This window comes from Rhipicephalus sanguineus, chromosome 6 (genome assembly GCF_013339695.2).
Source record: "Rhipicephalus sanguineus isolate Rsan-2018 chromosome 6, BIME_Rsan_1.4, whole genome shotgun sequence".
Classification (NCBI taxonomy): Eukaryota; Metazoa; Arthropoda; class Arachnida; order Ixodida; family Ixodidae; genus Rhipicephalus; species Rhipicephalus sanguineus.
In genome coordinates, this window is record NC_051181.1 from 175,741,244 (window position 1) to 175,885,422 (window position 144,179).

Sequence of the window (144,179 nt, forward strand, 5' to 3'; positions counted from 1 at the left end):
ATGTAAAAAGATAACAGAATAAACTATTTGTTTTCCATATGGCATATTGTTCTTCGGCATTTGTCAAACATTTTTGATGTGCCATAAAATTACCTGCTGGTTGCACGACGTCACAAACCAGTGAAATCTCATGGCGTTGAAATGACGCATGCGAAGTAAACAGCGCAATTATATGCTGAACAGTAACTAAACATTTTATGGAATAGCCGGACAGTGTCTCCTTCTGAACGCAATTCAAGAAGCGTATACCCGCCGATCGTATTGGCAGCGGGCACTTGTAGCAGCTGGCGAGATAGATTCAGATGTGTATGATGAATGTTTGCAGTTGTAGTAAAAAGATGTTGAGCTGTTCGTGCGCGTACAGAACTCTTTGAACTTATCCTTGTAGAAAAACAGGGAGAGAGAAATAAGCGGCTCTTAGCGTGCTTATCTGTCGTCCGTGTTTTATTTTGCGCTGTTGTTACAAGCTGCCACCAGCATCGCCAGCGCGAAATCGGCGGCGGGAATGACAGCAGGTTAGTTCGTTCCGTACGTAAGCAGAGACAGTGAAGAGATCAGAGACGTGTGAAAACAAAACAAACAGCTTTACTCTAGGGATATTGCAGCACAAGAAATCTAGTACAACACTTAATACAAACTAACAAACTACGTACAAACTCAATAAATCAGCTTACAAGAGAGAAGGATTACAAACTACACAAAACTAACAAACACTAGAACTACTGATGAGAAAGTCCGAAGATATAAACAGGTGAAGGCATACGTGTGATGACCGGCAGCGTTGAGTCCACGACGATCGGATGCGAGAAGTCACAGAGAGTTCTGGCACGACTGCGATGTCGGCGGTGTTGCAACGCTGGTGTTTCCGGGAGGCTAGTGCTTGAAGGCGATCTCGGGCAGATTGAGCTAACCCGAGAGGAAGTCCCGATGTCTACGATGCAGACGTTAATTTCTCGTCACAACTAGACGAACGGCTAAGTTTAGGTGGCCAGCCGATACAGAGCCAAACTAAAAACTTCTAGAAGGGATACTTGTTGATCTGCTTCTACACCATGTTGGTCAGCAACTAGACTTCTTAGCAGGGCAAAATCCTGCGCTTAAATCATCCTCCGTGTCCCCTCATTCTCTTCCTGGGGGAAAAAGGGTCCTCTACATGGGTCCAATTAAAGTCCCTAGATTTTTCCTTTTTTACTTAAGTAGCGACAACTGCCTCCTTTCCCGGCCCTCTCTCACGCGCAGCTGGCGTCCGACGCCATTTTCTTCCTAACTTGGAAGATTTAGAAAGCCATGCGCGTCTAAGTACATTAGCCACGCATCTTTCAGCGGACAATAGGCTAACGCGACGTGCCTTTCTCCTCCCGTCAAACCCCTGTCATTAGTGAATGGGGGATCGCGTTTCACCGGGTGCTGGAAAAGCGTTAGGAAGAACATGGCTGGCGAAAACGAGCGTTAGCCAATGAGATTCATCGACGGCGCTTCAATGGTTGTCGGTAAACAGGGAAAAATCTAGGGACTTTAGGTCCAATATCATGCGCGTTTCATTGTTAGAAACTCCGCCCTAAAAATATATTGACCACACCCCTTTCTGAGAGGGTCCTCAACTGAGCGAGAGTGACAACCTGTTGGGGTGCTGTCATACGGCTTGTCCACCAGAAGTGACACAATGACATCCTACACACCACTACCTAAAGTCCCTCTCCACTACCCTCTTTCATTTCCCTTCCCCCCCCCCCCTCGGGACGCTGCGACGAACACCTGCAGCGGCGTCATCTATAACGTCGACCCCGCGCTAGACGAGGATTCCATCCGCGCCAACATCGCGTCACGGTTGCCTGTCCTTCAGTGCTCCCGCTCTGGTCGCCACGTTATTGTGCGCTTCGCCGGCAACAAGGCTCCCCCTGATGTGGAACTTTTCAAACAGCGCCGGCCCGTGCGTGCTCGCCGTCCACGACCAACCCAGTGTGAGCTCTGCGGACGCTATGGGCACACGGACGTAACGTGCACGTCTGAGCGGCGATGTGTGCGTTGTGGCGGACCGCACTCCCTCGGTGAGTGCACCGCGAAGAAGGCGAGGTGCTTCTATTGTGGCGCAGCTCACCCTGCTACCGAGCCCCGCTGCCCTCGTTGGCAGGAAGAGCGGCGCTTGTTGGAAGTGCGCGCCGAATCGTCGCTCCCAATCTCGCGCCGTGAGGCGCTCGCTATCGCGCGTGGACAGAATACAGGAGACCCAGCAAAACGCGGCTCTACCACCATGTCCCGTGCCCACCCCCTGGTTTGCGAGAACTTTTCGTACGCGGCGGCCGCTGGTCTTCCGTCTGCAAAGAACTCACAAACCGCCTCAGACAAGAGAAACTCTGTGATCGCTGTGCTCTCGGCAGCGCTGACAACCGCTATGGATTTTCTCCCTCTCGGCTGCCCCGTTCGCCCGCTCTGTGCTGCAGCGCTGGCCACCCACCTTGCGTTAACAAATGATGGCGAGTGATCGACACGAGTCTAGGCCACGCATACTGCAGTGGAACTGCCGTTCACTGCGTCGCCGACAAGCAGAGCTCGCAGCGATCCTTCCCCTGCGCGACTACGACGTCCTTGCTTTGCAGGAGACGTATGTTCGCGTGGAGGATGTCTCGCTGCCCGGCTACATCGGCTACAGCAGTTCCACGCAGTGTGAGCTGGCTGAGTGCAATAATGCGCCGTGCTGTGACACCGCCCACCCGTCCGGGAAGCCGCGCGCCGGTTTGTACATTCGTGACACACTCGCTCATGCGCTTGTCCCCACAGAACATTTATGCTGTGCGACGAGTGAGTGCGTTGCTGCCACAGTCCGTGTGGACGGCGTGGACACTTCTGTCGCGAGTGTTTATGTGCGCCCAGTCGTCGCGGCCAGCTGCGCGTTTGTGCCGCGCCTTGTCGCCGTGCTCGCGCGTGACCACGTACTGTGTGGAGACTTCAACGCGCACCACGTCAGCTGGGGTTGCCGTACCACGGATGCGCGCGGTAGGGACCTATGCGACGCGATCAGTTCGGTGGGACTCCTCGTACTAAACTCCGGGGAACCCACCTTCATCCGTCGCAGTGCGGCCTCGACAGTGATTGACCTGGCGCTGGTGTCAGAACGCTGCTCCTACGAATGGAAACGCCACGCTGACACTGCTGGTTCTGATCACTATCACTCTAAGCCGCAAAGGACGAAAAAGGGTCTGTGGTTCGTCCTTTTGGGGGGTAACTGCACTGCCACAACCATTACTCCCTAAAGGATGAACGATTCGTCCTTTAGGGAGTAACTGCCAGGGGACGAACTGTTAGTCCTCAGTTGTTTTGAGGGACGAAATGTGGGGGTGTAAAAGTTACCCCTTTAGGGAGTAACTGATTTATTGCATGGTAGCTGCGTAGGGACGAACTGTTACCCCTGATGGGACTAACAGTTGCTCCTTCTGGATAAAAAAAAATCAATGTATTACAGTTTGTGGTTGAATTACCGAGAATTTGGAGGTTGATACACGCATTTGACGACATACACAAGTAATATACATAAATAAATTCAGAAGTAAACTACAGAAAATTCACAACAAACACACAGGATTCGAACTCGTGACCATTGAATCAGCGGTCGCGTACGCTAACCACTATACCACATGCCAGTACGCAGCAGAGTGAATATTACCGGGGCTATATATGTACAGGCACCGTCTGGAAGCTGCACGTTCTGCCATATTAGTCAAAGTAGCAAGATTCCTTATATTAGACTTCAGCCTTCAGTGTTTCGCAAGCAACCATTCGGTGATAACGTTCATGAAATTGTAAAATGCGTTGGATTGGTTTTTCTGCGCGCGTGTTTCGAGCGAATTTGGGCGCTTGATAAATGTATGTATATATAAACAGTCTCATGTATGCTCCCGTCGACGTGCCAAGTTTTGCTCGCTTCTCACTGTACAGAACACGGTTGGTTATATCGTTCACTGAAAATGTCTGTTTAATGACAAAAAAACGAAAACGTCTAAAGAAACAACCAAGTTTATTCAACGACTCGTGTCAATTCTGCAGCATCGTGTGTACACATAAATTGAGCAACTTTGTTGAATACAGAAGATAGGATGGCTTCTCTGCATTATAGAAGAGACAATGAAAAGTGCAATGTTTTATCCGAATGGATGCAGTCCAGCCGACGTCAGAAAGTGCAACAGCACCATCGACAGCTGCTGAGAGCGTGTTCATAGCAGCAAGATGTTGAAGACGTTTCTCAGGAGCAACGCTCTCATTCATCGATTTCCTGAAAAAGTAATTGCAGAAGCATTAATATTTCCGGCAGAACTGTTCGTGCACTTGCAGTTACGTCACAAGGCGTCTGTTAGAAATGCTGCATGCGTAAAAATTAGACGAAAACTGCTCTTTCACAAAACCTGCCATATAGTGCAATGGAACAGTTCAGAATGTGTTATGAAGTTCGAAAAACCCGTCCTCGGGGGGGGGGGGGGGGGGATTTTAACGTTTCACGCTTTCACAGCGACACGCTAGTGGGCCCACTTTATCAATGAAGCTTGCTCTTCATTTGAGAGATATAAAAATAAATGATTCCTAGCATCGCTACAAACGAGCGAAATCGCCGATGCCGTCGCCGACTGCCCGTGTTAGCGGTGATAAACCTTTAGCTAGACATACTATTTTAACAGCCAATCTTCCCAAATGACTTGTTTACATTGCTATAGAAGATATTGTGCGGAGTTTACGTGAATGTTCTTTTAAAAAGTCGCGAATATTTCTGATAAACAACGCTTATTTGGGCAGCACTAAAAACAAAGCTATTTTTTAACAGCTGTACTTGCTACAGCAAATATTGAGCCTTCACCGAGGTTACCATGTTTCGATGGCCCAACCATCATGCTTGTAATTTTATAGCAGGCGGGGCGCACTCGCGACGCTGTATCGCGCGAGCTCATCAATCATGCGTGTTTTGTTCGCGCAGAACGTGAATGTTAAACAAGCGGTGATCGTTACATATCAACTGCACACAGGCAAAATCACGCGGAGTGATGGCAGCCTTGTTTACACTCACCTCTCAGGCGACGTCCCAGTCGGCGCGTAGCATTTCGATAGGGTAGCACTTCATTCCAGTAGCAGATCACGTTTACCACAACGCGAAGATGATTCAGTGCACCACAAGTGACAGCAATCGCAACCACGAAACGAGAACACATCCACAACACACCGCAAAACCGCCGAGTCCTAGCTTGCCGTGCATACGACGAGAACACCACGCAGCGCATTGATACAGCTTGGGCGCGAGCACATTTTTGTGTGTGTGTGTGAAAGCTTTTTCACATTTGTTTATTATTATGCCATATGAACGATATTACTTTACTTCTGCCGCAGTTGCCGCAGTTGACAAGACCGTTTACATTTAAATAAACTGTTAACAGTTCATTTCTTTAGCGGACTCTTTGAATACGCGCATGCTGACCATTCGTTCGAGGTGGCCACTGCGCCGGAAAGTTCCATGGGAGTAAACATTGCTCCCCGTGGTCTAACAGTTCCTCCCTCACTTTGCACACGGCACCCTCGTCTTGCAGTTAATCCCTGCGGGGACGAACTACAGGTTACGGGGACGAAATGCAGCACTTACTCCCATTTCGCACCTTTGCGGCTTAGAGTGTACCCGATCACACTCCTTCCGTGCCACCCCAGCCGTGGTGCCGTTCGTGAATACAGTGTTGTACGGTGGCCACTTTTCCGTGACCTGTGCGCGAGCGTGCAGAGCAGTGATGATTTCTTTTCGCGCATCGCGGACTGTGCTGAGCGTGCGACAACGCGCTGTGTTGTTCCCGCCGGCACGCCCTGCCCTGACATCAAGCTGCTCAACCTCCGCGCAGTGCGCCAACGAGCACAGCGGCGGGCGCTGCGCTCCTCGGTCCCCGGCGCATGGACAGAGTACAACCGACTCGACGCTGTGTGCCGGCGGCACGCGCAGCGTCTACGCGACCGCAGCTGGACGGGCGTCTGTTCCTCTCTGAGTGACCCACGCCGACGTCGCCGCGGCTGGCACATCATGCGCGTCCTGATAAACCCGAAAGTGTCGCGCTACCCAGTGCTCGCCATAGCCGTTGCGCAGGGCATCACTGAAAGGGAGCTAGCTGAACTGCTTGCCGCCTCTTTCGCGCCTCCTTCCCCCTCTAGAGCGGGGAGCGCTGGCGGTGTCACGACAAACGCCGCACCCCCGCTCCCTCCCCTGCCTCCCGTGGATCCCATCACCTCAGCTGACATTCGCTCTCTCTGCAAGGAAGACTTCTCCCTCTACGAGCTGGAACGGGTTCTCCTCAGAAAGCGCAAGCGCAGCGCCCCTGGAACGGACAAAATCACACATCAGCTGTTGAGAAACCTGGATGCCTCCCAGCGCCCACTCATGTTGGATGCATTCAACAGAGTTTTCTCCAGTGCTGTCCTCCCGGAAGAATGGCGTTCCGCGACTGTGATCCCTGTCCTCAAACAAGGCAAACCGCCGCGTTCGGTGACGTCATACAGGCCCATTTCCCTCACTTCTGTGGCGGGCAAAACTATGGAGGAGATGGCCCTTTGCCGGCTACAGTGGATCGCGGAGGTGCGCAACGCTTTCCCACCAGAGCAGTGTGGATTCCGGCCACATCGCGCGACCATCGACTGCATTGCTGCAGTCGTGAGCACCCTCGAGCAAGCCCTTCACGATGGAGAAATGGCCATCCTACTCCTCCTTGACATAAAGTCGGCGTTCGACTCGCTCCCCCACTCGTCTATCCTCAGTGCCGTGCGCGCGCTAGGTGTTGAGGGCAAACTCTTGAACTACGTTCAGGCCTTCCTCACTGACCGAACGTTTACTGTGCGCGTGGGCGGGGCGACAAGTGCGCCGCGATCTGTCAGCTGTGGCGTCCCACAGGGCAGCGTCCTCAGCCCGTTTTTGCTTAATCTGGTACTCGCGCCGCTCGTCAAGTGCCTACCAGAAACGGCTGTGTTCCCTGTTCGCGCAGTGGTGTACGCTGATGACGTCGCATTGTATGTGCGTGGACCGACCCGAAAGTGCTCGGTGGTGCGCGCTTGCATGCAGGAGGCCCTCCAATGTGTGGCCGCCTTCGTGAGAAACATCGGCCTCACGATCTCGGCGCCGAAAACCGAGGCCCTAGTCGTCCACCCCCGTGCTGAAGCCCGACGACGTCTTCCGTGCCTTCAGCTGGATGGTGCACCAATGGTTTGGAGTAGCAACGTCCGCTACCTCGGCCTGACGATAGACAATCGCCTCCGATGGTTCCCGGCGGTGCGACGTGTACGCCAGACGACGCGTCGCGTGGAATCGGCCGTGCGCCAGCTACTCGCAGGCGGCAACGGCTGCCCCGCTGCCTTCGCCTGCACCATCTACGAGGCGATGGCTCTGTCTGCCATCCACTACGCACTGCCGATCTGCAAACTCCAGGCGCCACAGTGGCGACTGATCGACCAGGACCACCGCCGAGTCATCCGCATGTGTCACGGAATGCCTCGTGGCTCTCGTGTGGCCGAGACCCTCGCGGAGGCTCGTGCGTGGCCTGCGTCGCTCACGGCGGACCTGCGCGCATTGTGCCACTTGCAGCGTCTCCACCGAGCGCCTGATGCAGGTCCCCTCCTCTCGCGGTTACGTGCTGTGCCAAACTCACGTGTCGGTCAACTTATCGACGTGTACGACGGTGTTGTGGCTGACGATCCCGCACGCCTTTCGCGCTGGCCACCCCCTCACCGTCGAGTGCCCTTCGAGTGAACTTGCACCTGCCGGGCATTCGATCCAAACGCCACACCCCCTCAGTGCCATTGCTCAGGAGGCCGCGGCGCGGATGTATGAGGACCTGGCCGGGAGGACGCAAGTGTTCACCGATGGGTCCGTCCTACAGGATCGCTCAGCCGCGGCCGCCTGCATAGCCCCTCAGCTCAGCTCGGAACGACAGTGCCGCTTGCGATACTGTGCATCCTCAACAACAGCTGAGCTAGTCGGGCTCCAGCTGGCTGCAGACCTCCTGCGCAATTCGCCGGCCGTCTCTAGCGCAGCAATCTTCTGCGACTCGAAACCTGCCCTGCGCCAGCTCGCGAGGGAGGAACGGGGCCCCCTTCTTGCTCAGCGCGCCGCTCTCAGCCTGCTGGCCCTCCAGGAACGAGGCTGTGACGTGGTCCTTCAGTGGCTCCCTTCACACGTCGGCATCGCGGGTAACGAGGCTGCAGACGAGCTCGCAAAACGAGCACACTCCGCCGAGACTTCGCTGACAGATTACGCCAGCTCGTTCGACTCGGCACGCAACAACCTTCGCCGGGAGCTGGTGCGCGAGCATCCGGACGCACGGGTCGCCGCCGGACACCCCCCTCCTCCCATCCCAGCCACTGGTTTCACTCGCCGCGAGCGCGCGCTTCTTCTTGCCCTGAGGACCGGGTCAGTGTGGCCCGCGGAACGCAGGCATCGTCTTCGCGGCGCCTCTGCACCGAACTGCACCGATTGCGGCGCGATCGAAACCCTGTGCCACCTATTGTTTGACTGCCCTTCTCTCAACACCGCGCGGAAGCAGCTCGTCATGAAGTACCGCCTCGTCGGACTGCCGTGTGCGACCCTACAGGACTTGCTCCATCCCACCGGCCACGTACACCGTCACCGATCAGCCCTTGCGGCCCTACTCGCTTTTCTCGAGGATGCCGGCCTAGTCGAACGAATTTTCTAGCCGCTCACCACGGTGACTCTGACGCCCGTTCTCCTGCCCCCCCCCCTCACCTTTTTTTTCCACTCATACCTTTCTTTTTTTTCTTTTTTTTTTCTTCTTTTACCATCTCTTTTCACTCTCACTGTCCCTTCAATCCCCAGTCCCCCGTGAGTGTATCGGTTGAGGTGTCCTCACTTGAGAGACAGTTATCGTGCACTCTACACCCAATTTTCATTTTCATTTCCTTCTTCCTTTTAAGAATCACCCCCCCCCCTCGACTGGGCTGCAGAAATAAGCGTCTCTTCCTCTACATAACCACAAACAACAACAAGTTTTTTCCGTGGGAACGGTCAGTTTGCTTGGCTCTCAGCCGGTGCATCTTGTAGTCAAAAGCTTGTTGGGAGTATACCTCGCGGCCTTCCAAGATCTTCGGCGGTGACGTTCGACGAAGAACACCCCATTCAGCACTTCCCGGCTCTTTTCATGAGTACGCAGCTCCCGCCAGTCAGCCGGGGAATGCGGCGCCCGTTAACTAGCCGTGACGCCGGGTCGCAAAAATGGCAGTCCGTGACAGCTGTATAAGTCAATTCAAGATGAATCAAGACCAACTAGCGCGGCTGTTAATTCAGTTGCCTTAGTCCAGAAAACCGTGGACCTTGACCATCTCCCTGGTCCGGTAGATGAAGAATTGCGGGGCAAGCTTGAAAGCTGGAATTCCCAATGTGCTCGAGTGCACTGCCATATTCGTCACCTCGTTTCAAGCCGCCGCGATCGCTGCAAGCTACCATCGCGTATGACAAGGGAGGCTAAGCAGGTTGATCGGAGACTAAAGCTGAAGCCTTTTTTATCGCTTCCAGTTCAGCCAGACTAAAACACTGAGCACTTCTGCACACTCATCGACTCACAGCAGCTTGGACATAGAGCAGCGGTGATGCTATTCCTTTTCGCTGAAAGAAACTAAATTTCCTGACACAGGAAAAGGTCTCATCGCTCCATGAAACGTTTACTGGCTTCAGCCCGTATTTGCGTCGCCGATGATTTAAATTCAGGTCAGACAGAGCAGAATAAAAGCATGACAAACTGATCTAACATTACAGATCCCCTGTTCAGCGGTAGCGTGCTCTGCAATGCTGGAGGGCGAGGCGCGAAAGTGTCGCATAAGCGGCCTGAACCGCAGAGAGCCTACAGTTCGTGGTCGTGAGACGCGGATGACAATCTTCACAGCAGAAGCGTAGGAAAAATTTCATTATAAAGTCACGTGATTGCTGTGTTGAAGGAAAACGTCGCCTCAATTGTTGCTTTGCCAGCGTGCAGCCGACAGTGACCACTATCGTAACTGGGGGGGGGGGGGGGGGCTCCGCTCCCCTGTCTTTTCGCAGTGGGGGGGTGGTAGTCCCCTCTTGCTTCCACTCCTCCCCCCCCCCCCCCCCCCCCGGTAGATACGCCTATGGTTATATGCACTCCGCCAGCGACTTATATTGCTAGTTCAGGCAGTGCAGCCCTTCATCGTTCTTTTCGGCTTGTAACAGCGCAGCTAGCCAAACTGGTGGACAGACAAATCAAACAGAGCGAATGAGAGAGGGCACAAAGCTTACATGGCTCCCTTGGGGATGGTCATGTTGGCCCCGTCGATGACAGGTGGCGAGTTGCGGCTGTAGCAGAGCCTCAGGTCGCGCACCACGACGGCCGCCAGGTTGCTGCCAGAGGGACTGTGCGACGGTAACTAAATTACTTTTATTGCGATAGCAATTATATATATATATTATATATATATATATATATATATATATATATATATATATATATATATATATATATAAACTACAAAGAAAAATAATTCAGAAAAATTTTCCCGGAGCGCGGAATCGAACGGGCGATCTCTCGCTCCGCAGCGCGCGATGTTACACGGCTAGGCCACGAGGCGTTCGTCACGTCTTTCGGCATGCTAACGGCGATCTATTTATATACGCCATTGACTGCAGCGTGTTTTCTTGGTCAACAGTGAGATGGCGCGAAAGGCGCGAGGGGCGTTTTAAAGGTCGTCGCCCCCGGTCGTTGCGATGCGCGCACGCCTCCTGCCTCGCCAGGTGCACTTTGCCCTGCAGGGCGTGGTCGCCTGCGCGCGCGCTTATCTCGTGACGAGGCAGGCCCACAGAAAAGCCGCGTGGCATCCGCACTCGAAGCCTTGAATAACGTTGCTGGAAGGCCCCTCGAAAATCCAGTGTTAAGTGAAATGCAGTATATGAGTTAGTGCATGAGTGATTAACTTTTGTTAAAGATCTTTAAATTAATTGAATTACATTTAAAAAGTAATTGTAATGTAATGGCATTACTTTCGGTCAGCTGTAACTTGTAAATATTTACATTGTTAAAAAGTATCGGAAAATTATTAGGAATGTAATTTAATTACTGTTTGTGGTAATATAGCCATCTCTGGTTCAGTTACCTTATCGATCATTACCCTGCACCGGATTTGATTTTACCGCTTGCGAGCATAGATGTTGAAAACATTTTAGTTCGGGAGTCGTATATTTTTCTGCAGCGCAATTGTAAATATGTCTAGAGAGAGAGAGAGAAATAACTTTATTTATAAAGTCCAGCGAACTTGACTTGGGGTAGGCCTCAACCCCGGCCTAGGCATCGGCCACGAGCCCTTGGGCTCGGGCGGCTTCCTCGGCTCGCTGGACGGCCCAAAGTTGTTCTTTGATTGCGGAGCTGAGCAGAGCCTCCTCCCAGCGCACCCTGCGGTTCGATACTGCCTCCTCATGGTTTCCGTGTGCTTCGTCGTCTAAGCTCGAGCACTCCCATAGTATGTGGCCCAGTGTTGCCCTTCCATCGCACATCTTACATTTGTCTGTCAAATAGAGATCAGGGTAACAGAGACGAAAGATAACTGGGTTTGGGTAAGTGTGTGTTTGCAGCTGCCGCCATGCAACTGCCTGCTCTTATTTAATCTGTTGTGTGGCGGTGGGTATTTGCGTCTTCCTAGCTTGTAGTGCTGCGTTATTTCATTGTAGCTAGTCATACGTTCCTCCCACTCCCACTCTTCCCCGCGTGGGACCTCGGTCGAAGCGGCGTCGGCGTTCGCAACGGCTCGGTTCGTGAGCTCTCGAGCCGCCGCGTGTGCCGCCTCGTTGCCGGCCAGCGGGGTTTCTGTGTGTGCGGGGGTCCATATAACGAAAGTGTCATTTTTGTTACGGTTCTTTTGCTCGTTATTAGTTAGGATTCGCAGTGCCTCTCGGGAGACCCGGCCGTTAGCATAGTTACGTATCGCCGCTTGCGAGTCACTAATTACTACTTCGGCCTCGGTGGTGGCCACTGCGAGGGCGATGGCCACCTCCTCGGCCGTCTCGGTGAGTGTGGTTTGCACCGTAACACTCGTCTTGCATATTCCTTCGCAGTTAACCACCGTGGCCACATAGCCACACCTGCGCGCGTATCTGGCCGCGTCCACGAATACCGCTTCCTTGCTATTCCCGAATTTCCTGTGCAAGTCCTGCGCCCTCTTATTTCTTCTACCGGCGTGATGATCCGGGTGCATGTTTTTGGGCAGCGGCGGAACTACTATTCTTTCTCTCACCGTCGCGGGTACGTCTGCTTTTTCACCTTGCTGCGTGTGATAGCCTATGCCTAAATATGTCTAATACTTTTTTTTTAATTTGGGGAGCTTGCCCAACGGCATACATAGTTAAATATACAAATAGAGGCCGGTTTCCGCTATATACATCAACAGTGCTCTATGGTGGGGCCCATAGACCCACACATCATAATCAGGTGGTCTCGTCGGATGAAGGCCCACTGATCTCAGGTAGCGCCGCCGTATACTTAAAATATCAAAATTTAAATTTCATCTTAAAAAAAATTAGCGCAGCATGGACAAGGTCGCGCAAGGCTGTGCCACAGCAGAGCTGGTGGACTAGAAGCAGAAGAGGAAGAAGAGAGTGCGTGCCGGTTCATGAAGATCGTAGTTTTTCTAGGCCACACGGCAAACTACTTGCTATACTGTTACTACACATGGCTATGCTTTCTCTCTCTCTCTTTTTCTATCTCCTTTTTGTGTACCCTGCTTTATATCTCCTTCTCTCTCTGACTATTTCTTTCTCTGTCTTTTTCTCCCTTTCTTCTCTTTCTTTTGTTGACCCGAAGGTCGCGGGATCGAATCCCAGCTGCGGCGAAACGGCCGCCAGCGTGCCATGAGCGTGGCACGTAAGTCATGCTGTGCATGACATGCGTGTCATGATTTTCATGTTACCACCTGTTATTTGTGTTCGCCACACAGTCACTTCGCGCGATACCAATTTTGGTGTATACCCTAGCAAAAAATTCCCAATAAAAAACCAATAGCCTATTGGGTTATTGACACCTATTGGTCTATTGGTTCTATAGGTCTATTGGAACTGTATTTGGCTATTGGTCTATTGGTTCTATATCAGCCTACTGGACCTATATTGGTGTATTGGTTCTCTATTAGCCAATTGGAATTATATTGGCCTATTGGTTCTGTATTTGCCTGCTGGCATTGTATTAGCTTTGTATTTGCCCACTTCTCAGCCCCATTAGAATTAGTCTTGCGCAAGTGTTTTATGGGTGTCTTGTCGTCATGCAGAAGGCCCACACTGTGGCAGCGCCCCTGCAATGATAATCACAGTGGATGAATGAGACATATGTTCAAATATATTCTCATAATCAAAACTACAAGTGCTTCTTCTGGCCCTTGATGATGTTGGCGATCTTGCGGGCCTCATCCGCACTCGAGGAAGTGCCTGAAAGATTCTGTAAATAAACAGAGCCATGAAATCAGAAAACAGTAACACATGTTTATTAAAGTTTACCTTCAAAGCAATGTATAGAAAGTAGACGGCACAGTGAGAAATTATCTAGACCTTAATTCACTGCACATGTTCACAATGTTGGGAGCTGAACTATAGCAAAAACTGAGTGAAATATACACACCCAACTGTGGCTTATTGCGTGGAAGAAAACAGTATATCGGCAAAATTTTGCGGCAAAAAAGGAAGGAAAAGAAAGGGGCAAAATTTTTTTTAAAATTAAGCAGCACCTTATCCCGTTACACGCTTGCGTCCTGTGTTTTTTTGAGCTGTACCCAAGAATGAACTGCAAACTCGTCCTTAAATTACAGCAAACTCAATAATCACTTACTATCTGTGACGTGCTCTTTTTCACGATGGTGGTGCGACTATCATACTAGAGCATGCCACTAAATCTCAACTTAAAGATGGCATGAAATAAATTAAGCTAGGGTAGATTCACGATGAGGCAACGGTAATATGTAAGACAGTAGTAAAGGCAGCCTAGATTCCATATCGTTGCAAGCCCAACACAGCAGTCAGGCTGCAATGAGCTGGATATAACACACGTGCTGCATGTGACGTGCTTATGCAATTAAGCCAACAACATTAATAAACCCACTCCTGCGATAGCCTTAATTGGGCTGCAGTATGTAAAAATAAAAAAATATGAAATAAAAAATCGCACCAGTGCAAGTACATATGCTATGCACATTTTGTATAATGAATTATCATGTGGCCTTCTGTGGTTCTTGTGACATTATGTCGAACAAGTATGATAAGCCGATTGGCGCGCACTACAACAGACAAACAGCATCGACTAGAGCGTTTTACTATGAGGCGATAAACGCGTTTTCGGCTTAACACGCACGTTGTAAATACTTACAAAGGGCTTGCGAGACTCCAACTACACTCACGAGCAGGGCGCCTGTCCTTTACCTCTAATCTATGCTACGTTTTTTTGTGCATACTGACAAACACAAAAACAAACTGCAATAATATATGCGCTCAATCATTCAACTTCTGAGAGCGTGTGGACTTGCAATCGAGGCGATGCTGGTCTCGCTGTCATCAAATACCGGAGACAAAGGACGAGGGACTTCTTTCCCCGACCTTTCAGCTTCGTCCCAAGTTTGAATACAAAAAAAGGTGATATCAAATAAATACTAAATAGGAGTAACTACCATGCCCACTCAACTCACCAAACAATCGGAGCACATGGGCCTTGTTGCTCGTCTTGCCATTATTCTTGGTGCCACTTTGTAGAGTCGAAATCGGTCGAAATCGGTCGAAATCCAAGACATTTATGGCTCAGAACGTCTCCATCTGGTGCACGCTGAACACAGCCTTCACGTTATCGTCGCGGAAGCACACTAAAGCAAACATCGTGTAAGCAGGCTTACGTGAAGCATCGAGATCACACAAAGCGCGCGCTATGGCGACAGACACAACGTTTTGGCTTAGCTTGGCCGCAGGCTGGGCTTGTCTTCGTATCGGCCGAGCGCGGATGGCGCGCCAAACGCACGGTCGGTCGCGTTTGCAGATCCACAATTCTTTCTCCTGTATCTTTACAGCACTACTTATATTGCTTAGCATAAATCCAAAGCTTATCTTAAAGCTTAGCACATTGCTTAGCCTGCTTAACCAAGGAACGTGTAAAAAAAATGTTCACACATGCAGCGTCGCCACGCCGCGCACCGTCTCACTTTTTTTTTTTTTGTTCGTCAACTGGCTGGTTCTATGCGAGACCAGCGCTGGATAGGTGGCGCGCCGAAAAAGGGCGCCTGGCGGGGAGTCGCGACATAACTCAGCCGCTCACATGGCCTCCGCGCCGACGGCTAATCTCGGAGGCCATGTCGCTCGCGCTCAGACGAGCGGCCGCGCTGTACCGCGGTGAGCGCACGCGCGTGCGCTGTTCCCGTGCTTCATTTTGGCGCGAACAGCTCGAGCAGCCATTGCGCCAGTAATACTGCTCTATGGTTTAGAAAAAACTAACTTTGTCTGAAGGCTACTTTCTCATGAAAGCACTGGAAAACGGAGAGAAGCTCTGCAAAGCAGACTACGTCTGTGCATACGTCGTCGAAGAGAGATTGCTGTGCCGTGGTGGCGACTCTGTCGTCACCATTTTCTGTTTGCGTCCTGTGATTTGTGTCAAGCTAGTGCAGGCCCACAAGCCTCGATTGATAAGTACGTGCTGCGTTGATACCAGCAGCACACTACTGCAGTAAAAAGAAAGTAAGTGGCAAGGGGCAGCTGCGTCAACGTTTTTCTGCCATGGTATTTATGCCCAGCCCTGGGACGTTGATCAAACAAACCACCGTGCATGTATGGTGTCGCGCTGTTATGCTCGAGGGCGCGGGATAGATTATCGGCCACGGTGGCCGCATTTCGATGGGGTTGAAATACAAAGAACACCCGCGTACTGAGTATTATATGTGAACAGTAAAGAACCCCAAGTGGTCAAAATTAATCCGGATTCCCACACTACGGCGTGCCTCATAATCATACCTTGTTTGGCACGTAAAACGCCAGCAATTGTCGATGTCGATCAAACACGTTTATTCTAAGTAGACACAGGCAAGCGAAAAAACTAATACAGTACGTTAGGCGAATTAAACGGCGAGTAAAAGTCCAAGACATTTGACCCTTTTCTGCGAGGCATAAATTGCGATGTCTCTTCGCCGCGGCAGCCAATGCACAAGGAAGGTTTACCGCATCGGCTGACTCCAGAAAGCTAAGCTTCGAGTAGTCCGCTGCTTTGTTCGTGACAAGAACTCTGTCTGTAGCACAAGTGAAGTTCAACGAAAAGCATCCATCGCGTACGAATTTCTCATAACAGTCCAGCGGCTTCGGCGAACCTGCCCCCGTAAGCATCTCGTAGACAGACAGGTTTCCTTCTGCGTAACTGTTTGCAAATAATGTAGACTACTTCCCTATCGTATTATATTCACTGCACGTGGTGGCATCAGAAGGAGCTTGGTGGTGGTCAGATGAAAAGATTGTTACATATGCCGCATGCTCCATAATATGTATGTTTTATTTACGACAAAATACCGATTAAATTCTGCTCGTTTGCCCTGGTTTCCACTGGTGGCCCTCACTATCGAATAAATCTAGCAGACACGCGCAATTCAGTTTAGAAACCAGCCCGACGCCACAAGACAGGAGAGCAAGAGTTGCGGGATGCCGCTACTCTTGCTCCGGGATGCAACGCTGCATCCGTTCCCATTCATGTTTTAGAAGGAAAAACATAAAAGGATACGTCCTCCCTCATTTCTACGTATTGTGGCACTTGAACGCGCAACAGTGCCGCCAGCAGTTTTGTTTTGTTTCGGCGATACGCGCCCGCATCGCCTCAACCAGTCGCCACTTTCGTCGGCGGGAGCGGCTGGAGTATGCGCGCTTTGACCACCAGGGCGGCACTGCCCACACCGCGGAAACTCCAGCGCTGGTTCCCTATGCCGGCTGTGATCTCATGGCGGTTTCTTTATTATTATTCTGTGGTGTCTCTGTTGTCGATTCCTTCGCAAGTTCTTCTTTAGCGTGTTTTACTATAGTGCCCGTTTACCGCACGGCATGTACGGAGACACCGTACCGCCGTGGTCGACACGCAGCCTTTTTATATAACTCTTTTAGTCGCGTGAGTTGCTAACTGCACACGGTGTCTCACGGTGTACGATTAAGCTCAATCGGGATCAGACTTATCAAAAGTGAATTGATCCCGTCTGCAGCTTGCGTATAGCCAATCATGATCAAGAAATTTGATCGGGATCGGGTCCGACGCGCTCAATCAGTCATAAGATGTTATAAACAGCTACCAATAGGCGGTAGCTGTTTGAACAATAAAACTCCTGTTGGCCTTATACATCTTCTGTTAGTACATTAAGAAACCAATAGGAGTACTTATTTGACCAATACAACTCCTATTGGCCCAATAAGTCACCGATAGGCAGCACCGATTTGACCAATACAACTCCTATTGGTCCAATAACACACCAAAAGGCAGCCCCTATTTGACCAATACAACTTCTATTGGTCTAATAAGACACCAATAGGTGGTGGCTGTTGGTGTCTATTGGTACCCATAGAAGTCTTATACAACCAATACAGCTCCAATAGATGTCCTATAGAACCAATAGTGATTTCCTATTGGACCAATAGGAAATCCTATTGGCATTTTTGCTAGGGAATCAAGCTAACGAAACGGCCGCCAGCGCGCCATGAGCGTGGCACGTAAGTCATACTGTGCATGACATGTGTGTCATGATTTTCATGTTACCACCTGTTATTTGTGTTCGTCACACAGTCACGTCGCGCGATACCAATTTTGGTGTAAATGAAGCGAGCGAAACGGCCGCGAGCGCACCATGAGCGTGGAATGTAAATCATGCTGTACATGATATGCGTGTCATGATTTGCAAGTTAGGACCTGTTATTTGTGTTCGTCACACAGTCACGTCGCGCGATACCAATTTTGGTGTAAATGAAGCGAGCGAAACGGCCGCGAGCGCACTATGAGCGTGGAATGTAAATCATGCGCTGTACATGATATGCGTGTCATGATTTGCACGTTAGGACCTGTCACTTGTGTTAGTAATACACTATTGTCACGCCATACCAATTTTGGTATATATCAAACTAACGAAACGGCCGCAAGAGCACCAAAACAGTGGCATGTAAATCATGTCGTTCATGACATGGATATCACGATTTTCATGTTAAGTCCTGTCATTTATGTCCGTCATAAAGTCACGTTACGCCATACCAGTTTTGGTGTATATCCTATTAACGAAACGGCCAGGAGAGCCCAAAGTCGTAGGCGGAGAGATAGATAGATAGATAGATAGATAGATAGATAGATAGATAGATAGATAGATAGATAGATAGATAGATAGATAGATAGATAGATAGATAGATAGATAGATAGATAGATAGATACGCTCAAACTCGCAGAAGTTCACTAAGAAATGCGGCGCATTTAAAAGTGATCACGTTAGCGAGTTGACAGCCCCCCCCCCCCCCCCCCCCCCCCCCCCAATGCGACCGCGATCAAAAACATAAAAATGTTTTAGTCAAATTTGCACTCACGGTCCCATTTCAGTGGCGGATGTCTTGCGGCACCTGGTTCACGAGAAGAAGGCTCCCTTTCACGAAGTGAAAATGTTGTACGCTCAGATTAACGCTCCCGTCGTGTGTTGAGCGAAAGCTGAAGTCCAGAGACTCACGGGAGCGTCACAGATAGGAATGCGAGCTCGCGCTTGGGGGCCGCCACGCGCTGGGCCGTTTTCCCATACTGCTTCTTTAATTCACATTTTATCGGTCGTGAAGACAGGCTACTGCGGGTGGTAGAGCCCAATATGCGATGACGAAATAAAACTGCATCGCAGCTGGTTGCGGTCATAGATATCTCGAGAGAAAAGAACACGACGGTGGCATGTTGTACACGGAACAGAAACTGAAATCTCGAAACCGAAACTGCCTTGGCTTCGTTCCCGGCCGTCCTTACGAAGCCGGCCGAGCGATGAGACTGTCGTGTTTCCGGGGAGCACGCATCCAGCAGCCGGAGGACTCGCTCAAGTGTTTTGGCGCCGAAGTGAAGCGGCCTGGATGGAGAAGACGGGCGACTGACGCCGTCGCGTAACTCTTTCCAGGCAGGCTACATGTGATCCCGCGCAGACATGAAGCTCGTAGAACAAACTGTCAAGAGCTTCCGCGTTGCCAAAGTGTTCAGAGAAAACTCAGACCGCATTAACAGCATTGACTTTGCACCCACTGGAGAGACGCTGATCTCCAGTTCGGATGATGACTCCATCGTGATATACGATTGTGAGAAAGGAACGTAAGTTAACGGACTCGCTGCATAAAGCTCGTCCAGCTTCTTTAATGCTCGTGCCGCGGCAAGCTCCGCGAACTGTGCATCGCGGAGTCGTGTAAACAATACCGCTAGTAGGCCTAAGTCGCGTAGGCCTAGCTCGAGTACGGCTTAAAAAGTCCGACAGCCGTGCAGTCAGTGTAGCTCGGAGAAGCTTCACGACGTCCCCGTTGGTTCCACCGCCCGCAGCTCCGTCGTGCTGCCGTGTGGAAGCAGTGCTACGTTTATAGATTACGCGTTCTAATCCCGAACATGGCACACCGACATTAGGAATGGGCGGCTCATCCGCCTTTCGTGCAGTTTTTCGGACCCATTCCCTCAAACGCGTGAGCAGGGAGGTTCTGTCGGCTGTCGCGGCACGTGCAACGTTTTTGAGTGCACCAGTGGCGTAAAGCGTGTGCGTCGCGTCCGCTTGGATTACGTAACGGGTGGGTGTTGCTTCCACTTGTTCCTCGAAGTTGTGTTTGTTCGACTTGGCGGTGCGGGCGCGCTTCCCGATACCGTCGTTTGCATAGTCTCGTTTGGCACGGGTGTTTCCGGCGGCGACATGTCTTGTAGTGCGCGCGACCCGAGATGTCCGTACCGGCCGGTCTAATCAGAGCCCAAAAGGGAATATTCGGCTCTGGGTCTAATGAACGCGGCTAATGCATATTGCCATTTATATGTTTTCATTTAGCCGTCCGTTGCTGCCGGTGTCGTTGCAAATCTAGCCTTTAATTTCGAGCTTGAGTTCATTTTTTATTTCTCTCCCTTTTCGATTCGTTGAAAGGTTAAAGCCCATCTAGCCCTTGTGGTGTGGTCGTCTGTGGTCATTAGTGGCTTTGATGAAAAGACAGTGTCGGATATTGCTTTTGGCGAGTTCCAGTAGGAAGGGCTTTGATGAACACTTTTAATATGTGTGTTTGATTTCAGCTGTGACAGCTGCTCTGCATTGTTTTTTACAGTTATCGCATGTTTCATGCTTCTGTACACAACCTCTGATGGGTTACACTCGGAGATGATGTGGTATCTAGGTATCTTCGTATGTCTCGTCAAATATTCAGAATAGTAGCAGGCATGTATGACAATGTTGGTGGATCTGCGGTCATTGGAAAACTTTAGCCCTACATAGTTAGAATGTTAGCTGCCAGCACTGCACTGCATTTGGGGTGCTTGCCAGAAACTGCTGGTTTCCATAAACTGCTTGCACTGCTGTCACTGAAGCCATCATGTTGCACCAGTAAAGCGGGAAGCTAGCCTAGCCTAACCTCACCTTGATGATGTCGCGCAAGTGTCATCAGTACATTGCACGCTGGTTCTGTCATTATTCAGGCACAGAGGCCACTGACGTTCCAGCTACACCTTTTATCACATTGAAGCAGGTTAACTGCAAGAGGGAGTATGCTGCATTGATGTCATTGTAGCCGCCATATTGTGGTACTGTGTGCGTGACGTGATGTGCAGGCTGTTCATATGTACTGAAGCAAGGTGTGTGACCGGGCTAGTTAGTATTCCATCGTGACGTGAACAGAGCGTGAAACACACAAGGACGAATAACCGACGAGCACTAGCGCTAGCACTCGTCGGTTATTTGTCCTTGCGTGTTTCATGCGCTGTTCACATCACCATGTTAATATGTGTTGGCCACGTGTGCCAAATGCACTCGTGTGGTCGCATGCACAGTGACCTTACTGAGGACGCAGGAGTACTGCTGCGTGGTAGTGCCTGTGCCGGTTGAGCTTTTCGTGGCATTGGTTCTGCTTTCTGCACATGGGTTGTGATAAGGCAGTACGATAACCTGTGAATCAGACAAGTGTTGCGAGTGACATGGGGATTGAATGTGTCACATGTGCATCACAAAGGAAACGTGTACATACTCGTGACTTATGCTTCCGAGGAGCATATGAGCATAGCTTGCACCGACGTTGCAGCTTGAATCAGTACAATGAACCACTGCTGCTGAAGGTGCCAGTTCATGTTGTATATACAAAAGCAGTTTCATACTGGCATAATTATGCCAATATGAAACAAATTGAAGGTGGTTGAAACAAAAGTGCTTGCATTAGGTAGCCATAAATTGTCGCATTTCGGTACTGTACTCAATAAATATAAATAAGAGGTGCATCTTCACTTGCACATATAAGCATGAAATGGGATTTCTGGGCTGATTGTATATGTAGTGAAGATGCCTACAAAACCCTTGTATGGTGAGAAGTTCTCCTCAACACTGACAATGGAGCATTGCAGAAGCTACACCCAGCGCACTGTCCTGTGGGGGAGTCATTTATAATTAGCTAGTTGCAAATGCAACATTTGATGTTGCAGCTGGGTGCAGTGCCGCATTTTATCACTGATAGTGCAAATTTTCTCGTAAAGAGTGAAATTTCGATGTTTTATTTAAGGGTCTGTTCACGGCAGAAGTGATGCTTCAGGCACCAATCTTAATATTTGTCTCTTATTGTTCCTTTAAAGGCAACTTGTGCTTGTTTTTAAGGGACACTAAAGGCAAATAAAAATTTGTCAGAGTGAAAGGTCAATGTTTGAGAATGTCTAAAATGTCAATATTATCAATAGCGATGCATTAGTAATCGAGAAATTAAGGTAAATGTAGAACACTATATGCGCCACCTGTGGGACGTTTTGGAACGAGCCCGATGACGTCAAGAGTGCCAAGTAGAAGTTACCACTAGTATTCGAGCTCCCTATGATAAAAAAGAACATTCTGAGCATTGCAAGACGTAATAAAATGCTGCTTGTGCTTTTTTGTTTGATTCATGAAAAAAGTACAACGTTACAGTGGAGAACGGCGCAGGTTGTGCAGAAGTTCTGTTTTCGCAGGGCTGTGCTCCGCTTGCGCGGTCGTGTCTCAGTGGTAGTTTCGTTATCGCGTACTGCTGCGTGTGCCTTGCAGGCTCATGAAAGTCGCTCTAACGGAAACTTCGACAAAATGGCGTGTCCATGTGATGTTGTGTAATGGGCCCTTCAGAGCAGAAACTAGTGTCAGCTGCCGGGCAGTAAATGTGGGCAAACGAGGGAAATGCTACATCAGGAGGCCTTTCCAGGTGCTCGATTTGAAGTGCACTGACGCTGTGGGGACCACTAAAACATGAGTGTTATTCAAAATAAACATTTCCTTGGCACGATCGAAACAAGCACTACGAGGTTTCTGGAACGCCATTTCAACAATCAACGTCGACTTAACATTTGCCTTTAGTGTCCCTTTAATAGGCAATTTTTATTTGACAGATTTCTTTTAATGAGGATTTGGCATAAAGTGTTCCTATCAACACAGCAATGCATGTGAAGGTGCAGAAGAAGTGAAATCACAATATTAGAAGAGGCCATACAAACTTCATGACAATATGGGACCAAAAAATCGGATTGGGAGCAGGAGAACTTATTGGAGGAGACGATGTCGTGACGTGCATGTGATCATTGTATAACAAAAGTAGCTGACACCTTTTTTTGTTTACTTGTGCTGCTGTCTAGTACTAATGTGGCACCATTAATTGGCCACCTTTTTTTTCCTACTGTGACGATGCAGGCATAAGCGGACACTGAACAGCAAGAAGTATGGTGTGGACCTCATTCACTACACCCATGCGACAAACACCGCCATCCACAGTTCCACAAAGGTGGACGGTGAGTACCGTTCTGCAGTTCCCTTGCGTTGATTTTCGGGATAAGGTCTAACAGTGAGGTAGCATGCACGGATACAAAACGGTCTCCGGACGACTTGGATTGGATTGAAACGTAAGAGCTGGGGTCGGAGAATCGAATTTTGATCCAATCTAAGTCGTCCGGAGACCGTTCTATGACCGTTCTTGCCTACTCTCACGCCTTGACCGTCAAACTAGCCTCCAACAATCGCGTGTGGCCCGATAAAACGGACCACATCCATTCTGTGACGGAACGCTTACAAAATAGCCCCCCTGTATGCTCCAAGCTATGCCGCCATGCAGTCTGCATCACCTTAGACTGGTGAACACACTCGGTGAATGAGTCATATCATTCGTGTCCATTGTAGGGAGTGCATTCTATAGTTCTCCAAGTAGACTGTCCCTTTCAGTTCGTGTTGTGATTGCATAGAGCTGGAAAGCCGGCGTATTACAACCGGTAGTTACTGCAGCTGGCCGTCGAGTTCTGCCAAGCCATCGTGGCATTGTGTGTTGAAATGCACAGCCCGTTTAAATAAATAATACCCCCTCTCCTGCAGTGTCGTGCTTGAACTATGTGTACGAGACAGACTTTTCAGTGACTTCTGCTTGCCCCTATGTGTTTGTGTTGTGTGTGTGTGTGTGTGCGTGTCTGTGTTTAAGACATCAGCTGTAATGTCTGAGGAATTTAGCTGTGTGTTTTATATGTAATTTGTTTGCCTGTGTCTGGAGCATTTGAGTAATGCAAATTCATGCTACTTCCAATGTTGCACTTTGTCGCAACCCATTATGGGATGCACTCGTCAGGCAGATTCCAAGAACTGACAAATCAGTTTCACGAAATGCATCACGAAAGCATGGACAATTTTAGAGTAGGTCCTTTTAGTGCGCCAGCAAACACCATTTGTGGTACAGAGACCGAGTCAGAGCTGTGAGTTGACAACAGAAGACACAATATATTCTCATTTAGGCAGTACAAGCATCTCACATACATGCACACTTGGCTTGTTAAATCAGAATACAACTCAGATGGGCTTAATAATGATGGGGAAACCAGTTAGTAATTGAATCATGCTCAAATTGAATATTCGAGAATATTCAAGAATAGTTAAAGTTCTTCAATATTCACCCATCAATCGATGGAGTCTTTTCCCAGTGCTTCTCGAAGATGCCTCTTCCAAAAACACGCGCACGTGGTGGTGGTGGTATCAACTTTTATTTGACTAAAAGTCACCTGTCTGAAGCCTCAGGGTGGCTCCATGCGGGAAGCGACTCTTTCGGCCCAAGAAACGATGGCCAACTGTTTCGGAGTTCTGATAAGTTCATCCCGTGTTAATTTTGAGGGAGCTGGTAGGAGCGATTTTGGAGGGAGAAAAACCCCGCATCCCCACAAGATGTGATCTTGGGTAGCTGGTGCATTTTGACTACAATTTTGACAGTTTGGTTCAAATTCTCCGTTCATGATAATTGCCAGTATGTGAGGACTGGTGAAAGAGGGTGTTTGTATGCGGCTTAGGATTGTGGCCTGCGCTCTCGTGAGGTCGTCATCTGGCGGAGGGTAAAGCCTCCGTTCGTTCTTGTAGTACTTTGTGACGTCATTATAAGAAATCGGTGCCTCACCCGGGAAAACAGGGTTCGAGGGGCGCACCTCCCGGTTTGTTAGACCTCGGGATACACGATGTGCCTCCTCATTCCCAGGGTTACCCGAGTGGGCAGGGACCCACACAAGCGCGACGGTTGCTTGACTCTGGTCATCTTCAAGGATCCTTGCCGCAGGGACGGCTACGCTGCCTTTAGCTAAATTTGTTATTGCTCGTTCAGAGTCGCTTATGACCGTCCGATCAGAAGCGCTCGTGATGGCCAGTGCGATGGCAGTTTCTTCTGCCTCCTCAGTGGATTGGACTTTAACAGGAGCAGTGTTGGGCTCACGTAGACTCTAGCACTGACCAGAAGTTCCCTTTCGGCCGTCGGTGATTCCGTGTCTCTCCTTGGCCCCACTTTTAGGCAGGCTTCTCTCACTTCTTCAGAACACTACTTCAGTGATCGCATGGCATCATCTCTCAACACTTCTTGTTAGATGGGCCGAATGGTGGCGCTACCTCATAACTAGAGGCCGGACTTTTAGGCATTAAAATGTGTGCTTTAGGCGCCAAAAATAGGCAGACAAAACAACGTTTTAGGCCTCCAACGTCGTAAATATAGGCCCAGTAAATTTTTGCATAAGTGCAAATAACTTCAAAACAAACGTGTGGGCGATCTGTGTCTACAACAGGAAAGCAAGAAATGTTATTCATTGTTTATGATGGCACAATGGCGTGCACAGTTGAAGATAGACATAGACAGCTTCTGGAGTTCCGCGAGACACGTAGCGCCCCCTGTCAGAACGAGAAGCAAGGAATTGAGTAGTGCAACGTCCGACTCCCTTGCAAGGTTTGCTGTGGAACCAGGTGCAACCAGCGAGCGCGAAACGACGATTTAGCTTAATATTGCGTGTGTTTGGTGCATTTAACGCTTGGAAAAAGAACTATGAATTTCTCTCGCCTAGTCGGACACGCCACCGAAACGCCATGAAGTGCTTGTTAGATCACTTGCGAGAGCGGTGGAGAAAGCAAAATTAAACACGACAGCGTCACGTGCTATAAAGAAACGGCGCAGTCGATGCTACTGTTGTGTTGTGAATTGCCACGTGCATAAAGGATCGAATAACAATGTTCAGTTTTGCCAATTTCCGTAGCTGTCGTATGAAGCAGAAAGGCGAAAGCACTGGATACAGGCCGTTGAACGTGTTGGTTAAACGAATTACTTGCATTCCCCACAGCCGGTCGTATGAGAAAGTGTGATAATGTGGCTCTGCTGTTATTGTTTTGCGTAGCCCTGATGGAGAACCGTGGCAACCTTGACTATGAAACTCTACAGAGTCCCTGACCGTGGTGTGCACCGTGTAACATGAGTGAGCGGCTGGAGGCAGACTCTAGACACGGGCGTTAAACGTGATGAGGTACACCGCGACCTCCCATAATCCGAATTGATCGTCACCATACAGCGTCGCGCACTTACATTTTGAAGGCTCAGTGTTGCGGTTTTAACTAGCAAGCCCTAACACATGCGTCATACAAGTAAATCGCAAAATGTTGGTTGTCAGCACCTTCAAGTTTGTTTTGCCTTTGGATGTACGCCGCGAAAGCAAGCTGATACTCGTGTATCCCCATTTGCAGTACTATATACAAATAGAAGACAACCATCAACAGAACATTCGAGGATGTGTAATAAATCAGTCCAACGCGCAGGAAGCAAGAGCTCAAGGAAGTATGCTACTGAAAAGGTGCAAATCGCCGTGGCCATTTGTCCCTGGTAAAGCGAGCTTTGCACCACTGATTGTAAGCCTCAGAGCTAACTAAATTGGTCATGTACGTCCTGTAACTAAATGCAGAGCTAACTAAATTGGTCACGTAGGTCTTTCATCGCGTTGACATTATAGTACATACACCCAAAATTAACGCATTTAGGCACTAGACAACGGACGTCGGAGGTCTTGGCTCGCAACTCGACATCGCCCGACGCTCGCTTGTATCTGCGAGTTGCAGTGCACCGAAATAAGTAAAGCTTCTTTTGCATGGTACCCACAGTTTGTTCTGATGAGCTTCCTACTTTTCTGAAGCGTGGATGGACAGAAGAAGCTTTCCAGGTCCTTGATTTTCAGGAAACCGTGCTTCGACGCAAACGAAACAGGGAGTTCTGTGGTGGCCTATGCGCACTCGCTTGCAGACGGCTCTCTTTGCACTACCCAGTTAGCGCCAGGGCTGCGACGAGGGCACTGGTGGCAGTCTTTTTCGCAGCGTCGCCTGTGCAGAGTCTGACGTCTATGGCTGTGTAGTTGTCCCTTTTCCCGCACGGTTCGCAGAACACGGTCTCTCCTTTTATTCTGTAGCATGGTGAGTCAAGTGTCGGACCAACACACTTCTGGCTCTCTTTCTTTTCAGCATGGCTAGGAGGAGCAGAGCAGAGCAGGTAGCCAGACCGCTAAAAGACAAGAATGGAGGGATGCCTCGTATTGGCTAGGTTGAATAGCATAGGGGCCCTGTCGGTGAACACTTTAAAAAGTAAATTAAAAAAAAAAGCCGCGTGCACACCACATTTTCTCTCTTCCTTTGCTCTGCAGTTTTGCATTCGCGAACTGGTTGCTCGCGCCATGTCAGCGCAGCGGCATATGCTGTGAGGCCCATCCCAATTCACTGGTGCTAGTGGCTGTTTTCCACAAGTTGGCTGAACTAGAGGGCTAGGTTGAGGCCCCTAAAGTTCCAAGCGATCAGTGTTGCCCAGTAACATGAATAAACGTCTCAAATTGCACTCGAAAGCGAAACTTCAGGCTTAGTAGTGTTCATATAGGCCCTGATGTTGAAAATAGGCATTTGTAGGCACTTATAGGCATTTAGGCACAAACGCCAAAAATTAGGCATTCATAGGCACTATAAAGACCCTATAATAGCTCTTCTTAACCTCTAATTCGTGCTCACATATCAAAGTGGGCTGATAGGAGTGCAAGGAACAAAATAGGCATTTGCCTAAAGTCCGGTCTCTAATCATAACACTTCACGGACCAACTGAACCATTGCTCTTCTCTGCATACTTATATGGGGCTGCACCAGGGTTTGAGATTTTTCTACATGACTCATTGGTTCATAGTGCAGCAAAGGCTTGGGAAGGTGCGAGATATATAGTTCCCAGATGGACGTCTGACGGCAGCGTGCGCATGGGCAGTAGCCGCCTCACTCGACATTGCATTGTGTCGTGATTTCTCAGTTATTCGAGGCTGTGCACAAGCACTTGGTTCAAAGCACGCTGGCTGTTTGGAGGGGCACCTTCTCCGGAGGAGGCGTGCCTTTGGCATCTTGTGATGTTTGGTTTTTCACTGCGCGCACCTGTTGGAGGCTGGTGTTGTGATTTGATGCGGCCCTTTGAATGCGGTGGCGCACATGTGGTGGGGCTGCTTGACTGTCGTATCAACAGATGTGGCCACAAACCCGAATTGGTTTTAATCTCTTTTCCTGCAGACACAATCAGGTACCTGTCCCTGCATGACAACAAGTACATTCGCTACTTCCCAGGCCACACCAAAAAGTGAGTTGCCTTCCTTACTTTTACAGGCCTGCCTGCTGCAAGTTTTTACTCTGCACTCATATGTGGAGTGCGCTAGACGCATTAACGAGCTACCTTACATAGCATTTCTGCAGCAAAGACTGGAATAAACTTTTGCTGAAGAAGACAGTGGAAAAACGGACCCTCATCTTATGTAGCCTGGTGCAATTATGATTGCTGTCTGTTCATCATTGCGCAAACTCTGAAAATATAGTGAACCTATTTTTTTCACAGATGCTGTTGCAAACGCACGAACTTGGAAAGAACTGGCCATCATGCATTAGTACTGTCTCTGGTTGCAAAATTGACAGGCCTGTGCTTGGCGTTACTGCTATGTTCTAAAACGATGCAAGAGAAATGTAGAACCATATGGGAACATGGGGGCCTTGCATCAAATGATTTTCGTGAATAGAAACAGACATTAGTGACTGGTAAAATGTATACTGGAAACTTTGTCCTCTGATTGCCACCACTGTTTGTACTGAAATTGAACATACCTTGGTGGCCTTTGTTTTCAAGCATTATGTGCAATTTTTTGATGATGTCATGTGCAAAATTGAATTTCATCATCAGTGCGTCACCACAGGAAGGGAATGTGCTTTTGCTTTCACCAAATTCTGTGTTGAAGATGTGGGATAGCTAAGAAGCACAAACTTTGCAAGCACAGTAAACGTGACTTAACGTCTGGACCATATTCTGACCAGTCTGGCTGATGCATTAATGGCTTGTGTTATCATGGGAACAGTGAATGCAATCACAATTGCATTTTTATCCTGCACTTATATTTGAGTTGGTGACATTAAAGGACGATTGAAATTCTCTCAGGCTTGAGCAGCCGTAACTCGGTAGCACTACTCTATACACTATAGATAAACCTTAAGGTAACAAACTTTAATTATATAATATGGTAATACCTCGTTAACTTGAAGTAGTAAAAACCAGAAAAAATTTCGAGATAGGCAAAGTTGTGCAAATTCCATTGAGAAGTCCAGTTCTATCTAAAAACGTTATCACTACAGACCATTCTCTTAGCAGGAGGGCCTAACTGGCTCTTTGTAAAGGTTTTAAAGAAAAATAATGACATGCCAGAGCTATCAACCAGCTGCGTTTTTTGGCACTGCCTTCTTATTTAGTGCAGAAAGACGAACTCAGGCCGATCTGCCTCTCAGTAACACTTGCACTTACCAGTTTCTCGAGTTGCTTAACACATCGCATGTGGCAATCGGCCATGCCTCTGCACTCAACTTTATTTCACATCAAACGAAGCATGTTTCTTGTTTCGGCTGATGTCGTCACCCCTTGAGTAGCTGCGTCGACACTGCCGCGATCATCGTGTGTGACGCCACATTGTTTCGCTTAATAAAATGGTCAACTCAGCCGATGTTGCAGGTGAGATCGGTGCAGCCCACCGCTAAGTCCAGAGAATCGGTCTTCTCTGTCAATGCTGTGACTGGAAGGGGCCCCTCTCGCACGATGCAACCACGCAATCGGCACCGTTTTGACGTACGGAAACTTTGAGCCTCGAATCCACTTCTTTGATTAGGGCTACCTTTCTTTGCAGCATCAGTGATTTGCTTTGCTTTGGCAGCGTTATCCTTACAACATTGCACGGCCGACAAAAAAAAAATCCATGCGACGTGCCTTGCACAAATAAAACAATACTGAAATCGCATCTCCGACAGTACACACAAAACGAAGTGTACAAACTGTGCTATTTTGCGGGGCCTGCCTCCGTGCATGTCTATAGCGTCACATGACGTGACACAGGGTTGCTTGGCAAAGTTGTTATGCCACTAGGTTCTGACTTCACATTAGGGAACAGTGTCTGCTTTGTCCTAAGCGGGGCAGTGGAGTTTTTGTTCCACTCTCAGTCAAGATTCGAGTTAACTGAAAGTGGGCATGGAAATACTTCAAGATAAGGGCAATAGAAACATTGCACCTATGAGAAAACGTTCGGTACCACGGAAAATTTTGACATAGCTGATTTTTGGCGATATGAGAGTTCGAGTTAACGAGGTATTACTGGATAACTAAGTATGGACCGTATATTGCCGATTATAAGTCGACTCTTCTAGTGAAAAGATATTGACTGCTAACACAGCCTGAAGCAATGGCCCTATCTCGACAGTTAGTTTTTTGGAAGAGTGAGTCATGCCTTTAGTATTTGTCCATGAGACATTGCTTACGACTCATCGTTGCTTGAGAGAAGGACACTGTTGTGGTCATTGCCATTGTGTGAGCCACTGCTGCAGCTTGCCCTTGGAAGCGGTGCTGGCAGTACCGAGATGCTGCATTTGGAAGAGACTACACGGACCAATGTTACTAGATTAGGTTCAGTTTTCAAACTCCTGTGACTGTGTGGACCGGCCACCGATTCTCGCATCTTGTTGTGCTGCTGTTCTTTCTTGCCCGGTAAGCAAGGCGCAGTCGGGGTGGCGCAGCACTCTGTCAGCAGCTGTGCACGTGGTTTGGCGTTCTGTTTACATGCGTGCTTAGCTGCATTCTCGGTTTTACGATCCTCGTAGTGTAGTCGCGTAGTGCTGACTGTGGTTAGCAAGTGACGGATGGCGACGTGTGTGTTCCTGGGTACGCACAAGCGGCTATGCGACAGATATCAACAAGTCAGCTTGGCACTTCTCCGCTCCCAGCGACAAGACGCTCTGCTCCGTATGGAACAGGTCCCTTCCACACACCAACTAAGAGCTCTGGATGAAATCTAAGGTTTGTGACATCAATTTTCATGATGACGGTGTCCTCATAAACTGCGTACATGTCATCAACGGAACGGTTGCTCTAACAGCGCATGGAAAATGAAGCCTTGTTGAAGGTGCGATCCCGAGCGTTTTTTTTCCTAACCTACCTACCTACCACTCGAAGCCCCCTCAGAAGCAGCGGAAAAAAAGAGAGAGCGTTCCGGAGACAGTTTGTCAAAACTGTTGTCCGCGGCCCAGAGAGAATAGTGGCTTGAACAAGCAAAACGTTGAACGAAGAAACAGCGCTAGAACAGGACGAAGACGTGAGGACACAGACATGGCGCTGACTAACTACCGTATCTTATTGCGTTTGCGCATGATCATATAAAGGGGAAACAATCATATACATCGGGCGATTTTGTTCCCCGATGTATACAATGATTGTGTTTCCCCTTTATATGATGACGTGCAAACACAATAAAATACGGTTGTTACTCAGTGCCGTGTTTGTGTCCTCACGTCTTCGTCCTGTTCTAGCACTGTGTCTTTGTTCAAAAGGCAGTATGTACCAACCAGCCCAATTCAAGTCGTTAACACAAAACATTGAGCTCGTTTCAGACATTCCTTCCGCCAGGATGGAAGAGCTCACATTGAGTGGCATAGAGCGTGTCGACCTGACAGTTTATTCGTAGTAACATCAAGCAAAATCCTAAAAAAAAACACTACTTTGATTTTTTATAAATAAAAATTATGCACTGCATTAAACATAGCTCACAGAAATCAAAAAATAATCGCACCTGAGTACTTTTCCGGTAAAAAATGTTCGTGCTCTCCAAAACAGGAAACGCAATCACGGCGGCGTCGTTTGTGTAATTTAGTGCCTCATGGAAACAAATGTAATCGTGCCCCGGGGAGCAATAAACGAGAGTCACAAGCAGTGGCCTTTTGAGAGATCATAAACCAGACAGCCATCAGCTTTGCGGGTGCGAGAAGCGATCACCACCCGAAGGACAAAACCGAAACCAGCCGCACTGCATACGCGTGTCCTGATGCACAAGTAAAAGCCGCTGCGCCGCTTCGAAAAGCAAAAAAACAAAAAACAACGGAAAGACATCAGCACATGAAAAAAATTTCACGTATTCCTGAAGCGTGGCAGCACATTCCAAGCAAGAGAAGTGATCGAAAAAAGGCGCGCGTTTTGAACCAGCCGCACCGCGGGCGCGCCACTTTGTGAAGCAAAAAAACAACGGAGAGACATCGGCGCATGAAAAAAATTCCATGTATTCCTGAAGCGTGGTAGCACATGCCAAGCAAGAGAAATGATTGAAAAAGGCGCGCGTTTGAAACCAGCCGCACCGCGAACGCGCTCGGACAGGCAAGCGATAGCCGCCGCACTGCTTTGGGAAGCAAAAAAAAAAAAAATAGAACAGAGAGACATTGGTGCATGTGTAGCGAAGCGATCGAACTTGGTAATGGGTCGTCCTCTCGAACACCTCCTAGTGGGTCGCCCTCTTCGGCTCTTTTAGAAGAAAACGCAACTCGCGCTGAGAGTCGGCCCCGCCTCGACTGTCGCTGTTGAGTATCAAAATCAAATCAAATCAAAAATCTTTATTTGTCGCAAAAAAATATACACGCATTGGGGTTAGTTTATACAGAAGGAGGTCCCATAGCACAAGGGGGACCTCCTGTCAGAAAATTACATGTTGATAAGTACAACAAAATGGCAACTAAAAAGCGTTAAGTAATTATTGATAGTAATAAAAACAACGCAAACATGCAATAAAAAATGCCAGTAAAAATGGTAACAAAACAACGTCTAGTAATTATACAAAGCTATGAAAAGAACGAAACATACAATAAACATGGCAGTAAATCGGGAACATAATGACGTTAATGAATGATATATAGCTGTTGAAACGACTTCAATGTGCATGAGTAATAAATGTGAAAAAAATAACGAACACAGTAATGGCTCTAAATGTAAGGGAACGCCGATATAGAAATACAGATGAGTTATGATTGCGCAAAAATATGTTTAAGTTCTTTTTTAAAAGCTGGTAATGACAATTGTTTAGTGCTTAGTGGTATTGAATTCCAAAACTGAATGGCTACAAATATGGTAGTATGTTTGCCGTAGTTAGTGCGTGCATGTGGGAGTAAAAAGTTGTTGTTTGAGGCAAACCTAGTAGGATCATCGCCGCTAATAAACCTCTTTATAATTTGGTGGAGAGTGCTGAGCCTTCACAACAACTTCGGCCCTCGTTCGATGCCCCTGGCTCTTCGATCCCGTACCTTGCCGCCTACCATGTCTCAAGACGCCTCCCAGCAAACGACCCCGCCCGCACCGACTTGTACCGGTGTCCCTCGTATTCGCGACCCTCCAGTCTTCACTGGCGCCGATGGTACCGACGTGGAGGACTGGCTCGCCATTTACGAGCGCGTGAGTGTCCCCAATAAATGGGACGAGGCCGGAAAATTGACTAACCTGGTCTTCTACGTCGCGGGTGTGGCGGGCCTGTGGTACAACAACCACGCATCCAATTTTACGACGTGGTCCGACTTCAAGACCGCCATTATCAACGTGTTCGGCCGACCTGCCGTTCGTAAGCTCCAGGCCGAACAACGCTTACGTGAACGCGCTCAGCAGACCGGTGAATCATTCACCAGTTACATTGAAGACGTCTTAGACTTCTGTAAGAAAGCCGACGCCACCATGTCCGATTCTGACAAGATCAGGCACATCATGAAAGGCATCGACGACGACGCCTTCACCATGCTCCTCGCCAAGAACCCCAGCACAGTGGCAGAGGTCATAACGCTCTGCCAAAGCTATGAGGAGCTGCGCCGGCAGCGATCGATGACCCGTCGCTCTCCATCACGCGACGCCGAGCTCGCTGGCTTGTCGACCGTACCCGACCACTCCGCGTTGCTCGCAGAGATGAAGACCTTCGTGCGCGAGGAAATCGCGCGCCAGTTCTCTCTGCTGGACTTTGCTCGCCCTCGGTACGCTCAACAGCAGTCGACCACCCTTCTGCCTCCCCTCCGTCGAGCAATTGAGCAGGAAATCGCGGAGGTCATGCCCGAGTACCACCAGCACCATCCGGCTCCTGCACCTTTGAGTTACGCCCAAGTTGTCGCAAGACCGCCCCCATCAATCGCTACGGCTGCCCCACACATTTACGCCGAAGCCTCCACTCGACCTCACTCGAAGCTGATGACCCGGTAGCCTACGCCGACGTCACGCACAGACCACGACTGCAGCCCACCATGCAGTCCTATCAGTTGCCGCCCCGTCAATCCCGTCCTGCACCATGGGCGGGCCCTGCCCCAGCGAACCGATGGCGCACACCTGACAACCGCCCCATATGCTTCGCATGCGGTTACGCCGGCCACGTGGCGCGCTATTGCAATCGCGTGCCGCCGCCTAGAGACGTGTCGCCTGCCACCATCCAGTCGAACCGGCCGTATTACGACCCACCTACGCCTCCGTCGCCGCCGTCTCGCCCAGCTGCATCTACCCGCCGTTCACCGTCACTACGACGCCGCTCGCTGTCACCGATGCGGCCACGTTCGGTCGCACGCGACCAGGAAAACTAGTCGTCGCAGTCCACGAGGCAAGGGCTGCGACGCTATCGAACTGCGAAAGCCCTCAACGAAGACCATCGAACGTGATAGACGTTTTTGTGGACGGTGTTCACGCATCTGCTCTTATCGATACTGGAGCCGCCGTATCTGTTATGGATGCTAAACTAAGCCGCCTGCTACGAAAAGTGACGATGCCGCTTTCCGGGCTCTCCCTCCGTACAGCCAGCACCCAAAGTATTCACCCGACGGCGGTATGCACAGCCCGTGTCATTATTCAGGACGCTCTGTACGCCGTCGAATTCATCATAATTTCTTCATGCTCTCACGACGTGATCCTGGGATGGGATTTTCTCGCCCGCCACGGCGCCGTCATTCATTGCGCACCAGCCGAATTAGAGCTCTCACCATTCTCACATTTGACGCTGGCAGACAGTTCATCGGCTGCGACCAAGGTATTCGTCAAAGACGACATCACAGTTCCTGCGAATTCGTCAACGGCTGTGTCAGTGTATTGCACCGGTCTCTGCGACGCCGTTGCACTTCTTTCTCCATGTGACTGCGTTTTCACTAGGAAAGGCTTGCTGGTGCCATTTGCGACCGTGGAAATCACTCAGGGCGACACGGATATTTTTGTGACCAACCCATCCCCGTTCATTGTTACGTTGGTGCGAGGGGAATGTCTCGGCAGAGCAGAACCCCTCGAAGACGCACAACTTATGGACGCACCGGGTGACACGCACTGCGCCAGCTCCCGCACGCTCAGTGCTGTTTCCACATCTGATTCGTCATCCGCTGATGTATTTCGTTCCTCGATTGCTGACAACCTTACGTCGGTCGAGCGTTCCCAGCTTCTATGCCTGTTGGAAGAATTTCGTTCTTCGTTCGATATCGCGCAAACTCCTCTCGGCCGCACGTCTGCTGTCACCCATTGCATCGACACTGGCGCTCAACCACCACTGCGGCAACGTCCATATCGTGTATCTCCAGCAGAGCGTCGTGTAATTAACGAGCAAGTCGACGACATGCTTCGCCGCGACGTTATTCGACCCTCAAACAGTCCGTGGGCGTCTCCTGTCGTTCTTGTTGCGAAGAAGGACGGCTCTGTGCGGTTCTGTGTGGACTACCGACGACTAAATAAGATCACCCGTAAGGACGTTTATCCCCTACCTCGAATAGATGACGCCATTGACAGCCTGCAAGGAGCAGAATTCTTTTCATCGCTTGATTTGCGCTCAGGGTACTGGCAAGTCCCCATGGCTGATGACGCTCGACCGAAGACGGCCTTTGTCACGCCGGATGGCCTGTACGAATTCAGCGTCATGCCGTTTGGGCTGTGTAATGCGCCCGCGACCTTTGAGCGCATGATGGATACCGTTCTGCGCAACTTGAAATGGCACACGTGCCTGTGTTACCTCGACGACGTGGTAGTTTTCGCCCCGGACTTCTCCACGCATCTTCAACGCCTACGGGATGTGTTGACGCGTTTGAGCGACGCCGGGCTACAACTGAATCTAAAGAAGTGCCGATTTGCCGCACGGCAGCTCACAATACTGGGCTACGTCGTGTCCAAGGACGGAATTCTCCCCGATCCAGCCAAGCTTCGGGCCATGTCAGAGTTCCCCAAACCTACGTCGGTCAAAGAACTGCGCAGTTTCGTAGGACTATGCTCCTACTTTCGGCGCTTCATCCGCAACTTCGCGACTATTATATCGCCGCTGACGAAGCTCCTTGGCAGCAACGGGCCCCTCAATTCGTGGTCGTCAGAGTGCGATGACGCTTTCGCAAAGCTCCGTAGTTTGTTGACGTCTCCTCCGATACTACGCCACTACGACCCTACGGCCCCTACAGAAGTACACACGGACGCCAGCGGTGTTGGCCTCGGCGCTGTCCTTGCGCAGCGCAAACCTGGGTTCCCGGAATACGTCGTGGCATATGCAAGTCGTACGCTCACTAAAGCTGAGACCAACTATACCGTTACAGAGAAAGAATGCCTGGCAATCATTTGGGCCCTTACGAAGTTCCGACCTTATTTGTATGGTCGCCCATTTGATGTCGTCACCGACCATCATGCACTATGCTGGTTGTCGTCCTTGAAGGATCCCTCAGGCCGTCTCGCCCGGTGGGCACTTCGCCTACAAGACTACGACATCCGTGTGCTGTACCGCAACGGACGCCAGCATGCCGACGCCGACGCCCTGTCCCGCTCTCCCTTGCCTGACGACAATGCCCACAGCTCAGTGTCTCACATAGCTGTAGCTTCAATCGACGTTCACACCATCGCTACCGAACAGCGCAAGGATCAATGGATTGCCTCACTGATAGACTTGCTGACCGATCCATCGGCCACACCATCCTCTCGCGTATTGCGTCGTCAAGCCCACCATTTCGCCGTTCGCGACGACCTCCTCCATTGACGCAATTACGACGGCGACGGTCGCCAGTGGCTACTAGTAATACCCCGCAGTCTGCGTTCTCACATATGCGAGTCGTTCCACTCTGATCCGCAGTGTGCACACTCTGGGGTATCGAAAACCTACCACCGCATTCGCCAACGGTACTTTTGGCGAGGAATGTACCGCTACGTACAGAAGTTTGTTCGCTCCTGCATCGATTGTCAGCGCCGCAAAACTTCAACGCACCTGTCGCCGGCAGGTCTGCAACCTCTACCTTGCCCTGACCGGCCGTTTGGGCGCGTTGGCATCGATTTGTACGGGCCACTTCCTCTGACGTCCGCTGGTAACCGCTGGGCCATCGTCGCTGTAGACTACCTCACGCGATACGCTGAAACTGCCGCCCTCCCTGCGGCTACAGCGCGCGATGTGGCCTCCTTCCTGCTCCACCGATTCATGCTGCGTCACGGTCCACCCCAGGAGCTGATCAGTGATCGAGGCCGTGTCTTCTTGTCGGAAGTCGTCGAAGCCATTCTCAAAGAGTGCAACGTTGTTCACCGCAAAACTACTTCTTACCATCCGCAGACGAATGGCCTCACCGAACGCTTTAACCGCACGCTCGGCGACATGCTCTCGATGTACGTCGCCGCCGACCACACAAATTGGGATGCCAATCTGCCCTTCGTTACGTACGCCTACAATACCGCCCCTCAGAGCACTACTGGTTTCTCACCCTTTTTCTTATTGTATGGCAGGCACCCGTCGCACACAATCGACACAATCCTTCCCTACAAGCCGGATCCATCTGATTGTGCGCCTATTTCTGACACAGGGAGGCTTGCTGAAGAGTGTCGCGAGCTTGCAAAGGCCTTTACAACGCACGAACAAGAGCGGCAGAAGAGCCTTCGCGGTGGCACCACCACTTCTGAGTCCACGTTCCTCCCCGGAGCGCTCGTATGGCTCTCGGTCCCTACCACTGCAACCGGCCTCTCTTCAAAACTACTGCCGAAATACGAAGGCCCCTACCGTATCGTCAAACGCACATCCCCGGTCAACTACCTGATCGAACCCATAGAGCCATCTTCGGACATGCGCCGTCGAGGGCGCGACATTGTCAACGTGGAGCGCCTGAAGCCCTACCACGACCCCCTCATAGTGACAAGTTGCTAGGTCGCCAGGCGGCTCCCTTTTCGTACCCGGGGTAATTGTAGCGAAGCGATCGAACTTGGTAATGGGTCGTCCTCTCGAACACCTCCTAGTGGGTCGCCCTCTTCGGCTCTTTTAGAAGAAAACGCAACTCGCGCTGAGAGTCGGCCCCGCCTCGACTGTCGCTGTTGAGTATCGTCGCCGCTAATAAACCTCTTTATACATGAAAAAAATTCCATGCATTCCGGAAGTGTGGCAGCACATGCCAAGCAAGAAAAATGATCGAAAAAGGCGAGCGTTTTAAACATACAGGCTATGCCGTACATGCACGACGAAAGCCCTCAGAGGGTTAACAGCATGATGATATGCGCAAAAAATTGTTTCATGCCTACTTCGACCATGCATGGTTCCTGCTGCGGCGTGTTTCATTTCGGATAATATGGACGCCTGATCACGCACTGTGTTCGCTGATTTGAATGTCGCTTTGGTTGTTTTGACAGCTCGCTTGGTCAGCATCATACATACTATGCAATACAGTAGAACCACGCTGATCCGTTTTTGAAGGGACCGTAGGAAATAAACTTAAGAGACGGGAAACGCAAGAGCCGAAAAATGGAAAACACGACAAAATATTTAGTGGTACAGAATTTTATTTCAATGCTTACGCGTGAAAAAACCGTGCAACGTTGCCTGGTGCTTTTACTCATGTCCGAGCAGCACGAAAAGTTTTTCGAGCACCTGCAGTCTCACATCCTTTTCATAAATCTAGTGCCACCACAGCTGACACCTGTCAAGTGATCACTTACGGTGATACCTTCGCGAAATTGTCGCCGGTTGTGTCGGCGTCTCCGAGCGATACTGTAGAACCATTGGCATAGTGTCGGACCACCGTGGCTAGTAATAAATGGTCGAACGCCTCGCGAAAGTAGAACTGCCCCCGAAAGCGGCTCCACCAACTCGTAATTTCGTCACTGGTACACACGTTGGCGCACTCAGCCACGGTCCAGTCGACGGATAGAAACGCGGAGCTGGGGACGGCGTCATACACAGAAATGTAATCAACGTATGTGATTTTTTTTTAGCACCAACAGCTGTAGGCGTGAAAGAACTAAGCACACACAAGCACGACCAGAGTGGCGAGTCCAACCGTGAACCGCGCGCATGACCACGTGAACTCCAACCAGGTCGAACTCCTCCGACAAATACGACACGATGGCAGAAGTCAATGCCAATCTCGAAGGCCTTGCTTTCGCAAGCAATTACGTCATAGACGCCATGTTTGCAATACGGATCTCGAAGGCTATGTTTTTGTTTGTGTCAACCGAAAGTATCTGTCGCTTGCACCTCTCGTGCGGCTAATGTTACGGTCAAACCAGGCCAAGCTGCGTGAAAAGTCACCATGGCCGCTCTCTTCGGTACTCACTCGGTCGGCTCGGAGTGCACTTCGTGACGTATCATACGGGAACGGTCCCACAATTACGACGTAACAATGGGGTTCCCAATACATTGTACCCTATGGGAGCTTTGCCGGGACCGGCGGAAAACGACGTAACCGCCGAGAAAACGCATCAGAAAGGAACATAACAGCGGCGTTTTACGGTACCCACTGGGATCGCACATGTTTATGATTATGCCGAGATTTGTTCCTGATGATAACCACATCTGATATCGCGAAACCATTGAAAATTTTATTGCCGCCTTGGTTCTTTTTTCAGCTCGTTTCCAAAGCGGCAGCTGTATATCGCCCGTGGCTCATGCGCATGCAAGGCTATAATATTTTACATGCTGAAATCACAATATCATTATGAGGCACACCATGGTGGGGAACTTCAGATTAATTTCGGCCACCTGGGGTTCTTTAATGTGCACCTAAATCTAAGTACGCCTCTGTCACTGCATTTCGCTCCCATCGAAATGCAGCTGCCGTATGCAGGAATCGAACCCACGACTCGATCTTAGCAGTGCAACACCTCAGCCTGCCAAGCAATCACGATTCATGTTGCATGTTGCATGCGAGGCCAATATAAATGCTCAGTGCAAACATCCAGCTTAATTCTGTCTACATTGAGTCGCGACGGGAAATGTACCACCATCTGCTGAATAAAATGCTTGTAGCACTAACGGTGTGGTATTTAAACTGTGGTGTATTAAGCTAACATGCTCTGCTGCTGTCACATTACAAATGGTTGACTCGGAAAATCCAGCGCACAATCTCGAAATGTACAGCAGCTGCCTATTTGTTGTAGCTTCAGTTCACAAACGCACTTCCCTTTCAAATGAGCACGGCCACCGCTTTTCTCCCCGTTAATAGTTGGTAATACTGTGTATAACAAAAATTACTTCAAGGTGACAAGACCGTGAAAGCATCGCTCAGTATGGTGAGCTGCCATAATCCATTCTTGATGCTTCTGCTCCTCGCACTGCTTGCATGGGAAACGGTTAAACTTGACAAGGAGTTTTTGGCTCTTTGTCATTTTTGAACTTTTCTGACAGTTCGCAGTACAGTAGGATTGCATGCCTGCTTCTCAGGACGATGGAGCGCCAGCCATAGTGAGAAAAATGCGAGATAAAATTCCCGAGCAGCACGTTTTCTGCGCGCAAGCGCGACCGCTCCGAGCAACCGGAGGTTTGGTCTCTCTTTGCTGGAACAGCGGACGGCACTGCGCAAACTTGGGCGTGGGAGGCCTATACAAGAGCTGCACTTGTGTAGAGCTGCTTGCAGCGCTCTTGCCATCTGGTGGCAAGCCAAGGCACGGGTGTGCCCGCAACGCAAAGAAGCACGCTTCAGCCACCCTTTCGGTATCTTCGGTTTTTAATGGCACGAGTACCAAGTGACACTTTTGTTTCTTTTCCTAGCAGATGCGGTCACTTCCGGTTTTTCGAATAATAAAAGGTCTTCTGAATCGATGGTTCTGGTTGAAGTGAAGAATTATATTGGATACATATGATATTGGAGCATAACCTTACTTCAGACAACATCCTGTCAGGATAATTAGCGAAGATTGCTTGAGTTCATTGAAAGAGCAGCTGGGATGATAGCGGCGGCCCTTGGCAGAGCAGATCTCGGCCACGCGCTTCTCTCTCCGTGGGGCCTCAGATCTGCCTCGGCAGTGAGCGAAACACAAGGTGGACCTACGGAATACACTGGGGCACACAAACGCCCAAGTGCAAGTGACACTGCCAGGCACCTCAGTTAAGGTTTTTCCTGTTGGAGCCATCCGTTGTAGAATGTGCTAGTGTGGTCTTTGCCATTTTGGCCCGGCAGAAACGAATGTTCTCCCTTCGGGTCACTCGCATAGCGTAGAAACGCAAACCGTTTTTCTTTGTACGCTTTGGATGTTTGGCATAATGTTGTGCATCTTCTTAGGCTTAGGTGTTCCGTTTGAACTTAATTCGCAGGATGCTCGTATAACCTGCGACAGTATGTGCTCTTGCTTCAACATCATCGTAGCAAACAGCCGACCAGCTGTTGCTTCATTCGTCAGACGACATAATATATGTGCAAAACAGAAAACGTGGCCACTGTAATTAGAGGTGCTTTCTTTTGTGGTGTTGTGCGTCCATTGGACCGAGTGGAGTGCAAGTGTTTTCGCTCACCACTCTGGGAAACTCCTGATCTTATAATGGCAGAATGGGTACGATATTTAGTTAATTTTATTTCACCCTCCTGGCTTTACAACATTGTAGAGGGGAGGGGCAGAAAAATACACACAATGAAAACCAACCCGAATGCTTACAGAAAACAGAAAATTCATACATGCATTTAGAAGTACAAGTCATTGCACTACATATGCACAGCTTTGCGAGAGCTTTTCTTAATTTGATTACCGTAGTGCACTGGACCTATGTTTCTTTTTGGTTTTGTGTGTGACGTACACCCACTGTGAAGGGGACGTCGTGGTCACCAGATCTCAGATTCATGCGAAGTTATTTCTTTAAAAAATGGTATTTAAGTTAGTTTTGAAACCTTTTTTTCCATGTTACCTCAATATTCAGACATTTTGGCCACACCTTGTTTGTGTGTGTAAGGGATCTGTGGGCAATTACTATATGTTTTTACATAAGCAGTCAAATCTCATTGTAACAAAGTTTCAATATAACGAATTACACTGTCAATTTTATGAACTTGGTTTTGTTTAAGGCTGAACTATGTAGCGCAAAGCGTATAAAACCGAGACGCTCGGGTTGTGCGTATGTGACTTGGTTGAAGAGGTTGGGTCCACACATGCTCTATGATGCCAGTTTTTCTTGGCGTTTATTGTTGTTGGTGCCCAGGGTGGTGACTCTGTGCACATCTCCCGTGGACGACCTGTTCCTGTCGGGTTCTCTGGACAAGTCACTACGGCTCTGGGACCTGCGCTCACCCAACTGCCAGGTGAGCTCCAGGAATGCTCAGTAATTACCCATAAGAACGAGGAGCATACTGGCATGAAACTTGCCTGCTGCACCTCACTGGGCAAACGATCTGTTGCCAGCCATTTTTTTCGGTGAAAAAAATAACCACCACATGTGTGTGGTGGTGTTTATGGAGAAGATTTTTGACAAGGGAGGTGTGCGAGCAGTGGCGTAAATCAAGAACAATCACCAGGGGGACACACATCTTGCCATGGTGGCCATTTTGTTGTCACAAATATGGTCTTTATGTTTAATTATGTAAAAATGAATATTGAATTCAGTAAAAAGAAACATGTTACAGTTTCAGTTTATGTGTTCAAAATACATAGGCTCATTGTTAGTAGTATGCAGATAAGACTCCCAAAGTCAAGCAACTGCAGTGGAACCCTCAGTAGAGTCTTTAACAGCTGAGTGTATTCAATTCAGGTAGACACTACAAAATAAACAGGTGCTCAAAAATGTTGAATAAGAAATATTCTGTACAGTATGAGTAATGGCCGCCCATGAGATCAAGGTGTGTAGTTGACTAGCATGGTTCTTGGGTTTCCTAGCTTTTGATGTTTTAAGAGGGTCCAAAAACGAGAGCGTGGTTCTTGCATGCGCTGGCAAGAGTTTTTCATCAGGTTAAACCATCAAATGAAAATGCTAGCAATTTTTCTTATAATGCATAAAGCTACATCTTTTTTCTTTTAACTTCAGCTCCGTTTCTCTATACAGTCACCGATGAATTTTTCAGACTTCAAAAATTCAGACTTGATGGATATTTCGCACTTCATAAGTGCACAGCTAAGCTTCTCATAGCACTAATACATGTGCGCGACCGATTTTTCAGACGAATTAAAGTTTTATTTTTCGGACTAAATCGCTCGTTTTGAGCCTCGCCGCTTGATTTTGAAAGCCACCATGTTGGATTTTCCGCTATACTCCGCGACAACTTTTCTTGGCACCACTATGGAAGCTACAGAGCCAAAGTGCCTGCATGCGCGCGCGCCAAGAAATAGTACCTATATTTATTTTCTAATTCGAAAAGTTACCTAGCTCGAATAAATAAAGATTTCTTCATTATAAAAAGAGTGCGAGTATGGGAAGCCATTCGTGAAAAAATGTTATTGTAAACTTCAAGTTTGTTTCTGTCTTCATTTTTTGGACAGCACCACATTTTCCTCACGCCTGCTCTCTCAGAGTCTCAGTAAACACGGCATCCGCGATGCCCTGTGAACCGTTGGCCTGAACTGTGTGCGGCCGCCAACTCGCCGTTTCGTTCTCCGAAGAAGCTGTACTCTAAATGTGACAGAAAGTGGCTATCAGACCAGACCACGCAAGTTATTTGCAATGCCATCGCTTGAGTGAGGCGCCGTCAGCGTGACTTGTCTGCAAATGCAGTGTGCTGGAATGTTGCCGAGCTCACCGGAGTGAGTGAGCGAACAGTTAAGCGTATCAAGGCTGAAGCTCTGCGGGCCCCGCTTGCCTCCCCGAAGCGCAAGAAATTGAATTTCTCGGGCCAAACTGAGAAGCGCATCACCGGCAAAACGCGGCTGCTGCACTATTACACGTTTGCTTTGGCAGCATTGCGGCGCAAAGTGCACAGCTACTTCATGCGCCATGAAATACCTACGGCCGAAAAACTACGCTCTGTGAAGGTGTGCGACCAGCGAAGCTTGATAAAATATTCTGCGTCAGTCTCTTTTTAATTTAGCGTGAGCTCTCCTTAAATCTAAACCCAATTCAGCGGCATCATGGTACTTGCATTCCGTATTTATTCGAATACAATGCGAGCTTTTTCTCAAAATTTTTGCTACTAAAGTCGACCCTCGCGTTACAATCGTGATCGCGTTACAATCTAGCAAACGCCGTATTCAGGTTGCGGTGTGCGCTTGGTGGCGTTCATCATATTCCCATGTGTCTTATTTTGTTGTCTTCGGGCTTCACCCGCAAAGACTGTTTGGAATGCTCCGCGCAGACCGCGATGCGATGTTCCAGAAGCGCCACGGTTGTTTTAGATCTTTCTGTTAAGATTGCGTGCGGTACGCGAATAGTCAGAGATTACGTGGCCACCAGCGATAACACTGAAACATTCGATAGAACATGTATAAAAGCTGACACGCTTTACGACTTGTCAGAATTATTGACGGACGACGCTCTGACTGACTCGTTTCCCGCCCTCAAATTTGGCCGAATAAAGAGTTTCATCTTCGACACACCCACTGCTGCCTTCGTCAACGTAACAACCCTGTGACAATATACAGTACAGTAGGTAGATGCATCTACGCACACTGATGTTCCCATTCTGCATGTAGACGTGGTGCTAAACGCTCTAGCGATGCGAGCAAGCGAAACCGAAACTGGAACTGAAATCGGCTGCAAGATGCCGAACTACTTGCGTAGTAACACAAATGTGCGGATGCCCCGCCTCCGTAGCCTTCGCTCCAATGCCAAGATAAGTTGTCGCCGAGTATAGCTTGGTCGTGTTTGACTTCCAGTGGCCTGTTGTGTTGCCTGCAAGATTGGGAGCGCGCACAATCTTCCAATTTCGGAGGCAATGACCGCTTTTCCTTGGCTGGCAAACTGCTCTAGGAGATGCAACTTTTCTTTTTCAGTCAGCCTTATCGTCATCATTAACCCTTTGAGGGTCGAATTTTTTTGCGAAATCCAGTTAAAAAATGTGTAGTTTTTTTATTGCTGAAATAAGTTGTTCAGACGATTCTATTTAGGAAAAAAAGTGTCTGAGTTTTTTTTTCGCGACCGTAAAGTGACAAAAAAATCATTTTTGTTGTTACATACACATGGTTTATTCGTAGTAAAATCAAGCAAAATCCTAAAAAAAAATGTCTTAACAGTTTTTTATAAATAAAAATTATGCATTGTATTAAACATAGCTCACAGACGTACAACAATAAGCGCACCAGAGTACTTTTCCGGTTAAAAACACTAAAATCTTTTGTGCGTGTGATAGTCTTTGAAGCATGGCTTGCCGCGCACGCTTTTCAGATGTCACTCCTTGATCGTCATCGGAGTCTGAACTCGTCAAAAATCCTCGTCTAACAAACTGAAATCCAATGAATCAGATTTTGATTCGGCACTTGGGGAATAGTCCGCATCGGAAGAATCGCTGCTCGACTCACCAGCAGCAGAGCAACTGGCGCACGCTTCCATAGCGTAAGCGAACTGCGTCAATGAGCGCATGGAAGAAAACTCTATGGTTGTGCGCCTGTTTGGAAAGCAAAACGTGCGAAAAAGCTACAGTAATCCTTTGTCTTATCGCCAACAAGACGTAGTTAGTTTTTCCGAGACCCCAAAACGGGAAACGCAATCACGGTGGCGTTGTTTGTGTAATTTAGCGCCGCACGGAAACAGATGTAATTGCGGCCCGGGGAGCAATAAACGAGAAAGTAACAAGCGGTCACCCTTTGATAGGTTAGAAGCCAAACAGCCATCAGCTTTGCGGGTGCAAGAAGCAAAAACCACCCGAAGGACGAAACGGAAACCAGCTGGACCGCGTGCGCGCGTTCTGATGCGCAACTGAAAGCTGCCGCGCCTCTTTGGAAAGCAAAAAAAAAAAGAGACGGAGAGGCATCAGCGCATTAAAAAAATTCCACGTATTCCCGAAGCGTCGCAACTCATTCCAAGCAAGAGAAATTATCAAAGAAGGCACACGTTTGAAACCAACTGCGCCGCGGGTGCGCTTGGTTGCGCAAGCGATAGCCGGTGTGCTGTTTTGCGAAGCATAAAAAAAGCAACAACAGAGAGACATCGGCGCATGAAAAAAATTCTATGTATTCCCGAAGTGTGGCAGCACAGGCCAAGCAAGAGAAATGATCGAAAAAGGCGCGTTTTAAAAATAAACGCTATGCCATACATGTACGACGAAAATCCTTTGGTACCAGGAAGCTTCTGCCGTACATGCACGGCGAAAACGCTCGAGGGGTAATACGCTGGCAAGTTTTTTTTTTGTGCGGTTGTTTTTCCGGTTGTCATTCCGCACGTGGTCGTGTTGGTGGTGTATCAAGTGTTTTTGAGCCGTTGTGTGCGTCACATGTTTTCTGCCGTTGCGGTTGCTCAGGGGTTACGGTGCTCGGCTGCTGACCTGAATCACGCGGATTTGATCGCGGCTGCAGTGGTCGCGTTTCGATGGAGGCGAAATGCTGGAGGCTTGAATACCGTGCGGTGTCAGTGCAGGTTAAAGAACCCCAGACCGCGTCGTAAAATCCCACCAACCAGACGAGACGTTGCGTGCATCTTTTTGTGACCGGCGCCAAATTTTGTTTGCTTGGTGCCACGGTGCCACCAACGGTGCCGCCAATGGCCAGCAGCAGTGATCACTAACGCACTGACTGTGTCAATATAGAAACGTGAGCGAGTTGGTACATCTTCACCAGGCGTAAAGTGCAGGGCGCATGGGAAACAACGGACGAAAGAGAAGAAGCAAATAGGACTAGCACTGACTCTCATCTGAAATTTCACTGGAAAGGAAACAATATAAATATCTAGAATTATCACAACCATCTCAGCAAAAAGACACTGGAAAGATAAAAATAAACATACAGAAATGAACTGGACAACTCGCACTTTCGATACAATCATTTTTTACAAGTGTTAGTGAGATAATCAAACTCAACGTCACTCTAGGTGATCGACGGCCTGCTGACACACGACCCTCCTTTCCTTCTGATTTCTCTGGCGACCTGCTGTCTGTGATCTGTTAGAATTAGGCTTGAATATTCGAGCACTTCAAATATCCAAACGAATATTACAGTATTTGAATTCGCTTCTATTCGAATTTAAATTATTCAAAGTATATTCAAAATGAACCAATAGGTGTATATTAGTCCACATGTAACCCCCCTGTAAAGGTGCTTCCACTGCAGTAGAGGGGTGCTATGCCATGAAGACACCTTTCCAGGGCCTCACTTCAAGGTTAAATGGCATATTATCCTCGCATCGATTCATCATTTTTTAAGTTTCAAAGCTTGTTATACCGGCTTATATGCTTTAAGTATAGTAAATTTTTAAACATAACATATTTTACAGGTTATCACTTGCATTCTACCGAAAGTCAAATCCTGCTACTATTCAAAGTTGTTCCACTTCCTTTGAACCAAGAAGAATGACATTTGCATATGCCTTGTTTCAATTAAAAAAAAAAAAAGTATTGTGTAGGTTAGTTCGATCATGACAAATATGCTCATTTTTCTTAATGATATGGGATATGTACTATTCGAATTCGGTTCGAAATTATTCGACTAAATCACTATTCGCTTCGAATTCACTTTGTGCCTAAAATTTCCTATTCGCACAAGCCTAGTTAGAATCATGTGTCGTCAAAATGGGGGGAACGGCTGCACTCATGACAATAGTCAGCGAGGGTGCATGTTTGGCGTTCAGCAAGTAAACGTTTGTGTTCTTTTAACTTGATGTTGACACACCATCTGCTCTGCCCAATGTAAGTTTTGCCACAAGACAGTGGTACTTGATACACAGTTCCCACATCACATTCAACACATTTAGACACATGCTTCACCTCGCAACGTTCACTCACTGAAGACCGACCATCTACCCTCGCTGACCATTGTCGTGAGTGCGGCTGCTTCCCCCATTTTGACGACAAAGTGATTCTAACAGATCACAGACAGCAGGTCGCCAGAGAAATCAGAAGGAAAGGAGAGTCGTGTGTCAGCAGGCGGTCTATCACCTTGAGTGACACTGAGTTTGATTATCTGACTAACACTTGTAAAAAAATGATTGTATCAAAAGTGCGAGTTGTCCAGTTCATTTCTGTATGTTTATTTTTATCTTTTCAGTGTCTTTTTGCCGACATAGTTGTGATAATTCTAGATATTTATATTGTTTCCTTTCAATGAAATTTCAGCTGAGAGTCAGTGCTAGTCCTGTTTGCTTCTTCTCTTTTGTCCGTTGTTTCCCGTGTGCAATGCACTTTATGCAGGATGACTATGTCACTCTAGCTCACATACAACCAAATCTGCTCGTCCCCAAGCGTAGCATGAAGCAGCGCATTATCGGAAATTTTTTTAGGCTACTCTAAACCAAATAAAATTTAATTTCATGTCTTAACAACTTTTTCGGACTACTTTGTGGTCTCCGCCAGGTCCGGAAAATCGGTCAGCCATTGTACGTTTTAGAAGCAGCCTTCTGCTCTTTGTTTCTGCTCTTTGTTTCTGCTCTTTGGAATGGCTGCTGAGAAGGGTTGCTGAGAAGTTTCACTTATGTCTAGGAGCTGCTCATGTGAGCTGCGTTAGGCACAGGCCTGCCTGTTGTTGAATTTGTACTTTCTCCAAAGCATGAAACCCTTTCTGTTTTGAAAGTTGCATCATCCTGTTTACAAGGCCCAGTCAATGTTTGGTTCCTTGCGACTGCTAAAGAGTGTGTACGCACTGTGCTCTGGAACGAGGTCTTGCTCTTTGCTGCACGCGTGCCTTAAAGTGCTTCCCTTTGTGGGTGGCAGGGGGTGATGCACCTGACTGGCCGTCCCGTTGGCAACTTTGACCCCGAGGGCCTCATCTTTGCGGTGGGGCTCAACTCTGAGCTGGTGAAGCTCTACGACCTGCGCACCTTCGACAAGGGCCCCTTCAACACGTTCAAGCTTCCGCAGGACCGGGACTGTGACTGGACGGGGCTCAAGTTCAGTCCCGACGGCAAGAGCATCCTCATCTCGACCAACGGGGCCCTCATCCACCTCATCGACGCCTTCCAGGGCACACCCCAGCAGACCTTCACGGTGGGTCCCAGCTTCACACAGTTGCCTGCTTGTCGGACAGCACGGGCTGCGTGGAAAGGTTAACGGCCGTCACCGTACCCCGACGCTATTTTAGAAAAGGTAGTTTGATCAGTGCACACAGACTAGAAAGAGTGCAGTGTAAAAGTGCAAAGCGCAGCATCTGCTTATATTGTGCTTGATCAAATGTAATGCGCATCCAATGTTGACGATCAGACAAAAAAAAAAAGAGGCAAGCACAAATCACCCTCACAGAAAGTGAAATTTATTCTGCTTCAGTGATCCAGTTTTGGTCACACCTCAGTTGCTCGCCTATTCGAGGGTCATTACCTCGACAAGCTCGGTCTACACGGAGCTTCTCGACAACGGCTGCAAAGTTGTCATTGAGCTCTGGATATTTTCCCATTTTTGGTGCGTAGAAACTTTTCCTGGTGGATGTACTGCCGAAGATCTCCTTCCTTTCTTCACACCGCTCGCAGACGCAGGTTTCGGGCACGGGAAGTAGACACCACGTAGCTGTCCTCAACAGGCGACATAACTTTCCCTTGGCATGAGCTTTCATAACAAAATGGATGCGCACCATTTCCACTTCACTGGGAACAAATTTGAGGCGGACAGACCATAGTTGATCACGAAATGTGCCTGTGTGGGCAAGCTGTAGAATGCGGCCACCATTTTGTGATGGCGATGTCACTACATCTGCCAGTGACGGTTGACTGTTGCTAATCCAATGAGCGTTCTTTTGGTTTTGTACTCGATCGACTTGTTTTGCGAAACATGCTTTCTGAATAATGTCTTGGCACTGCGAAATCAGCCTGCGATATAAAATTTGTTTGTGTCACCCTAAAAACGGCTCAATATCAAGTTTTCCAGGCTAATACTGCACGTTAAGTCACCCGCGTCACTGCACGACAGTTAGCAGCACAGTTTCGTTTTCACACAGCACACAGTGCACTGTCGCCAGGTCTAAGGGTTATGGGACAGAAGGAATTGTTTTCTGTTTGGCCCTCCATAACGCTGACCTAGCCAAAAAACAAAATAAAAAAAAAACGCTTTCACATTCCCATTTTATAAAAATCAGCTTGGGGACACTTTGCAACCTTTTTCCATAACGTCGCTTGCAAGTATTTGAAAAATATTCAAGGAATGTTCGAAAAACATTTGATTCGATTTGCACTTATACCTTAATATTTTAATTCGCTTCACACCCAAAATTTTGCTATTTGCACAGCTCTAGTAGTTTACCGCTGTGTCATTCCGTTGGCATCTCTTTGTTTGATATGTCTTCGGGACTTCTTATGTGAGTGATGCCACAAGGTGGCCCTCAGCAAGTAACATAACCTTTAGCTTGAATGATGTCTTCCAGTGGTGTCTCAGCATCACGTGCACGCCAAAATTTGCTTGCCAAATTTGTTGTGGATCGGGCTGTCTTCTTGGGATGTTTGGGGAGAATTAGTGTCGAAGGGGATAGTTTGGAAAAGTAACAGTAATTACAAACTGTGTAATAAAAACGAATTAACACAAATAAATAAAAATCGTTACCATGCTACCAAACCAACTAGCCCACCAACAAGCATTAAAAAATTCACTATGCTGAAGTTGCCTCACGACAGGACATTGACATCTGAGTCACTACCGCACGAGAGATTGCTTCTAGCAGCGTTAAAATCAAGCGAAAACAGGCTCTGAAGAACGTCACTGACCAGTGATCAGTTCCTAGTGGCGCGGGAAGGAAAGAGTTAAAAATGAAATGAAAAGTGTCCTCTTGAACTGAAGTTTTGCTGCATCTGCAAAACAAGAGCAAAATTGTGCACATCTCAAGGCTGTCTAGAATTGAAATGTAATAAAGTACTAGCCGGCAATTAGACCTGTTGTGGTCGCTTTGTGTTTAAGGCATTTCACAGCTAAGCTCAAGGTCGTGGGTTTGATTGTCGGCCACAGCAGCCACATTTCAGTGGAGGCGGAATGCAAAAAAACCCATGCACTTAGATTTACATACGTGCACGCTAAAGAACCGTGGATGGTCAACATGATCAGAAGTCGTCAACTCCTCCTAATCATATTCTGGTTGTGTGGCATGTAAAGCGTGTTCTAACTACTACGAGAATGTTCCAACTGTTCCACTGATGCAGGGCCACATGAACAACAAGGGCATTCCTCTGGAGGCATCCTTCAGTCCAGACTCGCAGTTTGTGTTCAGCGGTTCGACAGATGGACGGGTGCACGTGTGGAGCACGGCTGAAGGGGGCACGCGCACCGCAGTGCTCAGCTGCGACCACACGGGGCCCGTTCACTGCGTCCAGTTCAACCCCAAGTACATGATGCTGGTCTCTGCCTGCACAAACATGGTGAGTCCAACGACAGTGGGCTTGCTTTTCCCCTCAGAGGCTCACTGAAGGTGTTGCGAGGTAAAAGGAAAGGGGCCAGTACATATTCGGTGTGCTGTTCATTTCAGCTCGTGCTTTGTGTTAGTCAAGGCTTAGTCGATCAGGACAGGCTGAAATAGACGGTCCACTGAGTGATCTCTTTGGGACAGAGAAAAGTGCTGAACTAGTTGATCTGGTCATTGCTCTTCTTTAATTGATTGTTTGAGCACTGTACAGTAGAAACCCGCTGTTTGGTTCCCAGGTGCTACCCAGCTGCTTTATTGTTTTCTCGGCCAGTCCAAGCATAGCTCCCTTCGGATTCAATGCACTGAGAACCTGCTGTGACGTCACAACTGGTACCCGTATGATACGTCGTGAACATCAGAGCTGGTCCGAGTGGCCATCTTCATTTGACACATACATTGGCCCGACTTGGTGACGTGATTAGCAGCACAGTGTGTTGTAGATGTCATCCATGACGTGTTCCGATCCCACCAGCAAAAACATAGATCTGTACTTGCTGTTTGTGCATGGTGTCTATGAAATCACTGCGTTGCCTCGTCGCTTTGGCATGACTCGTTTAGGGACTTGGCATTGTCCATTCTGCCCACGGTCTCCCCGCACTTGTGAATGGTCGCGAGGGTCGTGCAAAGCATGCTGCGTGTGCCTAGTTCTTTCACGCTTCCTACTGTTGGTGCTAACAGAATGGCACACAATGATAACGTTTCTGTGAATGATGCCATTCTCACCCTTTCATTGTGATTGGGAATGAGTGTGCCAATGCGTGCAGTAACGAAGCTTAGGAGGAGGGGCCGTATTCTCAGACAATTGCTTTTGCAGATGCTTTTGCGAGGTGTTCAGCCGTCTAAGAGCCATGCCAACCTGGCACTTTGCCAACTGTGCTAAGACAGTGGACCAGGAACATTATTGCTCGCAGATGGCAGTGCATCTCGTAGCAGCAATCTCGCAAAAGTATTGCCACATGTGGTCGCCTAAAGGGACAATAAAAGCAAATATTAAGTTGATGTGGATTGCTGAAATAGCGATCCAGAAACCTCGTAGTGCTTCTTGCCACAAAAATGCTACTAATGCTAACAATCTAATGCTACTCCACTCCTTCAGGCTAACTTCATTGTTCCTGTGTCTGGCTTGTTTAATTTTCACTTAAGGGGGGACGCGGCTTTCGTATCGCGAAAAATGGCAAAAAAATCGATTTTTTGAAAATCACATTTTCAGTTTCTGTAGACCTTTTTCTATCAGATTCCAAAATATCTTCACCAAAAACCACGTAGAAGTGCTTTAAAAAATTTGTTACGTCCGCCAAGGTGGCGAAAATTATTGCGGAAATTGCAAAAAAACACCGATTTTCAAAAAATCATAGCGTCGCAACGGCACCACCGGGCGCCGATATTTTGGTCTCGTCGGAAAGCGCATTTCTCCATCGTCAAATTCCCCGCCTCAGCTGGCTCCTCCCTTTGAAAACAAGCGCACAAAAAGCAAATGTTCGAAGGTCGTTTCGAGGCCTCCGATTGGCTGCGTCCGCCATATTGCCCCAGCGCGCCTCGCCATTGGTCCGATGCTCGCTTCGGGAGATCGTCGGCTGCTGCTCGCGCGTCGCGACGTTACGGCCGTCGAAAGTCGCACTACTTCGTGACACGTTCGCACTCGTTCTGTTCATGGTGTAAGGAGTGGGGTTCGGCGGGTCTCGTTACGGTAGCTGGCTCCCAGGGAAGAGACGCGTTCTTTCAAGAAGGAACGTGTTTATTTACATGATGAAGTCAGGAGGTGAAAAGAAGAGAAATAACAGCAAAAGTCTTCGGCTTTTATAGCCCCGAGACTGTCACTGCATAAGCACTGGCAAACCGGTGTCAACGTCTCCCGCCAATCCGGTGACCTGTCATCCTGGCGTCCGGCCTCCCGAAAGGAGGCAAAGAGTCACACAATACACTCGCCACGCCCCGAAGACTCGTAGGTGAGAAGGTCGGCGAGGAGTTTCAGTCCAAAGGGGAAAGGGCCGATGACCTCCGTTTCCACTGCCAGTAATACTTGGAAGAAGTGTTGAATGATGGCTGCCTCGGGTGAAGGCCCCACCTGGGTTGATGGGAGCGTCTTCAACGGCGCAGTCCCACGCTGACCAAAACGCACGACAAAGCGGGTGTGTCGAATTCCGGAAAACACGCAGACCGCTCCCTCTGGCGCAGGTTAATTTTCCCTGCTGCGGTAGGGTAGAAGGCAGATGTGGCTGGGTGAGAAACTCTCCCGCGGTGCTTTCTCACGCAGAGAACAACAAGCCAAAAGGGGGTCTCCGAATTCCGACGTCCTTTTTCTGGGAAATCCGTCGACAGCGACATGTCCGCCCGCTCGGCAAAAGCTCCTACAGGAAGAATCGGCATTCCTGCCTCCGTCTAAGCGCCGATACGGGGGGAGAAGACAGCATTCCGGTAGACAGCTGTACGCTCAATGGCGTCGGCCTCGATGAATTTTTAGGCCAAACGTAACAGCTCCTCCGCCGCCCGGAAAATCTCGGCTGGCCAGCGCTCACAACCGCTGGGCACGAAGAGAATGGTTGGTGACGAGGCCGACGTCCTGTCTTGGAACCGCAACTGCGAACTCGCAACAAACTCCCAAACCACCTCACAATGATCGACAGCAGCAAAGTGAACTATACAACACAATGCCATGCCGTGATCAAGCGCCTTGGACTCGCTAAAAACTCTCCAGGCTTCTCAAGACATAAATAAATGAAAAACCCGCTACTCTAAAATATTGACGGAATTTCGTGCCGCCAAAGCTACAGCATTCATGGAAGAAGGCATGCCAAAGAGAAATAAAAAAAAAAGAAAGAACAGTTTTGGTCACATAAGATAACAACAAAAGATACAATATAATGTGGCCCTTGATTCATCAACAACACTTTTCAGATTAGGCTGCTCAGACCATCCGCATTGCCGTGCAATTTCCCTTTTTATAACGAACCTCGAAGTTGTACTGCTGGAGGGTGAGGCTCCATCGGAGTAAGCGACCATTTTTGTGTGACATTTGATTGAGCCATGTCAGAGGACAGTGATCTGTCTCAAAGATGAACCTCGCTCCGTACAAATAACATGACAACTTCTGGGCTGCCCAAACCAAACAGGCACATTCCTTTTCGGAAGCACTATAGGCTTCCTCCCGGACCGTTAGTTTGCGGCTGGCATAGAGAATGGGATGTTCCTCATGATCATCACCAACTTGGGTAAGCACAACGCCCATGCCTCTGTCGCTTGCGTCGCATTGAACTATAAACTCTTTACTATAGTCCGGTGCGCGTAGCACAGGTCGTGAAACTAACAATGCTTTTAAACCCTGAAAGGCGGCTTCTTTACCCCCATCCCAATGCAAGTTAGTGGGCTCCCCTTTTCTCAGTGCGTCTGTAAGCTGACTTGCCAGTTGCGAAAAATTGGGAATGTAACGCTGGTAGTAGCCGACAAGTCCCAAGAAGGACCGAATGTCGGTCTTTGTGCGTGGCTGTGAAAAACCGGTAATCGCAGCTGTTTTCAGTTCGGCCGGCTGTCTCGTTCCCTGCCCAACAACATGGCCTAGGTAGGTCACTTGAGAGCAGCCAAAACTACATTTTTCCGCTTTCATTGTCAAACCCGCCCCTCTCAACCTCGAAAATACTTCCCTCAGATGCTTTAGGTGATCTTCCCAGCTGTCTGAAAATATCGCGACATCGTCAAGGTACGGGAGTGCGAACTCCTGTAGGTCTTTCAGTACGATGTCCATCAACTTGGAGAAACTGAAAGGCGCATTCTTTAGCCCGAAGCTTAGAACCAAAGGTCTAAAAGTGCCTACAGGTGAAATGAATGCGGCATAGCGGCTGGCACTTTCTGAAAGAGGAACCTGCCAGTATCCTTTCACGAGATCTAGCGTTGAAATGTATTTAGCAGCGCTGACCCTTTCGATTCGCTCCTCAATATTTGGGATCGGGTACAACTGATCCCTAGTGATGGCATTCAACCTCCTGTAGTCTACACATGGACGAGGGTCCTTGTTTGGGGCCTCCACAAGTATTAGTGGTGATGTGTAGTCACTCTCAGCAGGCTCGATCACCCCCAGCTCCAGCATGCGCCGTATCTCGGCCTCCATAATCTCCTTCTGTCGTGGGGACACGCGGTAAGGTTTGGATCTTACCGGTTCGGCTGATGTGAGTTCTATTTCGTGGGTTATCAGTTCGGTTCTACCCGGCCGATGACTGAACCTATCGAGATACTGCCTCAGTAGCTCCTTTAGTTCCTGTACCTGTTCAGGCTTAAGCGCTTCCGCGCCTACCGAGAAAGCTACAACCTCTTCAAGGCTAATTTCTGAGTCGGAAGTTTTGGTGAATCCGTCGAACTCGGATTGAATTTCTTCGGGCTCCTTTAGGGCGAGATTCACAACCCCATGTCGTTCTACGTAAGGCTTCATCAGGTTACAGTGGTAGATTCTAACTTCCTTCCTTCGACCTGGCACTTTCAACGCGTAGTTAGTGTCAGAAAGCCTATGCAACACTTCGACTGGCCCGTCCCAATGTACTTCTAGTTTGTTCTTTCGCGATGGTCTGAGAATCATTACTTGATCCCCAATGCTAAATGTTCGAAGTCTGGCATTCCTGTCGTAATAAAGCTTGGCATTCCTTTGAGCCTTGTCCATGTTCTTTTCGACAAGCCCTTGTGTCGTACTTAGTCGTTCTAGCAGATTTAGCACGTATTCTACCACTGTTTGACTATCCCCTCTTTCTTCCCACATTTCTCTCAACATTCTAAGTGGGGAACGCAGCGTTCTGCCATACACTAACTCTGCCGGTGAGAACCCCGTGGCCTCATGTGGGACCGTACGCAAAGCGAACAAAGTAGCTGGAAGACAGCTTTCCCAGTCTTCCTTATGCTCATAACAAAGAGCGCGCAACACTCGCTTCAAGACTGAATGCCATCTCTCGACGCTGTTTGATTGAGGATGGTAGACAGAACTGTGTATCAACCTTATCCCAAACTTCTGTAAAAAAGTTGTAGTTAACGAGCTCGTGAAAACCGACCCTTGATCAGCCTGTATTTCTGCCGGAAAGCCGACGCGTGTGAAAACTGACAGAAGCGCGTCTACTATTTCTGTCGAAGTGGGCTCCTTCAGAGGGATTGCCTCTGGAAACTTCGTGGCTGGGCACAGCATGGTGAACAAATACCTAGAACCCGACTTAGTTGCTGGTAGGGGACCCACTATGTCTATCACCAGACGTCGAAATGGTTCTGATATTATAGGTACCAATTTTAGCGGAGCTTTCCACTTTTCCCCAGGCTTACCCGTGCGTTGGCACGTGTCACAGGATCTTACAAATTCCTCCACATCTTTGAAGCACCCAGGCCAATAGTATTCCATTAGCAATCTCTCTTTGGATTTCTTTATTCCTAGGTGGCCGGACCACCCGTTTCCATGGCAGAGGTTCAAAAGATCCTCCCGGTATTCTCTAGGAACGACCAATTGATCTAGAATCCGGCCTCTTTTATCCCTGTAGTGCCGATACAACAAACCTCCTTTCTTATGCAACGTCACGTTGCCCCTAGCGATCCCTTCTTTAGCGTTAAACTGTAATCTAGTTAAGCTAGGATCGTTCTCTTGCTGGGCTGCCAGCGACTCTCTGTTTACTCGTACAAGCCGATCAAAGTTTTTCGAGGCCGGCGACAGTACTGACCCCATTTTGCTTGTGCGAGTGTCAGCTAGTTCTCCCTGATCTAGTTCCGTTGATAAAGCCTCATTTTGCTGATCAGTTGACTCTCCCTCTAGGTCATGATCTAACTCCGTCAATAAAGCCTCATTTTGCTTATCAGCTGGCTCTATCTGCGCGCCTGTAGGGTTACCTAACTCCGTCTCTGTTGACGCTGCGATTGGTTCTTCTGGTGCCACAGAGGCGAGCTCTCGCGCCTTGGACCGAGTCAGCGCTTGAACAGTTCCTTCTCCAAGTTTCTGACCCCGCTTGCGCAGTATCCTGTCTGACCGATTTGAAAATATATACGGGTACTGCAACGACAGAGATGTCGAGACCGCTGCCTCAGTCACAATTTCTCCAAACGGCCCAGTGATCGTTACTTTAGCCATAGGAAGGCAGACGCTGTTTTCCTCTACAACCTGTTTGATCCACGCCACTTCTCCCGTAAAGTCATCTACAGTAATGTACGATGGGTGGACAATGTCCATGGTGGCGCCGCTGTCCCTGAGCACTTTGCAAGGTTTGCCGTTAACCTCCAGGTCATGGAGATACGGGCGTAACAGCTCTATGTTCTCGTCACTTTCGTCCGCGTAGGAAAAAACCACCTTAGGACTTCTGCAGTTTGCTGCGATATGTCCGGTCTTCTGACAGTTATAACAGCGAATGGGTCTGAAAGCCTCGAACTCTTTTCTTTGGGAATGTCCACCACTCGCGCTTTCACCCTTGTTCTCTGGCGTACTTGTTTCTCCCCTCGGATTGTCTAGCTTTTTCGCCTGTGAGCCCTTTCTGAACGAAAACTCTTTCCGCGATCCCTTTCGCCCGTCCGGTCCTCCACCCTCGATGCTCAGTTTTCTACGCATTGCGTAATCTTCGGCTAACTCGGCCGCCCTTTCCACAGTGTTTACGTTATCTCTGTCTTGCACCCATAGCCTCACGTTCTGTGGAATGCTCCTGTAAAATTGCTCTAGACAGATGGTCTCGATGACCCTGTCTCTACTCTCGTAGGATTCCGCACTTTTCAACCACTCTATTAGGTTTCTCTTCATGCCGTAGGCAAAGTCCGGATATCCCTCACTATCCTTCTTTTCTGTGTTTCGAAACCTTTGACGAAATGCCTCGGCTGAAAGGCGGTACTTCTTTAATAAGGCAGCCTTAACCTTCGCGTAATCATCTGCCTCTTGCGCGCTGAGTCTGGTAATTACTTCAGCCGCTTCATACGGTAACAGCGAAAGCAACCGCTGCGACCATGTACTTGGAGCAAAGTTCATCCTCTCGCAAGTCCGTTCAAAAATCCCGAGGAATATTCCTATATCTTTCCCGACTTGAAAAGGGTTTAGATATTTGTCCATGCGGTATGAATCTATCTCGCTCACTCTCTCAGGAGCCCCTCCACTCGTTTGAGCCAAACGTCTGCTTTCATTCTCAAGTTCGATTCTCCGCAACTCTCTTTCCTTCTCCCGTTCCTCTCTTTCCTTCTCCTGTTTCTCTCTTTCTCTTTCCTTCTCCCGTTCCTCTCTTTCCCTTTCCTCTCTTTTTCTTTCTTGCTCCTCAAACCTTTTGAAAGCGTTTAACGCGGTTTCAATCTCCCCCTTACTGGCTCTTTCCATAATCAGCTTCACAATTTGAGACCTGCCCATTCCTTCCTCAACCTCAATGCTTAGATCCTCACATACAAACAAAAGTTCGTCTTTAGCATTGTCTTTAACTCCATGACTGCTGTTTTGCTTTGGTCCTGCTCGCTAATAGTTAGGTGATCCCTATAACTCACTCAATACTCATAAAGAGGTGATCTACCTAACCCACACAAAAAACAATCTAGCTTCTGCACTACTTAAGTGTACACACAAAATGAAGCCTGGAAAGTCATAGCAAAGACCAAGCACTCACCACAACGCAGCACCATGTCGCAAGGTCCATCTCACCGCTGCCAACCAGTTGTAAGGAGTGGGGTTCGGCGGGTCTCGTTACGGTAGCTGGCTCTCAGGGAAGAGACGCGTTCTTTCAAGAAGGAACGTGTTTATTTACATGATGAAGTCAGGAGGTGAAAAGAAGAGAAATAACAGCAAAAGTCTTCGGCTTTTATAGCCCCGAGACTGTCACTGCATAAGCACTGGCAAACCGGTGTCAACGTCTCCCGCCAATCCGGTGACCTGTCGTCCTGGCGTCCGGCCTCCCGAAAGGAGGCAAAGAGTCACACAATACACTCGCCACGCCCCGAAGACTCGTAGGTGAGAAGGTCGGCGAGGAGTTTCAGTCCAAAGGGGAAAGGGCCGATGACCTCCGTTTCCACTGCCAGTAATACTTGGAAGAAGTGTTGAATGATGGCTGCCTCGGGTGAAGGCCCCACCTGGGTTGATGGGAGCGTCTTCAACGGCGCAGTCCCACGCTGACCAAAACGCACGACAAAGCGGGTGTGTCGAATTCCGGAAAACACGCAGACCGCTCCCTCTGGCGCAGGTTAATTTTCCCTGCTGCGGTAGGGTAGAAGGCAGATGTGGCTGGGTGAGAAACTCTCCCGCGGTGCTTTCTCACGCAGAGAACAACAAGCCAAAAGGGGGTCTCCGAATTCCGACGTCCTTTTTCTGGGAAATCCGTCGACAGCGACATGTCCGCCCGCTCGGCAAAAGCTCCTACAGGAAGAATCGGCATTCCTGCCTCCGTCTAAGCGCCGATACGGGGGGAGAAGACAGCATTCCGGTAGACAGCTGTACGCTCAATGGCGTCGGCCTCGATGAATTTTTAGGCCAAACGTAACAATGGCTCGACGTTCACGTCGAATATAACTACGTTTTAGTTTGGAGCTGCAAGCGGAAGCTCGATCAGATTACGATGGCGCGCTGCACTCGTAGCGAACATCGTCGCGCGTCTCGGGCTCGGACCGACCCTTTAGCGTTGACTCGTCGGATCAGCGGTCGGAGGTTCTGCTTGTCAACACTTCGGACGTTGTGACGAAGATAATCGCGGGACGACTCCTTGTACTCGCGACCACGCATTACGTACTTTGCAACAAACATCGGGCACCGCGGCCGGCGCGTCTACTGCTCGGAGTCGTCACTAGGCCTAACTCCGCTCACGGCGCCGGCGTGCGATACGAACTTCGAACTTTGCGGGCAAGAACAACGCGTTAGCGGACCCGCGGCAGTGTGCTTCTTCGCAAGCAACGAAGCACATCGCCTGCCAGCTCCTCGGAACCGCGGATGGTCATTTTTACGCATCGGCAGCGGACCCCACTTCCAAGCTCGTCGCGCAGCGGCCGCGCGTCGGCGTCCCGAAATGCGAGACCAAACACGTTGCGCGCCGATCTTTCGTCGCCGCACCTAGGGATATTGCGCATCGTCAACGAATGCCGCCACCCAGCACATCGCGTGCCAACTTTCCGGACTCAGCGGCCGAGCACTTCGAGGTGAAATAAAGCGCTGTTGATGCAATTTAGGCGCGCTTGGAGCCGTGCGTATTGCCGCAAGCTCATGAATCATCTGAAAAAATAAAAGCCTCGCAGGTAACCGTGTCCGCAACCGGGTGAATGATGAAACGCATCACAGTCGAGGTTTACAAATAAGCTTGAGTGAAGCAGGGAGATAAGTTTACATCTGCCCAATTCGCGTCTTGAATAAACTGCTAAGGAATTTCTATTCCACCAATGTCTTGGCCATAACTGCCTGTTATTTAGAAGGAAACGATAGACTGTCATGATGAGAGCCACTCTTAGTATTCTATAAAAATGTTTCAATGATCAATTGCAATCGAGACTTAATTATGTTAGTGATAGCATGAATACAAGAAAGCTGGCAAATCATCATAGTACATGGCCTACTTGCATTACAATATCTTGTTTTTTGTCATGTTTATTACACCACTTCATAACTTCGTTTAAAATCCATGCTACATGTTCTTTGTATATCAGAAAAGGATTTTAAGAAAAAAGAAAGAAAACAAAGGCACAACAGATGAAAGGCCACATGTGCAGGAGGTCCAACCTTATAAAACACATTAAAGATCACAATCTTCTTGTGTTTTAGAGAAGCAAGGCACCTCAAACTAAAGACAGGGCACTCAAGAAAGTGCACATTACGAAGGACTCAAAAGATTACGACCCCAGTGCCTTTTGATGAAGTAATATCGTTGGTACAACTTTAAAAGCCGTTTTCTCAAAACGGCTTTTCTTGCTTCCTGCTTCGCTTGTTCCGCTGATTTCTCACTGACCGCTGGGTCTATTTCAGTTCCGTTTTTCGTTCTATATTCCTTGAAGCACAGTTCAGGGCGTGACATTCTTGCTTTTTCAGCATGGCTTTTTGATAATTAGCTATTTGACGAGTTGCATAAAGCCTCGATGCCTGTTGCACAGTCACCTCATGAAAAATGAAAACTAAAAAAAATTTTGTTGCAAATAAAAAAATCTAAGAATGTCATGCCCGCAATCAGACATCTTAGAATGCATAGCACTTTGAACGAGTTTCCTATCACAATTTTTAAGCGAGTCAGACTCGGAACAAGAGCAGAAGGTGAAATATATTGTACATCAAAAAGTTGTAAAGATATATTCATGAAATTTCTACAGTAGCATTAAAAAAACATTTCAAATAAGTGTGCCAATTTTCATCAAAATCCATGAAGAAATAAGAAAGTTGGTACCGAAAGCCACGTCCCCCCTTAATCAATCATGTTATTTAAACAACTTAACAAACAGCTTGTGTGTGAATTAATCGATTCTAGATTGCTCACAAAGTCCAATAGCTCTAGGTTTGCCCATAATCACAACTTCCTTTTACCTAAATGTAATGCCAACTATGGCAAAATGGCATCCTCCTTCGCGGTGATTAAATTATGGAATAACTTACCCTGCACACTAATATCATCATCATCATTGCATGCATTCAAAGATCAATTTAAAAGTTTCATCTTGCACAATTAGTTTGTCAAGAATAATTATTTTTTATGTAAAAGTGTGTACATTGTAGCGAAGCGTTTGAACTCAGTAATGGGTCGTTTTCTTGAGCACCTTCTAGTGGGTCGCCCTTTTCGGCTCTTTTTGGAGAGAACGCAGCCCGTGCTGAGCGTCGGCCCCGCCGTGACTGCTCGTGTATCGGCGCCGAGTACCCGCTAATAAACGTCTTTGTAATTTGGTGGAGAGTGCTGGGCCTTCACAACAACTTCGGCCCTCATTCGATGCCCCTGGCTCTTTGATCTCGTACCCTGCCGCCTACCATGCCTCAAGAAGCCTCCCAGCAAATGCCTCCGCCTGCACCGGCCTCATGTCCCGGTGTCCCTCGTATTCGCGACCCTCCAGTCTTCACTGGCGCCGATGGCACTGACGTGGAGGACTGGCTCGCCATTTACGAGCGCATGAGTGTCCCCAATAAATGGGACGAGGCAGGAAAATTGACTACCCTGGTTTTCTACGTCGCGGGTCTGGTGGGCCTGTGGTACAACAACCACGCCTCCGATTTTATGACGGGGTCCGACTTCAAGACTGCCATTATCAACGTGTTTGGCCGCCCTGCCCCATTTGTAAGCTGCAGGCCAAACAGCTAGGGATGGGCGAATATTTGGGTGTTTCGAATATTCGAACGAATATTACAGTATTCAAATTCGCTTCGATACGAATTTAGATTATTAGAAATTTCGAAGTATTCGAAATGAACGAATATATGTATACATTTGACCGCACATAACCCTCTGTAAAGGTGGTTTCACTGCAGCGCCTGGTCACTGTGCCGTGAAACAACCAATCCAGGGGAAATCTGCACTGCCATGAAGCCACGCTTCGAGGTTAAATGTACATATTTTTCTAAGTTTAAAAACGTGTTATATGGGCTTATATGCGCTAATTATAGTAATTTTAAAATTTTAACGTATTGCACCACTTCTAACCCTACTGCTATTCAATTCTTGATACTATTCAAGGCTGCTTCATTTCAAACCAAAAAAGTGACATTCACTCATACCTACTTCCAATCCTTAAAAATATTGTGCAAGGGTCATGACAAAAATGATCATTTTTCCTAATACAGTGCAGACTACTTATAACGTAACCGCATATAGTGCAGGACCGGTTATAATGCGGTCTTTTTCGACTCCCGTTTACCCTCCCATAGAACCGCATGTATACGCATACCGCTTATTGTGCAGTCCCCCAAGGTGAAATACCGTTTATAATGCGGTTGCGGGAAAATATTTCTGACAAACGCGGTAGCGAGTGCGGTTCTCAAAGGAGGTACGCCGCTGGGGAGGGAGCGACGAGGTCGTTACGAAGGGCGAGGGCACGCACAGTGAACGAACGAGGGGCGGAGGGAGGAAAAAGACCGCGGCAGAGCTGTGCGGGCTCGCCGAGTGGGGAAGGATGGTGGTTGCCTAGGCGACGGAGTAGCCTTTGCACCGGCGGCGGCAAGGCTCCGCGGCCGCTTGCCGGCAGTGCGTTCCGCGTGGAACATAGGATCGCGTCCTCATCAAGTGCGCTTTAAAGTAAGTTTCCTGTCGGGAAAAGCGTCGTCGTTATCACACTTGCTACAGATATCGCGTCTGCTACCTCGTCCGCAAATTGAAAAGTTTTGCGGCTTCATGACGCAAGCTTTCGCCTTTTCTGCCAGTGCGTGCTTGGCACGCACTGAAGAGCTTGGCGGGCTTTTGTCGCCGTTGATCTCCCGGCCGCGAACACAAACTTCGTATCACGCGCGCTGTTCTTGGGTTAGTGCTTGAGTACGATCTTTTCGACGTCTGATCTTCATGTTGTCTTGGACAAACTTCCCGCGACAACATGCTGAACCGCAGGCTAGGCCTAATCAGCGTTGGTTGCTTTTCGGTAGTGGTCGCGGGTGATAAAAGTTGCGGTTTGGTGCGGAATCAACGAAACTTTTTGCGATGGCTGCACTTGAAGGGAAGGGAATCATATCGTTAATGAAAACGAGGGCACGAGGGCATGGTTGGCACATGCAACTCTCGAACGGTGGTTCCGGATTCGATTGCAATGTCTTGGACATCGCGCGCGCGCCCGTGAACTCGAACGATTGGTACCGCTCAGCACGTGAAATTTCGGTCGCGATTCGACATGGTTTCTGTGTAATGCGCATACCTCGAGGTGGCCTGAAACATAGTCGACGAATTTCCGCGATGGCACTTTGTTTTGTTTGCTTTTTTCCCCCGTGTTCATTTCGTTGGCAATGCGGGTCTGGTGGTTAATTTTTGAACATTCGGAGATTTAAGTGGTTGTAAGTGCCCCAAATCGCATGTGTCTATTATCGGACACGCGAGGCTACATGCTCAACACGTTTTGCGCAAGTGCAGCCTTTGAAGAAGGTTGTTTTGGTTATAGTGCGGTACCGCTTATAGTGCGGATATTCGCGACTCCGGCGACTTACGTTATAAGCGGTCTATACTGTAATATGTGGGAAATACTGTTCAAACTATTAGATCCGAAATTATTCGACCAAATCACTATTCGCTTCGGATTCGCTTCGAACCTCAAATTCACTATTCGCCCATCCCTACGAACAGCGCTTACGTGAACGCGCTCAGCAGGCCGGTGAATCATTCACTAGTTACATTGAAGACGTCCTCGATTTCTGTAAGAAAGCCGACGCCACCATGTCCGATTCTGACAAGATCCGGCACATCATGAAAGGCATCGATGACGACGCCTTCACCATGCTGCTCGCCAAGAACCCCAGCACAGTGGCAGAGGTCATAACGCTCTGCCAAAGCTATGAGGAGCTGCGCCGGCAGCGATCGATGACCCGTCGCTCTCCATCACGCTACGCCGAGCTCGCTGGCTTGTCGACCATATCCGACCACTCCGCATTGCTCGCAGAGATCAAGACCTTCGTGTGCGAGGAAACCGCGCGCCAGTTCTCTCTGCTGGACTTTTCTCGCCCTCGGTACGCTCAACAGCCGTCGACCACACTTCTGCCTCCCCTCCGTCGAGCAATTGAGCAGGAAATTGCGGAGGTCATACCCTAGCACCACCAGCATCATCCGGCTCCAGCACCCTTGAGTTACACCCAAGTTGTCGCAAGAACGCCCCCAGCAATCCCTACGGCTGCCCCACACATTTACGCCGAAGCCTCAGCTCGACCTCACTCTTTCGAAGCGGATGTACCGGTAACCTACGCCGATGTCACGCACAGGCCACGACTGCAGCCCACCATGCAGTCCCATCAGTTGCCGCCCCGTCAATCCCGTCCTGCACCATGGGCAGGCCCTGCCCCAGCGAACCGATGACGCACACCTGACAACCGCCCCATATGCTTCGCATGCGGTTACGCCGGCCACGTGGCGCGCTATTGCAATCGCGTGCAGCCGCCTAGAGTCATGTCGCTTGCCACCAGCCAGTCGAACCGCCCATATTACGACCCACTGACACTTCTGTCACCGACGTCTCGCCCAGCTCCATCTACCCGCCGTTCACCGTCACCACGACGCCGCTCGCTGTCACCGATGCGCCCGCGTCCGGTCCCACGCGACCAGGAAAACTAGTCGTCGCAGTCCACGAGGCAAGGGGTGCGACGCTATCAAACTGTGAAAGCCCTCAGCGAAGCCCATCGAACGTGATAGACGTTTTTGTGGACGGTGTTCGCGCATCTGCCCTTGTCGACACTGGAGCCGCCATATCCGTTATGGACGCTAAACTAAGCCGCCTGCTACGAAAAGTGACGACGCCACTTTCTGGGCTCTCCCTCCTTACAGCCAGTGCCCAAAGTATTCACCCGACGGTGGTATGCACAGCCCGTGTCATCATTCAGGACGCTCTGTACACCGTCAAATTCATCATAATTTCTTCATGCTCTCACGACGTCATCCTGGGTGGGATTTTCTCGCCCGCCACGACGCCGTCATTCATTGCGCACCAGCTGAAATCGAGCTCTCACCATTCTCAGATTTGACACCGGCAGACAGTTCATCGGCTGCGACCAAGGTACTCGTCAAAGACGACACCACAGTTCCTGCAAATTCGTGAACGGCTGTGTCAGTCTGTTGCACCGGTCTCTGCGACGCCGTTGCACTCCTTTCTCTATTTGACCACGTTTTCACTGGGAAAGGCTTGCTGGTGCCATTTGCGACCGTGAAAGTCACTCAGGGCGACAAAAATATTTTTGTGACCAACCCATCCCCGTTCATTGTTACGTTGGTGCGAGGGGAATGTCTCGGCAGGGCGGAACCCCTCGAAGACCCACAAGTTATGGACGGACCGGACGCACTGCGTCAGCTCCCCTACGCTCAGTGCTGTTTGCACATCTGATTCGTTATCCGCTGATGTATTTCGTTCCTCGATTGCTGACGACCTTGCGTCGGTCGAGCGTTCCCAGCTTCTATGCCTGTTGGAAGAATTTCGTTCTTCATTCGATGTCGCGCAAACTTCTTTCGGCCGCATGTCTGCTGTCACGCATCGCATCGACAGTGGCGCCCAACCACCACTGCGGCAACGTCCATATCGCGTATCTCCAGCAGAGCGTCGTGTAATTAACGAGCAAGTCGAAGACATGGTTTGCTGCGATGTTATTCGACCCTCAAACAGCCCGTGGGCGTCTCCTGTCGTTCTTGTTGTGAAGAAGGACGGCTCTGTGCAGTTCTGTGTGGACTTCCGACGACTCAATAAGATTACCCGTAAGGACGTTTATCCCCTACCACGAATAGATGACGCCATTGACAGCCTGCAAGGAGCAGAATTCTTTTCATCGCTTGATTTGCGCTCAGGGTACTGGCAAGTCCCCATGGCTGATGACGCTCGACCGAAGACAGCCTTTGTCACGCCGGATGGCTTGTACGAATTCAACATCATGCCGTTTGGGCTGTGTAATGCACCCGTGACCTTTGAGTGCATGATGGATACCGTTCTGCGCAACTTGAAATGGCACACGTGCCTGTGCTACCTCGATGACGTCGTTTTTCCCCGGACTTCTCCACGCATCTTCAATGCCTGCGGCATGTGTTGACGTGTTTGAGCGACGCTGGGCTACAACTGAATCTAAAGAAGTGCCGATTTGCAGCACGGCAGCTGACAATACTGGGCTACGTCGTGGGACGGAATTCTCCCCAATCCAGCAAAGCTTCGGGCCGTGACAGAGTTCCCCAAACCTACGTCTGTCAAAGAACTGCGCAGTTTCGTAGGACTATGCTCCTACTTTCGGCGCTTCATCCAAAACTTCGCGACTACCATATCGCCGCTGACGAAGCTCCTTGGCAGCAACGGGCCCCTCAATTCGTGGTCATCAGAGTGCGACAACGCTTTCACAAAGCTCCGTCGTTTGTTGACGTCTCCTCCTATACTACGCCACTACGACCTTACGGCGCCTACAAAGGTACACACGGACGCCAGCGGTGTTGGCCTCGGCGCTGTCCTTGCGCAGCGCAAACCTGGGTTCCCGGAATACGTCGTAGGATATGCAAGTGGTACGCTTACTAAAGCTGAGACCAACTATACTGTTACGGAGAAAGAATGCCTGGCAATCATCTGGGCCCTTACGAAGTTCCGATCTTATTTGTATGGTTGCCCATTTGATGTCGTCATCGACCATCATGCACTGTGCTGGTTGTCGTCATTGAAGGATCCCTCAGGCTGTCTCGCCCGGTGGGCCCTTCGCCTGCAAGACTACGACATCCGCCAAGACTACGACATTCCGGTTCCTGTATCCCCACGCTACGCTGCTATCGCCACCATTCTGTCGAATGCATCTGCGGTAAAGCGTTTTGCGTGTGTGTTTATTTTTATCTTGAGACTTGCTTTATTTTACGCTCTGCTGTCTCAAAAGATTTGAGTCAAATGGCGCCAACGGTGCCCTCACAGCCAGCGCCAAAGGCCGCGCTGACGACAAAGTAACGTGGCAGATACATTCAACTGCCGATTTTTCGGCCGCCCGATTTTCCGGACATGCTCGAAAATTCGGACGCTTTCGCGGCACCGTCACCAGCCCCATAGACGTCAATGGTCAAGAACGTCGGAAATTTGACGTTAAAACTCTTCAGCATCCGATTTTTCGGACTTTCTGCCCAAATTGCAGGTCTGAAAGGCAATAATTGAAGCCCCCACCTCTGCCGCGTCTGTCATCTCGTATGTTCGAACCAGCGCTTTCGCGAGTCGACCTGTTTGCGACAGTAGCAGAGTCCGAAAGTCAGCTTTGTCGCGATGCCGAAGTCTTATGGGGTGAAGCGGACCGGAAATTCAAAGGGGCCGCTATCACGGCGCGGTGCGGCGATGTCTTTACGGATAAGCAGTGGAAATGCACGGAGGCGTGATGGCGGCAGGTGGCAAACGCGCCAGTACGGTTCAATCGCTGACAAGCCTTACGATAAGCATCTTCAGTCAATTGCTCGATAGTGCATGTGGCCTGGTGCATTTGCATGCGTAGTGCACGCATTAATAGGTGAGAACCCAAACACGCCGCGCCGCACAGATGCGTTGCCTTCATGAACGAAACCAGCTCGTAATCGTACAGCGATCACATCACACTGGTGAAGATACAGGCGGACTTTGTCGCACATAAGCGGAAGTGCGGGCAGCAACGCATTGACAACTTTTATTTACGTTCCCCGTGGAGTCCGAATTATCGGTCGTCGACTGTATTAGGAGAGTGCTGCTGTATATAATATCAATGTTTTAAGCATTCTCAAGTATTGACGGTTCTCTCTTACACGAAATAATTTTTTGCCCAACGGTGGAACAGCTGCGCCATTTGCGCCATTATGCACCAAACTTGTTTACCTGCGCCATCTTGCGCCGAACCACTACTGTTGCACCAAACTTGCTTATCAGCACCGTACTGTGCTGCAGCACCCAAATTTAGCCGCAAGGTGTGACAGCCATCAAGTCCCGTGCCCAAAAACGTGACTGAAACATCGTGTTTTTGGTTTCATCGAAACGGTTATGGTTTCAGTTGGCTGAGCAGGCGCTAAGAACCACGGAAGAAAAAAAAAAACATTGAGGAGGTGGCGTTATTTGACTAGCCTTGGCCAGGGAACCTTTGCTGGTACCTCCCTCGCACTTTTTGGGCCTTTCTTCTTTCCTCCATGCTCCTGGCCATTGGCCATGTGCACGTGCAGTGCCTTTTGGGAGGGGTCAAGTGACGCCCTCTTCCTTGGTGCTACATGCCTTTTTTTAGTTCTTGGTACGGCATATTCACGGTTTTCTTTTGCTTGCCGGTGCCGACTTCTGTGCCACAACTAATGAAATTAAATATATTTGTGGCTCATTGCAGATGATGTTTGCGTGAAAGTTTTGAGTTTATTGACGGTGAAAAATGATCCTAGCTTTGCGGCCCTCAACTTCCCATAGCTACGTGTATTGGAGAAAGCATTTTGGGCACTTCGCCCGCGCTTATTAATTTGGTTCGCATTTTTGCTTGTGATCTTTGGCTTTATCTTTGCTTATGTGGAGGATGGTCTACTAGTTGCGCCTTTCAACGCGCTCTAGTTACGTCGTCTGCATAGCTAGGTGCGTTCGTCGACTCTCGCAACCCATTGACTGGCAAGCACAAAGCTATGTTTAGCTTTTTGCAAGCACTGAAACTGCTGTTTGAAAAAATACAACCAAGCGCTTCCCTTGTTTTACTGGAGGAAAACTTGCAGGATACGAGCATATTTCTCCGGGCATTGTACTACCTAGCACGAATGTGACCATTGGGAGACGCACTATATGTAACAGAATGAAAAAAAACAACACGAACGTGCATACATAGCTAAATAAAGTATTCATTCTAAAAAGACAGGGCGTGCAAACACGGACACAAGAAAGCAGTCAGGACACCACAAACGCCGGCGTTTGTGGTGTCCTGACTTCTTTCTTGTGTCCGTGTTTGCACGCCCTGTCTTTTTAGAATGAATACTTACCAACTAGCTCAGCTGTCTGTTATTCTAAGCTAATAAAGGTTTTGCACAGTTTAACTTAGTGTTTGCTAAATGCAGGATTGGACAAATGCTGCTTAACAAAGGCTGTGAAACGGTGCTACATCTGCTCTGAATGGTCTTTCTGACTGCTCTGAACTTGCTCGAAAAGCTCTTTATGGCTGCTCCAAGCCTGCTCTAAAAAGTCTTTCTGGATTCTCAGAGCCTGCTCTCAAACCCACGTACCCTGTTCCACCGCTGGTGGTCTTTAGTATCCCTTTAAGAATACTGCCCCTCCCTCAAGTGCTAGAGCCGATGTTGGCTCCAGTACCTGGGGCGGATTCGGCACTGCCGGCAACGATTCAGGTCGTGCTGAATCGATGCAGACACATAAACACCAACGCAATTTCAGTGGATGCAGAGAGACCCACGTGTGAAATACCAGCATGCTTAGCGACCAGAATGGTTGCATCCTGCTGCTGTGCGGTTCAGGCGGCGGCGTTTGCCTGACGAAAATATCTGGCAATCAGAGGTCGACAGTGGCCACCAAATCTCCATTCAAAGCCTGCGATACAGTCGAAACCTGCAATAACGAAATTGTGCAAGAACGAAGTTCTCGAAATCAGGCAGTGCCCATAGGAGTCAATGTATCTCACATCTCTCAACAACGAAATGTTGCTATCGGCGGGAATACAGCACAAGAGAAGACGAGGACACGTCGCCCTTCCTTGTCCTTGTCCTTCTCTTGCGCTGTATTCCCTCCAAAGTCTAACCAACACGCCCAAGCTTCGATACAAAGAAATGTTGCTAAACTTGAATCTCACAACAACAAAAACTGACCAGACATTTCGCCACACATTATCGGCTTGTGCATGGTCAGCACACTCCAAAATGCACTCAAATGTATTTGCGCTTTATGCATCTAAATTGTGTAAAGTGCCACCATATCACACTTGTGTGAGCACCGCCATATTTGTTTACAAAATCGGCACGGTGCCAGAAGCAGTTGCATACGCCTCAAGTAGTTGTCGACCACGTTGCTTGCTTAGTCTAGGCTGCTTCTTCTTACGCAAGAGCCCCCATCGCTGTTCACACTAGCGGCGGTGGCTCACTGTTTGCCGCTCTTGGGTTGCCGTGCGCAAGTGGTATTGCTCGCGCACTTCAAGCTTCTCTTGCTGTATGAACTATGGGTACGAGGCCCATTGTTGCGGTGTTCTACGGCAGCCGCACAGCAATGTGGCCAATCAGCGATGGAGGAGAGGTTGCCATGGCTACAATTGCACACTGCGTGATCTGCCTCCATAGCACAAGCCACGGGGAGAATACCACAAACCCGTTGGACGTGTTCGATGCTTTCGACATAACTTGGACGTTCCTCGGAAAGCACAGTGACGATGACGCTGTGAAATACTTGCTGCGTTACAAATATCTATGCGTTTACTGCATGGCAAGTGTCGACAAGGCAAACTAACCGAATTTTGGCATAAAGTTTTCATCTTGGGGAGCGTTTGCCTATAGACCTACTCCATGTTTATAAAAAACAGTGATAGGGGCCATCGACGTATTGAGACTCTTATAGCAACATTGCGGCATAGGCTCCACCCAGCTCAAAGCTCGCCCTCTGTGATCACGTGACAACTGGCGCACAAGCTGCAAAGCTGCCTCCGTGCACCGCATGTTGGGGCGCCTCTCGCTTTACTAGGGACGGCCACGACGGAGGAAGTTTCAGTGGCACCAAGAAGGACTCTGAAATGAACATATAAAAATACCACTGAGAACCTCATCAAAACACCAGGTATCTTAAGGGGAGATGCTACTCGAAGACACTTTTTTATATGCTGATTTCACATGTATGATTAGTTTTCTTGCAAGTTGCATACTTTGTGTTGTGCATCATGACAAAAGTCATGATGTACAACACAAAAGGCCTTGTAGCCCCCCCCTTTTCAATCCTTAAACTTCTATACATTTTGACAATTAATGGCTCATATTGTTCCATTTGAACTGTAGAGTGCCGAAAACTATCAAGAAAGTGTATAGAAAATATTTACTAGACTTGAAAAATTCAAACATGGAAAATCCGTTATTACCCAGACCCCAGTAAATGTTTACTTGCACATTTTCTAATATGCATAAATAATATTGAGATTTGAAAGAGATAACTGCATTCCTCACACCTTAGAAAAAATTTGGGCAAAATTTCATGCAGATTAGAGCAACAGAAGTACCAAAAACAAGAGGGGCACGCTGAAAAAATTTCCGAAAAGTGTGTTTTTGAGAAAAACGAAGTTTAAAGTTAAAATTGGATGTTTATTCATGAAAGAGATAACGAAATACGATCAAAATTGCACACAAAAGAGGTAAATTGTTCTTCTAGTAGCCACTGCCACTAAAATGAGCCAGCGCCATAAGTTTCTCCTTCACAGCTCTTTCGAGCAGAGGAGCTATTGCGCGAGCTCCCGCTGCCGCAGGTTCTGCTTGCGGTCGGTCCGTCACGCGCCGCCCCTACGCTGGCCTCCTCGCTCGAAGCAACTCGCCGCAACGTATACGTCATCGAAAGAATACTTTTGGGGCACTTGCTGTTCTCGCATTGCAGTTCCAGAAACGACGCCTTTGCGTTTGTAAGCTAGTTCCCGGATGCGTATTCCCAAACGGTGACACGTTAGACACACTGCACCGATCACGAGGATGTTCAATGCTGTTATGTCAGCGATCAAGGAAGACTCTTTCTACCGTTATCTTTCTTCGTCGTCAAGGAGTCCAATCTTCTCTTTGAGAGGCGCTGACATACTTGAATGCCGCGGCAAACTCGTCGGAAGCACTGCCGTCGCCGTCGCTAGGCCTTGCGGCAGCAGACGAACTTGCCGTTCGGCGAGTGTTTGGCTTTGATTTACGCCGGTGTCCTCGAAATTTGTTCACCGAGCGATACTTCACTGGCCTGTGACTGCGCTTGCTACGGTTCTCTTCCTCCAAGATGAAAATAAATACGTGATAGAAACGTTGTTCAGCTGCGTAGCTCGATGAAACACCGACCCTGCAAGCAGGCTTTGCAGGACGCATGGTGCGCAGCGGCCAATGGCAGTCCCCAATCTGTACCACATGATTTGAAAGGCAGTCGCAGCACTCAAAAAGTGGGCAAAAGCATGCTTTCTTTATTATTTCTTGTGCTTCTGCAGCATGGGAAAGCGTGGTTATTTGAGATCTCCTCATGCGACCCCAATGGCGAGTGGCCACGCGTAATCGGCCGCGAGGCGCTAGAGGACGTCACACTTTCGGTCAAGATTAACAACCACCTTGTGCTCTTTAGACGCAATTTTAACGCATTTCCAGTTGAGTCTCGACTTTGATTTTTATTTTTGGAACAGTAGAGGTACTAATCTTAACAAAACAGGTGAAAACAAAAATCGATACTTTGTGAAAAAACTCATTTTTCAACCCGCATCTCCCCTTAACGCCACGAATGTGACTGATTCGCAAAATGTCATCGACGTTGCTGCAGTCTCGGTAACACATGTACATTTTAATTTGTTAACTTATGCATGAACGACCCCCCTAGCTCAACGAGACGCTCTTTGCTGCAGTGTGAAGATGCACGGAGTAAAATTACAATCAAATCCAATTACAAACAAATCCATAATCATTACGGTAAATCCTCGCACATAAAAAAATGGGCTGGGTTAGTTACTCATGCAGATGTGAAGGGCGATCTCGGTGACACTTTCATAGACGATACGGCAGCAATAACGTCTTAAAGCGTTACTACGTGCTATGGTCAAGGCTGCTACAAACTGTCAGGTTGGCCAACTGCGGGTTGCGGCTCTGTCCGTACACTCAAGTCGAGACTGCGGAGGCCCGTAAACAGACATTTCATGCGTGATCATTACACCTATATGGTGGAGTAGTGTACTTTGGACAATATAGGTATATTGATCAGTCACCAACTAGCCCAGCTCTCAACCTTATTGAATTTCGTGCGTGCAAAAGTTTGTCTGGGGAGTCTGACAGACATGGAAATCTCTTAATGTGCATCGCAGCCAGAACAGCCGTGTCCAATGCACTTGTGTCAGGTGTGTCATAGCAGCCACATACAATTTGGAAAAGCATAGCCAAAGTCGTACTCCTTTCGTTCGTGGCTGCATTAATGAACCGAGCCACACCTTTAGTTCGTACGAGTATTACAAGATCCCGCTGACTTCCGCAGCTTGTAACCGTGATGAATGAAGCTATCCACACTGCTTACATATTTGTACTCTGAGGTAAGCATGCTGACTATGGCTCCACATAAGGCTTATGCGAAAAGATGTTGTGCAGGACATTACAGTGACACACTTTTGACAAAGCTAGTTATTGCGAAGTCCAACTGTAGTGTTGAAGAGCCCATGTTACAGAAATTCTGGCGTTGGCATCAGTGTCAGTATCAACGGTGTTTGTGTGACCAAAAAATCAGTACTGTGTGTGAGCAAAATGTCTCGATGGATGCAAAGAATAAAAATCTGGGATACAAGGCAGAATCGAACCTAGGCCCCCTGCGTGGCAGTCATGTGTTCCACCACAGAGCCATGCCAGTGCTTGAAACTGCTTTGGAAAAAAAATCCCTGTGCATGTGTCATTTAGTGTGAGGAGTCACATTAACAGATGCATAATTGCATGGCAGAAATGTAGAATTGCACTAGGTGTCACACACGATGAGTGGATGGTTTAAAGGCCCACCCATTCATTACAAAGCAGTCGGACATAAGTGATCAACAGCCACAGCATCAACAAAATGTGCAGCTGTATAGGTGAGCATATTTAGCTAATTTGAAAAACGGTGAATTATGGCGTAGTTGGCACTCGTCAAATCGGCTGACTTTCTCTACTTTATGAAGACATTCTTTCGGTTCTAGACTTCTCGGATGACTGGCAAAAATGAATATTTTACAGTAAGCAAGCTAAAAGTAAGATTGATGTATCCATGAATGCTGAATAACTGAAAAAAGCATCATTTCATGTTTCTACCCTTATTTTACCCAAACTTACAAAAGCTCAGAACTTTAACTTGAAATACGAATTCCTTGTCTGTTTGTGCAAAATTTCAAACCATTTCAGGGTGAAGAAACATTTTATTATAGATGTCACTAATCCCGTTAATGGGGACGGCGATCGCCGGGCGGATTCTAAGGGCTGGCGTCACGGCCCTCCGAAAACGCACCGCGAAAGCGCGGACAATTTAGAGTTGGTCCTTTGGTGCGCCAGCGAACGCCGGTTGTGGTCCAAAGACCGAGTCAGAGCCGAGAGTAGACAACACAAACGAAAACGAAATATATTCTCAGTTAAGGCAATACAAATCATACAAACACATGCACACTCGGCTGGTACCCGTTACAGCTTCACAATATAATTCAGATGGTGTTTACACAATGGGAGCTAAACAAACAGATCACACGCTACGAATGCAATTGCATGCATTACAACTATTCAACGACAGTTAAAGTCCTGAATAGATAATGGCGTATCCAGTCCACAATACTTGGACGGTAATCGAATGCTTCTCTTCAAGGAAACACTCACGCCAGCTCCAGCGTTGATCGTCGTAGCTCAACCGCCGTCGTGACTTGTCATGGCTCACACGGTGTCGTCATCGGATTCTTCCAAATCGACAATCGACTGATCGCACACCATCATAAACACGTCTTTGGCTAACGGAGCCACACGTTGCATAACTTCACCATCCGGGCCGACTGACTCACTCCTGTCTCGACTCTCTCACTGACTGATTTCTTCTCGACTGACTGCCCGACTCTCGTCGTTTGCACGCTTTTATCCCTTCTTCCCCGATTTCCAGAAGCGTCGGGAGGGTTCTTCGGCATGCAATACAGTGTGGTAGCCTCGATGCTCACCGGAGCCGAAGACTACCGCGGGTTCAGGCTTAGCGAGCCACAGGGCCGCGTCTACCGTCGCCTGCTTACGTTTAGCGCACCGCTCCGCACGCGCTCAGCTAGCAAAGGCGTTGAGCGCCGCGCAGCATAAACACAGTGTTCGAGCTAACATACACACACAAACACTTTATTTGCCTTCTGCGGCACCCCAACACACACACAGTACACGTCCGCTCCCGGGCACGGGGATGCAAAGGGCTTCCCACGCGGACGATACACCAACTGGGGTTCCGCGAAGCACGTCGCAGCTCGCAATGGCGAACTTTGACACGCCGCTCGGGAAAAAGGTCCCTCGCGGCTATGCTGCGCACTCTCGCGATGACCACTGGGCCTGGTCGCGAGGGTTAGGGCAATCTCCGTACGTGTGGGCCTCCGGCAAGTGCGACTCGGCGTGGTACGACCGCGCGCGAGCACTAGGCACCGCTCTTTGGCTTCACGTACGAACCGGAGCTAACACTGAGGTAAACACGCCTGCAAGGATGCCGAGGCACCCAGGCAGGCTACAGTCCAGCGATTCCCAAAGGGGACGTTGGACCGGAAGGAAAATACGTGCTTACCCAGCGGCGTCCGAGGAGAGAGAGAGAGTTCGTCCCGGCCTGCCCGCGCGTCAGTCGCCGAATTTCGCGGCTCTCCCGACCGCGCGCAGCGCCACCACGAGTGTCGGCGCGTAGCGCAAAATGGCGCCACTTGCCCTCGCAGGGAGAACGGGAGAGGGAAAGGATTCGAAATGCCCGCGCAGTGGCTTCGGGCGCGCCTCGGATCCCCACATCCTCCTCCCCTTAAATCACCCTATACCGGTCTGCAAAGGCAGCCCGTCGTCGCCCATGCATGCAAAGGCGTTATGCAACGAGCAACAGCTAACCTCAGCCCAGGCCCACAACTGCTGCTAATTACTCTACAAATAAAAAATGAAAAAAAAGAAATAATAACACAATACACTTGAAATACACTATACTATACAATATGATGCTACGGAAGGGGGTAAAAGAAATTAAGGCGAGTGTTCGTGATGCTCACGCGGGAGAGCGTCCACGGCGCGGAAGGGAGGCGGCGCGTAATGTTGTTGGCCAGAGTGCGAGGCAAGAGGCCTGTTTGATGTCCGCATGCCCGGAACGGGCTCACCCTTGGCTCGTCGATCTAGTCGACGACAGACCCGCGAGTCCGACGAACGCCGCTTCGGTGGTGGTTCGGAGGTCCCGAATCCCAGGCTGGCTGACCAAAGACCTCGCTGGGACAGCCGGTCCTTCTGTAATCCTGACGCCAAACCAAATTGGCTGCAAGGCGTCCCGGCGTCGGCAGAGGGCCGGGCGCAGCTGCCATGTCAGCTAGCCCCGCGCAGCAGCCGTGAGGCAAACGGCAGCAAGGCTTCTCGACGACGGCCGAGAGCAGGACACAGCCGGGCTGTCCGTCTGACGTCAGCGGGTCCCCGAACACCTCCAGGGTCCACGGCGATAGGGTGAAGGTGGTTTCCTATGGTGTCGTCCCCACGCCGCACACTTCCAGGGCACGCACAGACCCACCACGCACGTACACACACACGCACACACAGCTCCGAAGACGGGCTTCTCCCGACGCGCCACGCGATGGAAGGCGCGTAGCGTCCTTCCTACCTCTCCCCCCTCATGAGCACCAGTATTCACGACCCCTTCCGCAGGCGAAAGAAAAAAAAAACACAGCGAAAAGCAAACAAAACAAAATGACACTCCATACGCGGCAAAATACGAAAAAAAAAAAACACATCAAGTAAACATGAACACTCCCACAACAAAAATAGCAGCAAACTGGGCGGGGCCCACTTCTTTGCGAGCACAGGCCGTAAAGAAGTTAGGCAACTGAGGCTAGATAGGAAGGTGAGGGCCTTCGGTTGCGGAAATAAGTCCGCCGTCCGGCGCGAAATCACTAAGGTGACCGCTTCCTCAGGTTATACCGGTGCGTGGCCCGAATGCGGTCCGCCGTCCCGGGTGTGCCCCGTTGCTTGCGCGCAGTGCCACTGGGCGCTGGCGGTAGCTCGTCAGACCTCGACGCAAAGGCTTTCAGGTCTGCGATGTGGGCACGGCTGAGTTTTCCCGAAAGGGGATCTTTCAGCAAGTACGCGAGCGGAGTCCAAGCTTTCTCCACTCGGTACGGACCAAGCCACTTAGGAGCGAGCGAGGCTGAGAACCCCTTGCTCGCGTCGCTAAGAGCGTGGTTGCGCTTCAGGACAAGATCACCTACCTTAAATGAAAGATGGCGATGTTTCCGGTCATACTGGGCCTTCTGCGCAGCCCTGGCCGATGCCAAACTCTGCCTTGCTCTACTGAGAGCTCGACAAAGCCTGTCCCGAAGCTTTGATGCGTAAGCAGAACAGTCTGCTGGTGCTTCCTCGTCTCCGAGCTGGCATTGCATGACACTGGTCACCGGATTTGCCAACTCCCTTCCGAAGTTGAGGAAAGCGGGAGAGAAACCAGTAGAGCGACTCTCGGAGGTTCGGAGTGCGAACGCGAGCTCACTCAAATGGTCTGCCCAGTCCTTTTGACTTTCGGCAAAGGCCGCCAACATCGGTTTGAGCGTACGATTGGTTCGCTCCGTCAAATTGGACTGGGGATGGTAGGGAGAAGTGGTGCAGTGATTAATTCCTAGGGAACGGCACGTATCACCAAACACCCGAGCGGTGAAATACGACGCGTTGTCAGTAATTAGTCTTTCCGGAAAGCCGAACCGACAAAACACTTCCTGCAGCCTCTCAAGCACCGCTCGCGCTGTCACCTTCCGAAGCGGAAACAATTCCACCCACTTCGAAAAATGATCCACGACTACCATCAGATGTATGAACCCCTGCTTGCTTCTGGGGAACGGCCCCATTAGATCGCAGGTGGCTACTTGCCACGGACGCTCACTGACAATCGGTTTCATCAGGCCGGGCGGCTTGCCACCCCTTGATTTCACCGCTTGACAGACATGGCAGGAACGGCAATAGCGGAAAATGTCACGCTTCATGCCAAGCCAGGTCACAGTCTTGCTCAGTTTTGCAAAAACTTTGGAGCCACTCAGGTGACCGGCCATGGGTTCGTCGTGAGAGGATCGCAACAGTGCGGCTCTCAGACTTTTGGGCATAACCACCTTAAACGGGTCCACGGACTCCTCATCGGTGGCTATGTATTTCAGCAGGAGCCCGTCATGGTCCAGCAAGTATGTGTCCGCGGGGGACCCAGCGACACACGCCGGTTCCCGTCCCCCTGCGCCCGCCGCACTACCAGCAGCGTCACGGCGCTCCGTCTCCCTGAGACCGTCGCTCAACTCGCGACAAAACGGAGCATCTTGCTGAGCCTTCAGTAGCTCTTGCCTGCTGAAAGCGATTCCCATTCTCCCAAAGGGGAGCCTGGTATCGTTCCCACTCAGGACTGCAGCCATCGCTGCCGCTTGCGTCGGCGTCATGGGTTCGCTTACGTGTTGCTCACCCTCTCGCCCGCTTCGCGGCGCGCTGCTTGCCTGGCTCGCGGAAAGGGTTCGCTCGTCGGCGCACTCACCCTTCTCTCCGCTCGGCGGCTCGGCCGCCGTTTCGCCCCCAACGTTTGCTTGCGCAAAGGCACCGCTTGCGGCTGTCGCACCGGGATCCAGGCTCCCGGTAGACACTGGGGCACGAGATAGCGCGTCAGCTACCACGTTAGTGCTCCCCTTCCGATACTGCACTGAAAAGTCATAATGCTGTATTAGGAGAGCCCAGCGCGCCAGCCTGCCCGCAGGCTCACGGAGCCGCATCAGCCAGCTTAGCGCGCTGTGATCTGTTTGCACCACGAACTTCGTCCCATCCAGGTAGACGTCAAACTTACGCAGTGCAAACACGATGGCGAGACACTCCCTCTCAGTCACGGAATAATTCTTCTCCGCGGGTATCAGCGAGCGGCTGGCAAAGGCCAACGGCCGCAACACGCCATCGTATTCCTGTAGGAGAACTGCTCCTAATCCCAGATCGCTCGCATCAGTCTGGACCACGAACGGTCTGGTCAGGTCGGGGAGCTTGAGCTGCGCTGTCTCCGCAATGGCGCTAGACAGACGGCAAAACGCCTCTTGCTGCTCAGGTCCCCATCGCCACTCAGCGGACTTACCCAAGAGCTTGGTCAAGGGCGCCTGCACTCGGGCACAGGACGGAATGAACGACCGGTAAAAGTTGGCCATTCCAAGAAAGCGGCGCAGGCCGCGTACGTCCTTGGGCACGGGGAAATCGAGGATTGCTCGAAGTTTCTCCCGGTCTGGCTCAATGGAGCCTTCGCCCAGCGTAAACCCAAGTAACTGAACTCGAGTCTGCGCTAATTGGGCTTTCGCGGGATTTAACGTCATCCCGGCAGCCCTCACCCTCCCGAGCACATCGGCAACATGGGCCAAGTGCTCTTCGAAGGTTCGTGAATAAATCACGATGTCGTCGAGGTAGCACATGCAGTATGACCACTTTGCTTCCCCGAGGACGCGGTCCATGAGTCTCTGAAAAGTCGCAGGAGCATTACAAAGACCAAAGGGCATACGAGTGAACTCAAACAACCCTCTGTGGGAGGTGAACGCGGTCTTGCACCGGTCACGCTCATCCATCCGGACCTGTAGGTAACCTTTGGAGGCATCTAACGTGGTGAAGTACCGCGCAGTGCCGAGGTTTCCTACGATGGAGCTAATCGTGGGGAGCGGATAGGCATCCTTACGAGTCACTCCGTTCAGACGGCGGTAGTCTACGCACAGGCGATGACTGCCGTCTTTCTTAGGCACCAACACAATTGGAGACGCCCAGGCGCTGGACGAACGGCGAACAATGCTAGCTGAAAGCATATCGTCCAGCAAGCCGTCGATAACCTGCCTCTTGGCCAGGCTGACGGGCCTGGGGTTACACTTCAAAGGAAGCGCGTCGCCAGTTTCGATCGCGTGGCTCACCAACTCAGTACAGCCCGGCTGATCGGTGAAGAGCTCGTCGTACTCGCGTAACAGTGCCGACAAACGAGCCTTCTGTGTATCATCCAAATGAGTCGCACAGGCGGTCAAAGGATGCGGAGCCTCTGCGTGTCGTGCCGCTCGATCCCGATGGGGATTTTGAGCCGACGAGCGCATAGCGCAGGGGCCTGCCCCCGAACTTTGCACGCGACACGGTTCCGACGCATCTACTGCACAGGCAGTTGTATACGCCGGCGGGCTGATGAACGGCTTGAGCTGGGAAAAAGGTCCGTCGCGATAGCCTCCATTCGCAATGTCCACAACGATACCGGTTTTTAGGAGAAAGTCCCGACCGAGAATCACAGGAACACTGAGCCCTGGAAGATGAACGAAACGCGTGCGTCTCCTTCGATCTCCCCATGTGACAGTCAACCTTGCGGCGCCAGCCGACTGGGCCACGCCTTTCGCGAGGGTGAATGTCGTTCGGCTGTCCCGCAAGCGCACCGAGTGCTTCCGCAAGTGGGACAAAACCTGTTCGCCAAACAACGAAGCGCTCGCGCCCGTGTCTAGCAACGCCGAAAATTCGCGGCCGGCAATAATGACCGAAATAAACGGCGCGTGCGCACCAGCAAGACTGCTTGCCCGGTACGCGGAGGGGAGAAGCAAGGGTTCGGCCGCTCGTGCCTTCACGAACGACCCGCGCCCCCGTTTCCCTGCCTCACAGGAGGCCTAGATACGGGACACTCCCTCGCTATGTGCCCTCGCTCGCGGCAGCGGAAGCAGCGCATTCCGTCTCGGGAAAGGGAAGATGCGCCGTCGCGGCCCCTCTCCCGAGGAGGAGCAGCCTCTAGCGGCAGGGGTCGGTTCGCCTGTTGATCAAAGGATCTGTTATGACGAGTGTCACCCTCATCGATGCGCTGGGTCGGATAGCGTCCCTGCTCGCGCGCGTCGAGTTGCGGTGCAGCACAGGCTGCTGCGCGCCTCGCGTACGCGTAGGGATCTAGAGCGCGATCGCTCAGCTCCCAACTGTGCCCGCTTCTAGCGGGAGCCGCAAAGGCAGCTCCGGCGGGCTGTTGCCGTTGGGGAGAGGGCACGGCCCCTCCCCACGCGCAGCGCGGTTCAAGGGCCACGCTGGCTGGCGGTGGCGGGCGATAGGCGCGCGCGGCGAGAATGTCGCCTTGAATGCGCTTCGCCTCGGCGGCCAATTCCTCTAAATCTCGGAAGCGGCTGCCGCGCAGGTACGCCGAAAAGGTCGGATGCGCCTGCCTAATCACCCGTTCGACGCGTTCCTCGTTCGAAGCTCTGGGCTCAGCGATAGAGAAAAGGTCTTCCATCGCGCGTACGTACTCCTGAAGCGACTCATCAGGAGCTTGCGTGCGGAGCTCGAGCTCGCGCCGCATCCTACTCTCGTAGTCAGCGGGTAAGAATTCGCGCAGGAAGGCCGCGCGGAACTCATCGAGGGTTGCTGCTCGGTGGCCTGAAAGCCGATACCACCTAGCCGCCGTGTCAGTCAGTGCAGCTGGGACGACGCGTCCGAGCACCTCCTGATCGTCCAGACCCGTGGCTCTCTGGTAACGTGTGAGGGAGTCCAGGTAATCTCTTGCACTTTGCAGATCACCGTACCCGCTGTAGGTCGGAACGGCCAACATGACAGCGGGATGAGTGCGTTTCGGAACAGCCGAAAGCGTTTGGACTGCCCCTGTGAGCGCCTGTATCATTTGGGCGGCATTTTGCAGCAGCGTCTGTGCACCCGCTTCAAAGGAGGCTGTCGGTGCGTTAACGGCGCGTTCGAGCGGTGGGGAACTGTCTCCGAGCTCGATAAGCGGCGCGGTTTCAAAAGGGATACCGGCCGTTGCACCGTTCTCGGGGAGCGCCTGTTGCGCATGCTGCTCGAAGGGGGCACTGGCCCTGTTCTCGAGCAAAGCGGTATCTGCTAAAAACGACAGCGGACAAAACTCACGCCTAGCAGACATAACGCGGTTAACACGGCGAGCCTGATACGCAAAGGCGTGCTGACTCGACTAAGTCTAATCAAAGGCTTAATGAGCCTTTGATACCGCGTTGGGCGCCAGTGTGGTAGCCTCGATGCTCACCGGAGCCGAAGACTACCGCGGGTTCAGGCTTAGCGAGCCACAGGGCCGCGTCTACCGTCGCCTGCTTACGTTTAGCGCACCGCTCCGCACGCGCTCAGCTAGCAAAGGCGTTGAGCGCCGCGCAGCATAAACACAGTGTTCGAGCTAACATACACACACAAACACTTTATTTGCCTTCTGCGGCACCCCAACACACACACAGTACACGTCCGCTCCCGGGCACGGGGAAGCAAAGGGCTTCCCACGCGGACGATACACCAACTGGGGTTCCGCGAAGCACGTCGCAGCTCGCAATGGCGAACTTTGACACGCCGCTCGGGAAAAAGGTCCCTCGCGGCTATGCTGCGCACTCTCGCGATGACCACTGGGCCTGGTCGCGAGGGTTAGGGCAATCTCCGTACGTGTGGGCCTCCGGCAAGTGCGACTCGGCGTGGTACGACCGCGCGCGAGCACTAGGCACCGCTCTTTGGCTTCACGTACGAACCGGAGCTAACACTGAGGTAAACACGCCTGCAAGGATGCCGAGGCACCCAGGCAGGCTACAGTCCAGCGATTCCCAAAGGGGACGTTGGACCGGAAGGAAAATACGTGCTTACCCAGCGGCGTCCGAGGAGAGAGAGAGTTCGTCCCGGCCTGCCCGCGCGTCAGTCGCCGAATTTCGCGGCTCTCCCGACCGCGCGCAGCGCCACCACGAGTGTCGGCGCGTAGCGCAAAATGGCGCCACTTGCCCTCGCAGGGAGAACGGGAGAGGGAAAGGATTCGAAATGCCCGCGCAGTGGCTTCGGGCGCGCCTCGGATCCCCACAACAGCTAAGGCTAGAGAAAGGGCGAGAGCTTTCTCGTATGTTCGAATCGCAGCGGCATCGCTCGCGGATGCGTCACCCTTTCCTTCTAGAAAGATCCAGGCTTTGCCGGGCGTTCGATCGTGTTGACTGCGTCTGGCTGGAGTGGGTGAGGAGGATGCGGCGCGCTGGCGTCTTTTGATGCTTGTTTTTTCGTCTTTCGCGCTTCTTGGGCGCGCGACTCGCGCCGTTCTGTCGCGCAGCTGCTTGAAAGCGGCCGCGCGCGCCCTTTATAACACGCTAATTTGTGACAATAGACATATTGTGCTCTTTGGAAGCCTACCTATCAGACAACAAAAAACAAAAACTTGGAGGACGCTTGAGCTTCGCCTTAAAGAGTAGAACGTGATAGCATAATCGGGCTTCGTGCGCATCGCCTTCTCAATTGCTAGCATGGCTTCGATTCTCGGTGCATGCCTCAACCGTGCCGTAAGGAAACGAACGAGTGTGCGTGTAACACTGGCTGTTTCAAACTATTTTAGAATGCCTACTGCAAGTACAGTTGTTAAATGCCCACTACGCCATAATTCTCCCTTTACGAAACAGCGAAGGGCCCACTATGCGTCCGTGAGGCAACACACGAACCTACGCAGCTTCTCAGTTTGTTGATGCTTTTGCAGCTGATGATGATTAAGTATGTCAGAGCGCTTTGTAATGGGTGGGCCTTTAAAACACCCACTTGTTGTGCAGTTCACATGCTTTGACGCCTGGGGCGATTCTATGCTTGCATTCTATGCATGCTCGCAAGCCGGAGACTCTTTCCACTACACGACATTCGTATAGTGTTTATTTCCAAAGCAGTTTCAAGCAATAACGTGGCTCTGTGGTAGAACACTTACTTGCCATGCAGACAGCCTGTCCCACTCTTCATTTATTTTATTTGCATCTTTCTCGATTTTTCAGTCACGGACAAGATGATTTTTCGCTCACAACCAACCGCACTGATGCCGCAATGAAATTTCTGTGAAACGTGCTCTTTAGCATTATTGTGTTAAAAACATAAAACACTAAAATTGACTGATTAGAAGAGTAACAACAGCCACCCAGATTATTGTACACAGCCAAAAGAGTATTTTGAGAAAATTGGAAAAACTAATGACCATGTGAAAACAAAAATAAACGCCAGGCCTGTGTGGAACACGCAGCACAGTTACAGTGAAAGCTGGAAGAGTGTCCTTTCTAGAGCCCATTGTAAACTCTCTTGGGGCAACTACTACTAGTACAACTGTAAGATACAAATCCCTATGCTATAAATCATTATAATTTTTGCAAGGTAGGCAAGCAGCCACCATGCCATTATTCAACATTCTGTGGAGAAGCGAGGGACCCACTACACATCAGTAAGGCATTATGTGCCCTTTGTTTATGCTGTGGCGGTTACAAGGCTATCGCAGGTGTGGGTACAGTGCAAGAAGTAACGAAAACCGGAAACATGTGGGACGCTCGGCCAGACATCTGGCCTTTTGCGATGCTTATTGTTAGCTTGTGTGTTGGGACTCTTGGGCAACAGGATTAACAAGTGAAGCAGTTTGTCAAATCATGACCGTTCCTAATGAGTGCAGAATTGGTCAATAACTGTGGACTCTGAAATGTATTATTGGTTGGTTTCATCGGGTTCTGCCTTAAGATGAAGTGTGTGTTATATTTGGGTCCACAGTGTTCTTGGTACTGTAGACACATACTGCACTTACTCGAATCTAATGTGCACCTTTTTTTCCCGATAAAACGAGTCCCTGCTCATTAGAATAAAATATGAAACCGAAACTACAATCGCGGTGTTCTCGTAAGAGGGTTCAAGTGCAGTGAAATTGCCATCACAAAATGGCACCGGGGCACGTTTTGTTTGCATCGGTTTATTTTATCTGTGACTAGAACCTGTGTATGTTGTTGCTTCTTCCCATGAAGTGCAAATGGATTTCATTATGAGAGCTTATGTCACAGGAAATCTATTTTGGACGCTGAAGATACCTGCATCAAATTTATGTGCCTGAAACCTGTGACTCGGAATAGCGCAAAGGGAGGAGATTTCAGCTTCTTGTTGACCAGGAATGGTTTCCATGGGTGAAAAACTGGAACATATCCTGACGTCAAAAGCCGGCTTGCAGACCTTCCTGCGCAACTCCTTGTAGATCGAGCTTGTCTGAGCCCTTCTGTAGGCATGCGATGAAGGTGTATTCAGAAGCGATCTTAAAGCTGTATCCACACGAGGGAGAAATCCGCCGAGGATAAAGGCGGAGCTTAGTGACGCCAGCTGGCGGGGAGAATTCCCCACAAAAGTCCCCCACTCACACGGACGAGGTGAATGGAGAGGGAGGCTGGTGTTACCAGACTACTCTGGTATAGGGGGTGTTATTTCTCGTAATTAGAATATAAATGTGAAGAAAGTAAAGTGGACGAAAAGATAACTTGCCGCCGGCAGGGACCGAACCTGCGACCTTCGAATAACGCATCCGATGCTCTACCACTGAGCTACGGCGGTGGTCATCCTCCCGTCCACTTTATGGGGTATATATACGTGCATTTAAACCTAGGAGTGTTAGTCTGCACCAGTCGCAGCCATGGCGGCGAGTGTGGAACACTCTTTTTCTGCCTGTTGGCGTCACATAGCACGTGATCTTTTTACGAGCTGGCAGCTGACCGATAATCCCTCGCATACTACCTGAAGGCATCAAGTCTGCGACAATGAGACCCTTGCTATGAATGAAGGAAAGAATATTACTTCTAAGGGCTCGTTTCGGAGTTAGGCACAATATTAATGAGAACTAACAGACAACAATTATTGTCTGTTAGTTTTTATTAATATTGTGTCTAACAAAGATAAACGAGCTCTTAAAAGTCGCCTTGTTTACTTCAGACTTCTCTGGTGGCTTGTACCACCCCATGTTTCACCACTTGCTGACGATGAAAGTACAATGCGGGCCTGAAAGGAACGGCCAAGTGCAAAAAGACGTGCGCTGCTGTGCCATTTCATTGGGCCACCAGCAGTATTTCACGTGCTTTCGTTGTTGCAAGTCTGGCCTGAACAAAAGTGCCATTCGTCACGAGGTTGTTGATGGCGGCTTTTGTTTTTCCGCCGAAGAAATTGTGCACAGCCTTTCGGATCAGCCCACTTCGGTTCCAATCAGTGAGGCATTGTTGTGGAGTAATAGGAATCGAAATTAATCATCTTTGATGTTAGTGGGCTTTGTACAAAGTTAAGAAGTGCAATTATCGCAGTTTTTTTTTTCATGAGGATGCAAGAGATTGGCATCTTCGTGCCAATCTGCGATAATTGCATTCTGCGATACAGTAGACTCCCGTTAAGACGGACTCGAAGGGACTGCGGTCATATGTTCGTCTTATCGGGAGTTCGGCTTATCAGAAGTGCCCCCAAAAAGAGATGCTAACTGGCCAAGTGCATCCAAATATGTTACTTGAAAACACTGAATGGAGTGAAGGTAAACATTAGACAGAAGTCTGTCTGGTTGGGTAAGTAAACTGAGATAACTGATATTTATTCTCCAACCAAAGTTACGAAGACACGTAAAACCCGACGTTTCGGAACCAGCTCGGTTCCTTCCTCAGGGGGGACTGTGGCGGCTTGGCAGCGGCCTCTTTAAGGCACTCTCCTTCTTGGCTCCTTCTCGCCGCGACCCAAGCTCTTTCTTCGCTACGTGGACGATTGCTTTTGTGTCGTGAAGACATCTGAAATTGAAAACTTCAGACTGCACCTAAATTCCGTTCACCCAGCCATACAGTTCACGGTCGAGTGTGAACGCGACCGCACCCTCCCCTTTCTCGACGTCCAGGTGGCAAGAAGGGGCCGTGACTTGGAGTTCTCCGTTTACAGGAAGCTGACGCACACCGGCCGATACCTTCAATACGATTCGTCCCATCCCTCCACCCACAAGGCCTCCGTTGTGTCCACATTACTTCAGAGAGCCAAAAAGATATGTTCCACTGACACGGAACGCCGGAAAGAAGAGGCCCGCGTAATTGCGGACCTCAGAAAAAACGGTTATCCCAGAAATTTCATTCGATCCGTCGCCCGTCGCGCAGAGAAAAAGATGTTACGCGACTCCCAGCCAGCATTGACGAACAGCTCTCCAAAACGCGTGTCGGTCCCACACGTCCAGGGAGCCAGCGAGGCGTTGGCTCGGATTTTTAGAAAAGAAGGCGTGCACATCGCGCACGTGCCTTCATGCACGCTGGGCCGCTTCCGCCCGAAAGACCGACCAACAAAGGACAGGGCGCCCGGCGTCGTTTACAAAAGACGGGTCTGAGACAGACCTGTCTCAAGGTAATAGGAGTTCTTTCCAAGATACCGGCTCGGCTAAGCAGCAACCTTCCTGACGAAGAGAGGAAGGCTCTCATAGATTTGAAGAAGGACAAGACCATCGTAGTCCTACCGGCCGACAAAGGTAACAGCACGGTCGTCATGGATCGCGCTGACTATGAGAAGAGGGCAGGAGAACTTCTGAACGGGGAGGCTTACTCCAAGATCAAGAAAGATCCGACTCCTCAAACCCAAACCAATCTGAACAGACTTTTATCGCAAATCTTCACCAATCATCCCGATTTCAAAAACCTCTACCTGAAGTTGATTTGCAGAAACGGATCCGCCCAGAGTTTCTACGGCCTCCCAAAGGTCCATAAATCGGGAATTCCTCTCCGACCCATCGTTGACTTCACCCGCTCCCCCCTACGGGCTCTGTCATCCTATCTTCACAGGGTAATCGTGCCTCTGACCGGGAAGACGGACACATACATCCGCCACTCGGGGCATTTCGTAGAACTGGCGTCCAACGTTGTGCTTGAGGAAACCGATCGCATGGTGTCTTTCGACGTGGTTTTCCTTTTCACCAGCGTGCCCGTGCCCCTCGCACTGACTGTGACGCGCCGGGCCCTCGAAGACGACCCCACCCTGATCGACCGAACTCCACTTTCGGTAGACCAGATATGCCAGCTGTTGGAATTTTGCCTCTCAAGCACTTATTTCTCTTTCAACAACGTGTTTTACAGACAGACCAGTGGGACAGCCATGGGGGCCTCGATATCGGCAACAGTGGCAGCTCTCGTAATGGAGGACATCGAAAAGCGAGCGCTCGCCGTGTGTGACCCCAAGCCCAAGTTGTTTGTTCGCTACGTAGATGATTGCTTCTGCGTGGTGAAATCCGGCGAGGCCAACAACCTGCTCGCCCGTTTGAACTCCGTGGATCCCCACATTCAGTTCACAGCGGAAATGGAGATCCATTCAACCCTCCCGTTCCTGGATGTGTTGGTGAGAAGACAACGTCAGAGCCTCTCTTTCTCTGTCTTCAGGAAGCCAACACACACAGGACGCTACCTCCACTTCAGCTCAAATCACCCCGCCTGCCACAAGTTCTCCGTTGTACGAAGCCTCGTGAAAAGGGCCGAAAGAATCTGCTCGTCTCCACGACGGCAGAAGGAAGAAAAAGGAAAAATAATCCGGGATCTCAGCGACAACGGCTACACAAAGGCGTTCATTCGCAAGGCCCTGCGCAGGAATAAAGGCGGTGGGGGTAGAGAGCCAGCGGCGCCGCCTCAGCGACGACGTGTGCCGATTCCCTACATCGCGGGAACCAGCGAAACATTAACGCGCATTCTGGGAAAGGCGGGGGTCGGCGTGGCACACAAGCCAACCACCACCATCGGCCGTTTTTTCCCCCTTCCCAAAGACCGCGCGCCCGCGGAGAAAGCGCAGGGCGTCGTGTATAGGATCTCGTGTTCAGACTGCCCCGCCGCGTACGTCGGGGAAACAAAGAACTTCCGCGAAAGGATGCGGCAGCATAAGAACGATCTGCGTCAGCTGAACAGCGAAAGGAGTGCAGTAGCGGAACACTGCGAAAAATGTGACCACCGCATTAGTCCTGACGATGCGGTGATCCTGGAACAGGAAAGCTGTTGGCGCCGGCGGCTTCTCCTCGAGTCGTGGCATATACAGAATACAGCGGAAAACATCAACCGCACCACGGGAACCTTGCCCCCCCCCCTCTATTGTCAAGGCTTGCGGCAACTGTCGGCAAGAAAGCGCATATAAGCGCCGTGTACCTCGGGCCATCTCACCCCTGAAGAAGAAGCCGGTCAGGCTTCGAAACGTCGGGTTATTTAAAATAAACCTTCTGGTTGGAGATTTCTCTTTTTGCCTTTAATTGGTTGTGTATGTAGAAATTAAATGTTCCTGAGGTTTTGTTATTTGCAATTTTATTACTCTTTCTTTACGATTTTAAAACTATGCACCTTGTTCACTTTGTATAAAACTGCATTCTGTATGAACTAATAGTTGTTTGTGTTGATACATTCATGTGCGTGTGCATTCGGGTCCTGTCAGGCAGAGCGCATCTGCCTTTCTGCCTTTTGCACTTGTATCCAAGACGTTGTCTGAAATAGAGAGCTGAAATAAATCGACACTCAGGTAGGCAACAAGTGTGCGTTCAATGCAGATAACTTTGCTCATTATAGCTCCGAAGTTTTTCCTTGTCATAGCGCTGAAATTATGTATAATGAGCCGGAGCCTCCTGCAAGCGATGCTCCCCCCAACATCTAGAAAATTCGTTTGAACGTATTGTTTACTGCTTTTCATCATTAATATGCTACAAACATGCATTATGCTTTCTTTTTTCTTGAAGTTGTTATGCCAGTAAAACTGGTAACATTAGGTTAAACGGGTTCAAGAAAATGGGCAATGTCAAAATGCTTATCAAAATTGCTACATTCGAAAAAAAAAAAAGAGTTAATATCAGTGATTGATATATATATAGGCCATAGTGGTAGAAGTGGTCTGCCATCTGCTTGAAAATCGCCTCTCTCACTCAGCATTCAAGTTGAACAGGCCTCGGATGTGGTGTCCCACAAGCACAAATGTTTTTAGACGATCTAAAAAAAAAAAAAAAGTGGCATCGTCGCTAAGTTTGGCGATTGTGGCCACTGTAGCTGTGGCCAACACACACGCGAAGCAGTTGCACCCCCCCCCCCCGCCGTCACCTAAGAGGTGGGGGGGTGCCGTAAAGTCTGCCCCATACATTGACTTAATGGGGGGGGGGGGGGGCGCTGCAATGAAGGGGAACCCTGTGCACGCCTATGCCCACCACATTGCTCTCCTGTCGCTCAAGAAGTCCCAGTCTTCTCTGAGGAGACGTGGAGGGGCCGTGCCCACTTGCTAATGCGCGACGTCGTCGTCACGTCATCCTCAATCCCCGCTTCTCCCCAGAGGATTTCTTCTCCCGTGTGAATACCCCTTAACCCTTTTGCTACTGTAGGAAAAGAAGAAAAATGTGCCAAAATTACCGAAAAAATTTTTCCCTCTATTTGTAGAGCTCGTTTTAGAGCGAAAGCTGTTATGAGGTCATTTCACCGGCCGTTTTTGGCGCCGTAGTTGCCCGCCGCCGCCGCCACCGGTGTCCGTAACCACTATCGCTCGAAATAAGAAAAAAATGAAATAAGAAAAAATTTCCAGGATGGAACGGTGTTCGAACCTGGGCCCTCTGCGTGGGAGCCCAGTGTTGTACCTCAGAGCCATGCCGGTGCTTGGAAGTGCCTTGCAAGAAGACGCTATACAGGCTTCATGTCCAGAAGGAACCACATTAACATATGTAATTTAGTGTGGTAGAAGAGTGAAATAACAACCACGCACCACGCAACGCGAATTCTGTGACCAGGCCTGACACAATGCGAATTGCGCAACGAGTGGGCTGTTGGATGCTTCCAACCTATTACAAGGGGCTCTGCAATAATTCTTCATCGTCATCAGGCACAACACAAACAAAGTGCGCATAATGCCTTACATGTTTTTAGCGGGTACCACGGCTCTCCGTTGAATGACGAAAAGTGGCATAGTGGCTGTTTCCCTATGTCACAGAAATTATGATGAGGTATAGCGTAGTGGGTTCCTCGCAAGTGCACTTGCATTGGTTGCTAAGGAAGCCCATAAGCCCATCATCTACTTCCTCAGGGTCTCAATAAAGTTCTTCCCTCCTCTCTCTGTCTCTCTTTCTCACGTCAACGTATGTTATATTGCATGATGGGAGAGTGAAATAGTGACCGGGCGACACACAATGCGAATTACGTAGCTGGTGAGCTGTTTAAAGCTTCCAACCCTTTACAAGGGCTGAGCCACAATTCTTCATCGTCATCAGTCGTCACGTAGACAAAGTGCACATAATGCCTTACATATGTGTAGCTGGAACCTCGCTTCTGCGCACAATGATGAATAATGGCATTGTAGGTGCTTCCCAACTTCACAAATATTGTGATTTATAGCGTAGTGGGTACCTTGCTAGTGTACTTGTATGAGTAGCCTCAAGAGAGTTTACAACGGGCTCTAGAAATGCCGCTCTTCCAGCTTTCGCTGTGACTGTGCTGCGCTTTCCGCGCAGGCCTGGCGTTTTTTTTTTTTTTGTGAATAAAACAGTACTTTCATTCAGTTCAGTCGGGTTCCTTTATTTCAGTAATTGCGTAAACAAAGATAAGTCGAAGGTGGCTTCCCTGCATTTCAATACAATTAAAAATGGCAATAAAATGAAAGCCGAGACACAAATGTTCCAACATGGACAAGTGTGGCGCCATCTAGCATCAAGAAACACAAGTTTGACGAGTATAGTCTTCATTGGTTCCGTGTGGGACCAGTTTTTTTTTTATGAGCATAGTAGTCATTGGCCATTTTGTTACAAGACCTCATGATGACTATACTTGTCAACGGTAGTGAAAGGGTTAAAGCCAGCAAAACCGGATTGCAGAAGAGGGACTGCCAGGCGAATAAACTTGCAATTATCTGAAGGCAAATTGTGCTTGTCAACATTGGCATGTGAGATTTTTTGGTGTTTTTGTTTTTCAGTCCAGTAATAGTACATTCAGGTGTATTTTTATATTGAACCTGCAAAAATAAGGTGTGCATTATGCAAGTGTGTTTGTGTATTCTTTCTGCATATCAAGGTGGGGTGACATTTCCTTTGGTCAAAAAATTCAATTTTCCGATATCACATGATAGAGGATTTCTTTATGCTTCAGAATATATGTCACACTTTGGTACTCATGGTTTCAAAAATAATTTTTGGTCCTTTTTCTTTGACAAGTTCACCGGCAATGTGCATGCGTACCTACGTAATTTCTGCGTTTTTCTGAAAACGTTTTTGAAGTTTGTGTACTTTTTCCTCGGGAATTATAGAGCACAAGCAAACAAAAATTCGCACATATGTTAATTGGTGGCATTTACATAACTGGAACTAAAGTCAGTAGTGTAGGTGCATTTGTACTTTTTTAGTATTAAAAAAACCATTCATGAGTGGCAATTTTCATACATCGACGAACGTAAAAAAAAACATTAAAAATCTAGTTTTTGCTGTACACTCACAACTTTAGTTCCACTGCTGTAAAGCGTTACTAGCTACCTTTGTGCGAAATTTCAATGCTCTGCAAATAGCAGATCTTAACCAGAAAGTACATATGTAGAAAAACTTAAAAAACAAAGATAAAAATACACTAAACACAGTTTGAGACTAATTTTGAGCTCCAATGCAACTTGCGTCTATCTTTGCCTTGCAAATTTTGTAGCCATTACCACTGCTGTACAGCGAAATTTTGAAACTCACTTTGAAAGTCTCACCCCACCTTAATGCTGGATTGCCCAATCGGTTTTCACGTGCAAACATTGAAAGCGGTGTTGCTTTGTTCTCGTTTGCAGGCCTTCTGGCTACCAAGCATAGATGACTTGTGAAACCATGGCATGCTGCTGGGTGACTTGCGAGACTGGGAGGCTCAACCAAATGTTGTGTGCAAAGGGTCCATCGCCGTGCTTGCGTCTTTGCCGTTGTAACCCACTCTGCTGCCATCGCTTAAGTTATTGGAGATTCGTGAAGAGGACCCTGCTTTGCCCACCATTTTCATGAATGATTGCTTGTGTCGCTGCCCGAATTCATCGATCTCAGCGTCGTCCTCCGATATCACTGGGCTGCATTCTTTTGATACGGTTGGTTTAGGGAAGTGCTTTCAGGTCGGCAAATTCCAATCCCTGCCAGAAGAAAAATTAGCCATTTTTTTCCAGCAGAAGTAATCCAAGCGCGATGACACACTCTGGGTCTCGATCACAGCGTTGCGATGAATGTGATCTGCCGATCGAAAATGACGGGTGGAATTCGAGCCCTGTATTGTGCCGCCAAGACTGACGCTTCAAATGAACCAGGGATGTTTAGCTTTAAGGTGCACTCTTGTTCCACTGCAGTGAACCATCATCGTTCTTGAATTGCCAAGTGAAACGGTTGATATGTGGCAGGGAGCTGTACGTAGCGCAGGATATGCCTACTTCATTTAATATTTTAGGCTCTTGGATGCAACTGTGCGTTGCGCTGTTTTCATAACAAAAACCTAGTGGTTTTCTTGTTGCCCTCTAGTGCGTGTGATGTTATTGATGGGTAAAAAGAAAGGACTGTGCCATGCTTGGGGCAACGAGTGCTGGTGGATGAGTGACAGCTGTTGTTGTGGTCATCTTGCGTACCTTGGTGAAAGTGCTGTATTTGTGAGCGCAAGGTCTGTGCCCTTCTTGTCAAAAGCTGCCCCTCCCCTTCCTTCTTCATAGCTGTTTTGTTTTCATTCGTTGTTGTCAGTTTTTAGCCCACTGTTTTTTTTTTGTCACCATATCATTTGCATCAATGAAAGCTTCTTTTTTGTTAAGCCTGTGTTATGGCCCTTTCTGGATTTCTGTTTTGTGAAGTACCTTTAGAGAGCCATCAGTTGTTTGTCATGGAATGCCCATAAAGACACATCTCTCTTGTATGCTATGGTTTACTCTGTGTCTGTGTCATATCTGTCACTTGCACCATAGTGTCGTGTTCACTAAAGCAGGTCTGTAAAACATAAACCTAGTGGCAATGCAACTTTCATATCCTTGCATAAATTGTTCACCACAATATGGATGTTGAACTTTTTGTTTCTGGAGTGTTTTAATGCATACTCACGGTTAGACCATGAAATCTCAACAAAATCAAAGCCTGCCCATAACCACGGAGCAAGAATTCTTGAGGAGGCGAAACTGCGCTCGCTCGGGCGTCCTAATAAAGTCACGGAATCGGGCACGGCGCTCACGCGCCCTCTGTCGTGACAGTCCGCTAGCGGAGAAGGAAAAATGCGCGCGTCCCTCTCACCGCGCTCTCCAACAAAGCTCGTCGGTTCAAGGCCATTCCGTCGCCGATTCGCCGTTCGCGCTTCACGCCCGAATGGATGTATTTTTGTGCGTCCTCGCCGGCTCGAATTTTTAACGCGATAGCGTTAAAGGGCTCGTTTCGCAGAAATACCGGTGTTGGCGTCGGTGAGGCTAGCAATTGAGAAAGCGATGCGCACGGGGCCCGATTGCGCTATCGCGTTCTATTCTTGAAGGCGAAGCTCAAGCGCACTCCAAGTTTTTTCGGTAAATTAACGAGAAAAATGGCGTCACATACAGTAAAATTACCAGCGTGATATATTTTGTACAACGCGAAATCTATAATTTTTTATACCGTGAACTCAATGAGTTAGGTATAATTTATTTCAACGAATGATCGGACTTGCCCTATATGCCACCAATTCAGATTGAGGTTGTTGCGGCGGGCGCATTTAGATGGAGGCGAAGTGCTAAAGGCCCGTGTGCTTACATTTAGGTGCACGTTAGAGACCCCCAGGTGGTCCAAATTTCCGGAGCCCTCCACTATGGCGTCCCTCATAATCATGTGCTTTTGGGACGTAAAACCCTGACAATTATTATATTAAGGCGAAAGCCTTAGATGCTTCATTAAACGCGAAATTTGACCGTCGGCGACTGCGGCGTCGGGGACGAGTGATGCAAAATATCACCATCACGAGGACACCACCCTATGGCGTCACGATGACTCACAGATCGCCAAAAATTGTGACATCATCATGACGTCACGTGACGTAGCCTCACATGATGACATCACATCGCATCGTGGCTTGGTCAAAGGTGGTCCGATCACGGAGGCAATGCAAAACCAGGTGATGTGGCTCCGATCTTGGAGGCAATGCAAAACCACGTTAGGCGCAGAAAGCTTTCGAAGGGTGGTGGGGCAGAATTAATACATCAACCGAGAGGAAAAAGAAGATGGCTTTTGCCTTCGAGTCGTATTAAATGAATGCATGAGGGACCCGGTGAGCATGACGATTCGTTTTCTTTGCTGTTGCTATTTAATTATCCATACTACGAAAACACACCATATTTTGTGCAGAGCTCGAATCCTCACTAACCACACTGCCGGTCGACGTCAGTAATATTCCTGCACGAATATATTGCAGTCCTCTTGGCAATGGCTTCACAGCTTCCATTCGGACGTCACGGTTCAAGGCTATGAATATTTTAGGCACAAACTTATATGAGAATCTATAATGAACAAGCGCAGCCGAAAGACGCACGCACGTGCTGAACTTTCATTTTAATTTGAATGTACAGAAGAGGTTGCATGACGAAAGTGTTGTACGTCTTGTCCTTGCTCCTTGATACAATAGCAAAAAAAAAAAAAATGTTACTCTCGTAAAACTTATCGAAACCATTATTTCTCACGAATCAGTCTTTTGCTAACCTCGACAGCTTCTTCTTCTCCTGGGCCATTTTCTGCCTGTTTCGTGCTTCGCTTGAGCAGTGTTGTCTCATGCGCATTCCCACGTAGTAGTGAAGAATTTTGGCGACAGCGTTGTTTTTATGTTCGCGGCATGGAAACGTGAGGTCGAAGTTTTGAAGAACACGGTCAACGGTTCCCAAAAAAACGTCGTATTGGTCCATGTTCTTGGAGAAGAAGTCTTCTGCACAGCGAATCATGTCGTACAGCCGCGTGTTTGGATGAGTCAACCCACCTCTTGATTTGCAGTTTGTAAGAGATGCTTGTGGCAACGTCGGTGTCGCAACAGAAAGTGATTGTCTGCAGAGTTCACACGGCAGCATTGTTTTCATCCTTCTTGACAGAAATCCTGTGATGTAGTACAAGACCGCATCGACGACTTCCGAGCTTGTTTGGCTATCCTGGACAGCGTCATCCAAGTCCCAATCACCTGTTTCGACAAGTCCGTCTAACTTTCCTTTTAGCAGTTCGAGGTGCGAGGGGTCACGGTCAGCTTTTCGGAATATTTTGCGGAATTCCGAAAGGTCGAGGGCTGGCTTCAATAACTTCGCAGTTCCCGAACCTCGGTGGTTTGAGCAGGCTGTAGACGGAAAGCATGCGGTACAACTGCAGGAACGTTGGCATGTCTGGATGGTCATTGTCGCAGGCTGCCTGTCTTGCCTTGCCAAAGAATCTCTCAAGAGGATCCTGATTGAATTTCGCCGTTAGGACGTATTTGTAATCGCACTTGCTTAATATATAGTACTCGGTTAGCGCAAGCGTAGAAAGCATTGTGACACGGAGGCCTTCCGCAGTTGTTGGAGTGAGAAACATTTCCTTCATAATTGCGCCCGACTGGAGCTCCCGTTCCCAGTCATCCAGCCACTGAATTGAGTCTCTAATCACGGTGAGGTCACGGCTGCCATGTCGCACCCCTTCTATAGGATGCCGTCTATTCATGGAGTCAAAAAGGTCGTTCATTCTCTCAGTGAACGCGATTGTTCCTGCAGCTTCTTGCGAATTCAATACTTTACGATCAGCGTAGAACTTGATGCCGGAGCACATTGACCGGCTGAAGACTTGTGTTGCCAGCTTAACGCGCATAAGCTCCATTTTTGAGGGGTGTATATGGTGCTCCGTTATCTTTGGGCAAACCTTTAGGCCCCCCACGTTCTTGCAGTCTTCCTTGTACACGGCAGTGTACAGATTCCACTTCACCCACTGCCCGTTCACCTTGAGAAGACGCTGTTTAAGCAGTCTGTTCCTGATGCACTTGAACAGATGCGGTACATCAGAAAAGGCAAACACCTTGCGATCCTCATTTACGGGGTGCTCAAAAAAATTCTTCGCCTCATCGAGCTTTCCGCTGACGCCCAGGTGCGTCCACATCTTTCTATTTGTCGCCGCTCCGTCACAGACAATCCCATCAACTAGTGCACCAGCGTTTTCTAGCATGACGATTGCCTGAAGGACCAACTGGCTTGGGACTGTCGCTCTAGTAGTTCCCTTTGATGCAAATACACCAATCGGTTGCGCGTAACTGTCCCCGAAGGGGCAAAACATGAACACCAGCGCATGATTTGCCAGCTCAGAACAATGCTCATCTCCATCACCGTAGTCCACGAGACCCGTATAGGTTAGGGTTTTGGAGTTCACTCTTCCGTTCTCTCACCAGGATTTCGTCAAACAGGAGCATGCCATGTCTCTCAAACTCCGTTTTGGAATCCAGTTTTGCTTTTAACGCTTTGAAAAACTCAGCATCAAAACCGCATTGCATTCCAACCATGGCAAGATACTTTCTGATTGTTTTCACACTGGGCAGAGGTAGAATGTTGTTTTCGCGTAGAAATCTGTAGCCGGATGACGTCCGAATGTGCAGAAGAAGACAGAGCAACAACCAATCTTGATGGTAACGCATCCTCGCTTCGACGCAGCCTTTGAAGCTTTCACACATTCCTTCAGCAGCATACAATGCGTCTCTGGAAAGGATGCCTTTCGCATCAAGTCATCCAAACTGTTCTCGTTCACTTCTCTCAATTGTTTTTTGCATTTGACTAAGTCAGCTTCGAGAGCTTCTTTTCTTGCCAGAAGTCTTTTCTTAGAGCGATAGCAGGCAATATACCGACTTCGCAAGGCCTCAATTTTGCTTTTCTTTGATGGACTCAACGGTAGTCGTATCCGTGTCGTCTGCCTGCACTTTTCCTTTCAAATTCGGTGGACCCGTAGTGTGTTGGACAACGTCTTGCACGCGCCACACTGATCTTCTGGACCATCAAGAAGAATGGCACACCTTTTATGCCGCCAAAATCCGGTCGCGTCGACGGAGCCACATTCTACTTTGATACCAGGAAACTTTTCCTGTGTCGTACCGCCGCGACATACAAGTTTCTTGTGGAAGACCTCGAGCATTTGCGTGACGTCAATAGCATGCTGGGTTCCTGCGCAAGAGTTCACTATTGTGCTGCTGACCTCTCGCTGTAGCACGCACTCTGTGATCTTCACACCTTCTTTGCACATTGTGAACTCGAGGCTCTTATTTACAAAAATCGGTGTTGTCGGTGATGCCTTCTTCAGCTGGATGAAGCAGATGCTCGGAGTTCCTTCCACGACTTCTTGTCGGCTCCAAGCAGCGCTGGGCATGACGATTTCTTGTTGTCCTATGACCTTATATCCAAGAGGCACATCTGAGATGAATTAAGTTGCGAAGACTCCATTCGCATGTCCGTCACTAGCGCTCCAGCGGCAGCAGAACTACCGGAACAGAGCGTAGTATTGTGTCTTTCAACCTCGGAGACGCCGGTGCTTGTTTCTTCATAGTTAAGTGCAGCGAACTCATGCGAAGAGGAGGTTACAGGACACACAATCTCAATTTCCTCACCCTTGCAAGCAGAGGGCATTTTCGTACCTCGAGCCACCGAAGTATCTGTCCTTGCATGCTTTCCGCACTTCACGTCAGGTCCAGTTCGTCGTTTTTTTTTTTTTTTTTTTTTTGGGAACAGCAGACAAGTAGCTGGGACAGCGCGGAAAAATTGAAGGCACGGCGTCTCGCAACAACACTGGCCGTTTCTGTTTGTCAAGCAGAACTTCGCCACCAAGCTCGCCATAATAGCGCCGCCTTTCTATGTCACTGTCCCAGAAGTGCTTCTCGCAAACGTAGTCACGAGGCGTCAGCTGTCGGTCTTTTCTTGGTATGGCCCGAGCCCACGCTTCCAACCTCACTGGGTCACTAGGAACTTTGAAGGTAATTACCTTCTCCTTGCAGGACGCATACCCACTGCTGCTGTTCGGCACGACACATTTCCGCCCCCTCCTGAAGAAGCACTGGTCGAAATCTGCAAAGCACTCTCCTTTGTCGAGTGAAAAGCGCGCGCAAACATCGAGGAGTCGGCGCCGCCGGCGAAACACACGGAAGCCACTGAGAGCGCTAAAGTGAAAGAAAATAATAAAATCGCGAAGGGATGCGCGACAGCTTATTGGGAACTTTCTCTCCCAAGGCCACCTACGCATGCGCGCGCAACATGCGAGCGAGGAGCGAGGGGCGCGTGCATGCGGCGGCAGATGTCGTCTGCTCAGGGGTCACTACTACCAGTTCGTTTCAAGCGCTGTACGGCCTATAATTCTGGTATTATCGATTAGTAACTGCAGCTAAAATATCTGTCATATCTACCGATTGATGTTACAGACATAAATCTTAGAAATTTTGCATTGCGCGAGGCGCTATCACGATTTTTATGCGTCGCGTTCATAGAAGAGCATGTAAAAGATGGCAACAGGCCGAAAGCGTCATCTGTCGTGCTTCGGCGTAAACCGCATTCCGCCGTGACGCTATCGCGCAGCCCTCGCGCGCTGCCGCGGCCTGGAGATTCTGCTCCTCAAATACTTCTTTCTCCATGCCCATAACAGTCATTGTTAGCTGGTGCGTGAGTTTAGTGATATGTGCATCATTTATAGTCTGCTTCAATTTTCTATGAAAGGGTGTCTGCGGGTGTGAGATAACCATACGAATGGCCACAACAGCTCAGTGATTCAAGCTGAATGAAGAGGGACCTAGTCACTGTGTGCCAGTGCTGTCTGACTTTGAGGCACATGCTGATGTTGTTGTGGCTCCCAGAGGCATCCACGAGCACTGGAAACTGCCTTTATGCACGTTATGGTGCAATGGTGCGGAGCCTGCGTCGTCGGTGATAACGCTATCGTATTCCGCTCTGAAAAGTGAAGCTCGAGTGTCCTCCATTGTTGAAGGCAAAAGCCTTAAAGGGACACTAAAATGAAACAGTGAATTGGCTTCGATTGACGAAGAGTTGCACTCTGACAAATCTAATGTCTTCGATATCACCACCATAGGTATACTAATAGAGAAAATCAAGGTCATAGTTTCATGATGAAATCTTTGCACGTGACGACTTCACAGGTTGCAAAGCATAATTTTTTGTTTTTTGGCGACATTGGCTCGAAATTTCCTGAAACTAGGTACGTTAAGTCTATGGGCCTCTCAGAGGACAGTGTACTCATTTTTACCGATGTGGAACTATGTATGACCCAGAAGACTGCGTCACAATCTGCGATGTCACGGCGTTTGGTGCGGGAATTTGAAGGCCGTTGCGATATGTACATTTTCTTTTCGTGCCTTTTCTCTTTTACCGAGCGTCTTCTCATGGTAAGAGTGCTGTTTTCGGTATTGTGAAATTGTAATTTACTAATAAGCGAGAAATCATTTTTCTCTTTAGTCTCCGTTTAACTTTTTTCATCCCGGCAATATTTTTTTCGTCTGCATTCTGCAGTGCTGGAGAGTGTGCAGCAATGGATACCGAGATTAACACAAAAAAGAACTATCAGAATTGGCGCACGGCAACAGAAGTTGTTAGTTTTCAAACCCCAGCAGACAAGAAAAAAAAACACAAGTCTCGCCTCATGGTAGCCATCGTGCAGCACATCTAGCGTTTTTTTGCAATTGTATAAAAGCGGAAATCCTCTTGTGTCTGAGGAAGTATAAAGACGCTTTTATAATTATTAGTGCACAATAGTGTGGCCTAGCTGGGACCATATGAATATTATGCGACTCATCGCGTCAAACCAATCAAAAGACCCGGCCAATGTGGTCCTTGCCACATGATGAAACATCACTTCGAATCACAAAAATAGCCGTTATGTATCCCTGTAGTCCGAAACCAGTGGCTTATCTGTTCAGACGAAGTTATAACAGCTTTGTTTTTGGCATTACCACTTGTGCAGTGATATCTATGCATTTGACTGTTCCTGAAGAATCGATGAAAACGATACGCTTAATAATTGTCGCAGGGCCAGGGCCCCTTTAAGTGCCCCATCAGGCATTGGCCTTGGAAAAACATGACGTGCAGTGCAAAAACTTGCGCGAAATTGAGTTTAATAAAAATTGGGGTTTGAGCCGGCCTCAAACCCAGCCATTGTGTGATAATTTTCTCCCAGTAGCGCAACTTAACAAGCGATGAGTGCACTTTCTGCAACATACAGCAACCAACTGAACACTAAACCACAGAGCAACGCCAGCGCTTGTTTGTAAAATCTTACTTCAAACGCTTCCAAAGAAAACATTACGAAGGAAACTTCATTATGGGACATTAGGTGCAAGCATGGTAAAAACAGCCCCCCCCGATAAATGCAAATCTTGTGCTTGCCTACTTTCAGTGCTTGCCTTGTATGAAAAAGAAATAACTGCAAAACTTTAGGTAGTTAGGCCTAAGCAGCTGCGAGCTGCTCATTGCAGCTTACTTTGCACACCAGTTGCTAAAGTTGACTTTTGCTGCTTACTGTTGCAGTATGGGTAAAGGATACTCTCGTCAACGAAGGCACGAGTTCTCAGTGACAACATTGTGCAATTTACTTTAAGGAATCATGTCCATGAACGCTGGTAACGAAGAGCTGCACGATGGCTACCATGAGGCGAGACTTCTGGTTTTTTCTCGTTACCATGTTGAGCAAGGAGTCACTCTAACCGACGTAACAACGCATGGCAGAAATTGCAGCACGTGAATTGAGTAACGCGTGGCTGGTTTAAAACCGCCAACCCAATACAAAGGCTTTTATTGTCATTGGCCACAGCATCAACAAAGTGAGCAGCTACCCCACCATCTGGCTTTTGCCTTTGAGTAGTCTGGGGCCAATGCATAAGGGACTTCTCTGATGGCGAGAGTGACTCGTGCTGTTTGGTTTGAGGATAGGCAAGACCCATATTTCTGCAACCCATGAGGGGAGAGGGTAAGAGGCCACCTTTTCGACCAATGAGCACCCACTACACTGAGCGCCACCTCTCTTCCCATGAGAAGAGCATATCTCGAGGTGGCCTCTCTTCTTTCACTCCCCAATGATGCTGCCTTGCGGGGTGCGGAAATGGAGAGTCTTTCCTATCCTTGAACAATGCCTTCTACAGCAGGGGAAGTGGAAGAAGGGGTCTTCAAAGACTCTGATGGAGGAAGGAAAAATGTTGGGAGGAAGTGTCACGTCACAATCTTGCATCAGGGAGAAATATGCGACAGGCAAGCGCTGCAATTGGTCTGGTTGCTGTCTGCTCAGCAAAGGCCGCTTTCATCCACGCGTACCTCGAAGCGTGCATTTCTACCAAAACTTTCTGCTCCGCCAAAACAAGCTCTGGAGAAGTGCTATACACAAGCCACACGATCAATGGCTTGACCAAGCACCCACACTTGACAAGACATTTTTTTTTGTCACAGCAACCCTTTATTTGTAGACTGTCCTTCGGTGACAGATTCCTACGGTTACACATGAGTGAGCACAATGACAACAGCTCTTGGAACATGCATGTAAACAACAAAGGTGCAAGCACTTAAAAAGAAAGGAAGACTGTCTCAACGCTGTTAACTAAGCCTTTGGCATAAGCCACACAGTACAAGTGACTCGCACGTTATAGTAGGCCACATTACAGTGTCGGCTGGCGTGTGGCAAGAAGTGCAAGCATTGTCAGATGATCAAGAATGATAACTAATGATTTTTTTTGTTCAGGTACTTGTGTAGAGTGTCCACAGTCCTATCTGGAAGCTTTTCTGTCATCCCTGTGCAAAGCATTGGCTGCACAGATACTGAACGCTTAGACCAGAGGGCACTGGATCAAGCGTACGCTTTGGCCAGAACACTCTCCGGGCAGATGCTCAGGCTACAACATGCTGAATATGCATTAGTGGTAGTCATGTGTGGCTTGCATGGGCTAGGTTATACTCTATGGCAATTGTTATTAGCTGCATTCCTGTATTAGACATTCACAGAGCAGAAAACAATGACATATGAAGCCTACAAAAAATTGTTCCACTAAGTTAGAGACTTTATTCTGCAATCCCTATTCCACTGCAAGTGTGAAAATTCACCCTCACCTCTTTCTTTTTTGTTTGAGGGGAGGAGTACCTTGATTCAGCCATTGCAACACAGTGGTTGCTTAAATCCCCTATAATGTGGACTGTGACACCTTCTTCAATTCAAATCCAACTACAGTACACATATCAGCACGCAAGTGCATTTTAAAAGCTGTAGGGTGGGTATGAAGGAATACCTAACACTACCTTTGTCAGTTAAGGTCAAAAGAGCATGTGCTTAGCATGCATTCACTGTCATGCTTAATGATGCCTTTTGGTTGGGGGCGCTTATCAGACAACAGCCGCGCTGTCTTTTGCATTGCCATAGTAATAGTTAGATGCAAGTTCCAAGAAATTAGTCAATATCAGTAACACAAAATGTTGATCCAATGGACCCTTTTTGTCACCAGTAGCTGTCTGTATCAAAATGGAATTCTCTTCTTGGGGCTGCTCTAACCAAATAAAAAGTATTTAATTTTTTTGGTTGGAATCAATTTTTTATGACAAAATTAGTGAGATCATTAGTAGAAATTTGAGAGCCTGAAATACAAATGCCAAAGTGGCCTTTCATAGCCAGAGCATCTGCCCACCGATACAACCTGGCACCAACAGATGAGGAAGCCTGTGGCAGGTGAAACTCCCAAAACACGCACATGTACCAAAATACTCTCAACTGGCATCCAATACCATGTGTAGTCCACACACCTTGGCAAAAAAGAAAACGAAAAGCACAGTGCCTTGTGGCCAGTTTTCTGCATGGTCAGAAGCATGTGGCAGTTACTGCCACAAACCACACAGATGGCTGCCAGTTGGCAGGCACCACATCCAGGACAAGCTTTCTTTGACACTGCCTTGGAATGCTGTTATTCTGCCGCCACAGTGAAGAGAGACGAATGAGCAAAGAACAACACGCACCACCCGTGGACACTGCCTGTACTCGCTGCATTGTGAACACATTCTGGCATGTAAATATGCATTTCTTGCTCTATGTACTTGCACTAATCACATCTGCAAGCAGCGAGCACTTTTTAACAGCAAATTTGTCCAGTTGAGCGGAAGACCAATGAACTGTCCACGATTGATTTGTGCACAAAAGTACGACTCCTCGGGGATTCCCATTTTGTCGCTGCTCAAAGGCAGTGTGCATTGGAGATTAATGCACAACATTTCGGCGACATGGTGGGCCAACGTGGCAGCACCTGTAGGCTTTCTTTTTTGGCAGAATGTACAATGAACCCTAACAGTTTGTGAATCGCAGGATGTGAGATGCGACTGACCGCCTCCACAGCCTTTGTGTTCATTCCCATCTAACATAAGGCACTGCTCCCTTCGCGCATCACTTGACTGAGCTTTGGTGCTGCTAATAGTTGGCCGAGTCAAAATACACGGACAACAGGGTCACGGTTCGTCTTGGAGTCGTACGACTTCAGCCCTACTTTTTTTTTATGCCAGAGCAGTCTATTGCAACATTCTGAACAGTGCACCTTGAGAGTGCTTTTCAATGCTCTCGTTTGCTCCCACCTTAAGTGATGAGTGCACTTTCTGCAACATACAGCAACCAACTGAACACCGAATAAAAGAACACAGAGGGGCAATGCTGTATGCATGGGCAGCTGTTCCTGAAATCTGTAATGTTTACAACTACTGCAAAAATACTGACCTTTCAATAAATTCTTCTGAGCCACAACACTAAGTCACTTGAGAGTGGCCTTCCTCATGCAGACAAGCAGCAAGAGTCTACTTCCTGTCTGATGCATGGTAGCAGACGAGAGATGCGGAGTGTTATGCAGGAACAAATGGATGTGACACGCATTTATAACAAGACACATGCCTAAGCAGCGAAGAGAAAGTGCTGAAGAAGATGGGAGTATGCCAGAATCACGATAGTTATCACTGGGGAAGAAGATGTACAGTATGTCAAACAGTAGGACACCAACATTTTGCATGCACACACAGCTTCGACGGCTCGCGATGTCAGTACAGGAAACAGATTTACGATATCTGTATGTACATATTTAGTATGTTAATTGGGACAGGGCCCAAATGTCACTGCAACCAATGGCGTAAGAGCAATCAGCAGAAAATTAGCACAAGTGAGCACTTCTAGGAAGTTTTCGAAATGAAGCAAAAAATAAAAGAGGCGACTTTGACAAAAACATACAAAAGAAACATGTAAATTGTCATCTCCTTGTATGTATGAGGTGAAGTATTCAAAGATCAGAACAAAAAAAAAAAAAAGAAAGGCAAGAGCATATGTTCACGTGCAACCATTTCGAAAAAGCCATTAACACGAGTCAGACGGCAAGGAGTTATCCACACATAGATGACGTGCCAAAGAGCACAACCATGAAAATGGATATGGGCACAACATGCACCTGAGTAAAGGTTAGAGGCAAAGAAACAAGCAAGCAGTAGGACAAGCTCAGTAACCGCAGCATTCTCGTGACAAAGACAAGAAAGGTGACAAAACACCGGTGAATTTCATTCGGTTACTTTTCCTGTCTCTTATCAAATGTTGACACTACAATTGGCATTGACTAGTGCCTAGCCCATGGACAAGTTCAGCAAAAGTGTTGCAGTACGAGAACTTAATGAGTGCTATACTATAAGGAAGACATTTTAAAAATTACAGTAGACTCCTGTTAAACGAAAGCTGAAGGGACCAGGAAAATATGTTTCATTTAACAGGAGTTTCGTTTACTGAGAGATGAAAAGGGGTGCAGAATTCAAGCACAAAACCAATCATGTTAGAGGCAGTTGTTCCATTTAAGCAGCAATTTCATTTAAGAGAGTTTCGTTTATTGAGAGTCTACTGTAGTAGCTGTACTTGCTTATGGACCGAGTTCACAAAGGTCTGCAGGCACATCAGCTTATGCCCTAGCCTCCGTTGCTACCACGATTTGCTGGTGCCCGTTCTTAACAGCTACACTTATGTGCAGACGTTTTAAGATCTAGTGTCAAGCATTGACAATATTTGTATTCAGTGGCACACATTTCCACTCTCACTTCAACACTGCTGACAATGAAAAGTGATATGACAAACATTGCTTTATGTTTGTGTTTTACTGCAGCACAAATTTCAGATTTCATCCAACTTTACGACCAGCAAAGAGCACTTGGTAGCTGTGGCCATCTAAATGAGGAATACAGAAGGATGGACCACTCCCAACAGTTAATTGTACTCAAGTACTATTAGATAATGTTGAGCATGAGCAAAATTACGCATACACTGGTGCAGACAGATCTGGCATAAATAAGTCAACTTTGAAAGGCACATAATTAGAAACAAGAGATACAATGGAATGTTTCCAAAGTCCAGGAGTCTATGCATTTTATCAAAGCACCACCCCTGGAGACACACTCGCACCTTCCAGTCTGCTTGAGCAACAATACATTTATTTTGTCTTCAGAGCTGTGTGAGAAAACAATGTGCACTTTTTCTACAGGGCTTTTGCTTTCTCTGGGCTACAATTTCATTTTGCTATGCTCTCTGGAAACATAGGTAAAAAAAAAGTTTGCAATGTTTCATTAGGATTCTTAGCAGAAGACTTTGAACAAAGCTTGTGATTTCAGTGCCTTTCAAGTTCCACTGGACCACTCTCAACTAGTACGACATTTTCCAAGAAAAGTGAGAAAGGCAATTCCAAGGGAGTTTCCTCTTGCAAGCAGCAAAATGTTGGGCACCAGCGGTATATCGAGCTGCTTGTCATCGCTCACGTTGCAACAACTCTTTGACCTTTCACGGTTGAAGTTCTTTTTCCTTTTCAAATGCCAAGCTCTGATCCTTACCAATGAAGACACCAGGCTAACGAAGAAGACGGGGGGAGTCATGTGTTGCCAGTAGATGAGCAAATACTGGACAGCAGGACACAATCTCCATTTTCAAGTGGTGTTTTAAAACTAACAAATGAAAAACAGCAGTTACAAGTATCATGCGTGTCCCATAGCCCTTTTACGACCAGAGCAACACTTAGCCACAACCAAAACCATCCAGCTCGGCTGTTACTAGTTCAAACAATGTCTCACCTCGTGCACTTTGGTGTCAAGCAATACGCCAAATACTTACTGCCAGCCACGGGGCCTTGTGCTATTATTCAATACCTCACAGTACAAATTCCTCTATTGTGTGTCTCACACCCCGCAAGATAAAAACAAGCTCCGTGGTACAGTTATAATTACAATTGTAATTACAAAGTACAATTAGTTGAAATACAACACAGATTAAATGATAGATTGAACACAGAATGAGGGAATGCTGTTCTGGTGAGCGGGAAGCAGCATGGATCAAAGAACCAAGAAAACAGCAGAACTGAGAAGAGAAACGCCGTTCTTCCATTTGCTCTACAACTGTACTAGAGGTTCGCTGTTTCTAGACGTCAGTTCTAGCTCGTGAAACTGCCTGCTTTTTCTGGAATTGCAATACACACTGAAGCAACTGGTCAGAAATCTGTACACTGCTTTCACCAAGTGGCAAGAAAAACTTATTAACTTAAGATTGTCAACTTCCACCAAAGTCAGCATCCACAGAGAGTGATCTTACTATAGATCCTTTCATAAAACACAGAACACGGATGCGTTTACGCATGGCTAGGCCCACATTTTCTTTCAAATGCATAAAGGAAAGGCAATTTCACTGGCAGCTGGAGCATTGTGTTGGATAACACAACATGCACGTGCATTTTGACACACAAGTACATGATTCTGGCGGGTGAGGCGATGCCACAAAACGCAGAACATGACAAAGTTACAAGAAGAGTATCAGTAAATGACCTAGCAGCTTTCTTGGAAAGCAATTTGAAAGTCTGACCAAACTTGATGATTTTGCCTGCCATGTTCATTTCGACTTGCCCAAAACTCGTGCCACAACATTTGGCTGCTCATCAGCAATAAAGAAAGCCTTCAGTTCAGGTGCCAGCTACTTGCTTCAGCACAAAACAAATCAGGAAAGATAAAGCCATGAGATGGCTACTGCTTTCTGAAGGACGTTCTTAGTTGCATTGTAAAAGGACACTATTGAAAAACAGAACATATTCAGTAACAGCGCTAGTAGTAGACACAGAGGAAATTATATTGTTAGTACTTTTTTCTGGAATATCAACAGAACACAGCAACCTGTGGTCAAAATTGTAGTCCTTGCAATAAATCTTGCAACTACAAGGTCAATGAACTCACTGAACTGAGACGTACGAGGGAAGCAAAGCGATAGTACATCAACGTGTCTGTTGGCAGAAGCCACGTGAAGGACGTACACATTGGAAAAATCTGAGACAAGCAAAACCAGCCCCCGTATTTGTTTTAACTAACCTATTGCAAATACGAACAGAGCTGTGACAACAGAAACATGGATGTATGCTGTCTGTCATAGAAACAGGGTCAGTTATCACACGAACATGAACAAGGATTCCTTTTTTTCCGCTAATTTATGAGATACTCCAGTTGAACCCACTAATGAATGAATGTTCCATCAATGTAGGAGGATGAGTTCAGTTGCACCATGGCAAAACCAGATATAAAAATAAACTATACTTACATCATAAGTGACGGAAGTAGATACTATTTCATCTGCTGTAAGTGATTTTGGCTGTATTTGCTGCTTCATAGAACAAACAGTTGGGCACTGGCTATAATAGAGTGACTTCCAATTACACCCGACTCGCATTTAAGTGGAAGACAAAAGCACATTTTTGCCGTGCAATGAACATAGTACCGAATGCAACCTCAGTCTTTAGTACTGCGGCAGCGTTGAACTGGGGGGTTTCTTCAAGAATGCAGCCTGAACAAGCTGTAGGTTGTTTTGAAGTTCGTGTGGTTGAAAGACTGACTGACCATCTCCCGATGGGATCACAACAGATTGTGTGTTCACTTCAATATACTTTCACGCAGAACCTTTTCACTAAGGGCAAGTGTGAGGCATCAACAGTACAATGCACTTGAGAACCATGGCCGACAGAATTCCAGTAAAAGATGGAGGCTTGAAGGTATGAAAAATCCCTAGAAAGGAAGTGCCACTGGAGCTGATGTTTCGGCAAGCGGACTTCATCGGGGCAGCGACAGCCTTCCCTAGGCAGCGTTACTCACTCTCGCCCAACATCAAAAGTGGGTGTAGGGTGAATCCTTGCTCTCCTCCACTTTTGATGATGGGAGAGAGTGAGTAACGCTGCCAAGGAAGGCAGTCGCTGCCCTGATGAAGTCCGCTTGCCGAAACATCAGCTCCAGTGGCACTTGCTGTTCATTGATTCATCATCACAATAGAGGAGAGCTTTTAGGAAGCATGCCTCATATTCTGCTGCAGTTGTTCCCACACATGCATATTATCACTGAAGAAGGTGATCAAAAATATGACCCCTCCTTTTTTGTAGCATAATTTAACATCCAGTTTACTAAGGCTAACTGTGAATCTTCGGTAGTCGGCATCCATGAAGGAGTGCAACTTTACAGGAGTGGCAATGACTGTACTTCACGCATGCAGTTGGCTGAACAGAAAGCACACAGCAAAAAAAATTCCGTGCTGCAAGATGCGATGCAGGCACCAGTGGGTTCACTTGTGGGGCTGTAACTAAGCACGTTGCGAGACTGTTGCAAACAAGTTTCAGTGAACTCTGTCTGAAAAATTCCGTCAGGACAAAGTTTCAAATGAGTTTACTTTCAGTGCTGCAGCAGGTAAGTGCGTCTGCTGATTTATGAGTAAAATAACGAGACTGAGGCCCATGAAGCGACACTGCTACTGCACGTTGCGTGTCAAGCTGGCTGTGTGAGTGCTCGTACGCCGATCCCAAAAGGCACTTCAATGACTGCTGCAGATGAGACACAGAAGCTGTCGTGGTTCTTGGACGTGGGCGCGAAAAGACAAGGACGAAGGGAGGAAGACACACACACTGGCGCTACTGACAACAAAAAACGTTTATTTTCAATCACCAAGCCTACTTATATACCTTTTTTTGCACACGACATTCACGTGACCACTAGCATATAACATGAAAAAACCAGCAATACAATCAACAACATGACAGGGTTGAAAACCTCCTATGACGAAATTGACCGCTTCTGCATCACCGGCAACCAGACAGACCTTAACACATGCGCAAGTAGTCTAATTCCTTTTTGCTCAAAGATAGTGACGTTTTGCTAACACAACTTTCGCCAAAATAGTCTATCTGTTCAGCTTCGATTACTAATCTAGTGATTTCGGACTTGTTCTTGCCGACTACAACAGTCTGTTCAAAATTGGGTCGGCACGTGCATTTACGGCAGTGTAGCGCCAAAAACCCGTCAGGGGGCGTCTTGCCCACTTTGTTGCTGTGCTCTCTGAGGCAGCGGCCGGTCTGCCCAATGTAAGACCGGCCGCATGACAAAGGAATCCGGTAAAGGACGCACGTTTTGCATTGAACAAATGGCTTGCTGTGCTTCTTCGGGCATATTATACTAGTCTCCTTATCGGGGTTAGTTTTCTTGCACAAGTTGCGCAGTTTATACGGGGCGGAAAACAGAACACGAGTGTTAGATTTGCCTGCAATCTTCTTAAGGTTATGCGATACTTGATGAATGTAAGGAACCACCGCTACACTCACTTTCTTAAGGGCGGGCGAACCTATGGTGGTGGACTTATCTTGCGTACCTTTAGCCCGGCGGAGTAGGCATTCTGTTACAGACACTATCAGATGGATGGGGTAGCCGGCTGATTGTAGCCGTGACACTTGATGCCTAGAACTTTCGTCTACCAAATGTGAACACGATTTGATGAGCGCATTGTTGAGGCACATTTTCGCAATGCCTCTTTTTTTTCCCACTCAAAGCTCATAAAAAAAGGCATTGCGAAAATGTGCCTCAACAGTGCGCTCATCAAATCGTGTTCACATTTGGTAGACGAAAGTTTTAGGCATCAAGTGTCACAGCTACAATCAGCCGGCTACCCCATCCATCTGATAGTGTCTGTAACAGAATGCCTACTACGCCAGGCTAAAGGTACGCAAAATAAGTCCACCACCATAGGTTCGCCAGCCCTTAAAGGGGTGGTGTCACCAAATTTGTGACGCGCATTCTTTGCTGTAAGTGTTTCCTATAGCTCCAGGAAGCATGATGCACGCACCAAGATTCACGTATTCTCGCTAAATAATGTAATATCGCTTTGGATGTGGACAACTTTCGGTTTCGGTTTCTGGATGCCGAAGTTGGGCAGTGACGTAGAAGTGTAGGAGGCGTGGTCACGTGACAACACAAGGCTGTGACGCACTTAGCCAGGAAGCGATCGAAACTCGGCGAGTGATGTAGCAACCGATGCTTTGCCGGTATACTACAGTGAACTAGAATATATTCTAGTTCACTACAACCGGTACGTACGTTGCGGAGGTGGCGGAGGTCCGGAGGTCACTCACCTTACTACAGCACACTTGGTGTGACGTCACTACAACTTTCGTTGACCATCCTACAGAACTACGTCAGTGTTGGCGCGCTAGCGATGGGTTTCGATCGGGAGAATGGGCATTTAGGTACACTTTGGAAGTGAATTAAAATATATTCTAAACGTTTGCTGTGTCCGACCCTTCGTGTGGAATGTCCTTGCATACAGAGGAAACCCACAACAGGCTTGTTATAGCCTCGAAATTTGATGGCACCACTCCTTTAAGAAAGTGAGTGTAGCGGTGGTTCCTTACATTCATCAAGTATCGCATAACCTTAAGAAGATTGCAGGCAAATCTAACACTCGTGTTCTGTTTTCCGCCCCATATAAACTGGGCAACTTGTGCAAGAAAACTAACCCCGATAAGGAGACTAGTATAATATGCCCGAAGAAGCACAGCAAGCCATTTGTTCAATGCAAAACGTGCGTCCTTTACCGGATTCCTTTGTCATGCAGCCGGTCTTACATTGGGCAGACCGGCCGCTGCCTCAATGATAGGCTCAGAGAGCACAGCAACAAAGTGGGCAAGACGCCCCCTGACGGGTTTTTGGCGCTACACTGCCGTAAATGCACGTGCCGACCAAATTTTGAACAGACTGTTGTAGTCGGCAAGAACAAGTCCGAAATCACTAGATTAGTAATCGAAGCTGAACAGATAGACTATTTTGGCGAAAGTTGTGTTAGCAAAACGTCACTATCTTTGAGCAAAAAGGAATTAGACTACTTGCGCATGTGTTAAGGTCTGTCTGGTTGCCGGTGATGCAGAAGCGGTCAATTTCGTCATAGGAGGTTTTCAACCCTGTCATGTTGTTGATTGTACTGCTGGTTTTTTCATGTTATATGCTAGTGGTCACGTGAATGTCGTGTGCAAAAAAAGGTATATAAGTAGGCTTGGTGATTGAAAATAAACGTTTTTTGTTGTCAGTAGCGCCAGTGTGTGTGTCTTCCTCCCTTCGTCCTTGTCTTTTCGCGCCCACATCCAAGAACCACGACAGACCAAAAAGCCTGCATCGCTACCCTCGAAGCTGTCCTGTTGCAAAACAGTCGTGCCACATTTGTTCCTTCAACATCTTCACGTACTCTATATCATCACTGTCAGCCTAGAAAGCAAGAGCCTTAAGAACTGTAAATATAGTAAAAAGAGCCCGCGGCACACATCTGGTGAGAACAGAGTACAGAAGTGAAATGATATCCCTAAAGCCATAGTTTTTACGATCAAACTTGTTTTCACCACGACCATGACAAAGTAGCCTTGAAGTGCGGGCTCCAGCATAACACATCTTTTGCTAAGCACAATTGATTACCTAACCCTCACCTTATTCTGAAGCCCCGCCTCACCACAAGCAGAACACATCTGCAGCATTTTTTTTAACACGAAAGTGTTTTATGCCGGGGTCCACCAAGTACATCCGTCACGGATATGACGTTGATAAAATGGACGCCAACGGGTGAGAAAGAAAAAAACCAAGAAAAACATACCCCGCTGGGAATCGAACCCACGACATTGCGGCCGCGACGGCAAGCGCCCGACGCTCTACCGACTAAGCCAACTCGAGAGATGCTAGGCACGGCGCGAACGCGCCTTATATCTTTCACACCTTCTCTTTCGCGGCGGGCAGAGCGGGGCGGTGCCGCCGTCTGTGAGAGGTGAAAAGAAGTAATGCTTCACGATCGACACTTACTAGCGCTTACTCCGAGATTGCACGTGATATCGGAGGTCATGGTTAAGCGTCTCGATACCAGAGAGGTAGACTGGCCGCGCTGGCGTCGCCGAGGCACCCTTGACGCAGTTACGTTCTTTGCCTTTGTATTCGTGTTAGCGTGCGTCGGCTCATCGGAGTAGTGCAGCTTCCACGTGCACGAACGGGATTTCTCTGCCGCCGACTGCTTCAATTGCGAGAGCACCGACTAACAAAACTGCTGCAATATGCGTTGCAGATAGGACGCGATTTCGACGGGCGAATGTCGTGCCTTGGTGGAGCGAGAGCAGCGCCTGCGAGACAGAGGCCAGCGGGACGCACGCGTTTGCGACTCAGGCTACGAACCTCTACCTCCCGCGTTGCTGAAGTGCAGTGTGTGTTATGTATGCATGAGCACAGGCGTCGTCTACCCATTACTAGAAAGCGCACACCGTGCCGTTTCTCTCCTTAATTGACGACGCTTTGAAGAAGTGCATACCGGGTACCAATGTTGATTATGAGCTTGTTGATATCATCCTTACGCGCGATTCACGATTCGCTGTGTCCAAATATATGTTCACACCGTCAGCTACCTCAACGGTTTAATCATGATCATGGGCGTTAGTCGTCGCGATAGAGACATGCTGTCAACATGGGTGCATCCACGTCAAACGGTGCTATAGCTGCCAAACACGAATAGACATTGTACAAGCTCTCATATATCATAAGCACTACTTCTGTGAAGACACGTTTCACTTTCGTGTTATACCGATTCCTATGACGGAGGGATCAGCCATGTTTTTTTTTGGCTTTTATCCCGCAGCATGAATCAGATGTTGAGAAAGTGCATCTACACAGCATGCTCGTCAACTGACAAAACAGTCCTAATGTGGAAAATAAAGAAGCTGGTGGCAAGCAAGCAGCCGTTCTGTTCAGACTCTGAGAGATGTCGCAAAGAGCCTGGTTAACAGTTTGTGCTTGCTGTGACCTTAGCAGAGAAACAAAGAGGGCTGTGTCATTCACTACCTTCTCATTTATATTCACAACGCTAGACTGCAAGGTCACAGCAGCGGGACTAGCAACTCACTCTGCACACGTTGAGCCACAAGATGTGCAGAAGTGAGCAATGACAAGATGTCACATTGCACGTGGCTTGTCTGGTGGCCTCCCCTGTTCCCGTTTTTCTCCCCCATCTGCTCACTTCTCTTTTCTTTTCCGGACAGTAAGACCAAAAATGTACCCGAGAGGACTTACTTCTCAACCTTTCAGCATCAAATCCTTCACTGTCAATGCCCCACACGTGGCTGTTTTACAGCCAACACAAAAGCCACACTACGGTAAACAAGAGGAGTGGTTAATGGTTTCAACAAAACATCATAATGCAATGAAAAAGGAACCACTATGCACAATCACTGCACTTGCCTTCCACAAATGAAATATTAACTGCTGCGTAGCAGACCAGAAAGAACAAGCCTGTACTTTACGTTGTTGCCACATTCTCGTTCAAGAACAGCGGGCAACAAAACAAACCCAACCTGCCTTTTCATTCTTCACAAGGATGTGGCCGCCCCATGCCAATCCTTTCAGCCATTGGCAGCTTCCATCTGCAGGGGCTCGGGGTCCCGGTTGTGCGGCTTGGAAAGCCCAATGAAATTGCATGCCCGGCAGAGAATGCTCAGCTCGTTGGTGAAGACAATGGTGGGGTTGACTTTGTCACTGTTGCTGCTGTCAAAGCAAATCCGCGGCTGACCCGGGGCTAGATGCGAAAAAGGCCGCAGGTTTGGGGCGTGCACGTGCAGCACGCGCAGCTTCGGGAGCTGTGGAACCAGCGTGTCAAGTAACTGCTGCTGCTCGATGGGGCGCAGTTGGGCGCTGGAAGTCAGGCACAGCATTTCCAGGGACGTCGCCTGTACAAAAGCAGTGCCAGCACTCACATATGCAAGCAAAAAAGGCAGTAGTGATACCAAAAAACACTGAACAAAGACATCCAAAAGGCGATGAACCTCAAGAAAACCATAACAGGGCACCTGCTAAAGCAAACTGCACCAAAATGAATTCCAAAAGACATCCAAGGAAACAAGCCGCAATGTGTAAAAGTTGTTTTCTCTAGTCTGCTGACCAAGAACACGTCCCATACATATGTGATGACTGACCTAAAGATCAACCATCTGCAAGTTCCAAAGTCTTGCTATTAGGCATACAAGTGCAACCGAGCAGATTTACTCACTACGTTCACAAAGTTTTGCAGGAAGTCTTGTGTCCCCATGCTTCTCATTGCTAGTTCCAGGGGTGCAGCAGCTGTACCAATTTGATACAACTGCTTATCTTTGTGCTAAGCCGCATGAAAAGCGTGAAATTTTAAAAAACTGTCCCACGCTGGGCCTGAATGCCCGATTTGTCTCACAATTTTTTCAGTTGCACTAAGTTTAGCAACAAATAAAGGCTGTGTTGGCCACCTGCAGTTAGGGCAACATTACACAATCCAATCTAGTCACGCAGAAAAGGCATCAGCATGCTTTGTGTTGGGCCGCCGAAAAGTTTTTTTCCTGTCGTTGCAACATTCAACGTTCAAAAACTAAAGCGAAAGCTCTGTGCAAAAAACGTTGACGATGTACTGCCAGTGTATTCAATGGAAACAGTGCCTATTTGCGTGCCTGCCAACTCTCCCGAATTTTAAAGTCTCCAAATAAACAGCCCTAACCCCATTGCGAAATAAAAGAACAAAGGACAGCAGTCCTAAAATTTTCTCGCTTTGTTCTATCATGCGCCGAAGGTTTTTTTAGTCGTTTTTTGTCTACAGTACATCGCTATCATGCAGAAAAGCAGACTAAAACTAAGATGGCAAATGACTACTGGCGATCTTTAGATAGCAAATGTTGTTCCTCAATTACGTATGCGTACAGGCGCCATACCATACGAAAATGGGAACTTATACACCAATGCGCACTCATGTCTTTTTCTGCGCACTGATCATGTGGCGTGCTTAGGGTTAGTGAGCTTGCAAAACCTGCTTAGCTTATTTGGAGCAGAGACTCGAATGTTCACTCCTTGAGCAGCTTTTTTAACATGGCAGAAACATTACGAATACACTGGACGGATCACGAGTACATGGGAGAGACAGAAGCAAATAGGTTACAATATTTACAAGGAGCTGTGCCACAGAATGGCTGACAGGCAGCACGCCACCTACTTCTTTGTCCCTTCGTTGCTAGGTAATCTTCAGTGGCATGCTCATGCACAATGCCTCGTAACAATATTGTAATAAGGTTGCGCTTGTCACTTGCATCAGCACTGCAACCATCTTAGGAACAATATTTTGTCCACAGAATTTCTTGCTGTGCACAGCAAGACATGTGGCTGTACACCCGTATTCAACGGATGTGCCATCACAGGATGCAATCATAATAAACTTGCATGAGATAACTGAGGCTGATGCTCTAGCGAAAGGTGTCAAAGTGCGCATAAGTACATCATTTTTATCAGGCAACAAATGGGACTTTCATACTGGTTGGCATGTGTATAGCGAACTGATGTCATGTACATATTGCTTATCTGCTTGAAGAGCCAATTGATTTTCTGGATTGTTTGTCATGTGTGCTGCGAATGGGGCATGTTAAGTGAATAAACCAGTTGGAAGTTTGTGATCACCCTGTCCCCTTTCTGTTTGCATTCCTAGTTTGTCTTTTTACTTCGTACTCAAACTGACTTGTGCGAAGGCAGGACAAGACTATGATGCACCAACTCGCTCAATCTTCCATATTAGTCTACTAAGATCTATTAGGTTATTTAAGCTCACCTAGGTGTCTGAAGAATGCCACAGAATTATATTATGCATGGGTGACTTGTATTTGTATTGACTTTCTTCTTGGCTGGCATTACTCTTCACTCAACTGAACTGGCAGCCGTCATGACATCACGAAACTTGATTTCATGACTTTTGTGTTTTAGCATCTAGCGCACTACATAACTCTGTCCCTTTGTTGCGTCCTGTGTTAGACGGTGAATTGAAATACCAACATGCCCAAACTTGTGTTGTATACTGACTTTTGCTTCTATGACTGAGACATTGGTTCATTTTACAGTCTAGGGTATTGTAAAAACTTTACGCCAGCACCGTGGCACAAAATAATCTAGCTATTTTCTTTAATTACATTATCCATTAAGAAAAAACATACACCAAGCTCACTTTTGTTCTTAGCTCTTAAGCAAAGTTCAATAACTATGGAGCATTTGCACAATGTTGTAATTCCAACCCCTGCGATAACTTCTTGGAGTTTCTGTGTAGTAAAATGAGATAACGCTGCCAGGTTGTATTCAAAACTCGTGTTTTGCCATGATAGGCAATGGGCAGTGTCACTAGTTTTTTGCAGTGACATATTTGCTGCATGTGTGGCATGCACTGAGGCTCCTATTTCTACTTGCGATAGTATCCAACCTTCTTTGTTGTTTTTTCTCATTTCTCACAAGTTCTTGATTCTATTAGCAACTCCTGACTGGCCCTTGATAACCAGACTGGCAAAACCAAATGAAGAAACAATATAGATGGCACTTACATTGAATAAAAAGAGCAGCAATGAGACTGAAATGTGGTGTTCAATGGCAGTGGAATTCCACCTCAGCAGAAAGTTTGAGTGTCAGCTAACCAGAAAGTTGGCCAGTGATTTAGCTAGAACAGTTGTACTCATGCACAACGAACTATACGAGCAGTTATATGCATGACGCTCTTATGCAAAAAGCTACACTTGGTTGAGTAAACAAGGCTGCTAGCAAAACTCGCATGCATGTACTGCAAGTATGGCAGCAGCAATACCTTGCTAGCCCCTGTGCACACTAACATTACAGGCACAGAGGACATGGCATCGTCTGTATGACGTAAATAGATCACGTGCTATGTGATGCCAAAAAGGCAGAAAAAAAAAGAGTGTTCCACACTCGCCGCCATGGCGGCGATCGGCGCTAACACTCCTAAGTTTAAATCCACATATATACCCTATAAAGTGGACGGGGAGATGACCGCTGCCGTAGCTCAGTGGTAGAGCATCGGACGCGTTATTCGAAGGTCGCAGGTTCGGTCCCTGCCGGCGGCAAGTTATCTTTTCGTCCACTTTACTTTCTTCAAATTTATATTCTAATTACTACAAATAGCACCCCCTATACTTTCCTTGGCATTGCTGTCTGTTAGTTCTCATTAATATTGTGTCTAACAAAGAAAAACGAGCCCTTAAAAGTAATCTTTCCTTCAAAGACCTCTATGGTTGCATGAGTAAAATATTTCTTACTGTAAAGGTGACACCGCATGGCGCAATTTCAGGAGCGATTGAGGGGGGCTTGAAGGGACGCGCGAATTTTTTTGACCACCTTCCAAAATTGCGCCGCTGCATGCCACATGGCGTGAGTTCAGGCACGATTGATGTGTGGTTGGAAGGACGCGAGCGTCATTTTGACGAACGCCATTGAGAAATCGCTCCGCCGTGTTTTCCTACTCAGAGTAGAAAAAAAAACATGGTTGATCCCTCTGTCATAGGAATCCGTATAACACGAAAGTAAAACGTGTCCTTACAGAAGTAGTTGAATGTTTACTGTACACTGATATTAAGAGAGCTTGCTCAATGTCTACTGGTGTTTGGTAGCTATAGCACTGTTTGATGTAGATGCAGCCAACTTGTCGCTTCATGGCACATCTCCATCCTGACGACTAACGTCCATGATCAACAATTAGACAAACTTTGTGGTAGCTATAATAGTTAACGGCGAGAGTGCAATCAGAAAGCGGTGTGACGGCCAGAAGAGCGTTGACTAAGGTCCATTTTGTTGCCATTCTGCGGCATGTTAAAGAGTGAACAGAACACTACAGCCGGACTAGAAGGAAACACAACGCACATGGCGTTTCCCCTCTAGCACAGCCGCGTTTTTTCTCAGGGCGAGCGAGAGCGGGGAACACGGCGTTACAGAAGCAGGCATAGAGTTCCTCACAACAATACCTGGAGGGAAATCTGGCGCCACCATCTATGTGAATTTCTTAAGGGGTGCTGTTGCCGCGATGCGAATGATGGTACATGTGTCTACGAGGCTTGTGTTGGCTGGTGTTGAGTGAGGCTTCGGCTAAAGAGTGGATACAACTGCAGAAATAAGGCTTCTCTAAAACAAAACTTTTATAAATAGATGTTATTCTCGCATATTATATTCTAGAATAAAAGTCCACCGACCTGTACAGCATAACCAAACGGTGAAAGAAAGAAACAGACGACAAACAGTCGCATAGTGAACACTGGAATTGTCGTCTGCCTTCCAAGTTTAGCGGCCGTTCGTTACTTTTTACGCTTCGTAAAATTGTACATCAATGCATAAGTTTTCAAAGTTAAATAAAACTCGTTACTGTGTAATGATAAAAAAAAGAAATAGCTTACTATGCGCTCCTTTAGTGCGAAATCAACCATTTTGAAACAAGGAGAATGTTGATGCCAGATGCATCTTCGAGGTGTCCCGGCTCTTCGTGGACGATGCCAATCCGAGCCAAGTCCAAATCTCGCATATCCCAGCATTCCTAGCTCACAGCGCCATTTTTCCCTCTAGGTAAGTGTAAGAAACTCTATGGAGGCAGGCGTGCGTCGCAGAGCTATTTTAATATGGATGGATGCTATGAGCGAGGCCGAGGCTTGGGCTAAGTCATCACCTCGCGGTGTGTTAAGGCATAGACAAAATTGCACTTTTGCTATTGGAAACGCGCAGAATGGGATGTACACGTAGCAACGACGCGTTGCAGGAGCTAACTGTGAAGGCCATGGTCACGATGCATTACTTCCACTTACCACTGCCAGAGGGCGACGCCACCCCATTATGATATAAAACTTTAAGCACTAATAAACGATGTAGGACGAAGAAGTTTACTTGTGCTCAAAGTTCTATATCATAATGCAATACCAACTAGCCCACCTAGCTATCCTAACACCACCCCGCCAACCAAGAGCAGTGTGAGAGGGAAGTGTGAGATACAAAAAGTGCATTTGTAAAGCCAGAGTGTGTGACGGTGGTGCAGTGGATAGCTTGCCTGGCATCTAATGTCGGGAACCGAGACGTCGTGGATTCAACTCCCATTGATGCAACTTTCTTCTTTAGGTATTTATTTGTCATCTGATTGTGCGCATTTTTTCGACGTCATTTCCGTGGCGGAAATACGTCACTGAAGTCTTGTGGACCCCAGCATAAAACACTTTCTTCATATTAAAAAAAAAAAAAGGACACCTCGTCTGCCAAGAAGAGCTTAGAGTGTAGACGCATGTTTTTTGGTTTCTTCTAAAGCCACCAGATGGCGCTGACCTCCACGCATCTTGACGGAACTTTTTGAAGCCAGCGTGCGCTTTTGACAAAAATCTAGCAACCCGGCAAATGCTGCACGAAAACGTGGCCACGCAGCTGCTTTCTTTTCGTGTGGGTGCACTTGTATCCACGGCAGCGCGGGCTTTCTTCGTGCGTCGTGTTTTTTGTGAGCGAGAAATGCGCCATGCGATTCCGGCTTAAGAGTAGACAAATCTCATAATTTTCTGGTTTTCCTTCTACGGCTATGAATATCGATTTACCTGGGAGTTCATTTCCACGTGGCAGTCGAACTTTATTTTTCAAGTACGTGAAACACTGCACACACAACATACCTCTTTCTTTCAACTAAAAAGTATTGGCAGTTATGCCTAATTGCTGGGGTTTTATGTGGAAAAACCACGATATGATTATGGGGCATGACTTCTGATTGATTGGGTGGGTGGATGGGTGGGTGGGTGGATGAGTGGGTGACTTCTGATTAATTTCGACCACATGGGGTCCTTTAACATGTACCTCAAGCTAAGTACACAAGTGCTCTTTGCATTTCACCCCCATGGCTGGGAATGCGGCTGGAATGCGAGCGTTGTGGCTGGGAATTGAAACCGTGCTCTCGAGCTTACCAGAGCAACGCCTCACATGCTAAGATGGCAGTTTATGCTTAAAAGTTTCTGGAATAACAGAGGCATCATGCCATGTCACTCATTTCAAAAAGAGGCTCTGATTGTTTGATGTCCAAGCCGATACCACACAATAACCGAGCGAGCGTTTTGCGCCATTGGTCCTTCCCCTGTTCTACATTTTCCATATATATGACAGTTAGTATGCAGTGCAGTATGCAATGCAAGTACACTGAATCGCTGCACCTGATCTAGCAGAATGACCTTACTTCTGTCAGAAGTCTTTATAGCTGTACTTTGATATATGTTGTGTAGGCTGATATATGTTGACATTTGGCACCATGTGCTCGCATGTGTGAACGCATGTGAGGCAGCCAACGAAATTACTCGAAGACACAAAATCAAGCTTATCTGGCAAAATTCTTGCGCACTGCAAAGCATAACCTTTACATATACTGGCTGCTGTGCTCGTGATCCACACCTCACCATTCCCCGCAATTCCCTTCACCGATTACCCATTTACACACACGCACTTCATTCTGATAAATGTGAAACATCTCTCCACTCGCAAAATCAAGAACACAATCACTGAGCGACTTATAACACACGTGTCACAGGACTGAGTGAGGCCTCGAATTGGAAGTGCCATAGCAGACGACGTGCCATTTTGCGATCCGCCTGTTGGTCCTAAACGCAGTGTGACGCCATCTACAGCCTTGCATGAATCCAACAGCAGCGCTGCGTGTAGGGGCGGTTACTGGATTTCTCCAAAGGAGAAGCCAGCTTATGGGAAAACTGATACATAAAGTTGAGTATGTGCCACGTGCACCCATACCCAGCATATACATTCAAAAATAGGGAGGGGGTGGTGTAGTTAGGACAGTGCCTCCTCTATTTTTTTGCGATGTGTCAGATGTGCCCGATCCAGCAGTTCACCACCCCCTCCTCTCTTTCTTTCTTACCCTCCCCTGTCGGCTAGCCTTTGCGCCTGCTTTGTGCTCGTGGGGGAGAGTACCCTTTAGGAGGTGCCCCGCGATGGAAGTCAGATGAGGTGATTTTTTGTTCGGTTGTGTTCATATCCACGGGGCAGTGCCTTGCATCCCTCATTATCACTATGTTGGCTGTAACATTGGCTCTCTAAGAGACACAGGGTTTGGGATGGCGCATCTCCGTTTGTGGCACTATGTGGACTTCCAACGGGGACGCGTTACTGCGACACTGCTGCATGCGCTGGCGGCATTGCTTTGCACCACAAAGGAAGGAGTACAATGGAACAAATCTGGCAGACACATGATATAGGAGAGGGACTGCACGTCTACCACATATCCACAGGAACGCAAAGAGACGCACGTATGAAGCAAGCAGTCGCACCACGCCAACTCCTTCAACTAAGGCAGACCAATGGTTCCCATTGTGGAGCGAGTGTTTGCACTGGCATTGAAAAAAATGGCATTGGTTAGGACATCCACCCCCACCCCCCTCCTCTTTTGGGTCCGCCTGTGACAGGGCGCTTGTGCTGACAAGAGACTGCCAGCCTGCAGCCTTCTGCACAGCCATAGCCATGGCAATCACGGTGAAGCCAAGTCTTCAGGTGATGGTGGCGCCCATTCATTAAAAGCTGCCTTGGCACAAAATTTGCTGTGTACACATTCCCCATTCTAGTACACTCTACCAGCACTATTGAAGACTTGCACTAAGCTGAAGGGCACGTAAGCCAATCTTGCCAAATGTTCAATTTCTGTGTATCACCTAGCAGTGGTCTTGACTACCTGCTTTTGCTGCAAGAGAGTTACCAGCAGAATTTACATTCTGAATTCTGAAAGAATGTGCTGTCACAAACAGTGCGTTCTAAGCCAGCAGCGCTCTAAAAAATGGCAATAGAGTTTCTGCCATATGAACCTTTGCAGGTTCATATGACAGTGCTTTGCAGTGGTGGCTCTCCTGCCAATTAGGTGTGGCTATTTGCCTGAATGATATGGCACAAAAAAGCTGCATAGAATGAACTGCCACTTGAATAAGGAAACTGCGCTCTTAAGCTTTCTGACATGGCTTTTACAGGTACAGGCAGTATTTTCTGCAGCTCTAGGAGGGTGCATGGCCTGTAAGTTTCGGTACTGGAAAGGGAGAACCCTCCATTTGATCATTGTTGCGTGTTGATTAGGCCACCTACATCTGCCGCATCGATGTGTGTGCCTTAAACAGTGAGCGTGGCATTTTGAGCGTAGGCTGCACACATTCCCATCGGCCAGACGGTGGAGTCAGGCCGAGGGGTGTGCACCGAGAAAGGTGTGTCCCCACCTTGGTGAACTGGTGCAGCAGAAGCTTCGAGCTGAGCGTGAGCGCGTTGTGTTCCATCTTGAGGAGGCGGAGGTCGGCTGCCCGGGCTGCCAGCACGGTGCCCAGCCCCTGGACGTAGCAGCACAGTCCCCTGCGACCCAAGTGGGAGAGGCGCAGCTCGCGCATCCGGCAGTTGGCCAGGAACTGAATGCTGTGCACGTTGCTCAGGCCGCACAGGGTGAGCCGCCGCAGAGGCCCCAGTGCCGCCAGCGGCGCTAGCGACGACTCGCAGCACGTGCGGGGGTCGCTGCACACGGCGCACACACTGTGCGCGGTCGTCGCGCTGCCCCGGATGTCCAGCTCCCGCAGGGCGAAAGGCGCGCGGGCGAGGTCCTCGAGGGAGTTCGGCTCGGCCAGGGCGCACGCCGGCAACGACAGCGCCTTCAGGTGACGCGGGCAAGACGAGGCCAGCAGGGCGCAGCACGACAGGTCCGGCGTGAAGTGGAAGCGGCTCAGGTTGAGCTCGCGCAGCGCCGAGCAGGCGGCCAGCAGAGACTTGAGCGGCGCCTCGTACGGGGCTCCAACGCCCGGAGGGAACGTGGGCCGGTTGAGCGGCAACGGCGACAGCAGTGTCAGTGCTTCCAGCGAAGACCAGCGGTCGGCCCCCGCGGCCGCCGACAGCTGAGCCGGCTCGTCGACGGTGACGCACATGCGAGGCATCGCGTCGGCCACCCCGTCGCCTGCGAGCAGCTCGGAGAGGTGGACGCAGCTTCGGGACTTGCGCGGTCGCACGCGCAACGCCACGTTGTTGCACAGCGTTGCGTAGCCTCGGAAGGCCTGCACGAGCGGCTCGTCGTCGCCCAGCAGAAGGTGCCACAGTTCTCGGGACTCGATGAACGCCGAGCGCGACGCGTACGGGCAGCGGCCTCTCACCGCGTCCGTCGTGTACGTGAAGCGCTCGAGCTCGGCCAGGGGGCGGTCACCGTACGCCGTCGGGGCGCCTGGAGAGCAGGCCTCGCAGCTGCTGACGCCTAGGACGTGCACGTGCAGGTCGCGCAGACGGGGACACCGCGGCAGGAACCGGCTGAGCGCGTGCACGTGGACGGCGCTCTCGACTAGTTCGACGTACATGAAACGAACGGCAGTCGTACGACGGCTGAACTTGCCGCCGTCGAGCACGTTCAGGGCGGGCCCCATCTCGTCGCCGCCGCCGCGACAACCCAGCAGCGACCAGTGGAGAGTCTCCAGTTTCTGCAGCCTGGTCAGCACGAGTTGGAACAGCGCGCGACTGCTTAGGCGACAGTTGACGCACCGAAGAGTGGCGAGGTTGACGCATCGCGCCAGTCCTTGTTCGACGACGTTCGAGGAAGGCAGGGCGCAGTTGGTGAGGTCCAAGGTAGAAATGGCCGCAGCGCGAGGTGCCCGCAGGAAGCGGCTCAGCGTGTCCTCCGAAAGCGTCTCGGCCGAGAAGCGGACGGTGCCCACGACCGAGCGGTTGCACGTGAGATCGGCCAAACGGGGCCACGCTGCTGCTGCAGCTAACATGGTTTCCGGGTCCATGTAGCTAAGAATTCGCACCCAAAGCTCGTTCGGCAGCAAAGAGAAGTGACAGTCCACCGTTGCGGTGGCTTCTACCTGCGTGCAGACCTTAGCGGCCTCCATTTTACCTGCGCTGTCCCTCGAGTAGCGATGTTGATCGACGCAGTGCGGCACTCAGGCGAATGTCGGCCGACGCATTTCGTGCGCAGCAGAGTCCCTAGTCGCTGGCACTAATTATATTTTGCTCGTCGCGAACGTGCCACCTTGACGTATTGACGTACGTTTGACTCTCGGGCCGCGGGCGATCATATGGAGGAAGGAAGCAAAATAAAACTACATAAAACCTTCGAAGCAATGCAGCTTGGATTGGCTCGGCGTAGTACGTACGAACGAAACGAAACTGACCTGCAAGATTTCTGTTGTTTGTGGCCTAAGACACTACACTTGAAAAGCACTAGCATCTCTGCATTGTCGCCTTGGCTCAAGGCAAAAAAATCACAGCATATCCACGGAGTGAATGATGATGAGTGGGCGAAGCTGCGGAGGTTCATCGGTAAACCGTGAATCTTCCGTGAATTCTGCCCAGTACATCATCACCGACGTGAGATCGGGCGCGTTTATACTAAAGGTTCGATGAGTTATGACGACTTGCAGCTCACTTTAATTTTACATGTACGCTGTGAATTTTCATTGTTTAGAAAACCATTGCTTTAGAAAACATCTGGCGTCTTTCGTTAAGCAGCTGGCGTCTTTTCGTTTTGCTTTAGAAACATCTGTCGTTCTTTCGTTTTGCTTTTAGAAAAGATCTGGCGTCTTTCGTTGGTTTATTTCATCAATCAACGGCGTTTTGAACAAAATTTTTATTGTTTAATCACGCACAGGAGAAATCTCACCTTGGAGGTAAACAATGGCTGCTAATGGGAATGAGAGACAGAAGAAGTCGGCTTTTAGCTAACACTTCTACTTCTACTAACGTTTCCTACTGGAACATGCCAATGGCTGCTAACGGGGAATGAGAGACAGAAGAATTCGGCTTTTAGTTAACGCGCACTCTGCGAATTTTTTATTGTTCAACAACGCACAGGAAAAATCTCCCACCGGCACCACCTTGGAGGTCAAGATCTGGTACTAGCGTTACGACTGGTTACGCACTACTACTACTACCAAGGAGGTTTAAATAAAACTTGCTGGAGCGGAGCCCGCCTATGCTTGCCAATGGGCCGCAGTGAAGCCGCGCCGCGCGCGCGGCGGCCATCTTGCCATAGCAAGAAACGGGAGCCAAAGCGCGCCCGCCGCGCTGATCGCGTCTCTCCGCCGTGGTTTTTAACGGTTATGGCGAGCATTAAGGGAGAAGTTGTCAAGAATAAGAAGCCAAATGGCCGATAAGAATGCAGTCGGTTTTATTCTGATTCTTTTGGCGTTTTCCTTGCAAGCATGCACACCGATGAAGGGTCTGTATCATTGGTTTTTAAAAATAATCATCCTCGTAAGAGCACACCTCACTTCTCGGCACTCATTTCCCTGTTTATTTCATTAGTCATGCGACGGAGTCTTATTCATATGCGGAGTTCGGCCACTTTCTTTAAGCGGAATATAAATGTGGGTGTCCAAAGCTCCACACTCAAGGATCACCGCGCTCATCGAGAAGGATATGCTCATCAAGGCTTGAAAGCCATTTATTTTCTCAAGACAAGTTCATAACCTCCAAAACCAATAGTTTTGAGTTTGCATGGACGTCCTTCAAATATCGATATTCAGCTTGCAGTCGACACTATTGCAATAGATAGGCCTATATATAGCTTTTCGATACTATTTCGTTCGACCGGCTCTCTCTTATCTTGTCAATGAATCAATTAAAAACGCCCAAGTGGCATCCTATGTCGTAAGTTTAAGCCAATGAGCATATATACATGAAGTCTGTCATCATGCATTCCAGTTCCAAAGTCCACATACATGTTTCCTCATTTGTCTGTGCTGCATTGGGCTAGCTTTTTCGAGACAGTGACTCATCTGCGAAGGCAGGATTTCCTTTGATGGAATTCTGTATACCGTTCTCGTATAGTGCGCTCTGCTACAGTGCTCGATTAAACATCGAATGTACATAATAGAGAAAAGAAGTGCAGCGTTAACGCAAACGCCCGCAGCTCGGATGGATACGTGTTTCTGGTCTTTTCGTGCCCCGTGCTGTATGTATGGAGGAAGACCGCAGTGAGCACCCCCCTGCCCTACTCAGACATGAGCTTCTGGTCCTTGATCTCGATTATTATCGCTTGAAGATCAAACCTCGCTCTCTTTTTTGGTCAGCCTGCAATTTTTCTGCTGCAGAATTTTCATCTTTAACTGTTTATCTCCCTTCAGGGAACATGAAGCGTTTCTTCATAAAGCTGCCGTGTAGGTGATGCAACTGTCACATCTTCAACAACTTCTTTCAATTTGAACACATATAACGGCCGGAGTACTCCGGGACCTCGGTTAGGTCGCTTTGTTTGTAGCTGGAACGAGCATTGCACAGTTTAGACCTACTGGTTTTACTCGCTGCACTGCATAAAGCAAATATAAATAACAAAAGAAAAGGCACGAATGTAAGAAAAAACAGGTCCTTGTGTACTGCCCAAATGACGTTACTTAACCTCGTAGTTGCGAGCTACCCCTTTATAACACAACAGGGCAGCCGATAACGAAATCTAGGAAGTCGCCTATTTATATAATTTCAACGAATAGCAAACGGTGCGTCGTTTTCCTATTTGCGCTCCGCACCAGTGGTATCAACAAGCACAAAAATGTGTATCACTAGGTTTTGCAAGTGTTTTACAAAATGCGTCAAGCAAAGTCGGACAACTCCCGGGTCGCAGCCTAGTCCGGTCGAACAATGCGGCGAGAAGCGCCTATGTGATCGCCGTCTTTTGGCTTCCACACTTCCCATCAAACAGCCAGCCCCGACGTGTTAGAACATTTGGCGCCCTAAGAAACCAGTTAGGAAAAAAGAATGACCGTCATATGTGAAATCGGAAAGAGATTGCGAGCTGTCAGCATGTTTTCCGGCATATAGAGAAGTTTTCATCAAGCTAGAAATGTTCTGCTTGCAACTGAAACTTCACTCCAGAGTACCTTTTCGCTCGATTTATATAACCGTACGCAACGTACGATGTACCCAACAACGTCCGGACGCCACCACGCCAGAGAACATCTGGAACATCCATGCGGCCGCTGCAGCATGCGTTGCGGAAGGCGCGCCTTCTGCCTATGGCAATATGGCGGCGCGTGGCTTCAGCTGAGAGGCGCCTCCTCCACTCCAGCAAATTTTATTTTAACCTCCTTGACTACTACGACTACGAGGGTCGAACGGGTGCCGCCTTAAGGAGCTTCGCCCCTAAAAACGCAGTTCGATAAGTCTTATACAACGCCTTTCCGCTCGTTCACATAGTGGGAAAGTTCAATAAAATTGCCTTTACCATGCCTTTATTCATGGATTTAGTTTGACAATCATATTTAGCACAATGTTAAACTAATGTGTGGCAACACTCTGGAAAATTTTAGAAATTCTCGGTATTTTAAATGCAGAGCAAAAACTGAAATTAGAGAATTATTGAGCAATTTACGAGTATTTGCGATTAAAAAAAAATAAATGGGTCACAAAACTGCAAGATAACAACATTTTCTAAACGCACGTACGTTGCTCGTATAGTACGCCATAAAAAAATTTTGAGACTCACATCTACAACAGTCGTTTTCTAGGATCTCGTCAAAATCCCATTTTCGCGCACTTCGCAAAAAGCGGTTCGTCTGAGTGGAGACTTTCGAATTTTTTAGACTAAGGCAAAAAATTTTTGCGCGAAACTAAGATTGATTTCGTGGCCTCGGCTGAGTGGAGACTTCCGAATTTTTGAGATAAAGGCAAAATATTTTTCCGCAAAACTAAGATTGGTTTCGTGGCCTTTTTAAAATTATTTTGCGTGGACAGCAGAATAATTTTTTTTTCAGCAAAATTAGGGGGCTCCGCGGACATGCTTGCACCAGCGATAGTATCTGAACACACCCAGAACAGATTGCACACGCTTGCTATGTACTCATTGTGGACAATTTACCAATTGTACGGTGTTTAATACTTGCTAGAGCTGCGAAAAAGACACCAATTTGTGCATCAATTTCAATCTTTGTGCAGCGGTGACACCGATAGGGCTGTCGAATGGTGTAGGCATAAGCGCTGCCTCCATCAGTGCACCGTACTTTGCATTTCTGTATCAGGGCAAAACCGTTCATTCCTCTATGGTAAAACACAGAATTTCCCTGCACTATCAACTGCTGGTGTTGCAGTTTTCACCAGCCAACGTTATTCTTTTCGATCAACTTGAGTGTGTGCGCAATCCTCATTCAACCGCGTTCCGTTATGCATTATGAAAAGGGCAGCGCGAAAACGAAGACGCAAGAAGTACTGCACACCACACAGCGCTGTGTGGTGTGCAGTACTTGTTTCATCGTTTTCGCGCTGCCCGTTTCAAAATGCATAAACAATTCCAACTTTCCCAAATGTCAATTCTTCCGTCCGCATTTCTGCATGGCCTCGTCAACGGTGTAAGATGCGCCCTCGTTGCTGTCATCGTCATATGGCATATCCGTCAAGGTATATGTAAACTGGTAGCGTAACTTCCGTAGAAGCCCACGTGTCAAGCCGGTGGCTAGTTGTTGCAACAGTCGCCATCTATGTGAGGAGGGGACAAACAGAATTAAAAAAAAGAAAAAGATGACGTCACAACCGGAAGCGGAAATGACGTCACGTTTTAACGCGATGGGCGCGAAATTATGAAATTTTTTGACAGGGCGCCGCTTCTTACTTTTTTTTATAGCTGCATGTTCTTTTTCTTATCACTATGACGGCTCCATAATGGAAGCCTGCAAGATAACGGGAAGACGAAGAAGACATATTTTATAAATAAGGTGTATTTTATTGGCGAAATATTGCAGTTGAACAGGATATTACCCCAAAATATTTAACACAGAAATCAGAACTAGCATAACAATTCAACGTGCACACTGTGATGGTGTAATGTGGGCCCAGGATCCGAAATAATTCAACCGGCAGTCAGGTGATTCTGTACACACAACACAGACTTTAACACAACCGATAACTCTGACGATTCACACACAACACACTACAGCATTCCTTATTTACATTCTAAACGTCCTACGCGCCTCGCACACAAACTGTCCTACTCGCCGTTATGCCTGTTGCCGCTGCGGCGAGGTCGGTCGTCACCGGTACTCCTTGGGCAGTCAAGAGTCACGCTGCCTTGACCGTGGCGAGGTGGTAGTGGTGGTGATGATGGCACTGCAGGCCGGTAGATCACCAGGCCACTGCAGCGCAGGTTAGCTGCCCGTCGCCAACATGAGCCGCGGCCACCTCGTGACACCACTCGGGCCTCAGGACCTCAGGCCAGGAACAGACTAGGCTGCCGGTCTCTGTGTCAGCACCGGGCACAACGCGGGAATCAGGCTCACCAGGTCCACATGGCTGCCGGACGCCTGGTTAAGCGATGTCGCAACCCGAACCGCCGACCAGCGGCTGCCGTTCCAACCGTGTCGCGCTCCAACTCCTCGAGCCGCACGCCCCGCTCGCGCTTCCTTTTCGTCGTCTTCCCCTCCAAGGCGTACCGCAGAGCAGAACTGTCGTTCCCTCTTCGCCCCGTCACGGGCCACATAATCCACATCATCACACACACAAACCTTGCACACGTGTTGCTTTTGCATCCGTAGACAGCGCAGCGTTTCTTCGCGTAGCGTGGCGGACTCATCGTCCCGAAGGGCGACAGCACGCCAGCCGTGCGCTGGCAAAACACAGTCACTGAAACGGTTCCCGATGGCTGCGATGGGCTATATTACCTTCTGCCAAGTACCACGACTAGAAAACAACGGTTATGCGAGGAAATATCTACGGACGACAGGCACAAACCTACTGCGCAAAAACGAGCGACGCCATTTGCATCTCAAAATGCGCAAAACCGTTGGCCCATGTTACCAGACTGCCTGCATGTGCCCGCTGTTTTTGAAAATAAACGAAAAAAATTGGCCACTCAACCACATACCCAAGACTAAAGTTTGATTAAAGTAATCTACTAATTTAATTCGTGACAAATAAAATTACAACTAATGAAAATGAACGTTTAATTAATTTTTTGTTTTCATTATTTGTCCCCCCCTCACCTAGTAGCGCTTTAATCGTCACGCGGGTGTTGATGTTTGTCGCAATAGGTTTCCGACCACTTTTCGTTCCGACTTTCGCGACCTATTTAGATTGACCTTGTATCCGTCTCGGTGGAGTCCCTGGAACTGTCTTCGTACCAGGGGCGTAGCCAAGGAGGGGGGGTTGGGGGGTTCAAACCCACCCGAAAATTTTCAATTTTGCTTGCGTATATATTCACGCACACATGCAAACGCACGCACGAACGTACATAAAGTATGGTTGAACCCCCCCCCCCCCCCCCGGAAAAAGTTTCTGGCTACGCCCCTGCTTCGTACGTAACAGCGCGTCGCCTCCTCGTGGGAGCTTGATGTTTGTGCCGTGGTAACGTGCCGAACGTTTTGTGCTGGTGATCGTGATTATACGCCTGTATGAATTACAGGAAAACGTGCTGCGTTAAGCGTGGTAGCCTCCGTGGGATTGCCTTACAGCGGTGGCGGCTGGTGCTGACTGGGCGACGACTCAACACGAGCGTATATGTGTAGGCCAACACGTGTGTCCGCGTGAGCCATGTGCGTTTTGTGATCGCGCTACGGAAACAGTGCCGTGACGATGTCTGATAGCGTAATTACTCGCAGCGGCCGCGAGCAGTGGAATTTTGGCAGCTGCTTGCTTTCTGACATACGAGGTTGGTGTAGCTCCGCCGTTCTACCCGCGGGTTATGAAAATTGCACGTAGTGAAGTCCCGACAACGGACCTTCCGTACGACACCCGCTGAGGCGGGTGTATACTGAGAACAGCCAAACAAGACGACAAACAGATATTACACGGATAAAAATTTTACTCCCTTGGTCAAAATGGCTAAATCCCGCACCCGCACAACGAAAAAGTCGACCACTTCGGCGGAAGACGAGGAAAGCATGGTACAGTACAGCAGATGCGAAGGACGGACACAGTGGCGTAGCCGGGGGGGGGGGGGGGGGGGCACACCGGGCCCGTCCCTTCCCCCTGAAATTTCTTTTTGCCATGGCATACAGAGCACAAACTGACACTCAACCACATCTGCCTGCCCGACCCCCACTTCAAATCAAGGAGGTGCCTCCCCCCCCCCCCCCCAAAAAAAAAAATATGTCTAGCTACGCCTCTGGATGGACATACCTGGAAGAAACGCCTTTCAAAAATTTGGAAGAGGCAAAGGACAAGACATACACATGCAAGAACTGAACCAAGATATCCACACTGTATGCGAGCTTAGCACTGCAGAAAAAAACAATGAGAGCAGAATACGTATACAATGAAGGAGCAGTGGCAAGCATCAGCAGCTGCTCATAAGACAGCAATGAAAGAGCTCTTACAGGAGAGCACTGAGCGCGCCTTACGAGAAGAACTCTCGACAAAGTTAGCCGCTTCTCCGGGCCGAAGTTGACAAACTCAGACCCATGAAAGGCCACCCGGTCACTGATGACACCGATGCACACACAGGTGACACTAGGTCCCCCGAAAGAGAAAATGAGCTCCAGCCTCACGACTCGGTGCAATAAAACCGTGCCAAAGTATTAAGCAACTCTATGGCAAAAGATGAAACTGAAGAGGACAGAGAAACAGGTCCATGGCTGAAGGTGGAAAAAAATAACGCCAGGCCTGCGCTGAAACCGCAGCACAGTCACAGCGAAAGCTGGAAGAGCGGCGTTTCTAGAGCCCGTTAAGCTCTCTTAGGGCTACAATACAAGTACACTAGAAAGGTACCCACTACGTCATAAATCACAATTTTTGTGAAGTTGGGAAGCACCTACTAAGCCATTATTCGTCATTCTGCGGAGAAGCGAGGCACCAGCTACACGTCTGTAAGGAATTATGTGCACTTTGTTGACGCGACGACTGATGACGATGAAGAATTATGGCTCAGCCCTTTGTAATGGGTTGGAATCTTTAAACGGCCCACCAGTTGTGTTTTTGCATTGGGTGACGCCCGGTCGCTATTTCCCTCTCCCGTCATGCTGTATAACATACGTTATATACGTTCTTCGCCGTATAACATACGGCGAAGAACTTTACTGAGACCCCGAGGAAATAGATCATGCGCTTATGGGCTTCCTTGACAACCAATACAAGTGCACTTGCGAGGAACCCACTACGCTATAAATCATTGTAATTTTTGAGAAGTAGGGCAGCAGGCACTGTGCCATTTTTCGTCATTCTACGGAGAGCGTTGGTACCTGCTATGCGCATGTAAGGCATTATGCGCACTTTGTTGGTGCTGTGCCTGATGACGATGAAGAATTATGGCAGAGTCCTTTGTAATGGGTTGGAAGCATTTAACAACCTACTCGTTGCGCAATTCGCATTGTGTGACGCCTGGTTACAGAATTCGCGTTGTGCGACACTTGGTGCTTATTTTACTCTTCTACCACGCTATATTGCATATGCTAATGTGGTTCCTTCCCGACATGAAGCCTCTATAGGACCTTTTTGCAAACCAGTTTGAAGCACCGGCATGGCTCAGAGGTTGAATACTGGGCTTTCACGCAGAGGGCCCAGGTTCGAACCTCGTTCCATCCTGGAATTCTTTTCTTATTTCGTTTTTTTTTCTTATTTCGAGCGATACTGGTTACGGACACCGGCGGCGGCGGCGGCGGCGGCAGCGGCGGCGGCGGCGGCGGACAACTACGGCGCCAAAAACGGCCGGTGAAATGATCTCATAACAGCTTTCGCTGTAAAACAACCGCGTACAGAACCCCACAAAGGAGAAAGCAACAACACAAAGAACCAATGAGAAACCAGTTCCAAAACAGTGGAATCGACCTAAGCAGCAGCTGAGGGAGTCACAACGCAGACGCTCAGTGGTGCTCGGAGACTCAAATATTCATCGCCTGAAACTTCATCGCCTGGACGTTAGCAACCGGAGACTCCGCGTCACAACGAAACCAGGAGCAACGATGGAGGAGACCCTGCTTCGAGCTGATAATGAGATAGAGCAGGCTAATTCACCTGAAACTCAGCTCCAACTAATTCTGCATGTTGGTTCTACCGATGACATACTGAATGAAAAAGAGCCACACAGATCTATCGAACAGTTAAAGCAGAAAGTGACAGCTTGGAGTCAAGATGCTCCTCAACACCACTATATTATATATGTGCCACACTAGAAATGGCACCACGAGGTCCACATGTGGTAACCTCCTGCCGAGAGTGGAACAAACAAGCCAGCGAACTATGCACCATGCTTGGCCTCGAGGTGGAATTCTTAACTACAGACCAAATGCACGGAGACTATCTGGAGGACATACACTACATTGAAGCAACAGGCACCCAACTTGGGCACCTCCAGGCTATGAAAGTCAGCAATTTTTTAGGGGTGAACAGGGAACACCATGCCAGCCCCCCAAAAGCCCGTCGACGTCCACCGAGACACGACCACACAATGAAAGCCTTCCTGAAAGCTATGACAACAGCATTCGCACAAATGAGCCAACCAAATCGTCGTAGGTGAAAATGCCCCGGCCAGCCAACACGAATAAAGAAAAAAACAACCCAAAAAATCACCGCCATATCCACGAAGTGAATGCTGTTAGAGGAGCTTGCTCGGAGATGATCGGGTAACCCGCGAATCCTCCGTACACATTCCTCTACCATCATATATAGACGAGACAACGTTGTTATTATACATTAGCCCTCTTCGCTTCGGCCTCCCGGGCTCTCACCGCAAGGTCTTGGCGGCGAGTCCGAGCTGCTGCTGCGTTGCGAGCCCGCCGCGCTGCTGCCTTCGCTGGGGTGTTCATGCTGCGGAGCGGCAACGAAGAGTGTTCACTGAGTGAGCTCCCGGCGAAGAGAAAGGAAGCGCTCCAAACGCGAGCGCCGAACTAGAGGCGCGGGCGTATGCGCCGAGCGTAGTGTGCGCCGCCTTGTAGGGTGCCTCGATGGGCCGCACATCGAGGCACCCTACCGCCTTGAGCGGCGGCGCGCCTTCTAGTGAGCATTCTTGAAATCACCGGAGACTGTACACGCCGGCGACAACGGACAAGGCGCGAGCATAAGGAGCAAGCTAGCTCCTAAAACACAAGCGCAAGTAAACGACAAGAGGAGACGTATACGGCAAAAAAGCAAGAAGAAAGAAAACAGAATTAAAAATTTGCCTACTAAACATACAAGGAGGCAGTAAGTTCAAGCGGGCAGAACTACAGAATCAGAGAGACGATAGAATGCATCAACATATATGCACTTACGGAGACCCACTTTCGAGACGAGGAAAAACCACTCTTGCGCACAGGACTTAGTTGGCTTGGCCAAAACAGGAGAAAAGGGCATAAACGAGGAGGAGTTGGCTTCATAACAAAAGACCAGACCACACAAGAGGGAAAGGATGCCTGCCAAGAACACATGTGGACTACCATAGGCGTGCGCAGGGTTCCCCATCAGGGGGGGGGGGGCGAAGATTCATCGCAGGAGGAGGAGTTGGGTTCATAACAAAAGAGCAGACCACACAAGAGGGAGAGGATGCCTGCCAAGAACACATGTGGACTACCATAGGCGTGCGCAGGGTTCCCCATCAGGGGGGGGGGGAAGATTCATCGCAGCGCCCCCCCTACTAAGTCAATGTATGAGGCAGATTTTGCGCCTCCCTCCCTCTTAGGTGACTAGGGGGTCAATGTATCGGGCCCATCGTCGGTATCAGAGACGCAGGGCTCCGAGAAAGGCTGTTCCGAGGGAGAGACTGACACTGGAGAAAATCGTCGCCATGTGCAGAGCGGCAGAAATCTCAAAACAGGATGTATTCTCGTTAGCAACGAGTGGGGTTGGACAAGAAGCCACTGTGGACAACTTGAACAAAAAAGACAAGCAATTCCGACAACCAAACAAGGAACAGCCGGGAGGGCAACCAGCGTATCACCGAAAAAACAGGCAGCCCACAGAAACAGTACATCAGCGTACATGCGGCAGGTGTGGAACCATACACCAGCCCCGACAGTGTCCCGCCTACGGCTCTACATGCTACGCATGTGGGAAATTCGGACACTACGCGAGTGTTTGCCGTCAGAAGCAACGAACAATGCAGAGAAAAGTTCGCGTACTTGACCAAGGAGACGACTCCGACAAGGAATTATTCTTGGGAAGCCGCACAGTGGACATTGTGGAAAGTGCATCGTCTGATTGGTTCGAAAATGTGGAAGTGAACGGTCGTGTCGTGAACTTCAAATTGGACACGGGGTCGGATGTGCACATTCTCCCAGAGCAGCTAGTGTTGAAATGGAAGCCTAAACCAACAGTGAAAGCCACTAAAGCAAATGTCATTACGTACCTAGGTGAGCAACTCAGCATTGAAAGTGAATGTGAACTCTCTTGCCCTGTGGAAAACAAGCAAAGCCTTGTAAAATTCTTGCTGGTCAAAGCAAGCCTCAAGCCAATACTTGGAGCAGCTGCATGCACAGCACTAAACTTGGTGCACAGAGTTAGGAACGTTCTAACAGTAGGAGAGGCTTGTCCTCCAACTTCTCTGCAGATTGAAGCAGTGCTTAAAGAATTTTCTTACGTGTTCAAAGGCATTGGCAGGCTCCCAGGAGAGTACAGCATACACCTCCAGCAAGACGCAACGCCTACAGTTACTGCCCTCGTCTTGTGCCTTCTGCACTAGAAAAGACAGTAAAAGCTGAACTCGAACGAATGGATCAAAATGGCATAATCAAGCGTGTGACAGAACCGACAGACTGGGTGCATCTCATCGTTATTATTACCAAAAAAGATGGAAGTGTAGGAATATGTCTAGATCCCAGGAACTTGAATGCAGTCGTGAAGCGACACCACTATCGCATTCCAGTTGCAGAGAAACTGTTTGCGCGACTCAGTGGGTGTACGGTGTTTTCAGTTTTGGATGCCAAGAGCGCATTTTGGCAGCTAGCACTTGACGAGCGCAGCTCGTACTTATGCACATTTGCCACTCCATGGGGACGCTATAAGTTCCTCCGGGTACCATTTGGCCTCAACATAGCCCCTGAACTTTTTCAGCAAGCCAATGACAGTATCTTTGAACGTCAAGCTCTTGTAACGCCATACTTTGACGACATTTTGGTTGCATCCAGAACACTTGATGAACATGTTCACTTGCTTAAAGTGCTTAGCATAGCACGAGCTAACCACTTCAAGCTGAACTATAACAAGGTCAAGCTGGGTTTGCCATCAGTCACCTACCTAGGACATCAGTTGACACGGCAAGGCATCACGCCTGATCCCAGCAAAGTCAAGGCCATCGACGCTATACCAGCACCAACCAGCAAAGCAGAGCTTCTTCGCTTTCTGGGCATGGCGACCGACAGACTGGGTGCATCTCATCGTTATTATTACCAAAACAGATGGGGGGAATGAAGTTTGTCCCTGATTTCTTGACATAGACACAGCCCCTTCGAGAACTTCTCAAATCTGATGTTGCATGGCACTGCCCACGAAACACAAGAAAAGCTAGAAAACTTCTACTAAACATCTAGAAAGGAAACTCCAAAAGTATATTAGAAGTTTAGTTGAGATGTTATTTAGACGCAAGCAGCTTGAAAACTTCCTGTAGCTTTGCTAACGCCACGTTATTAGAAGTCTAGAAAACTGCTTGCAAGAATTCTAAAAAACTTCTTGCTAGATCTTTTTAAGAGCTTTTTTAGACATTTATTTTTCATGAAAACCAGCTTGTTGAGGAGCTTGCCGTAATCAATTCGTTGCATCATGCAGCCTATTGCAATCACGTTTTAGCTGTTCACTGTCAAGCGTAATAGGTAAAGGGATGCCTGCGTAATATGGCGTCACATTAATTTCTGGAGCTACTCTAGCGAGCAGGATTGATAATTAAAAAAAAAAGCAGATGTTCAGGGGAAGATGGAAGCTTGAAGAGATGACAAATTCTTCGACACGGGGTGTCGCTGGAGCGATTTCGACAAGCGGACTTGTCAATTCACAGCCTTGAAGAATACAAGTTTGCTTGTCGAAGCGCTGACTCCAGCGACACCCCGTGTCCAAGAATTTCTCATCTCTTCAAGCTTCCATCTTCCCCTGAACTTCTGCCTCTTTTGACTTATCAATTTTGCTCGCCAGAGTAGCTCGAGAAATTAATGTGACGCCATATTACGCAGGCATCCCTTTACCTATTACGCTTGACAGTGAACAGCTAAAACGTGATTGCAAACACTGGCATGATACAACGAATTGACTAGCGTGTTGCTGGAGCCAACATTTTGACAAACTAACTTGTCTTCAAGTTCCAGCCTTGAAGAAAAGTCCGCTTGTCGAAACGGCTCCGGCGACACCCTGTGTTCAAGAATTTTTTATCTCAGCAAAATTGGTGTTCTTCTGGCCAAAGAATTAGTTAGCCCTATTTATTCAGACATGACATTGCCTTAATTCATTGTTCTCAACACATCTAAGCATTTTGATGTCGGGTCATTTTCATTACTTGTGTTTTATGGAATGCGTTATACCACGCTTCCAAAAGTAAATGCGAAATTCCAACAAATGTTATCATGCATAACCTTTATTGTAGCAATTCCAAACAATATGTTGGCCACTTGACATTGGCTGGAGCAATGGAATTGATGACTTTGTTCAAGAACCTGCACGCAAAAGGCACAGTAAAGTACAACGTGTCTCAATTAATCAGACATGTATCAGCACAACAAAAATCGGAAGGCTGTCTTGGCAAACACACGAGCACAGCAGCAATACTTTGCTAAATCATTGAACATTTGTAAACGTCAATAGGAGCAGTTCAATGGCTTATTTTGTCTCAATGAAGTATATTTAGATATGTTAAAGAATCTTGGGTAGGCAAAATTTAGAGTTCCTCTACAATGGTGTGTGTCAACAATATCGTGGTTTTGGGAATACCTGGAATTCTAATTTCAGCCTGCACACAAAAGGCACGATGAGCCAAGAAAATGTTTCAGTCAAGCATGCACCTACACCAGCATAACAAAGAAACAAATAAAACGCAACAAGAGGCTAGTTTGGTTAAACGACAACAAACACCGTAGCACAGGGCGACACTGGTTTAGGGAAAAATTCGCCCTAGTTGGTAGCACATGCAAAGAATTTTTTCGCATAACCAACACAAGAACAAAAATGGAGACACAACATGTGCACTAACTTTCAGTAGTTAGCACACGAGGCAAACAGTTGCACAATGCCGGTGCACTCACACTGCACCAAGAAGCAATGCACCGAGATTTGTCTTTTTCCATTTCATTTTTAGATATACATAACACTCATAAACTCACAGACTACTGCACATTCCAGAAAGTCTATTCTTTATCTGACAAGGACAGGGACAGAGTACTAACACAAGCGGTACGGATATTTGCGATTTTGGCAGCTTATAGTATTATCAATCTCGTTAGTTAAGCTCTCTTGGTTGATAAAACCTTTGAGTTCTGCTAGAAAGGTTCACACCCACATGCTCTACAGGACAATGCAAGCCACCCATCATTGGCTTTATTTACAAGATTACAATGCTCAGCTGCTTGTTTACACGACATACTGCTTACTGCAGGAAAGAGGTATCTGATAAGCGACAGTTTCTCCACATTCCACAAACCGCATTCTATGTCGTTTCTGGCAAGCAGTTGTCTTCTTCGATGCTTGGCTGCTAATTCTGCAAATCGATTTCAGCTTTCATGGAGCGGAAAAACTATTTGTACATTAGCAAGTGACATCAACCTTATTATGTAGTGCAAAATTTCGTGCAAGTGTAGCACAACAGCTATTCCTTTTTGAGCAACCTCACTGTTGGAATGGCAGACCAGGGCAATGGAGCGGTACTTCCTAATCGAGACCTCTGCGACTAACACCTTTGTTTGAGTGACGTGTTGTGTGCGAATCTTTCCAATGTGCTATGTGTTCCGTTGAGTTGTTGCGCTATTCAAGTACAGAATAAAAAGGTTGGCATCACGTGCTAATGTGCAAGAGTTTTTTTCAGCTCGATGCAAGCTGAAATCGATTTGCAGAATCAGCACTCAAGCACCAAAGACGACGACTGCCTGCAAGAAACAACATAGGACACAGTTTCTGGAATGCAGAGAAGCTGTCATTTATCAGATACCTGTTTCATGCGGTAAGCAGTATGCCGGGAAATGGGCCACTGCAGGAATGATAGGTTAAGAGAGCATTTTTAAAAGAGGCGAGCGAATGTTGGGTGACTTAGTGTCTCGGCATAGTAAATACCATCGTAAGTAGCGCATCTAGACAGGACAACAGTGTTCGTCTGTTCCTTTCTGTTGTCCTGCCTAGTTGCGGTACATACAATGACATTTATAAGACAGCATTGTAATCTTGTAAACACGATGGATGTCTGGCGTCACAGTGTAGAGCATGTGAGAGGGAACCTTTCTTTCAGAACACAAATGTTTTATCAGCTAATAGAGTTGAACTAACGAAGTTGATAATAGAAGCTGCAAAAATTGCAATAGGGGGTATCAATTTTGTTAGCACTCCTCCACTGTCCTTCTCGAATGAAGCACTGACTTTCTTGAACATGGAGTAGTTCGCGAGGTGATCAGTATGCCGTATATTTTGCTAAAATAAAGCGGAAGAAGACACATCTTTCTGCATGGCACCTTGGTTAAGCTTGAGGGCACCACCCCATTGTCTACAAGTGCCTCGTGTGCAATAAACCATTTTTTTAAGTTAGTGCACAGATTGTCCCTCTTTTTTCAGCTTTGTGTTGCTTATGTGCTAAAAATTTTTACCAAGTGTGTTGAGGTCACTTATGAGTACCGAAAACAAGATATACTTTAGAAGTTTCAACCACAAATACACACAAGCACAACAGCAAAACCTAGTTAACAGTAGAAAACTTGTAACAGCCAAAGGAAAGTGCAGCTGAACAGTTGATATTGCCCACACAATGCGCTTAAATTTAGGTATGTTTCAGAATCCCGGGTAAGCAAAATCAACGAGTTCCTCCACAACGGGGGCCATCACAATCGTGTTGTGATTTCGGCAATACTCAGAACTTTATTTTCATCCTGCACGCAAATGGGACAATCAAGTCAGCCAAGCATGTGCGTGCAACAGCTTACCCTATGTCTTTCAAAAATTATGACAAATCGGAACATTTTCGAAGCATATGTTTTGACGCCTTCTGCACATCCTTCTAAAGCCTCACAGCAAAGTTACTTGAACACGGGCATGAGCTGGCGCTCTCATGTATAATTCGTTCAGGTGACCTGTCGGCGGGTTCAGGTGGCGCACTTTCACATTCATCACCCTCAACACAGATTGTAGCCAGGCAGGCATTTTCTACGCTTTCCTGTAGTTGAGTTTTGTGCTGAAAGGTTACTTTCATTATTTTGCATCGAGGCGGTCTGGCGAAAAAGCGGCTCAACTGCAGCATGAAGTCGGCGATGTTTTTGCCGACGCGATAGGGAGCCGATAGCTTTCTTTTTTCTTTCCATGGCAGACCCTTTCGCGCGGAAAACTAAAAATGACACTTACGTCTGTTGGATGTCTGGAAGACAATGATGTCCTGGAGTTTTGACACGAAAAAATAGCAGGACGAACAAAAAGCACATTCCGAAAAGACGGAGCAAGGGTATTCAACTTGAAACGCTTGAAACTATACTGCGCAGTTATCGTCGGCGGCTTCGGTGGAGAGGGAGCGAGAGCGCCAGAGCGGCTTCACGGGCGGCCAATGAGAGGGCACGACACGATGACGTAGAATGACGAAGTGTGTGGCGACCAATGGCGACCAATGGCGACCAATGGCGACCATAGGTGGCGACATGTCTCGACCATGGCCTCCGAGATGGCGGACGCGCCCGCCATCTCGGAGGCCATGTCTTGCCTCCCGACGGCGGGAGGATGAGGCGAGGTTGTGGCACGGCCGCTCGAGCGGCCGTGGTTGTGGAGAGGAAAAGACGCTTTTCTTCCGCCCTCGCTAGGAGCGCGCCTCAGCAAGCATGGTCTGCGCGCGAACGAACTGGAGATGACGCTCGAAGGGTCCGGGGGCACTCTCGGTCCCCATTGTATCACATTTTATTTCATCAATTAAGCGATGATGATCGATGTTCGGCGAATGATTTTGTATCCTTCACGTGCATGGTGGGCTAAAAGATGGGAAAATTTGGTTTACCGATCTTCACATGTTAAAATGGGGAGAAATATAAACGCGCTACCCTTTCTTTTTATTGCGCATGCGGTTCAGGCGACCAATATTTGCGATTACGAACGTATACGAGCGACCGAAGTTCATATGTGCGCATTTTAATGCCAAAAGCTCTAGAAAAAAAGTTCACTAAACGTTTTAAAAAAGACTTCTTGTAAAAAACGTTTTTTCAACGTCTTCTAAAAAACTTCTTGTGAAAAACGTTTATTCAACGTTGCATAATATACCTAGATGTCTGCATACCTTTTTAGTCGTTTCAAGAAGTTCTTTACAGGTTTTGTGTTTCGTGGGTGGACACAAAAGATATCCGATGCATTCAACGAGATCAAGAGCAAGCTGACAACAGCACCAGTCTTGCACTACTTTGACCCTGCACAGTCTATTGCCATATCCACCGACGCAAGTTCCTATGGAATCGGCAGTGTCCTCCTTCAGAACGGACACCCAGCAGCCTATGCATCTGCAGCACTCAGGACCTTTAATAAAGTTAATTCTCTCTCTCTCTCACCAGCACAGCAGCGCTATAGCGCAAATAAAAAGGAACTGTTAGTTGTAGTGCTTGCCTGTGAACATTTTCATTATTATATCTGTGGTCGCAGCATTGTCGTTGAGACTGACCACAAACCTCTTATCGGCCTTCAGTCTAAGGACTTCCACAAGGCCTCTCCCAGGCTACAACGCCTACTACTTCGACTTCAGCGCTACAGTGTGAAGTTGGTGTGTGTACCTGGTAAAATTTTGACTGTTGCAGACGCACTGTCTCGCGCGCCTGATCCAGCAGAGACAATCAAGACGTCGGACCAAGAGTATCAGGTCCTAGCCTGTACATTGGTGCAAGCTTCAACTCCAAAGCTAGCAGAGATAAAAACTGCACAGCTGCCGATAGCACACTCCAATGCGTAGCCTCGTACATCCACAAAGGCTGGCCCGACAAGAGCTCAAAAGTTCCCACACCAGTAAAGCCCTACTAATCCATACTTAGGACTGTGCAGCGCTCACAAAAAGGGGCAAGGGACAGATGAAGTACACAGGGCGCTTGTCCTGTGTACTTCTTCTGTCCCTTGTCCCTTTTTGTGAGCGCTGCGCAGTCCTAAGTATGAATCAATACCAAACTCGCTCAATTTTCTATTCTAAGCCCTACTAATAAATCAGAAGTGAATTGTATGCAACTGATGGCTTTCTGTGATATGGAGAACGACTTGTTGTGCCCACGGCATGTCAAAAAGAAGTGCTCTCATGGCTCCACCTGATCCACCGGGGCATCTTCTCATGTAAGAATACAGCTGGCCAGAGTGTCTATTGGCCTGGAATAAGCCAGGGCATTGAGCAGATGATAACTAACTGTGAGGTCCTGCCAGCGCCATCAGCGGGCTAACCAGAGAGGGCCACTCCTTGACAGAGAACTACCAACACGACCTTGGGG

The 144,179-nt window shown here is 48.6% G+C and overlaps 3 protein-coding genes and 1 long non-coding RNA gene across 4 annotated transcripts; 1 reads left to right on the forward strand and 3 right to left on the reverse strand.

The window, feature by feature from the left end:
- The first annotated feature begins 19,016 nt into the window (after positions 1 to 19,016).
- On the forward strand, positions 19,017 to 94,610 carry LOC119397084 (WD repeat-containing protein 82). Its single transcript, XM_037664526.2, has 7 exons — positions 19,017 to 19,322; positions 22,879 to 22,976; positions 28,042 to 28,108; positions 42,216 to 42,315; positions 48,796 to 49,068; positions 51,198 to 51,413; positions 93,385 to 94,610. Exons 1-7 carry the CDS (start codon positions 19,162 to 19,164, stop codon positions 93,415 to 93,417), a joined length of 948 nt encoding a protein of 315 aa, XP_037520454.1. The 5' UTR covers positions 19,017 to 19,161; the 3' UTR covers positions 93,418 to 94,610.
- Positions 81,346 to 82,522, reverse strand: LOC125759065 (uncharacterized). Its single transcript, XM_049417319.1, has one exon. It carries the CDS (start codon positions 82,487 to 82,489, stop codon positions 81,458 to 81,460), a length of 1,032 nt encoding a protein of 343 aa, XP_049273276.1. The 5' UTR covers positions 82,490 to 82,522; the 3' UTR covers positions 81,346 to 81,457.
- Positions 94,611 to 108,436: 13,826 nt separating the features above from the next.
- Positions 108,437 to 110,453, reverse strand: LOC125759070 (uncharacterized). Its single transcript, XR_007416689.1, has 2 exons — positions 109,843 to 110,453; positions 108,437 to 109,777 (listed from the first exon to the last, which is right to left on the reverse strand). It is a non-coding gene; the product is annotated as an uncharacterized LOC125759070 (long non-coding RNA).
- A 4,048-nt stretch (positions 110,454 to 114,501) lies between these two features.
- Positions 114,502 to 125,775, reverse strand: LOC119397086 (uncharacterized). Its single transcript, XM_037664527.2, has 2 exons — positions 123,930 to 125,775; positions 114,502 to 115,604 (listed from the first exon to the last, which is right to left on the reverse strand). Exons 1-2 carry the CDS (start codon positions 125,568 to 125,570, stop codon positions 115,281 to 115,283), a joined length of 1,965 nt encoding a protein of 654 aa, XP_037520455.1. The 5' UTR covers positions 125,571 to 125,775; the 3' UTR covers positions 114,502 to 115,280.
- Between the last annotated feature and the right edge of the window lie 18,404 nt (positions 125,776 to 144,179).

Coding starts and splice junctions, on each gene's coding strand:
- LOC119397086 (XM_037664527.2), bottom strand. CDS start 125,570: ATGGAGGCCGCTAAGGTCTGCACGCAGGTAGAAGCCACCGCAACGGTG. Junction 115,605..123,929: donor TGCTGCACCAGTTCACCAAG/GTGGGGACACAC, acceptor GCTTTTGTACAG/GCGACGTCCCTGGAAATGCT.
- LOC125759065 (XM_049417319.1), bottom strand. CDS start 82,489: ATGATACAGGCGCTCACAGGGGCAGTCCAAACGCTTTCGGCTGTTCCG.
- LOC119397084 (XM_037664526.2), top strand. CDS start 19,162: ATGAAGCTCGTAGAACAAACTGTCAAGAGCTTCCGCGTTGCCAAAGTG. Junction 28,109..42,215: donor TTCCCAGGCCACACCAAAAA/GTGAGTTGCCTT, acceptor GTTGGTGCCCAG/GGTGGTGACTCTGTGCACAT. Junction 51,414..93,384: donor TCTCTGCCTGCACAAACATG/GTGAGTCCAACG, acceptor TCTCGTTTGCAG/GCCTTCTGGCTACCAAGCAT.